Source organism: Mustela putorius, unplaced genomic scaffold, assembly GCF_011764305.1.
Source record: "Mustela putorius furo isolate JIRA1106 unplaced genomic scaffold, ASM1176430v1.1 tig00000129_pilon_pilon_pilon, whole genome shotgun sequence".
Classification (NCBI taxonomy): domain Eukaryota; kingdom Metazoa; phylum Chordata; class Mammalia; order Carnivora; family Mustelidae; genus Mustela; species Mustela putorius.
In genome coordinates this window covers 53379634-53523812 of record NW_025421290.1, presented here as the reverse complement: position 1 = coordinate 53523812, position 144179 = coordinate 53379634, and the positions used below count along the sequence as shown (strand labels likewise).

The 144179-nt window shown below is 41.7% G+C and overlaps 1 protein-coding gene, 2 pseudogenes and 5 gene segments (V, D, J or C); 7 read left to right on the top strand and 1 right to left on the bottom strand.

Annotated features, from left to right (window-relative positions):
- LOC101693131 overlaps positions 1 to 291 on the top strand; it is a 659-nt pseudogene extending 368 nt beyond the window's left edge.
- Positions 292 to 8497: 8206 nt separating this feature from the next.
- LOC123390517 (programmed cell death protein 7-like) lies at positions 8498 to 9886 on the bottom strand. Its single transcript, XM_045074625.1, is given in 2 exon segments — positions 8498 to 9556; positions 9558 to 9886. Coding segments are annotated over 2 exon segments (1263 nt in total). The 3' UTR covers positions 8498 to 8622.
- An 18889-nt stretch (positions 9887 to 28775) lies between these two features.
- LOC123390516 lies at positions 28776 to 29569 on the top strand. The segment is given in 2 exon segments: positions 28776 to 28924; positions 29028 to 29569. Coding segments are annotated over 2 exon segments (588 nt in total).
- A 5311-nt stretch (positions 29570 to 34880) lies between these two features.
- LOC123390515 lies at positions 34881 to 35423 on the top strand (annotated as a pseudogene).
- A 12226-nt stretch (positions 35424 to 47649) lies between these two features.
- On the top strand, positions 47650 to 48204 carry LOC123390497. The segment is given in 2 exon segments: positions 47650 to 47781; positions 47867 to 48204. Coding segments are annotated over 2 exon segments (384 nt in total).
- Positions 48205 to 69181: 20977 nt separating this feature from the next.
- Positions 69182 to 69767, top strand: LOC101685311. The segment is given in 2 exon segments: positions 69182 to 69309; positions 69412 to 69767. Coding segments are annotated over 2 exon segments (402 nt in total).
- A 16297-nt stretch (positions 69768 to 86064) lies between these two features.
- Positions 86065 to 86658, top strand: LOC101685910. The segment is given in 2 exon segments: positions 86065 to 86199; positions 86303 to 86658. Coding segments are annotated over 2 exon segments (402 nt in total).
- Positions 86659 to 95447: 8789 nt separating this feature from the next.
- LOC101685623 lies at positions 95448 to 106396 on the top strand. The segment is given in 3 exon segments: positions 95448 to 95493; positions 101566 to 101892; positions 106083 to 106396. Coding segments are annotated over 3 exon segments (687 nt in total).
- The last annotated feature ends 37783 nt before the right edge of the window (positions 106397 to 144179 follow it).

The window sequence follows — 144179 nt, the reverse complement described above, 5'->3', positions numbered from 1 at the left end:
GGGCTTCTCCGGTCGATTTGTTTTCTCCATGGACACCTCTGTCAGCACAGCCTATCTACAGATGAACAGCCTGAACTCTGAGGACACGGCCATGTATTACTGTGCAAGAGACACGATGTGAGAACCCACATCCTGCTCATGTCAGAAATGCTGTGGAAGGCTCATCTGTGCTGGGCTGAGGAGGTGACAGGGACAAGAAAGCTAAAGACACTCTATAACAGTTTTCCAAAGAGGCTGCACAACCTTGCATTCCCACCAACAGTGTAAGAGGGTTCCCCTTTCTCCACATCTTCTCCAACACATATTGTTTATTGTCTTGTTAATTTTGGCCATTCTACCTGGTGTAAGGTGCTATCTCAATGTGGTTTTGATTTGAATCTCCCTGATGGCCAGTGATGATGAACATTTTTTCATGTGTCTTAGCCATTTGTATATCTTCGTTAAAGAAGTGTCTGTTCATCCTTTCATTTTTTTGTCTGAAAATTAAATAAGATGAGGGGAAAATTAAGCCATATAAATTGAGGATTTGCCATAATGAATGCTCTTAAATCGAATATAGGTCACAAATAAATAAAATATATATAAATGAAAAATGTAAAAATAGAAAAAATAAGTATGTGTATTTTTTCCATGTTGATTGTTTTTTATTAATTTTTATTTATTTTCAGCATAACAGTATTCATTATTTTTTCATCACACCCAGTGCTCCATGCAATCCATGCCCTCTATAATACCCACCACCTGGTACCCCAACCTCCCACCCCCCCCACCACTTCAAACCCCTCAGATTGTTTTGCTGAGTGAAGTGGAGCATAACAAGTATGTGTATTTATAAAACTTAAACCTAAAAAATATAGGGTTCTGAAAAACAATCTGAGGGGTTTGAAGTGGTGGAGGGGTGGGAGGTCAGGGTACCAGGTGGTGGGTATTATAGAGGGCACGGATTCAATGGAGCACTGGGTGTGATAAAAAAATAATGAATACTGTTTTTTCTGAAAATAAACTAATAAGAAATAAATAAATAAAATAGAAATGCTTAAAAAATAAATAAAAAATATAGGGAGGAAGTAATATAAAAATAAAGAAAGATGAATCAGAAAATTATTGAAAATAAAAATAAAAAAACTTAAGAATAAAAAGAAAGAAATCTAAGCCTACTTCCCCATAAACTGAAAGTGTGTCACACTCTATGATCATTAAACTTGCTGAGATGGAATTGTTCTGTGGCCCAGGTGCCTGTTGTGGTTATTCTCAGGGATTTTGCCCTCATGGAAATGCACATCTTGGGATCAGAGGCCAGGGCTTAGTGTAAGCAGTTGTGCCCTCCACTAGGTGCCACTGTTTTGCTTCCTGATGGCACTGATGGGTAGGTTGAATATGGCATCTTCTCTCTAAGCAGAGGTTGAAATTTCACATACACCCCACTCTTCAGTGAGCCCTCACAGAAAAGCAACCAACCCCTTTCTCTCCAAAGTTTCCATCTGAAACCCATGTTCACCCTACCTGTATCTGAGCTGTTGCATCTCAGGCAAATGATTGAGTTTCAAAACTTCAGAATTCAGAACTCCCATGATGTGGACCCATGCTATTCCTCCAGGGGAGAGTATCATACATTATTCCATTTGCCACAGGTCTCAGGAAAGAGATCACATGACCAGATTGTGGTTCACTGTTTATGGCAAATCAGACCAGAAAACCTGCACTTAGACTCACTGTTCAACCAGTTTCCAGGCTCTTTGCCTAGCATCTGTGCATCACAATGTTGCCACACATCCTTCTTGTAACTCAGCAGACCTCAGACCCTGGAATTCCGCCCCACTTTGCCACATCAGCACCTTTATGCCAGCCACATCCCCACAGTAGCACACTTCTAAAAGTTCATATTTTGTGCTCTGCTGCTACAATACATTGTGGAAGCTTCCAGAAGCAGGCTCCATCCCTGATGTCACCCCTACAGCTCAATCTGTCCCAAGATAACTCTATGTACCTCCTACATTCCAAAAGGAGGTCGATTTTCTATTTGAAGACCTGCAGGTTTTGTTCTCTCAGACCTCTGATTGACTTCTCAGCTACTCTGAATGACTTGAAGACTACCTACCTGTGTTCCAGGAATCCAAGCCTAGGGACCCCTTCTCCCCTGCCATCCTAGCTCCTGCATCCCACGTTTTCTTGTAGCAAAGAGGGTGTGATAAATTCCTTCCTCTGTATATGCTGAAGCTCAAACTTGAAATCTGGGGTTTTATTTGAGAATATCCCAAATTATTTCTTTCTCTGCTCTGATCCAGTTGTCTTATGGTTCAGTTGCTCTTTCAATGTGCAATGTCCAACAGAAGAAAAATTCAGAGGCTGGGCCTACTGCATCAGAGCTATTGGATATGGACACAGACAGTATGTCAGAAAGGGAACACAGGATAACAGTTATCCAGGCAATAGCTAGGTTGGAGAAAGCCATGGATGACAAAATGGAATTGATGAGGAAAGAAGTGAAAGCCACCAGGGTTGATGTTAACAACGTTCTCAATGAGTTCCAATCTAATCTAAATTCTCTAAAAACTAGGGTAACTGAGGCAGAAGATAGAAGTAGTGATCTGGAGGACAAACAGATAGAGATAAAAAATCTGGAGGAAGCCTGGAACAAACAGCATAGAAGCCACAAAAACAGAATTAAGAAAATAATTGATGATTGACTCTATCTGCTTGAGTTATTTCACTCAGCATAATCTCTCCCATTCCCTCCATGTTGCTCCAAAGTTGGGTATTCATCCTTTCTGATGAAGGCATAATACTCCATAGTGTATATGGACCACATCTTCCTTAACCAGTCGTCAGTAGAAGGGCATCTTCGTTCTTTCCACAGTTTGGCGACCGTGGCCATTACTGCTATAAACATCGGGGTACAGATGGCCCTTCTTTTCACTACATCTGTATCTTTGGGGTAAATACCCAGTAGTACAATTGGAGGGTCATAGGGAGGCTCTATTTTTAATTTTTGAGGAATCTCCACACTGTTCTCCAAAGAAGCTGCACCAACTTGCTTTCCCACCAACAGTAGGAGAGGGTTCCCCTTTCTCCACATCCCCTCCAACACATATTATTTCTTGTCTTGCTAACTTTGGTCATCCTAACTGGTGTAAGGTGATACCTCAATGTGTTTTTTTTTAATTTATTTTTATTTTCAGAGTAACAGTATTCATTACTTTTGCACCATGCCCAGTGCTCCATGCAATCTGTGCCCTCTATAATACCCACCACCTGGTACCCAAACCTCCCACGCCCACCACTTCAAACTACTCAGATTGTTTTTCAGAGTCCATAGTCTCTCATGGTTCAACTCCCCTTCCATTTTATCCCAACTCCCTTCTCCTTTCTAACACCCCTTGTCCTCCATGTTATTTGTTATGATTCACAAATAAGTGAAACCATATGACAATTGACTCTATCTGCTTGACTTATTTCACTCAGCATAATTTCTTCCATTCTGGTCCATGCTGCTACAGAAGTTGGGTATTCCTCCTTTCTGATGGAGGCATAATACTCCATAGTGTATATGGATCACATCTTCCTTATCCATCCATCCATTGATGGGCATCTTGGTTCTTTCCACAGTTTGGCGACTGTGGCCATTGCTGCTATAAACATTGGGGTACAGATGGCCCTTCTTTTCACTACGTCTGTATCTTCGGCGTAAATACCCAGGAGTGCAATGGCAGGGTCATAGGGAAGTTCTATTTTTAATGCCTTGAGGAATCTTCACACTGTTCTCCAAAAAGGCTGCACCAACTTGCATTCCCACCAACAGTGGAAGAGGGTTCCCCTTTCTCCACATCCTCTCCAACACATGCTGTTTCTTGTCTTGCTAATTTTGGCCATTCTAACTGGTGTAAGGTGATATCTCATTGTGGTTTTAATTTGAATCTCCCTGATGGCTAGTGATGATGAACATTTTTTTTATGTGAATCCTAGAGGAGAATATAGGCAGTAATCTCTTTGATATCAGCCACAGCAACTTTTTTCAAGATATGCCTCCAAAGGCAAAAGAAACAAAAGCAGAAAGAAACTTTTGGGACTTCATCAAAATCAAAAGCTTCTGCACAGCAAAGGAAACAGTCAAAAACACAAAGAGGCAACCCACGTAATGGGAGAAGATATTTGCCAATGACAGTACAGATAAAAGGTTGATGTCCAGGATCTATAATGAACTCCTCAAACTCAACACACACGAAACAGGTAAACATATCAAAAAATGGGCAGAAGATATGAACAGACACTTCTCCAATCAAGACATACAAATGGCCTCTTTGTTTTTTTTGACTGTTTCCTTTGCTGTGCAGAAGCTTTTGATTTTGATGAAGTCCCAAAGTTTATCTTCGTTTTTGTTTCCTTTGCCTTTGGAGACATATCTTGAAAGAAGTTCCTGTGGCTGATATCAAGGATATTACTGCCTATGTTCTCCTCTAGGAGTCTGATGGATTCCTGTCTCACATTTAGGTCTTTTACCCATTTTGAGTTTATGTTTGTGTACAGTGTAAGAGAATGGTCGAGTTTCATTCTTCTACATATAGCTGCCCAGTTTTCCCAGCACCATTGATTGAAGAGACTGTCTTTTTTCCACTGTCTATTTTTTCCTGTTTTGTCGAAGATTAATTGACCATAGAGTTGAGGGTCCATATCTGGGCTCTCTACTCTGTTCCACTGGTCTATGTGTCTGTTTTGATGCCAGTACCATGCTATCTTGGTGATCACAGCTTTGTAGTAAAGCTTGAAATCAGGTAACCTGATGCTCCCAGTTTTATTTTTGGTTTCCAACATTTCCTTAACGATTAGGGGTCTCCTCTGATTCCATACAAATTTTAAGATTATTTGCTCCAGCTCTTTGAAGAATACCAGTGGAATTTTTATTGGAATGGCATTAAAAGTGTAGGCAATTCTTAAAAGAGTATGTGACCACCAAGCTGACACTGCAGAAAATATTAAGGGGTATTCTATAAAAGAGGAAAATTTCAAGGAATATCATTGAACAGAAATATATGGAGACAATGTACAGAAACAAAGACTTCAAAGGTAACATGATATCAATAAAAATGTATTTATCAATTATCACTCTCAATGTGAATGGCTTAAATGTACCCATAAAACAGCACAGGGTTGAAGATTGGATAAAACAACAGGACACATCCATATGTTGTCTACAAGAGACCCATTTTGAACCTAAGGAGAGACTGAAAGTGAAGGGATGGAGAAGCATCTTTCATGCCAATTGGCCTCAAAAGAAAGATGAGGTAGCAATTCTCATATGAGATAAATTAGATTTTATTTATTTTTTTTCTTTTTTTTAATTAATATTTTATTTTTTATAAACATATATTTTTATCCCCAGGGGTACAGGTCTGTGAATCACCAGGTTTGCACACTTCACAGCACTCACCCAAGCACATACCCTCCCCAATGTCCATAATCCCACCCCCTTCTCCAAAACCCCCTCCCCCCAGCAACCCTCAGTTTGTTTTGTGAGATTAAGAGTCATTTATGGTTTGTCACCCTCCCAATCCCATCTTGTTTCATTGATTCTTCTCCTACCCACTTAAGCCCCCATGTTGCATCACCACTTCCTCATATCAGGGAGATCATATGATAGTTGTCTTTCTCTGCTTGACTTATTTCGCTAAGCTTGCACCCGAATGTTTATAGCAGCAATGTCCACAATAGCTAAACTATGGAAAGAACCTAGATGTCCATCAACAGATGAATGGATCGAGATAAATTAGATTTTAAACTAAAGACTGAAGTCAGAGATACAGAAGGACACTACATGATTCTTAAAGGGTCTATTCACCAAGAAGATCTAACAATTTTAAATATTTATGTCCCAATATTGGGAATAGTCGACAACATAAGACAACTATTAATGAAGAGAAAGTCATATTGATATGAATACATTAATAGTAAGGCATCTTAAAACTCTCAGTAATAGATTGTCAAAGCAGAAAAGCAATAAAGAAATAAGAGCATCGAATGACACATTGGACAAGACAGACCTCATAGATATATTCAGATCATTCTTCCCTAAAACAACAGAATACTCCTTCTTCTCGAGTGCACATGGAACCTTCTCCAGAATAGACCACATATTGGGTCACAAATAATGACTCAACTGATAACAAAAGATTGAGAAAAATTCCGTGTATATTCTCAGATCACAATGCTTTGAAACTTGAGCTCAATCACAACAGAAAGTTTGGAAGAAACTCAAACACCTGGAAGCTAAAGACCACCTTGCTTAAGAGTGCTTGGATCAACCAAGAAATCAAAGAACTTAAACAATTCATGGAAACCAATGAGAATGCAGACATATCGGTACAAAACCTATGGGATACAGCAAAGGTGTTCCTAAAGAGGAAAGACATAGCCATGCAAGCCTCCCTTAAAAAAAATGAAAAATCCAGAATACACCAGCTGTCATGGTTCCCTAAAGAACTGGACAATAAACCACAAATTAAACCAACTCCACACACAAGAAGGGAAATAGTCAAGTTTAGGGCAGAGATCAATGAAATAGAAACTAAAGATACAGTAGAATGTATCAATGAGACTAGAAGTTGGTTTTTTGAAAGAATCAATAAGATCGATAAACCATTGGCCAAACTAATCCAAAAGAAAAGAGAGATGGCCCATATTAATAAAATTATGAATAAAAAGGGTTAGACCACAACTAACACCAAGGAAATAGAAACAATCATCAGAAATTTTTATCAACAGGTATAAACCAATAAGTTTAGCAACCTAGTTGAAATAGATGCATTCCTGCACAACTATAAACCAATATTGAACCAGGAAGAAATCAACAACCTGAATAGACTGATATCTAGTAATGATATTGAAGCAGTGATCAAAAACCTCCCTAAAAACAAGAGCCCAGGACCTGATGGATTTCTTTGGGGATTCTACCAAATTTTCAAAGGAGAAATAATGCCTATTCTTATGAAGCTGTTTCAAAATATTGAAGCAGAAGGAAAACTACCAGACACTTTATGAAGCCAGCATTACCCTGATCTGCAAACCAGGCAAATACCCCACCAAAAAGGAGAATTTCAGACCAATATCACTGATGAATATATATGCAGATTCTCAACAATATCCTAGCATATAGGATCTAACGGCACATTAAAAAGATTATCCACAATGACCAGGTGGGATTCATCACTGGGCTACAAGGATGGTTCAACATTCACAAATCAATCAATGTGAGAGAACAAATCAATAAGAGAAGACAGAAGAACCACATGGTCCTCTCAAGTGATGCAGAAAAAGCATTTGACAAAATCCATCATCCATTCCTGATTAAAACACTTCAAAATATAGGGATAGAGGGAACATTCTTCAACTCCATAAAATCTATCCATGAAAAACCCACAGCAAATATCTTCAATGGGAAAAAGCTCGCAGCCTTCCCGTTGAGATCAGGAACACGACAAGGAAGCCCACTCTCAACACTCTTGTTCAACACAGTATTAGAAGTCCTAGCAACAGCAATCAGACAACAAAGTGAAATGAAAGGTACCCAAATTGGCAATAAAAAAGTCAAACTCTCTCTCTTTGCAGATGACATGATTCTTTTTTTTCTAAATAAAAATTGTATTTATTCAGCTTTTTGGAAATATAAATAACACAATAGATGACAAAGAGCAAAATGAAATAAAACCCTTGACATGTTATATGATCGATCATTTCCAGGCACAACAATATTTATTAATGAATATCATAAAATTAATTTAATTTTTATCTGTTTTCCTCCTTGCTTTAACTACATGGGTGCTTCTGGAAGCTTGAGTTTCTAAGTAAACTCCACAGCTATTCCGGCCCCTAATAATGTGACTGAGTGAGGTTATGGTCCCACTCCCATAGGGAATAAATGTCTATCAATGGGGATACTGAACCTCTAGACCTCTGGGAACTTAAAAACCATGTGTTTTTGTTAGGATCCTACTAACACAGGAAAATGCAGTGGTTATCCATTAAAACACAATCTGATATGGGTAGAGGTTTTCCAAGTTCTCTGCAGGACCACCAGACGGTTCCACCAAGCTTTTCTGGCAGCCTCGCCTACAGCCTGCAGCCTCTCAAGAGTCACAAACCAAAGATAAGGCATTTCTGACCTTTCCTCCTGGAAGTCACAGAGTTCTCTGGGTAGGGAGATTATGGAGGTTTTGCATCAAGCCTGCCTTCACACTCAGTACCAGGGGAAAGGCTGCTAAGTCTACCCAGTGCACGCCTGTGTTGAGCATACTTACCCATCACACACAAGGCCATAGAGAGTAAATGAACAAGTCACTCTGGACCAAGCCACTTCAAAACAGAGGCAAATTTGGTGAACCAAGGCCACTGCCTGTTGTAATAACCCCAGTTCACCTAGGTCCTTTCCTGAAGAACCATATTAATCTCCTGATTCAAGAGGCATCTCTGGCCAAGACAGAGCACAGAAGGAAAACGTAACTTCTGGATAGGGCAATGCCATATGGAGTTTGGAGGCTGTGGTTTAATCTACAGCATAAGAAGATGGTGGCATCACTCGTTTTTAAGAGCTGGAAAGAGCCATGGCTGGACCACAATATTGGAGCATCTTTACTAATGCAGCTTAATGGCCGTTGCCCAGATGTCGTTGCTGGGGAGCGGGGGAAGGACCCATCCTTGGGGAACGGAGTTGCCTTTGGGATGATCAGATGGCACCAGGTACTGATCCCAATCATGCCTTATCTGGATGAGGGCTGGCAGGGAGTGCTCGGCTTGGAGGTAATACTGTCGGAAGGGCTGCAAGAGGTGAGCGAGTGGGAACTCATCTGGATCCCCAAATAACTTGGACTCAATTTCACGCTTCTGAAGTAAAATCTTCTCTTTTTCTTTCCTCTGTTTCTTTTCTAGTTCTCTTTTCCTCTCTTCCTCTTGTTCTCCTTCCAACATGACTCTGAGGGCTCTCTCTTCAGCTTCATACAATTCAGAGCGTTTTTTAATTAGTTTTCTTAGTCGCTGAAGATGATGCTCGAAAGTCTCATCTGCTGAGGCTGGGGGACAGACACCCTTTCTTGCTGCTGCCTCTTTCCTGAGCTTCCTCAATTTCTCCAAGGCCGGAAGAATGTCCACCATTCTTTTGGTGTCTGCTTGTTTTTTCCTCACTTCAGATAAGACACCATCAGCAGCAGCTTTAAGTTCCTGCTCCCGCTTCTTCTCCTCCACCTCCTGCACGCACTTGACCCTCCAAAGGTCAATCTCCTGTTCGCGCTCCACTGCCCGCGCGGCTTCAGCCTCCCGCTCCTCCCGCTCGGCTTCGCGTTCTCGGGCCCTCTCGCGAAGCCGCAGGCGGCGGCGCCGGACCCTCTCCAACCTCCGCCGCGCGTCACCCACATAGGCGGCCTGGGTCAGCAGCTGTAGTCTTTCCGCGAGTTGGGCGCGCAGCAGCACCCAGGCCGCGCCATCGGCCTCGGCCTCGCGCAGGGCCTGGCCCAAGTCGCGCAGCCGCCGCACCAGGTGCAGAGCCCTGCGCAACTGTGCGCGCACTTCGCCCGGCGGGCGCGCGCGGAGGCACCGGGCAGCCAGCCGGCCGAGGGGTTCCGAACACCGCCTCTAGCCACTGCCGGTCCCGCAGGCGCTGCAGGGCCGCATCCCCAAGCACGTCGGACAGCGGCGGCGCCTTAGGCCAGTGCGGGCTCCAGGGCGGCCCTGGGCCTGGCGGCGGTGGCCGCGACCGCTCGCCACCGTCGTTCCCCGGGAAGGGCCGGCACTGGGGCGGCGGCCGCGGCGGAGGCAGGGGCGGTGGCAGCACCGGGTAGAAGACGACGACGACGACGACGCCGCCGCCGCCGCCGCCGCGGCCCTGAGAGGCTTCCCTCCACATGATTCTTTATATGGAAAACCCAAAAGACTCCACCCCCAAAGTGATAGAACTCAGACAGCAATTCAGGAATGTGGCAGGATACAAAAGCAATGTACAAACATCAGTGGCTTTCTTATACACTAAATGAAAATACAGAAAGGGAAATTAGAGAATCGATTCCATTTGCTACAGCACCAAGAACCATAAGATACCTGGGAATAAACCTAACCAAAGAGGTAAAGGATCTGTACTTGAGAAACTACATAACACTCATGAAAGAAATTGAAGAAGACACAGAAAGATGGAAGACCATTCCATGCTCTTGGATTGGAAGAATAAACATTGTTAAAATGTCTATACTGCCTAGAGCCATCTGTAATTTTAATGCCATTCTGATCAAAATTCCACTGGTATTCTTCAAAGAGCTTGAGCAAATAATCCTAAAATTTGTATGGAATCAGAAGATACCCCAAATCTCTAAGGAAATGTTGAAAAACAAAAATAAAACTGGGGGCATCACGTTACCTGATTTCAAGCTTTAGTATGAAGCTGTGATCACCAAGATAGCATGGTACTGGCATAAAAAGAGACACATAGACCAGTGGAACAGAGTAGAGAGCCCAGATATGGACCCTTAACCCTATGCTCAAATAATCTTTGACAAAACAGGAAAAAATAGACAGTGGAAAAAAGGCAGTCATTTCAATAAATGGTGCTGGGAAAACTGGACAGCTATATGTAGAAGAATAAAACTCGACCATTCTCTTACACCATACACAAAGATAAACTCAAAATGGATAAAAGACCTCAACGTGTGACAGGAATCCATCAGACTCCTAGAGGAGAACATAGGCAGTAATATCTTCGATATCAGCCACAGCAACTTCTTTCAAGATATGTCTCCAAAGGTAAAGGATACAAAAGCTAAAATAAACTTTTGGGACATCATCAAAATCAAAAGCTTCTTCAGGGCAAAAAAAAAAAAAAAACAGTCAACAAAACAAAGAGGCAACCCACAGAAAGGGAGAAGATATTTGCAAATGACAGTACAGACAGAAGGTTGATATCCAGCATCTATAATGAACTCCTCAAACTCAACACATACAAAACAGAAAATCATATCAAAAAATGGGCAGAAGATATGGACAGACACTTCTCCAATGAAGACATACAAATGGCTATCAGACACATGAAAAAATGTTCATCATCACTAGCCATCAGGGAGATTCAAATTAAAACTGCATTAAGATATCTACTTACACAAGTTAGAATGGCCAAAATTAGCAAGACAGGAAACAACATGTGTTTGAGGGGATGTGGAGAAAGGGGAACCCTCTTCCACTGTTGGTGGGAATGCAAGTTGGTGCAGCCTCTTTGGAAAACAGTGTGGAGATTCCTCAAGAAATTAAAAATAGGGGACGCCTGGGTGGCTCAGTTGGTTAGGCAGCTGCCTTCGGCTCAGGTTGTGATCCCAGCATCCTGGGATCGAGTCCCACATCAGGCTCCTTGCTCCGCGGGGAGCCTGCTTCTCCCTCTGCCTCTCTGTCTGCCTGTGCTTGCTCTCGCTCGCTCTCTCTCTCTCTGACAAATAAATAAATAAAATATTGAAAAAAAAAGAAATTAAAAATAGCACTTCTCCATGACCCTGCCATTGCATTCCTGGGTATTTACCAAAAAGATACAGATGTTGTGAAAAGAAGGGCCATCTGTACCCCAATGTTCATAGCAGCAATGGCCACGGTCGCCAAACTATGGAAAGAACCAAGATGCCCTTCAACGGACGAATGGATAAGGAAGATGTGGTCCATATACACTATGGAGTATTATGTCTCCATGAGAAAGGATGAATACCCAACTTTTGTAGCAACATGGATGGGACTGGAGGAGATTATGCTGAGTGAAATAAGTCAAGCAGAGAGAGTCAATTATCATATGGTTTCATTTATTTGTGGAGCATAACAAATAGCATGGAGGACAAGGGGAGTTAGAGAGGAGAAGGGAGTTGGGGGAAATTGGAAGGGGAGTTGAACCATGAGAGACTATGGACTCTGAAAAACAATCTGAGGGTTTTGAAGGGACGGGGGGGGGGGAGGTCGTGGTATCAGGTGGTGGGTATTATAGAGGGCACGGATTGCATGGAGCCTGGGTGGGGTGAAAAAATAATGAATACTGTTATGCTGAAAATAAAAAAATAAATTTAAAAAATAAATAAAAGTTGGAGAACAACTGTATTAACAAGAAAAATGCCTGTGTCACTTGCACTTGCTTGTTCCTGTCCCCCTAAATATCAATGATTTTCAAACATCTCCATGCACATCATCTGACTATTTTCAGGATTCCCAGGTACAATCACTATGCATCAAGGGAGCACCCAGCTAAACATTCAAGCTTGCTAGTAACAGCCTAAAGTGCATGCAGGACATGAGGCTACAGAGGCATCAACAATCCAAAGAAGGGAAGTAATAGCTCTGTGTCATTGCCTAGAATCGTTCTCACAGCATCAATATTATTGACACACTGGCAAAGCAGAGAGAAACCCACCAGGACATGGTATGGATGTGGAGTCTAAAGACCACAGAGAGACACACACAGACGGCACAGGCACGAGAACATAAAACCTTCACCACCTTCTACTATGTCTTCTGAAAACAAGGAAGGCCTATCAGCAAGCCATAAATTCTTCATGAGTCAGGGAAGGACACTGTTTCACTGCGTGTGATGTGGGTCAGTGGCAGGGATGGGGTCATGTTCATTGGAGGCCCTTCTGTAGAGCCAATCTCCCACCTTCATCAAAGGAGGAAGAACTCAGGGGTTTTTGTTGGATTTCCCATATGTGAGGTGGGAGGAGAAGAGTGAGGAATGAAGGTCAAGGAACTTGCAGGCAATAATCCAAGGATACTTCGTGATGACTGACTCCACTAAACGAGGATGAAAACTAGGAGAATAAACTAGAGAGATTGCTGTTCTAAGTAGACAATGGGCCAAATCCTTGGAAAATGAGAAGAATTTCATAGGGAAGCAGCTCAAGTTATACAATCAAAGTAGAAGTGGACAGAGGTCTTATCCAGTGTCTCAAGTGGAAGCTGTCCACTCCATAAGGTCACCATATGGTTCTCAAGATTATGTGTTCACTATGTGCATGTAAACACCAGCTTCTGCTGGATCCATGAGAATCTTTAAGTAGACCTACAGGATGGAAGGGACCTGCAGGAAATAGCTAATTGATCCTTCAATTGCTGACATCAGCTCATTGTGTGTGACCTTACTATCTCTAGGTAGAAACCTAGATGTCGATATGATGGGGAAACTAGGTGAGACCTTAGATCAGGAGGGTGCAGACTCATTATGAGATTGATGTCCTTATACATCAGTACTGGGAATCTTCCCTGCACTCTGAACCCATGTGAGGTGACCGTGAAAGGACAGCTTAGGATGTGGGTGCTCTCCAGACAACAAATATGTCTGTCCCTGATGAGGGACTTGCCAGAATCCAGAACTGTAGAAAATCAGTGTCTGTTGTTTAAAACCAACCAGTTCATGTACATTGTTATAGCAGCTGGGATAGACAAAGACATAAATGACACGTAAACCTAAGCACGGATGCTCTAGAGTTTCTCTGCTGTGTTTGTTCTGAAAAGTACATGATAAGGTCCTCCAATAGGGACAAGGGTAGATTTCTCACATATTCCCTCCTGAATGTAGAACTAACCAGTTGACTATCTATCCTAGGACTCAGTGAAAAAGACACAGTGCACACACAGAAGAAGAACCTTTACACAGGGGATTCACAGTTTTGAAGAGAGTGTGAAACTTCATTGAAGGATGTGATTTTTTCACACTTTCCAGAAGATGTGGACATGATAAGTCTATGGGGTTTGAGTCTGAGCATCTCCTTACAGAGTGGTGTTGTACTGTGACTCTCCCTCAGACTGAGAGGGTAGATTACACTGGCCATGTTTGTTACTGGAAACCATCAACTACCTGTTGAAATTTACTCGTTTTATTAGTGTGGAATCCTTTTTTTAATGGGTCCCTGCACTAACCATGGAATATGTCCTAGGCTCAAACCAGACATTGTGGCAATGTGCACAAAAATCACAGACTCCCATTAGCCACACATACGTGTTGTTTCGTTCCTGGGGATGAGCACCCCTAGAAAACCATCCACACCAACATAAACGTAAGCATGCCTGTTACATTTCCTTCTCTGTAAGCCATGATGTCAGCTGCTCTCCATGCAGGTTCACACACACCCTGGAGTCAGAGTGGACACTCACCTCTGTCTGTGCTGATTAAGGTCCCAGAGAACACCTAGTGAGTATGAGACTCCCCTGTGGACCTAGAGGTCAAGATGGTCTCCTCCCCTCTGCAGTCCGACAGCAGGTAAGCCCAGTCTTCCAGGACCTAGCACAGGGTCTAGATGTGTCATCATAATTGGAAATTCCAACATTTTACAGTCTCCAATCCACTCATCATGTGGTAGTTTATTTATTATTAAATATACACTAACGGCCTACAGGGAGCCAGGAGACAAGATGCTGTAACCATGGCTCTGTTCATGAAGATACAGTGATAAGGGCTTTAACGAGAGATTTTTAAATCACTCAGAGCAGTGATGAGTACACAGGTTAAAGAGTGTGACCCACCCCAGTTACAGAGGTGTGAAGTGTCATTGCAGAACCAGAGAAGGTGTTAATGTGTAAATGTGGCACTCAGAGACAAGGGTTCACCCAGAAAACTACAGGGAGGTGACACTGATTGCAGCAATGACAAATGTAACAGCCCTGCCATCCTACTAGCTACTCTACACACGAACGCACCTGGTGGCGAAGCTGCTTCAGAGGGGTGAAGTCCATTCATGAAACGTGAGTCAGTGGGGCAGTGGAGCAGCTCTGACTTACCAGATGCAGTGTAATAACCAGCACTGACAAATTTCACAGGATTTGTACACGTAGCTGCTCTCCCCAAACTTGTACATGCAGGACTTGAACCATGAAAGGATGGAGGAAGGAGTAGTACAAAGAGGCTCCCCAGCAGTGTGGAGCTCCCAGTTTGTGCTGGGGTTTCATAAATGCTGAAGTTGCATAGGGCACTTGGTATTAGATTGTTATTATGTCTTATGGTTTTGTTTCCACCTGTAGATGGTCATGTCCTCTCTTTGAAAGGCCTTTGCTGTATGGGTGTGACTCTCTTCCTGGCTCCATTGCCAAGCTGGAGTTGTCTGGGTAGTAGCGGTGAAATGTGTCTCTGCTGTGGCCAAGCGAGAGTCCAGATCCCTCCAGAAATCCCATTTCTGTTCCCTGACTGGCACTGTGATCCCTTTGAGCTCTCCCATATAGAATCTACTTCTGCTCTTTCCAGGTGACAATCATTAATGTGGGGGAAGGTGTGGGACCACAAGGATGCTCTGACTTGATGACCCCATCTTAGCTTCCGGTGTTCACTAGGAATCCAGGTCTGGGAAAGGCATGAACATGCCCTGCTCCTCCGCTAGAGATCCAAGTCCATGTATTCTTGCCTGTCTCTGGGTACACAGTCATTTCTGTTCTTCCCCCTTGGTTCCCTCCCACAACTCCACTTGTCCCTGGGTGTCCTCAGCTTTGTTTTCCAACCCTCCCCTGAAGACTAGGGCTTTCATTCCAGGTAAAAATCATGTTTGGTCCTCAACTGAGCACCAGTGGTGACATCAGTTCCTCTCCAGGACCCTACGAGGTTCCACCTGTGAGCCCAGGATGCTGCTTCTGAGGGTTTTCCTCTACAGATAAAGTCATTATTTCTGTGATGGACACAGGGGTCATGGGTCTCCATGCATTCCTGCTCTGAGTCATCTTCCTCCCATTCTGCCACAACCACTGGGAGGTGTTTCGGGATTTGTCCCCATCTCACACAAAAAAGCATACATGAGGACAGTATTGGTTTAGTGATGTGGTCCTTGAGAACTTCACAATATATCACACTAGAGCACACTCAATGTCAAGAAACCCCTTACATAGTCTAGCTAAATCTTGTGACAGTTTATTTGCCATCAGCAGTCTGTGTCCACAATACGCTAAGATGGTGGTTCACGATCCCCCATAAGCACTTGTCTCTCCCCAGAGTTTAAGTTCATTATTTGTCTCATGGACACAATTATTGGATAGACTTATTTAAATTTGGTGATCTACAGCTTGTCCTATTTTCTTAGCTCTTGCAGCTCCAATATGAGGCATGACTTTATCATAATACAAAAACCTATACACTATGGAGTATTATGCCTCCATCAGAAAAGATGAATACCCAACTTTTATAACAACATGGACAGGACTGGAAGAGATGATGCTGAGTGAAATCAGTCAAGCAGAGAGAGTCAATTATCATATGGTTTCATTTATTTGTGGAGCATAACAAAAAGCATGGAGGACATGGGGAGTTAGAGAGAAGGGGATTGGGGTAAATTGGAAGGGGAGGTGAACCATGAGAGACTATGGACTCTGAAAAACAATCTGAGGGATTTGAAGTGGCAGGGGTGGGAGGTTGGGGTACCGGGTGGTGGGTATTATAGAGGGCACGGATTGCATGGAGCACTGGGTGTGGTGAAAAAGTAATGATACTGTTATGCTGAAAATAAATAAATGAAAAAAAAAAAAACCGGGAACGATCCCAAGCCCAATCACCAGCTTAAAAATGGACATATTGTGCTCTATGTTATCTTTGAAATGTTGCCCATCATTAAAAGAATAGTTTATTGCAGCTTCCTGATGGTGCATAGGAGAAGAATGAGCCACAAGCAAGTCAGCTGCAAGAGAATGGTACCACGGGGCAACAGTAGAAATGACTGTCACCCTGAGCAACTCCTCAGTCTCATATTTATTAGAAAGTAGGTAACAACCAACAAAGAAGATGGAGTAGGTTACACATTGACCATAAGTCTTGTAGATAAGTCAGAAGAAAGGAGAAATATGTCTGGTCACATAATACATGACCTTTAGTGACCAAGCCCAAAGAAAAGGATTGTTTGACTAACTGCAATCACTCTCTGGGGTAGGGGACATCACGGAAAAATGTAGCAGGCAAAGAGAAAAGGAGGGATTAGGTTCATCTGTGCGGCAGAAAGAAAAGAGAGGAATGAAGGTCAAGGACCTAGCAGGCACTAATTCCACTAAACATGTGCGAAACTGAAAGAAGAAAAGAGGAAACTAACCATTCTAAGTAGAAAATAGTATGAATCCTTGGAAAATTAGAACAATCCATAGAAGCACCACCGTAAAAAGATAATGATCGAAGTAGACTGTTCTCTACCCAGTGTCTGCAGAGGGAGGTGTCCACTCCCCAAGGTCACCAGGTGGTTCTGAAGGTCTTGTGTTCCCTGTGTGCACACAGAGACCAGAAGCTTCTACTATATCCATGAGAATCCTCAGGTTGAGATGCTGGATTGGAGGGGCCTTCCACCTGCAGGGAATAACTAACTGATCTTTTAGTTGTTGCTGTCAGCTCAATGTGTGTGACCTCTACCATCACAGGGGATCCTAACGACAATGTAATGGGATGAGGAAGAGGAGGAGGAGGGCTCTCAGGGAAGCACTTAGGTCAGGAGACAGCAATCTCATGATGGTATTAGGGCCTTTACCCACCAGGACTGGGAAAGATCCTTGCCTCCTGGCCCCGTGTGAGGTGACAGGGAAAGGACACTCTTAGATGTGTAGGCTCTCCAGTCTCCAGATCTGTCTACACCTTGACATGCGACTTCCAAGACTACAGAAGAGAATGTGGGAAGTAAGTGTGTGTTGTTTAAAGTCACTCAGTCTTTGTACCTTGTTACAGCAGCTGGAACACATGAAGACATTAGTGACGCATGAACCCAAGCACTGATGCTCTGGAGTTTCTCTGCTGCTTTTGTTGTGCAAAGTACCTGATAAGTTCCTTCAGTGATATTCAGAGTGGGCTTGTCACATGTTCCCTCCCGCAGACAGGACTAACCAGTTGACTATCCCAGGGCTCTGTGAAAGGATGCAGTGGACACGCACAAGGAGGACCTTGGTACAAGGGAGTCAGGGTTTCCTAGAATTTCTGGAACTTTCACTTAAGGGTGATGATTTTTCAAACTTTCCAGAAGATGTGGATGTAATGACTCTGTGGGATTTGATTCTGATCATCACATAACAGAGTAGTGTTATACTGAAAGCCCTAAAGGTTAAGCTCTTTTGTTCCCTAGTTCCTTTCAGGATTCTTTCCTTCTCTGTGTTGTGTTTTGTCAGTTTGACTATGATACGCCTTAGAGATCATCAGCTTTTGTTGAATTTATGAAGAGTTCCCTGTAATTCCTGGATTTTGATGTCTGTGTCCTTCGGCATATTACAGAACTTTTCAGCTACTATCTTATGGAATAAACCTAATCCCCCTCTTTTTCTCTCTTCTTCCTCAGAAACTCTTATGATACAAATATTATTATGTTTTTAAAAGGTCCCTGAGTTCCCTAAGCCTACCTTTGCAGTCCATTATCTTAGTTCCCATCATCTTCTCAGTCATTATGTTCTATAATTTTATCTTGAATACCACCAATTTGCTCCTCTCCATCCATCCATATTTTTTATTGCCTCCACTTGGGTTTGTGTCTTTGTCTTCTTTGTTTATTTTGGGCCTAATTGTATTTTAGTTCATATATCAATGCAGTAAGAAAGTCTTAGTGTCTTCTGTCCTTTTTCAATCCAGCTAGTATACTTAAAATCATTGCTTTAAATTCAGGTCAGACATCATATTTATATTTGTATTTATAAAAAACCTGGGAATAAAATCTACATCTTATTCATTCTTCTAGGGTGAATTTTTCCATCCTTTCATTTCTTTTCAACATTTTCTTTTTTCAAATTTTATTTTATTTTTTCAGCGTTCCAATTATCATTTATGCACCACACCCAGTGCTCCATGAAATACGTGCCCTCCAGAATACCCACCACCAGGCTCACCTAACCCCCTACTCCCCACCCATTCCAAAACCCTCAGTTTGTTTCTTAGAGTCCACAGTTTCTCAGGATTCATCTCCCCCTAAGATTTTCCCCAATTCTCTTCTCCTCTCCTTCTCTCAACGTCCTCCATGTTATTCCTTATGCTCCACCAGTAAGTGAAACCACATGATAATTGACTCTCTCTGCTTGACTTATTTCACTCAGCATCATCTCCTCCAGTCCCATCCATGTTGATGCATAAGTTGGATATTTATCCTTTATGATGGAGGCATAATACTCCATTGTATATTATGGACTATATCTTCTTTATCCATTTGTCCATTGAAAGGCATCTTGGCTCTTTCTACAGTTTGGTGACTGTGGCCATTGTTTCTATGAACACTGGGGTACAGATGATTCTTCTTTTCACTATGTCTGTATCTTTGAGGTAAATACCCAGGAGTGCAATTACAGGGTCATAGGGAAGTTCTATTTTTAATTTCTTGAGGAATCTCCACACTATTCTCCAAAGAGGCTGCACCAACTTGCATTCCCACCAACAGTGGAAGAGGGTTCCCCTTTCTCCTCATCCCCTCCAACACATGTTGTTTCCTGTCTTGCTAGTTTGGGCCATTCTAACTCGTGTAAGGTGTTATCTCAATGTGGTTTTAATTTGAATCTCTTTGATGGCTAGTGATGATGAACATTTTTTTCATGTGTCTGATAGCCATTTTTATGTCTTCATTGGAGAAGTGTCTGTTCATCCTTTCATTTTTTTCTGAAAAATAAAATAAGAAGAGGGGAAAATTAAGACATATAAATTAAGGATTTGTCATAATGAATGCTTCTTAAATAGAATATAGATCACAAATAAATAAAATATATATAAATGAAAAAAGTAAATATAGAAAAAATAATTATGTGTATTTATAAAAATCAAACCTAAAAAAGTGTAAGGAGCAAGCATATAAAAAGCAAAGAAAGATGAATTCAGAAAATAAATCAAAAATAAAAATAAAAAACTTAAAAATCAAAAGAAAAAAAGCTAAGCCTACTTCCATGGGAACGGAAAGTGTGCCACATTTTATGATCATTACACTTGGTGAGATGGAATTGTTCTGTGGATCTTCTGGGGGAGGTGCCTGCTATGATTATTCTCAGGGGTTTTGTCCTCATGGAAAGGCACATTTTGGAAGCAGGTGACGGGGCTTGGTGTAAGCAGTTGTGCCCTCCACTAGGTGCCACTGTTTTGCTTCCTGATGGCACTGATGGGTAGGGTGAATATGCCATCTGCTCTCTAGGCAGGGGTTGAAATTTCACATACACCCCACTCTTCAGTGAGCCCTCACAGAAGGGCAATCAACCCTTTTCTCTCCAATGTTTCCATTTGAAATCCATGTTCACCCTACTTGTGTCTGAGCTGTTGCACCCCAGGCACATGATTGAGTTTCAAATCTTCAAAAGTAGGGACTCCTATGGTGTGGACCCATGCTATCCCTCCAGGGAAGAGTCTAATACCGTTTTCCATTTGCCCACAGGTCTGAGGAAAGAGATCCCATGACCAGATTGTGGTTCACTGTTTATGGCAAATCAGAACAGAAAGCCTGCACTTAGACTCACTGTTCAACCGGGTTCCAGGCTCTTCACCTAGCATCTGTGCATCACAATGTTGCCACACATCCTTCTTCTGCCTCAGCAGACCTCAGACCCTGGAATTCTGCCCCACTTTGCCACTTCAGCACCTTTATTCCAGCAACATACCCACAGTAGCACACTTCTAAAAGTTCAGATTTTGTGCTCTGCTGCTACAATACACCGTGGCAGATTCCAGAAGCAGGCTCCATCCCTGATGTCTCCCCCACAGCTTTATCTGTCCCAAGACAACTCTCTGCACCTGCTACATAACAAAAGGAGGTTGGTTTTCTATTTGAAGACTTGTGGGTTTTGTTCTCTCAGACCTCTGATTGACTTCTTGGCTGCTCAGAATGACTTATGACTACCTAGCTGTGTTCCAGAAATCCAACCTAAGACCCCTTTTCCTCTGCCATCCTAACTACTCTGTCCCACATTTTCTTGTAGCAATGAGGGTGTGATAAATTCCTTCTTCTGAATATGCTAAAGCCCAAACTTGAAACTCAGTATTTTATTTCAGAATATCCTAATTTATTTATCTATTTGCTCTGATCCAGTTGTCTTATGGTTCAATTGCTCTTCCAATGTGCAATCCCATTAAATATTATGCAATTATTATATTATTTTGCAGTAATGGCTGACATATTTTCTCCACGTACATAACCTCAGTCACTAGGCAACTCAGAGAGGAATGCACCTCCTGGCAGTGAGCCCGGGGCTATGAGCAAGTAGTGAGGGGGCTCCCCAAGGACAACAATTGCAGGAACATTGCTAGCACCACTCCATGTGTCCATGCAGTGAACACAGGTGCATTTTGGATGGCATGGCCAGTTTGCAGTCTTCCTGATGCACAAAATCCCACTCAGAGATGGAAACTGCAGGATGTGGAGACAGAGCAGAGGTCCTGTACTCATCCAGCAAGATCAAAGGAATTGAGCTGAGAAAACCAAAACAGATAGATCAGAGCTGCAACCTGAAATTGAATTGGAATTGAATTTCCCTGTTGCGTTTGTTGTCCAAAGTCCCTGGAGGAAAGGAGACACACCATAAGAGACTCTTAATCTCGGGAAACAAAGTGACGGTTGCTGAGGGGTGGGGGGATAGGGAGAGGATGGTTGGGTTATGGACATTGGGGAGAGTATGTGCTGTGGTAAGTCCTGTGAATTGTGTAAGACTGATGATTCAGAGACCTGTATCCCTGAGCAATTAATACTTAACACGTTAATAAAAAAAAAAAAAAAAACAAACAAACAAAAAACTATCATCTTAAAAAAAAAAAAAGTCCCTGTAGGGGAGCCTGGGTGGCTCAGTGGGTTAAAGCCTCAGGTCATGATCTCAGGGTTCCGGGATTGAGCCCTGCATCGGGCTCTCTGCTCAGCAGGGAGCCTGCTTCCCTCACTCTGCCTGTGTCCCTGCCTACTTGTGATCTCTCCCTCAAATAAATTTTTTAAAAATCTTTTAAAAACAATAGCCCCTGTAAATCCTTCAAAGAGGTTGAAGGGTAGCATTTATTTATTTATTTATTTATTTATATTTATTTACTGCTTTCCCATTAGGTTGAATTTACTAATTGAAAGTCAGAGGACTTGGAATACTGAAAACAATAAAACATTTTTTAAATGTTTAAAAAAATTTTTTAAATTTTTATTTTTTAAAATAAAGTCAAAGAATCCATCAAAAACTCACGGTGGACAGGCAGATTTGTTAGTTTAGGAGGGATATGATGCATGAATCCTTTTTAAATGTCCCACAGCCGAATGCAGAGACTAGAATTGGAGGAAATATTCATAAATGTGTGGCCTCACCAGGTCCCATGTCACAGGGAGATTAGGCATGTGCTCTTGAGTCCTTTGACCACTAACCATCAGTGCCAGTGGGAGTGTCTGTGGACAACGGAGTCCATGCATCTCTGAGAGATTGTGTAAATTTAAAGATGCTGTTTTCTCAGGCTTTCCAGGAGACTGTGGATATGATCATCATGTGGTATCGGACTCCGTACCAAACGGTGAAACCATTTTCCCATCTTGACAACTGTCAGATGTGAACCTCAGCCATTGGATATAAAGGTGGTATCACCCAGGATAGAAAAACAAATCAAGAAGACTTTCATCTGCAGGAACGAATGGAGGCTTTGCTTCAGGAATGACTTCACAACGTGGGAAAGTGGACATACAAGTAAAACATATGCACATGCCATGGAGGGTGGACATGGGATTAAGTCCATCTACCTGTGTTCTATGGGCCCCTGAAGACGGGTTTCTTGCAATGTCCCACCTCCCAGGTTCCCCAGGACTTTGTTGCTGATGATGACACATAGGAAGGAAATACTCTGACTTTCTTTCTGAGTTTCCTTCCAAGTACTGAATCAAAGTTGTAACTAACTTGTCTCCACATTGCAGCATGCTACAACAGAACATTTAACTAAAGGCTTTGATATCACCTGGTGACACCAAAGAGGTGAGAGATTGCACAAGATCTGTGGGAAGTGAAAGCCAGACTGCCTCCAGTACCTTGATGTAAAATCAATTTTACCGCATTTCCAGATGTCAGGTAACCCCCATCATGGGTGGACATGGTGACAGCATTCCCAAAGGTGACAGGAAGAACCAAAGGGACTGGGAGAAGGGAGACATTCTTCTGAAAGTAACTTTGGGAGAAGAAGGTATGTCCCAACAGACCTTTTCCTGTCTCCCTGACCAGAATCTCTCATTGCCACAGAGACACAGATCCCACATCAGACATAAGATTGTGTCCACAGACTGATACCATTGCCACATAAAATTACTCACCAACTCCCTTAGTGGACAGGGATTTGAATGATATGCTGTTCTTTAATCCATTGTTACAAAAGATACCCTGGATTTCTGCTCCATGGTTAGCCCCTAGTATAGTTTTGGGCATCAAGCTTTTCCAAAAATGCCTTAAAATTATGACATAAACATATTACACATGTCCTTCTAGCATCTTCACAGTACTTACTAATTTTAATTATGTTTTATCTATATTTTCATGATTGACAATGAGCTTTCAAAAACACCTATGTAAAGTAGACTGAACAGGGCAGAGAAACTCACATATGATGCAAAATTATTCCTCTGCATCTTCTTCAGGTTCATGGTTGTTGTGGAAAGCATATAAATAATACATTTCCTGAGTTCCTCAGCTATATATCTAGGGGGAGAAGCAAATTTATTGTAATATCAGACACTGGAAACAATTAGACCCCCAAATAACTTCTTTTATTTATCTTTTTACTTTATTTTATTTTATTTTAAGTAAATTAATTTATTTATTTTCAGAAAAGCAGTATTCATTATTTCTTTAAAAAAAAATAAAATCCTTCTATGTCCATTCTTAGGACAGGTGCTAATCATTAAAACCAGTGATTCTTTTTTTTTTTTTTTTAATTTTTTATTTTTTATAAACATATATTTTTATCCCCAGGGGTACAGGTCTGTGAATCACCAGGTTTACACACTTCACAGCACTCACCAAATCAAATACCCTCCCCAAAGTCCATAATCCGACCCCCTTCTCCCAAACCCCCTCCCCCCGGCAACCCTCAGTTTGTTTTGTGAGATTAAGAGTCACTTATGGTTTGTCTCCCTCCCAATCCCATCTTGTTTCATTTATTCTTCTTCTACCCACTTAAGCCTCCATGTTGCATCACCGCTTCCTCATATCAGGGAGATCATATGATAGTTGTCTTTCTCTGCTTGACTTATTTTGCTAAGCATGATACGCTCTAGTTCCATCCATGTTGTTGCAAATGGCAAGATTTCATTTCTTTTGATGGCTGCATAGTATTCCATTGTGTATATATACCACATCTTCTTGATCCATTCATCTGTTGAAAGTGCTCCATATCACTCGGCATCAGGGAAATACAAATCAAAACCACAATGAGATATCACCTCACACCAGTGATTCTTTTTTAAGGTTTATATTAATTGTTTCAAACACATTGTATCTTGGTAGTTTTTACTTAAAAAAGAAAGAAACATCTTTTACAACTGAAATCTCACCTCCAACAGGAATCTCTGCACTCCCACAGTACTCTTCCTGTCTCACGTTAATCAGTCACATCTTATCTTGGGTTCCAATGAGGTGTTCAGGTCTCATCTCCATTAAACACTGGAGCAGCTCCCGTGGAGACCTGTTTATCAAGCAAAACACCAGTTTGCAGGGACACACTGTAGAGAACATCTGGATAGAACAAAACAGCAGTCAAGTTTGCAACAACAGAGGGTCCTTCCCAGAAATTGTGGGAATTCTGACAATCTATATATGTGCATGAGACAGGAGCTTTGCAAAATGGATAAGCTAGAGTAACAGATGTATTTCTCAGGAAAAGTCAGTAAATTTCTATCAGAGGATGTGCTCAGTGTTCAGGAAATTTTCAGAATACCTCTGAGTGTGGCAGGACAAGCTCCCTCTAGAATATGGCCTAAAAGAAGAAGACTCTGACATTGTCTGGTAGATAAAAGTGCAGATTTTGAGCTTCAGAACGAAGGGGAGGCTGCACCATAAATGAAGGCAATCAACATGGTCCTGAGGGAGAGAAACCAATTCTAGGAAGACCATGATGAGGACACATAGGTGGTCACTAAGAAGCAGAGGGTCTCTGGGAAGCCGGAGGCAGTGGATACCCGTGTCTCAATTCTAAGCTATTTGCACTGAAGTAATGTAAACCCTCTGCACTGTCTCACATGACCATTTCATCATGGCTGTGTCTGGAGGGGGTAGTTTGGAATGGAGAAAATGGGGTAGAAGTATCCTTCCCATCTGTACTTCTCAAGGACACTATTTCCAGAAACCTCAACATAAGGGCTGCATTTATTCTCCTACCTGAATGAAGCAAGATAAAAAGTGAGCAAATTATGTTGCAAAAATTAAGCCAGATGGAAATACATGAATGATAGTGACGCATCAGAGAACTGTTAATACAAGGTGCAGGGTGGGGACGAGAATGCTAAAGAAGATAGACAGACAGAAAGGACCATAACATGGACAAAAGGAGAAACAGAAAAGCCAGAGAGATAATGAGACACAATGAACAAACCCTCCAGGAGTGCAGAAGAGATATGAGGACTGAGGTGGAACTGCCCTTCTCACAGGATGAAGGATGGAGACCTCAAACTCTGGGGCTGATAGCTGGGTGCTCCCATTAACTGCCTCTTTCTCTCACTCATGGCCAATTAGTCAGCAAGTCTTGCCGGTGACAAGTTCAGGACACACTCAGAATCCAACCATTTCTCACCCCTTCACTGCTGCCACCCTGGACAGAGCTTCTATCAGTTTTCACTTGGATGCCCTGGAGAATCTCCTCACCTTGAAGATACCAATCTCCCATGTCCCTGTCTCACTCCTAACTATTCCCTACACCAGAGTCAGTCAGAGAATCCTTTACCATGTGGAGAGAGGATTGTTGCTGGTTTATGGTCTGTCTTCCCTCCTCAAAGGTAAGCCCCCTGAAGGCAAGTTCTTTTATTTCTTCTCATTGCTGTTTTCACAGAGACCACGAAGGGCTATACTTTGTGCAGTTAGAACCAAATAAATATTAGTTAATGAACTACTCAGTTATAGAACTGTACACTAGATTTCTGAGTAAAGAATAAAGGATCTGCATTTTGTATTCATTTGTGGGTCTTCAGAATGGTTGGGGTCTGGAAATCATGTTTGTTTTTTTGTTTTTTTTTTTGTTTGTTTTTTTGTCCTCATCACTGAGACTACAATGGCCTCTTCATAACGTTCACTGCATGAACTAGTTGAAAGAATGTCCGATAGGTTGACTACCTTACTTGGTGCCTAGAACTTGCCTGGGAAGAATATGGATGCGGTTCTGTCCCCCCATACAAGCACAGGTACATGTAAAGAGTAGAAGTCATAAGCAATGGCCAGTCTGCAGGAAAACCACTATTCAACATGGGCTGAATGAATTCTGCACCAGCGACACACAGTGCAGAGGTGACGAAGATACCTCTTGTCTTCGAGGACTAAGAAAACTGTAGGCATCTCTGCTTCTACCTGCATGTGAACAAGTACCATGGTGGTATACGTGTTCTGAGGGAAATGCACACAGGGAACATTGGGAGCCACGAAGAAGTAAGTGATCATCTTACCTGAGGAGGCCACATGGTCACGGAAGGACTTCTGAGGAAGTGTTTAGCTGAGCTGAACCATGTCTCCGGACGATGTCTAGCAGATGAGAAAAAGCACAATGAGGGAAGAAGGCAGAGACTGTGTGAAGCCCAGCACACATGGTTGCCTTCCTGAGGGGATCCTGGGAGGAAGTTAACAAAACGGGGAAGGACAGGAAACCCTTATGGCACACATTCCTCTAAGAACAGTACCTGTACTTTCCAATGCTCATGGACACTCCTCCTCTCAAACTACTCATTTCCCCCTAAGAAGGTGACCAATAAAGGGGCTTAACAGAGTTGAAAACATTGGGAGACAAAATCAGAGAATGGAATCAACTACCGGGCTTCCACTCCAGTTTATGGGAAGACTGATGCATGTCTGTAGAGCACGGTGTTCCCTGTTATTGTCAGCACCTACAAGGAACAATGTGGCTTCTCACCAGTTCTGTCCCAAAGCATGACATGGCTGCCGGGAGGCTCCATGTGGGGTAACACAGTCTTCTTCCTGGTTGTGCAGCTCCTGCGGCATTCCCATTGGATTTCCACTCCTTTGTTCTAAATGCACTTTGTACAAAGAAACGGACAGAATCTGAAGCAGAGATTATGTTTTCAGGAAAGCAAAATGGTTTTTATTTTCTGATTAAAATAGAAAGCCAGGAGGGTGGCAGAGTAGCAATACATTTGCACTGTTTTGACAGAGACTACATTCTAGTCACAGTTAACACCCACAGTCAAGGTCCACAACGGCTCAATGTAAGTAAGTTCTTGGGACAGTAGGAGACACACATTTGTCGAGCCTCCTAATGAGCCTCAGTAATGCAGGAAAACTATTCTCAACAAAGGAGATTCCACATATGTCCGGTACACTCTGTGGGAGTGTGGGCAGGTGTGGCTGCAGAAATGGGTCCTCTGCATGCACTGGTGACAAGGAAAGAAGGCTCCTGGTTTGAGGCAAAGAGCAGCTGCTGTTCCCAGGTGGTGACTGCAGCTCACAGCTGAGGTTATCAGTGGAGCTGAGTGGAGAATGTGGGAGTTATGGGCATAGTCAGAGGCTGGCCACTTGACATGACATCCACAGGCTGGTGCCTGAGTGTCGGATTTGTTCGGGCACCGGTTTCTTCTGCAGCAGGACAGCTCCCCAATGCTGTGCTTCCTCCTGGTGCCTCACGTCTTCCATGGACAGGTCTTTCTGAGCTTCTAACTCAACCTTCTCTGGTCCACCTCTTCCTGTCTTTAGTTCTCTTCCCCACAGCCAGCAGAATCAGTTCCTGAACAACAAGGGAGTTCTTCTCTTTTTGGAACAAAGATCTCCTGGGTCAAGAGGGTGTGTGGATGAGGCTGAAGCAAGTGGCTTCTGTCTTCTCTTTCAGATCTTCCTCCAGCTGGTGCTTCCAACTGCTGCCTTCAGAGCTGTCAGTCATTAAAGCCAGTGATTCCTGGTGCAGGCAACAACACGACTGTGTCCACAAGGATTGATTCTGGGGCAAAGAAGAGCTACAGAGAAAGTACATAGAGTACAATGGCCCATTTATGAATTCTACAGAATTAAAGCCAGTATAAGGTGACATGAGGAAGAACAATAGTTATGTGGGAACAGTGAGGACAAGGGAAAGGGAAGGAGGAATTCCAGGGGCAAATCTGGACATTTTAGGGAGAATTGAGGCACTCACTGTCCCTAATGTTGATTGTGACACTTGTGTTTACATATCACACACTCCGTATATGGGCCGTTCATCTTGTGTTGCATATACACATTGAATTTATTATAGGTAATAACAAAGTTGATTTTAAAGGGACGTAGAGAGAGTGAACGTTACAGATACGAAAATACACGTACACGATGCTGATTTTCTCTGTATTTATGGTAAAGTATAAAATAAGCAAAATCAATCCATCCCCATTACAGGATGGGTTCCATATGCCTCATAGCCTGACACTCTGTCCTGCAGAAGATTCGGGGTGGGGGGCAGCAATTCCTGTGGGGGGAGCACTGACCTAGATCCTGGGGTCAGTCTCACCCCACATATGTTCATGGACACCCTGCAAACACAAGTATACACCCTGGAATGTACATAATAAAAAACATTTTCTTCAAAATTTATATTAGCACTAAAAGGTATTCACAACTGCTTGGGTCATTGCCTCTCTGTCAGACTAGATCCCAAGCTGAATATATAGCCAGAGGACATGCAAATAGGGTCCACCGTCTGCTGATTAAAACAGCCCAAACCTGACTCTGCAGCTGGGAGAGGAGCCCCGGCACCAGGATTCCCAGGTGTTCCAGTCAGTGCTCAGGACCGGACACAGAGAACTCACCATGGAATTTGTACTTGGCTGGGTTTTCCTTGTTGCTCTTTTAAAAGGTAATTCATGGTGAACAACAGACATTGAGGATGGGAGTGGATATGAGTGAGAGAAGACATGGGGGTGTGACCGATCCTTTACTGGGGTATCTTGTGTCTGCAGGTGTCCAGTGCGAGGTGCAGCTGGTGGAGTCTGGGGGAGACCTGGTGAAGCCTGGGGGGTCTCTGAGACTCTCCTGTGCAGCCTCTGGATTCACCTTCAGTAGCTATGGCATGCACTGGGTCCACCAGGCTCCAGGGAAGGGACTGCAGTGGGTCGCAGGTATTAGCAATGACGGAAGTGGCACATACTACGCGGACTCTGTGAAGGGCCGATTCACCATCTCCAGAGACAATGGCAAGAACACGCTGTATCTGCAGATGAACAGCCTGAGAGCCGAGGACACGGCCGTGTACTACTGTGCCAGAGACACAGTGAGGGGACATCAGTGTGAGCCCAGACACAAACCTCACTGTAGGACGGGATCTGGACCACCAGGGGGTGCACACCACTCACCAATTCTGTCTTTTAAGCGCCAGGAACAGGTGCAGCTGGACGATATGGGCAGGTTTCCTGTCAGGGTCTTTGCCATTCATGCCTTCAAGCTTTTTCCCCAAGGGAGCCTCTCTGGACACATGATTCTGTGCTTCCACTTCAGTCTCTGATTTAGAAATTTGGGACAACAACTTTATGAACAGCACAAAAGACAGTGTCAATTATACTTGCTTGTTCCTGTCTCTAAATACTGATGAATTACAAATATCTCCATGTATGTTATCTGAACCTTACAGGATTCCCAACTACACTCTCTACTCATTAGAGGATCACCCAGCTCAGTGTGCAAGCTTGTCAAAACCAGTGTAAAGTGCGTGCTGGATATGAGCCCACAGAGGCATCAACAATGCAGAGCAAGAGAATTAACAGCCCTGGTACAGTGTCAAACTTGAACTGTACTCACAGTATCAATATTAATGACAACATGGAATAGAAGAGGAAACTTGCACCAGGATGTTGGATGGATAGAGTTTGAAGGTCACAAACAATAACAGAGACACACATACACACCCAAGTGAATATAAAAATTTTAATATTTAATTTTATTTTCTCAGAGTTCCAAGAATCATTGTTTATGCACCATGCCTTGTGCTCCATACACTAGATGCTCTCCTTAATACCGACCACCAGGCTCATCCATCCCCATACCCCCTCGCTTTCAAAACACTCAGTTTGTTTCTCAGAGGCCACAGTCTCTCGTGGTTCATCTCCCCCTCTGATTCACCCCATTTCACTTTTTCTTTCCTTCTCCTAATGTCATCTGTGTTATTCCTAATGCTTCACAAGTAAGTGAAACCACATGGTAATTGACTCTCTCTGCTTGACTTATTTCACTCAGCATCAACTCTTCCAGTCCTGTCCATGTTGCTACAAAGTTGGGTATTTGTCCTTTCTGATGGAGGCATAATACTCCATAGTGTATATGGACCACATCTTCCTTATCCATTCATCCATTAAAGGCATCTTGGTTCTTTCCACAGTTTGGTGACCGTGTCCATTGTTGCTATGAACATTGGGGTACAAGTGGCCCTTCCTTTCACTACATCTGTATCTTTGGTGTAAATATCCAGTACTGCAATTACAGGGTCATAAGGAAGCTCTATTTTTAATTTCTTAAGGAATCTCCACAATGTTTTCCAAAGCGGCTGCTCCAACTTGCATTCCCACCAAGAGTGTAGAGGGTTCCCCTTTCTCCATATCCTCTCCAACACATGTAATTTACTGTCTTGTTAATTTTGGCAAGTCTAAATGGTGTAAAGTGGTATTTCAGTGAGTGGGGATTTTTATGATAAAATTAATTTATTTATTTTCACCATAACAGTATTCATTATTTTTCCACCACACTCAGTGCTCCATGCAATCCGTGACCTCTATAATACCCACCACCTGGTACCCCAACCGCCCACCCCCCTGCCACTTCAAACTCCTCAGATTGTTTTTCAGAGTCCATAGTCTCTCATGGTTCACCTCCCCTTCCAATTTACCCCAACTCCCTTCTCACCTCTAACTCCACATGTCCTCCATGCTTTTTGCTATGCTCCACAAATAAGTGAAACCATATGATGATTGACTCTCTCTGCTTGACTTATTTCACTCAGCATAATTTCTTCCAGTCCCGTCCATGTTGCTACAAAAGTTGGGTATTCATCCTTTCTGATGGAGGCATAATACTCCATAGTGTATATGGACCACATCTTCCTTATCCATTCGCCCATTGAAAGACATCTTGGTTCTTTCCATAGTTTGGCGACTGTGGCCATTGCAGCTATAAACATTGGGGGACAGATGGCCCTTCTTTTCACGACATCTGTATCTTTGGGGTAAATACCCAGGAGTTCAATGGCAGGGTCATAGGGAAGTTCTATTTTTAATTTCTTGAGGAATCTCCACACTGTTCAAAGTTTTATAGCTTGTAGGGTTAGGGAGTTACTTGCCTATTTTTAAATTTTGCTTCTTGAGTATTCATTTGTTTTATTTTAACTTTTGTATAGTTGCCTTCTGTTTATGTCCTTTGTATGTGACAGAAGAATAGAACAACACAACCAGTAAACATTAACATACTCTATGTATCTCAACTCTACTCGGTTAAACCAGTAACACCAGGAAGCTCTTGGAAAGATGCAGATGACATCTTATGAGGGGAAAGACTAAGGTCCAGTCCTGAGTCTCTGATCATTGCAGGGCTGGTCCACATGTCAGGTGTGCTGGAAGAAATGAGACTCTTTTGGAGATGCTTCAGTGTGAAATCATGTGGTGTATAAGCTTGTCACCATTACATTTCAAATATTTAAGATTCTACATATTATGTGGGTTTTTTTTTCTAAAATAAACAATTAAGGCAGGCATTTTTAACAACTAACAGAAAAAATGTATGCTCATATGTTTAGTGAATGGTTTTATAGTTTCATAACAATTTCAATGTTTTCTCTAATTTAGGTAGAAATAGAGAAATTATGTCCCAAACGGATATTCATTGGGATCTAGAGTAAAGAGACTCAACTTTTTGCATTTATCCATTTTCTCCCTGACATAATTAACAAAAACAGTCATGACTCTCTGTGTGGTGCCATATGGGTTGGCATTTCCTAACTCGTCTGTGCCCACACCTCACTGGCAGCTGTCCAAACACCTTGCATCCCACATCCTGCCCAAGTGTGGTCGTCCTGAGCTCCTGGGCCAGGCTGGTTCACAGCAGTGCATCTGAGAACTTGTGAAGCATGGACAACTGACAGCTGGCCTTTCCTTGCACCTCCCATTCCTCCGCAGAAACAAGCCTAAGCTTGAGAATGCATGTTTATGATGTGTTGTTCCCCAGTCCTCACTGTCGGACACCACACATGTATTCCAGTACCTGCTGCATTTTTCTTATTTTATATTTAATTTAAATTTTATTAGTTACCACACAGTGTAATATTGGCTTCTGGAGTATAATTCAGTGATTCATCATTACATACAACACCTAGTGTCATCAAAACTGGTGCCCTCTTTCATGCTCATCATCCATCTCCCCAATCCTCACTCGTCTCCCTCCAACAACCTGCGGTTTGTTCTCTGTTACTACGAGTCACTTATGGTTGTTTCCCTCCTTCATTTTTTCTTTTCCTACTTCACTTATGTTCATTTGTTTTTCGTCATAAATTCCACATATGAATCATAAATGGGAGAAGATATCTGAAAAAAACGTATCTGATAAAGTTTAATATCCATAATCTATATAGACTTTCCCACACTCAACATGCAAATAATACAGTTAAAAATGGTCAGAAGAAAGGAAGTAATAAACACTTATTGAAATAAGACATCCAGATGGTTATCAGGTACATGAAAAGATGCTGAACGTTAGCCATCATCGGGGAAGCACAAATCAAAACCATGGAAAGATGCCACCTCATACCTGACAGAATGACTAAAATCCAATACCTGCTGAAGACAATTCTCAGACCGATGGAAATTTCATTGGTGATTCACATCTTATATTTGGAAGCATATAGAGAAGTGGTTTCTAGGACTATTCCTCCCAGGAAAAGCAGCTGACCCTCACCTTACTGAGCGAGGAGACATTTCCCATACAATAGAACCTATGAATTTATACCCTCAGGAGGGAAAAACTTCAGCTGCTTAAGAGCACCTGATAGATCATAGGGACTTGATCCAACATTCCTGCTCACATCTGAATAAAATAAATATTGGATATTGTAGCCTATGAGCAGAGTGTGGAGCTCAAGTAAAGGAAGTAAGTATGAGGACATATCCTATCAATAGGACAATCCATAGTGGTTATGCTGAGAGGGTAACTCTTTGCATGTTGGATAAATGGGGAAGGGAAAAGAGAAGTCCCTGTATCTCTGCAAGGGTCTGTGACAGCTGCTGGTGCACTGGGACCAACAGGGTGCACTCACAATCCCTCTGACTCAAGAACCATGAAGCTCATGATCCAGGACAAGAGGTTGGTTGATGGCTGGTCTTCTCTCGATGGTTTCCAGCTAAATGCTCTGTTAACTTCTCCCACACAGAAACACAGTAAACAGTTTGTAAATCTGTGGAAATACAAAAGAGTCCTCCATTTTTGGAATAAACCATCAAAATGACAAAACCCAACTTGCCAAGGGTGAAGCACTGGGATAAATATAATTGATATCATCGTGACAATGAATATGAGCATAGAAGTACAATGATCTCCATTTCAGAAATGAAGAACTGTCTTTAACTAACAGCATGCGTTCTGATCTCAAGTGTTCTGATGTTAATTGTTTAAATAATAATTCCATTCTTTTATCTTTATTTAAAGTTTTCCATGGATGTGTACAGAGAGAACAGGTATAAATGTCCTTGTGGTTGTTGATAGCCCACAGCATCTCCACAAGCTCTGTGAGATTCTGTCAAGGCTTCTCAGTGTCTCCAAGTTTTGTGACAGAAAGACCTGGTTGCTCCACAAATAAGTGAAACCATAGGATAACTGACTCTCTCTGCTTGACTTATTTCACTCAGCATCATCTCTTCCAGTCCCGTCCATATTGCTACAAAAGTTGGGTATCCGTCCTTTCTGATGGAGGCATCATACTCCATAGTGTATATGGACCACATCTTGCTTATCCATTCACCCGTGGAGCATAACAAATAGCATGGAGGACAAGGGGAGATGGAGAGGAGAAGGGACTTGAGGGAAATTGGAACTGGAGGTGAACCATGAAAGACTATGGACTCTGAAAAACAATCTGAGGGTTTTGAAGGGGCAGGGGTTGGGAGATTGAGGGAACCAGGTGGTGGGTATTATAGAGGGCACGGATTGCATGGAGCACTGGGTGTGGTGCAAAAACCATGAATACTGATACGCTGAAAAAAAAAAAAAAAAAGACCTGGTCGCCACACATAAGTCTACTGAGAATTCTGGAAAGTCAGGAAGCCTGCAAATCTCATGTCCAGCTCTGTCTGCAGGAGATTCAAGGGAGCAAACAGTTCCCATGGTGAGGAGCACAGACTCCGACACTGGGGCTCAACTTCACCTGCTGTGCTCACCTGGAGATTCACACAGCCATTCTGTGCTGCAGTGTGTACATGCCCACCTGTAAAATACTGGTAAAATGGGTACCTAATCACAATGATGGGGTGCATAGTGAAAAAAGGAATATAATGTGTGATAAGCAGTTTCTCTACCAAAATCACAAAATAAAAGAGTACAGTCTCTTTAAAGATCTCATGGTGACCAAACTCCTCCAGGACCCTCACAACTGCTCTAGTTCACTGCCGTCATGAGGATGCTACCTGGAAAATTTGATATATACTTAGGGAACATGCAAATAGGGCCTTCTCTCTGCTGATTAAAACAGCCCAACCCTGACCATGCAGCTGGGAGAGGAGCCCCAGCACCAGGATTTCCAGGTGTTCCAATCAGTAATGAAGACAAGACACAGACAACTCACTATGGACTTTGTGCTTCGCTGGGTTTTCCTTGTTGCTATTTTAAACAGTAATTCATGGTGAACAAGAGACCTTGAGTATGAGAGTGGATACGAGTGGGAGAAACGGTGGAGCTGCAACAATTTCCTGAGCAGGATGTCTTGTGTCCTCAGGTGTCCAGTGTGAGGTGCAGCTGGTGGAGTCTGGGAAATACACGGTGAAGCCTGGGGGATCTTGAGACTCTCCTATGCAGGTTCTGGATTCACCTTCAGCAGTTACCACATGAGCTGGGTCCACTGGGCTCCAGGGAAGTGGCTGCAGTGGGTCACATGGATTAGCAATGATGGAAGTCGCAAAAGCTACACAGACTCTGTACAATTCAGCATCTCCAGAGACAATGGCAAGAACACGCTGTATCTGCAGATGAACAGCCTGAGAGCCAAGGACACAGCCATGTATTACTGTGAAACGACACAGCGAGGGGACGTCAGTGTGAGCCCAGACACAAACCTCACTGTAGGAGAGGATAGGGACAACCAGAGGGTGCACACTCCTCACCAATTCTGACTTTAAGCCCAGGAGAAGATGCAGATGGAGGTTTTGGACAAGTTTCTGGTCAGCATCTGGTGATTATTCTCCAGAGAACACTTTCCTTCAGGACCCTCTCTGCACACATGATTCTGTGCTTACCTCTTCACTATCTGAATTCGAAAATTTGTTCTAATGGGAAAACAATTATATTAAAATGCACAAAATACAGATTCACTCATGTTGTTTATTCTTGTCCCTAAATATCAATGAATCGCAAATATCCTGATGCCCATCAACCGAACCTTTACAGGAATCCCAGAGGCACTCAGTATGCATCACATGTCCACCCAGATCAACGTGTACACTTGATAGAAAAAGCATAAAGTGCATTCTGGACATGAAGCCATAAAGGCATCAATAAACCAAAGTAAACAAAGTAAAGCAAAAATAATGAATACTGTTATGCTGAAAATAAAAAATAAATTAAAAATAAATAAATTTGGCTCTGATAGAACTCTTATCTCTGAATGGGAATTTATATTATTGATGTCTTGTTCCAACATTTTTAAACAATAAATGCATTTTTTAGGATTTTATTTTATTTTATTTTTAATATTTTTTAATTTATTTATTTTCAGCATAACAGTATCATTATTTTTTCACCACACCCAGTGCTCCATGCAATCCGTGCCCTCTATAATACCCACCACCTGGTACCCCGACCTCCCACCCACCCTGCCACTTCAAAACCCTCAGATTGTTTTTCAGAGTCCATAATAAATGCATTTTTAAACATTTTATTTATTTATTTGACAGGCAGGGACAGCAAGTTGTCAGAGAGGCAGGCAAAGAGAGGGGGGTGATAAAGCAGACTCCCTGGCCCAACAGAAAGCCCGATGGGGGTGCTCGATCCCAGGAATCCAGGATCATGAACTGAGCCAAAGGCAGAGGCTTTAACCCACTGAGATGCCCAGGGGCTTGATAAATGCATTTTTTAAACAAACAAACAAAAAAAGAATACTGCATATTATCAAGGTGCCATCTAAACGAAGTGATCCACAAACATTGCAATCTTTGTTTTTAACTTGTAAAGAATTGAACCTACATCTGGAGCTAACTATATACTCAGAGGACATGCAAATAGGGTCTTCCCTCCACTGAATAAAACAGCCCAGCCCGGACCATGCAGCTGGGAGAGGAGCCCCAGTCCTGGGATTTCCAGGTGTCCACATTCACTGATCTGGTCAGAACACAGAACTCACCATGGAGTTTGTGCTGGGCTGGGTTTCCTTGTTGCTCTTTTAAAGGGTAATTTTTGGAGAACAAGAGATATTGAGGATGTGAGTGGATATGAGTGAGAGAAACCATGGGGGTGTGACTGATCCCTTACTTAGATATCTTGTGTCTGCAGGTGTCCAGTGTGAGGTGCAGCCGGTGGAATCTGGGGGGTCCCTGAGACTCTCCTGTGTAGCCTCCAGATTCACCTTCAGTAGTACTGGATGAGTTGGGTCCGCCAAGCTCCAGGGAAGGGGCTGCAGTGGGTCGCATATATTAGCTATGAAGGAAGTAGCACATACTATGCAGACTCTGTGAAGGACCGATTCACCATCTCCAGAGACAACAGCAAGAGCACGCTGTATCTGCAGATGAACAGCCTGAGAGCTGAGGACACGGCCCTGTATTACTGTGCGAGAGACACAGTGAGGGGACTGCAGTGTGAGCCCAGACACAAACCTCAAACTACAAGGGTATCAGACCAGCAGAGGGTGCACACTCCTCACCAATTCTGTCTTTAATCCCAGGAGCAGGTCCAGATGGAGTCTATGACATATTTCCTGCCAGGGTCTGGGGTTTCCTCTCCAAAGAGCTGTTTCCCCAGGGGAGCCTCCTGGACATCATTCTGTGCTTACCTATTCACTCTCTGACTTAGAAACTTACTTGTAGCAGGAAGAGAAATATACTAGCCCCTGCCCCCCCAAAAAAGAGTCAGTTACGTTAGTTTCCTCTAGTCCTTAAATACCAATAAATTACAAATATCCTGATGCAGGTCAACAAAACCTTTAAAAGAATCTCAGTGGCCCTCACTGTGGATCACAAAAACCTTCAGTGGAGCCAGAAGACCACACACACACACACACACACGCATGTGTATAAAACCTCCACTGAAAAAATAAAATTAAATTTAAGAAAATAGTAGAAAACCATTACCACCATCCTGTAATTTCTCTGCAGTAAAGGTGGACCTAAGACAGAAATACACAGCATACAGGAAGGCCTCAAGAAGGAAGAAAAATCTCAAAAAAACAACCTAACATTACACCTAAAGATGTTAGAGAAATAGCAGTGGCTGAATCCTAAATACAGCAGAAGGAAGGAAAGAGAAAGATTAGAGCAGAAAGAGATTATATAGAAACTAAGAAACACAGAACAGATCAAAGAAACCAGGGTCTGCATATGTTTTCTAATTCAATTAGCTGAGAAATAGTACATCATTGACTTTTGATATGATATTCAATGCTCCATCTGTTCAGTATGAAACTCTATACTCATCACGTCACGTGATACTTTGGGGAAAAAATCCTCAATACACCTGAGAATCCTCTACCTAAGTTTACCAAAATGAAACAGAAAGAGCCCAAGTAAATAACAAAGAAATCTATCTGGGCCAGTGTGTCATTCAAAGCCCTTATTTCCTTGGTGCATGAACAATGAATTCTGGAGCACTGAAAAGAAATTAAAAAAAAAAAAACATGAAAAAAAGTCTATATTCTTTTTTAATGTTCACTTAGCCTGCATATAGTGCATCATCAGTTTTGATGTAGTGTTCAAAGATTCATTAGTTGTGTGTAACACCCAGTGCTCAACGCATCACCTGCCCTCCTTAATCCCCATCACCTGCCTACCCCATCCCCCACCACCCTCACTTCTGCAATCCTTGTTTGTTTCCCAGATCCACAGTCTCTCATGGCTTGTCTCCTTCCCTGATTTTTACTTTTCAGAGTTCCAGCATACACTGTTTATGCACCACACCCAGTGCTGCATGCAGTACGCGTCCTCCTCAATACCCACCACCAGGCTCACCCATCCCGCCACCCCTCCACTCCCAAACCCTCAGTTTGTTTCTCACAGTCCACGGTCTCTCATGCTTCATCTCCCCCTCCGATTTGCCACAATTCAGTTTTCCCTTAATGTCCTAATATCTTCTGTGTCATTCCTTATGCTCCACAAGTAAGTAAACCCGTATGATAATTGACTTCCTCTCTGGTCCTCCTCATTACCCCTTATGTTCCACATAGAGGTGAAACCATAGGATAATTATCTTTCTCTGCTTGACTTATTCTACTTGACATAACACCCTCCAGTTTCATCCAAATCGATGAAATGGTAGGTACTCATCCTGTCGGATGGCTGAGTAATATTCCATTGTACATATGGACCACATCTTCTTTATCCATTCATATGTGGAAGGACATCTCACCTCCTTCCACAGATTCACTATAGTGGACATTATTCCTATGAACATTGGGGTGCATGTGCGCCTTTTTTCACTACATCTGTATTTTGGGTGTAAATACCCAGTAGAACAATTGCTGAGTCATAGGGTAGTTCTATTTTTAACTTTTGAGGAATCTAGACACTGCTGTCCAAGGTGGCTGTATCAACGTGCATTCCCAACTACAGCGTAAGAGAGTTCCCCTTTCTCCACATCCTCTCCAACATTTGTTGTTCTCTGTCTTGTTAATTTTAGTCTTTCTAACTCATGAAAGGTGATATCTCATTATGGTTTTCATTTATATTTCCACGGAGACAAGAGATGTGGCACATTTTTTCATGTGTCTGTTGGACACTTGTATGTCTCTCAGGAGAAGTGTCTATTCATATCTTCTGCCCATTCTTTGACTGGATTATTTGTTTTTTGAGTGTTCATTCTGGTAAGTTCTTTATAGATCCTGGATATCAACCCTTTTTCTGTAGTGTCATTTGCAAATATCTTCTCCCATTCCATAGGTTGCCTTTTAGTTTTGCTGACTGTTTCCTTTGCATCACAGAAGATTTTTATCTTGGTGAAGCCCAAAAATTCCTTTCTGTTTGTGTTTCCCTTTCTTTCAGAGACCCATCTTGCAAGAAGTTGTTGCAGTTGAGGATGTAAAAGGTTACTGCCTGTGTTCTCCTCTCAGATGTTGATGTGATCCTTTTCCTTTTTTTAATATTTTATTTATTTATTTGACCAACAGAGATCACAAGCAGGCAGAGAGGCAGGCAGAGAGAGAGAGATGCAGTCTCCCTGCTGAGCAGAGAGCCCAATGTGGGGCTTGATCCCAGGACCCTGGGATCACAACCTGAGCCGAAGGCAGAGGCTTTAACCCACTGAGCCACCCAGGCGCCCCTATGTAGTCCTTTTCTTAATGGGTCTCTGAACTACTTAGGTAACACACCCTAGTATCCAGCCAAAGTTGTCATTGACAATGTTTACATCACAGACACCTATTACCCCCTACATGCGAGTTGTTTTATTCCTGGGATGAGAAGCCCATAGCAACCCACCCACACCCACATAAATATGAACCTCCCCTCTGACCTGTGATGTCAAATGCTCTCTATCCAGGTCCACACCACCCTGGAGCCAGGGTGGACACTCACCTCTGTCTGTGCAGAGAGAGAACAAATTGTGAGTTTGAGACTCACATTGACCTGGATGCTGTGGGTGTCTCTTCCTGTCTGCAGTCCCCGAGCTGGTCAGCCCACTCTTCCAGGCCCTAAGACAGGGTCCAGATGTGTCCTCATAACTGGATTTGCCACCTTCTCATGGTCTTCAATCCCTCTATCAGGCAGGTAGTGTATTTATTATTTAATTCACATTAACAACCTACAGGGGAGCCAGGAGACAAGATCCTGCATCTACAGCTCTGTTCATGAAGACAATGAGAGAAGAGCCTTCACAGAGCACTGACCTAAATCACTGAGTGCAGTGTTGAGGACACAGGTTAAAGAAGCTGACCTGCCCCTGTCACACAGGTGTGAAGTGTCATTGCAGGACCAGAGAAGGTGTTACTTGTGTAAATGTGTCACTGAGAAGTGAGGGTTCACCCAGGAAGTTCCCAGGGAGGTGAACTGATTGGAGCGATGACAAAATCTGACAGCCTTGCCATCGTATTCTGTCCTTTACACATGAACATTCCTGGTAGTGAAGGTGTTTCAGGGAAGTTAAATCCACTCATGAAGAGTGGAACAGCTCTGAATTGCCAAATACAGTGGAGTGACCCAGCTTTAACAAATGTCCACATGATTTGCACATAGAGCTGCTGTCCCCAAACTTGCATACTCAGGACTTGAACCACAAGGGAATAGAGGGGCAGGTGGAACACAGAGGTTCCCTAACAGTACAGAGCCCCTGGAATTATGGCAGGGTTTCATGAAAGTCTACTATGCACAGGGCACTTCATATTATATTGTTATGTTTTATGGTTTCTGTAGATAATTACACCCTCCCTTTGTGAGGCCTACGTTGTGGACTGTGTGACTCTCTTCCTGGCTCCACTGGTAAATGGGCTGCCTTGGTAGCAGCTTCGAAATGTGTCTCTAATGTAGCCACACAAGAGTTCAGATTCCTCCAGAGATCTCCTGTTTTTGGTCCGAGATCAGCACTGTGATCGCCTTGAGCTCCCCCATGTAGAATCTACTTCCACTCTCCAGTACACTCCTCTGCTCTACTCAGGTGACAGTTGTTAGTGTGGTGGAAGCCTTCAGACTACAAGGACTCTGACTCGATGAAGTAGCCTTAGCCTCAGGTGTTCCCAGGTACCTGAGTTGAGGGAGGCCTTCATGTGTCACTGCCCGTCCTCCACCAGTGGTCCAAGTCCATGTATTCTTTTTTTTTTTTAATTTTTTCAATTCATTTACTTTCAGAAAAACAGTATTCATTATTTTTTCACCACACCCAGTGCTCCATGCAATCCGTGCCCTCTGTAATACCCACCACCTGGTACCCCAACCTCCCACCACCCGACACTTCAAACCCCTCAGATTGTTTTTCAGAGTCCATAGTCTCTCGTGATTTCTTGCCTGTCTCTTCACAGTCATTCTGTTTTTCACAGTTGTCCCCTGCCACAGCTCCAGTGGTCCCTGGATGTCCTCAGCTTCCTGTTTCCCTACTTCTCCCTGAATACTAAGGTTGTTATTCCACGTGAAAATTGTGTGTGGTCCTCAACAGAACTGAGGATGTGATGTCTGTTCCCATCCCAGATCCTATGGGGCTCCACCTGTGACCCCAGGATGGTTCTTCTGAGGGCTTCCTCTGCAGGTAAATTCTTTATTTCTGTGGTGGACTCAGGATGCGTGGATCTCCATGCATTCCTGCTCTGAGTCACCTTCCTCCCATCCTTCCAGGACCACCAGGGTGTGGGGAGGCTTTTCATGATTTGTCCCCATCCTACAGGATAGGAATGCTGAGGACAGGACTGATTTAATGATATGGTCCTGGAGAACCTCACATTATAACACCATGAGCACACGTAATGTCAAGAAATCCATTAAATGTTCTATCTAAACCTGGTGATAGTTTATTTGTCATCAGGGATCTGCATTCACAATATGACAAGATGCTGGTTCTTAGCCCCTGTGAGTACTTGTTACTACTGAGAGTTTAAGATTATTGTTTGTCTCATGACCACAATTACAAGGTATATTGACATGAATTTGTTGATCTGAAGTTTATTCTATTTATTTCTTTATCTCTTGCAACTCCAATCTGAGAAGTGAGTTTATTGAAATACAGAAACACTACATCAAAACTAATGATGTCCATGGTAACTGAAATAAATAGATAGATAAATAAATAAATAAATAAATAAATAAATATACAGAAACATGGGAACAATTTCAAGCCCAATCGTCGGCTTAAAAGTGGACATAGTGTGCTCTATGTCATCTTTGGAAAGTTGGCCATTATTAAAAAAACATAATAAATATGAGGGTATTGTCAGGTATTTGGTTCACCAATAGAAGCCCTAGAAATAAAGGTACATTTCACACAATTACAAAATTATAAAATCTAGAAAATCAAAGCTAGTGTGAGGTAACATGAAGATCAATAGCTGTGTAAGGACAGAGTGAAGAAGGAATGAGGAAGGAAGAATTGCAAATACAGGAAAATTTGTGGAAAATGGGTTTTCTTGCTCTGGGTACTGTTGATTATGACACCTGTGTTTCTCATATCGCACTCTCTGCCTGTGTGCAGTCCATCCTGCGTCAAGAACACTCATCAAAACGATTACAAATAATACCAGAGATGACTTGGGATGAACCCAGTAACAGTGAAACCTTAGAGACTTGAAAGAACACATGCATGCACCCTGATTCTGTACTTCAGATAAATTCTAGAACAAGGTCATCTTGTCTCACGAAAGGCAGCATCCTACATTGTCCATGAACCTGTGCACTCTGTCCTGCAGGGGGATCAGGGTGTGTAGTAGGTCCTGTGGGAGGAGCACAGGTCCAAATCCCAGGGCTCACTCTCACCCCAGTGTTCTTGGACACCTCACAAACCCTCCACAATTCTGGGTGTAGGATCATGTCACTTTAAGGGGAAACAAATACCTACACCCCGATATGTGTGACTATGTGTAATCAAACTGGTCAATGGAAACCCAGCAGGTACTCTGAAAATCATATACTTAAACTTCATCTTTTCCCAAATCCTGTCAGTATCACCAAATCAAAGGCAGTCACAGATGCTCTGGGTACTGTCCTCTCTGTCAGTACGGATACCATGCTGGCTACAGAGTCAAGGGTAATGCAATTAGGGTCCACCTTCTGCTGATAAAACCAGCCCAGCCCCAAGCCTGCAGCTGAGATGCGAACCCCAGTCTCAGGATTCCCAGGTTTTCCATTCAGTGTTCAGGACAGAACAGAGACAGCTCATGATGGAGTTTATTCTTTGCTGGATTTTCATTGTTACTCTTTTAAAAGGTCATTTAGAGAGAACAAGAGACATTGATGAAGAAAGTGGATATCAGTAAGAAAAACAGTGAGTGAAGGACAGTTTCCTGACCAGCATGTCTTGTGTCTGCAGGTGTCCAGTGGGAGGTGCAGCTGGTGGAGGCTGGGAGAGACCTGGGGAAGCCTGGGGGTCCCTGAAAATCTCCTGTGTAGCCTCTGGGTTCATTTTCTGTTACTATGGCATGAGTTGGGTCTGCCAGGCTCTAGGTAAGGGGCTGCAGTGGGTCTCAGACATTACAAGTGGTGGTAGTTGCATATACCATGAAGACACTGTGAAGGGTCAATTCACCATCTCCTGAGACAATGGCAAGAACATGCTGATTCTGCAGGTGAACAGCTGAGAGCTGAGGACACCACTGTGTGTCACTGCAATGTGTGTACCCAGTGTGTACACTCTTAGGGTGAGCCCCGACACAAACTTTCCTGCAGGGACACAGGAGTAGCTGGACTGCAGGGGTTCTCAAGGCCTCAGGAGGCTCTGTGGTCACCAGAGGGAGCTCAGGTCCCCAACAGGTGTTCAAGTCACCAGGAGTCAGTCAGAACACCAGGGGGCTCTCAGGGCACATGGGCTCTCAGGGCACCAGGGAGTGATTAGGACAGAAGGATCACATAGTTCAGTGCTCTCGAGGTGCTCAGAACACCAGGGGGTGCTCACTTCAGCACGGTGCACTCTAGAATCACAGACACAAATCAGACCCAGGAGCAGTGGCAGGTGGAAGGGGGGCTTTCTATTGAGACAGGGGGTTTCCCCTCTAGCCTCTCTAGATTCATTTAGGGATATATAAGGTTATTTCTTTGATCTCTAATTTCTCATATTGTCCATGTAGCCAACCAGAACGAGATAACACATTGTCTACATGCAGATGAGATCTCACCAGTGCCTAGGGAACTTTGCTTCATCAACCACATCCATATCCTGTTTTTCTTTCTCCAAAAAGGATCTGCAGGAATTCTCATCATCCCTGAAAAGCACCTGCACAGCCCAGGCTTTCTGAGAGCTTTGTTCCTGTTCTCTGACCTCATCGGGCACACACTGTCTCCACATGGTTATGAAAATACCCCCAGAACGTCTGCCCAAACTGGGTCCTTGTCCTTCTAGGTACAGTTTATCCTCTGGCTCATTATCCAAGTGGGTGGACACTGGTGATCAGGAACTGTCCTTCTGGAGGCACCGCTGCATCTCTTCGGTGGAAAGGCAGCCCACCTGATGGGATACGCTCTCTGATTTCTCCCAGAGAAACAGGCAGGATGACCTGAAAGTTGACAACCAGAGACAAAAACCCATCGCAATACTGCTGGGTCCTGTTCTGGAGTCTATGAGAGCAGCTTTGGGGATGCATCTGAAACATGTTTCTGGGCTTCCACACAGGAAATCCACATGAATCATCAGATCTGGCTGGTACAGTGTGGATCCTTGCCCATCTGTTGCTATCCTTCAATTATCCCACAGAGAGTCACCATGTCCTCTCTCTGCCCCATTGTAACTTCTCCCTCAACCTGTCCTGGCCCCTGAGCCCCATGGGGCTGGAGTCCTGTCACTCTTTACTGACCCCCAGCAGGTGCCAGTTGTAGAGTGAGGCTCAATAATGAATGTCTACCATGATGACAGAACCCTAAAGTGGGGCTAACCTGGGAACTCTGGCCCAAAATATGATTCAGAAGAACAATAATGAATCAACCACTGATGAGACAACATTGACATTTCCTCTCATGTCCCTGCTTTAGACTCATTTTGAGCTGGATTCCATATAGAATTCAAAAATAACTTCTGATTTTCTAGGTCTCTTTGCTTTTTCTTGTTGTTATTATTATAGAAGATCCCTATCATAGGGGGATAAGGTGTGAGTATAGACAGGTGTTTGTAGTTTATGGTTGGTCTTTCTATTCCTGACCTGAGACCCTTGATGTCATCCTCACAAGAAATCTCAGGTTACACCTTACTGAGTTGACAAAGGAAGGCCTAAGGGGAGGGGAGAGGAGGGCGTACTTCCCTTACCCCACGCAAAATCTAGAATGACCTGGATGTTGGCATATAACTTCCTCCAGTTCTTGAATTATCTGGCAAGTTTCTTAAGAGGATCTTTCCCCACCTCGGAAGCACAGCTAATATTCATCCTTTCATTCCTGGGGGAATGAGGTGGGGCTTCTGGACTTAAAACACAAACTTGTAGGAAACCTTAAGGTTGTCACTAATTCCACGGGAGCTTCAACTCAGACATCTCCACACTGAACCTTCATCAATTCACCATCTGACTTTCAATTTTCCTATTTTCTTGTGGGTCCTGTAGATATTTCTCTACTTTCCTGTGGGTCCTGTGGATATATCTGCAGGTGGCTTTTGCCTTAGTAAGTTGCGATTCCTTGCATATGCCCATTTGTAAACTCAATTTTTGGGTCACAGGAAGAATTAGGGAGAGGCACAACTTGGTAAGAGGCTGAGGGAATTTCTGAGCAAAGGCTTAAGGCATCAGAAGGCTTCTCTGGAATTCTTATGATAAAGTGTGGTATGAACAAATGACATGAAGAAATAATCATTAATCAGTATGAAGCAGAACTGAAAATTTTGGAAAATCCTCAGCCTGTTCCTACTGGAAGGAAGGAGAGATCTTGTTCCAGAGAAATCAGGAAGGATGTGGAAATACTTGATGAGGGGGTGGTTATGGGTTGACCATCTCAGCATAACCCTCGAACTCCTCGTCAAGACCCTGAGAACAATATGAGCCTCTAAAGAGAAGCCTGGACCTACTCTCCACAACATTTTGGAGATCAATGGGACTAACCGCCTCCCAGCACAGGCTGAACAAGGTGGCCCGGATGTGCTGCATGACTTGACATTGAACTTGCATCTTTCATAACTCTGATGGAATTCATTTCCACAGTTTATACACTACCCAGGCAGTGGTATTTGTCACAGCCACCAGATCAGACAAAGATATCCTATCACAACATCTCTGGTGGGTCTGAGAAGAGCTGGTGACTTCCAGTTGTTCAGCTTATGGGCAAACTACAGACGTCCAGGCTTTGACAGGTCTGACCAGAAACCAGATTCCTCTTGTCACACATGAATAATAGGGATTTGGTTTGTTGTTACATATTTAGTACTTGTTACTTTGCTTCTCCAAATAAAAAGGTTTTTTCATTTTAATTTAAATTCACATAATTAACACATAGTGTATCATTAGTTTTGGAGTAAAGTTCAGTTACTCTTCGGTTGCATATAACACCCAGTGCTCATTACATCACATATCCTGCTCAATGTCCATCACCCACTTACCCCAGACACCAGCCCCTCCCCTCTAGAAACCCTTCGTTTGTTTCCTGGACTTAAGAGTTTCTCATGGTTTGTCTCATTCTCTGATTTCGTCTTATTTTATTTTTCCCTCCCTTCCCCCATGATTGTGTTTTGTTCCTTAAGTTCCGCATATGAGTGAAATTGTATGATAATTTTCTCTCCCTGGTCAACTTATTTCACCCTCACATAATACTTTCTAGCTCCATCAATGTCTTTGCAAATTTTTTTATGGAGAAGTACATTCCATTGTATATCCATGTATATCTTCTTTATGAAAATAATGATACAGGGTAGAATGGAACCTTGTTCATGGCTTCCAAAGAAATGGTTTAGTCATTTACCATTAAATGAGACATCTTTCATTAATTAAAAAATTTTTAGTTTGATGATCATGACTTTTTATCTTAAATAGGGAGATGACTTCTTGATGTTAACATTTGAACACATTATGATTAGAAGAGACTCTGTAGGAATATGTAATTTTTACACACGTGGTTAGGTTAAGTTTACCAGCATTTCATTACAATATGTGCATTTGGGTCTATCAGACCCATCATCCCGGTGACCTGTCTCAGGTTCAGGTGTTTGTCTACCCAGACCCCACGACTCCACCTGAGAAGGGAGGGGCACAGGGCATCACAGAAACTGGTCCACAGGGACTGACACATCAGGTTTGCCATCCCTGGTCCCCTGGTTCCAGATCAGCACTCATTTGTGCTCCTAAGGAAACTGCCTTACCCAGTAGCCTCCACAGCTCTGTACTCGGGCTCATTCTCAGTGGAAAGAGCCCTGGTAACACAGAGTTGGGGATGTGGCAAGGGTGTATATCTTCAAAGAGATGTTCAGATGTGGAACCTTAGGATCCCAGGAATATGTTTTCCCTCTGATGTGTCTTCTCTCTGAATGAGCCATTTCCTGATATGAAATATTCTGCTTTGTGAATATGCAAATGAACCAAGGCATACTCTCTTAAATATACACATGTTTGGGTCCTGAGAACATCACCCAACAGCTGCACACGATCCTTTGTAGATACCATGAGAGCACAGCACCTCACCATGGACTGGAGCTGGAGAATCCTCTTCCTGGTGGTGTTGGCTACAGGTAAGGGATTCCCCCAGTCCTTTGGCAGAGGAGGGGAACAGGGCCAGTCAGCATGACTTCATCGCCTCCTATTCCCTCTCCATAGGTGTCCACTCCCAGGTGCAGCTGGTGCAGTCTGAGGCTGAGGTGAGGAAGCCCGGGGAATCCGTGAAGGTCTCCTGCAAGGCATCTGGGTACACCTTCACCAGCTATGCAATGAACTGGGTGCGACAGGCACCAGGAAAGAGCCTGCAGTACATGGGATGGATCAACACAAACACTGGGAAACCAACATATGCCCAGGGCTTCTCCGGTCGATTTGTTTTCTCCATGGACACCTCTGTCAGCACAGCCTATCTACAGATCAACAGCCTGAACTCTGAGGACACGGCCGTGTATTACTGTGCAAGAGACACGATGTGAGAACCCACATCCTGCCTGTGTCAGAAACCTGCAGAAGGCTCATCTGTGCTGGACTGAGGAGGTGACAGGGACAACAAAGCTAAAGACACTCTATGACCGAGGGCCAGGCACTTCTTTTTTATTTTTTATTGTTATGTTATTTTAGTCACCATACAGTACGTCATTAGTTTTTGATGTAGTGTTCCAAGACTCATTGTTTGCATATAACACCCAGGGCTCCATGCAGCATGTGCCCTCCTTAATACCCATCCCAGGCTAACCCAACCCCCACCATCCTCCTCTCTAAAACCCTCACTTTATTTCTCAGTATCCGTAGTGTCTCGTGGTTCATTTCACCCTCTGATTCCCACAACTTCATCTTCCCCTCCTTCTTCTAATGTCCTCCATGATATTCCTTATCTTCCACAAATAAGGGAAACCTATGATAATGGTTTTTCTCTACTTAACTTATTTCACCCAGTATAATTTCCTCCAGTCCCATCCATGCTGATACAAAAGTGGGTATTCATCCTTTGTGATGGAGGAGTAATATTCTGTTGTAGATATGAACTGCATCTTCCTTATCCATTCCTCTGTTGAAGGGCATTTCAACTGTTTCCACAGTTTGGCAATTGTGGACATTGCTGCTATGAACACTGGGGTTTACGTGGCCCTTCTTTTCACTAATTTGTATCTTTGGGGTAAATACCCAGTAGTGCAATTGCTGGGTCATACAATAATTCTGATTTCATCTTTTTTAGGACCTCCAACTTTTTTCCAATGTGCCTATATCATCTTGCATTCCCCAACAGTGTAAGAGGCTTCTCCTCGCTCCACAACTCTCCAACATTTGTTGTTTCTTGGCTTCTCTTTTTTTTTTAATTTTATTTCATTGTTTCCAGTGCTCCAAAATTCATTGTATATGCATTGTTACTTGTGCCATTCTAACTCGTGTAAGGTGGTATCTCAGTGTGGTTTTCTTGTTGTTGTTGTTACTGGTATGTATTTTATTTTTTTATTAATTTCTTTTCAGTATAACAGAATTCATTGTTTATGCACCACACCCAGGGCTCCATGCCATATGTACCATCCATAATGCCCAACACCTGGCTCCCCCAACCTCCCACCCCACACCCCTTCAAAACCCTCAGATTGTTTTTCAGAGTCCATAGTCTCTCATGGTTCATCTCCCCTTCCAATTTTGATTTGAATTTCCCTGAAGGCTAATGATGATGAACACTTTTTCATGTGCCTCTTGGTTATTCATATGTCTCCTTTGGAGAAGTGTCTGTTCATGTCTTCTGCCCATTTTTTGACGTGATTATCTGGTTTGTTGTTTTTTTGTTTTGTTTTGTTTGTTTGTTTGTTTGTTTGTTTTGTGTGTGTGTGTGTGTGTTGAGTTTGAGTTCTTTCTACATCTTGGATATTAGCCCTTTGTCTAATATCTGCAAATATCTTCTCCCATTTGTGCGTTGTCTCTTTGTTTTGTTGACTGTTTCCTTTGCTGTACAGAAGCTTTTGATCTTGATGAAGTCACAAAACATCATTTTTGCTTTTGACCCTTTGTCTTTGGAGACATGTGTTGAAAGAATTAGCTTGGCCAATGTCGGAGTGGTTACTGCCTATGTTCTCCTCTAGGATTTGGATGATTCCTGTCTCATATTGAGGTCTTTCATCCATCTTGAGTTTATATTTGTGTATGGTGTAAGTGAATGGTTGAATATCATTCTTCTGTACATAGGTAATTTCCCTAGCACCAATTATTGAAAAGACTGTCTTTTTTCCATTGGATATTTTTTCCTGCTTTGTCAATTACTTGATCATAGAGTTGAGGGTTCATGTCTGGACTGTCTAATGTGTTCCATTGGTCTAAGTGTCTCTTTTTGTACCAGTACCATGCTTCTTTTTTTTTTTTTTTAGTTTCTTTTCAGTGTACCAGAATTCACTCTTTATGTACCATACCCAGTGTTCCATGCATTATGTGCACTCCATAATACCCACTACCATGCTCACCCAATGTCCCACCCTTGCCCCTTCAAAACCCTCAGGTTGCTGTCTTGGTGATCACTACTCTGTAATATAGTTTGAAATCAGGCAACGTGATGACCCCAGCTTTGTTATCCTTCTTCAAAATTTCCTTATTGATTCAGGATCTTTTAATTTAATTTTGTTAATTTCTTAATTTTCAGGAAATATTAGCAATACTTATACTTACAAACCATGAAGATAAAATGTTTTTTTTCCATCTTTTTGAGTCTTTTTCCATTTATTTCATAAGTGTTCTGTAGTTTCTGGAGTATAGGTCCTTTACCTCTTTGGTTAAGTGTATTCCAAGTTATCTTATTATTTTCGTGCTATTGTAAATGGAGTCAATTCTCTATTTTTTTCTTTCCACAGGTTCACTGTTAGTGTATACAAAAGCAACTGATTTCTGTGCATAGGTTTTGTGTCCTGCCATGTTACTGAATTGCTATATGAGTTTTAGTTGTTTGGGGGTGGAGTCTTTTGGGTTTTCCACATAAAGTGTCATGTCATCTGTGAAGACAGAGAGTTTGACTCCTTCTTTGTCCATTTGAATACCTTTTATTTCTTTTTGTTTTCTGATTGCTGTTGCTAGAACTTCTAGCACTATGCTGAACAATAGTGGCTAAAGGGGGCAACCTTGTCATGTTCCTGATCTTAAGGGAATGATATTTGCTGTGGGTTTTTCATAGATGTAATTTATGAAATTGAGGAATGTTCCCTCTATCCCACACTCTGAAGAGTTTTAATCAGGAAAGGATGCTGTATTTTACTGAATGCTATTTCTGCATCAATTGAGAAGACCATGTTGTTCTTCTCTCTTCTCTTATTAATTTGTTTTATCACACTGACTGGTTTGCAAATGTTGAATGGACCTGTCAGCCCAGGGAAAATTCCACTTGGTCATGATGGATAATCATTTTAATGTCCTACTATGCAATTATTTAGGATCTACATGACAATTTTGACACCCATATTTATCAGGGATATTGGTCTGAAATTTTCCTAATTGATGGGGTCTTTGCCTAGTTTGGGGTCAAGGTAGTCCTGGCCTCATAGAATAAGTACGGAAGTTTTCCATCTGTTTCTACTTTTTGAAAAAGGTTCAGGAGAATAGGTATTATTTCTTCTTTGAATATTTGGTAGAATTCCACACAGCGTCCAGCACATCCTGGACTCCTGGTCTTGGGAGGTTTGTGATCATTGCTCCAATCTCGTTACTGGTTGTTGGTCTATTCAGGTTGTCAATACCTTCCAGTTTCAGTCTTGGAAGTGTATAGGTTTCCAGTAATGCATCCATTTCTTCTAGGTTGCTTGACGTATTGACATATAGCAGTTGATAATAATATCTGATCATTGTTTCTATATTTCCTTAGTGTTAGTCATGATATCTCCACTTTCATTCATAATTTAATAATTTACTAATTTAATTTACATAACAATACTTTAATAATTTAATAATTTCGGTCCTTTCTCTCTACTTTTGGATAATTCTGGCCTGTGGCTTATTTATCTTACTAATTCTTTCAAAGAACCAGCTTCTAGTTTCGTTGATGTGATCTACTGTATTTCTGCTTTTTATTTCACTGATCTCTGCTCTGATCTTAACTGTTACCCTTCTAATGAATAGGTTTGGCTTAATTAGCTTTGTTTCTCTTCTTCCTGGGCTGTTTTCCCAGCCGCAGCAAGAGGGCACACTCCTCCAGCTGCCAGTCAGCCTGGGAAGGAGGTTGCTCCATGAGGAAGGCAAGACCATTTCCTCTGCACTCTCTCCCAGTGTGCCAGCTACCTCGCAGTCCACTTTCAGGATACTTCCTATTCTCTGGCATGTTTGTATAATTACTCGCACACCTGATAAACACCTTTTCTCAGGAGACAGGATGGAGGAGAAATAGGAGATGCTGTTCCAACCAGTCTCCTAAAGTGAGCTGATTATCTACCAAAGAACTCTGATCACCCATGAAATCAGCCTGAGATTAGAATTATACACTTCTGGATCTCTATGGGTGCAGAAGAGGCCAGCGGACAGGTTAAGTGGAGTGGGAACATCAGACTGATATTGGAAGATAAAGAGAGGGAGGGAGCCAGCAGAAGCGACCCATTGGAAAGTAATACCGCAATATGAGAGTGCCCTGTGATTGGGGACCAGCATTAACTTGGAGTCTGGTTGAAAGCACTCAAAAAGAGCAAAAGATCTTAAAGGGAAATTGATTGAATCAGGTGGTTAGGGACAGGGGTTTAAGCCCATGAACCCAGGACCACTACCCCTGGTGCTGAGCCAGAGAGTGCAGCAGAGAACCAGGCCTTGGTCCCTGAACTGCCAACATGCATGAAAGCATCTGGATGGCGGCTCACGTGATAGAGTCTTGTGTGGATGCCAGGTGGAGCTCTCTAGAACCACCGCTTTTTGTACTCTGCATGCACACTCTGTGAATGGGGTCTGAGTCATGCTCCACACCCTCCCCTGAGATAGATCCTAGCCAGTGCTCTCTAGGACCAGGAGAGTCTGAACACTCCCAGCCTGGGAGAGCATGTAAATCTCAGTGTGCTATCTCTACTTGGGACCTCTCTGGAGGTCTGGACCTGCACAGACAGCCATGGCAGAGGCAGCCACAGGAAGCCAACTCTCTGGACTAGTATTTCTCATGGCTTTGGGTAAAAGCAGGTGTTCTTCTGACCACTGAGACCATGGCTGGGACGTGTTTTTCCATTAGCAGAGGGGTAATTTATGTGCTCTGGAACACCCAGAGAGGAACAGACTGAGGTTTCTCTCTGAGGCAGAAGTCTTGGTGCAGTTTGCTTTCCTCTAGACCTCCAAAGAAATGCCAAAATCCACAAAGGGAGAAAAAAAAAAACAAAACTCCAGAGAAAAAAAGCCAGAAAAGCCAGTTTCCTCAGAACCCAACCTTGAGAGGGGACAGAAGGACTCAGTTATAGCAAGACTTCCTGAAAAGACACACAACAGGCCCCTCCCACAGAAAGCCAGCCAAGAAAAAAACACAAGAGAACAACCACCACTACTTCCTAGGTACAATTTTAATTTTTTTTTTATTTCTTTTGAGCGTAACAGTATTCATTGTTTTTGCACCACACCCAGTGCTCCATACAAACCATGCCCTCTCTAAGACCCACCATCTGGTTCCCCCAACTTCCCACTCCCCACCCCTTCAAAACCCTCAGATTGTTTTTCAGAGTCCATAGTCTCTCATGGTTCACCTACACATCCAACTTCCCCTCAATTCCCTTCTCCTCTCTAACTCCCCATGTCCTCCATGCTATTTGTTATGCTCCACAAATAAGTGAAACCATATGATAATTGACTCTCTCTGCTTCACTTATTTCACTTAGCATAATCTCCTCCAGTCCTTTCCATGTTGCTACAAAAGTTGGGTATTCATCCTTTCTTTTTTTTTTATATATATATTTTTTATTTTTTATAAACATATATTTTTATCCCCAGGGGTACAGGTCTGTGAATCACCAGGTTTACACACTTCACAGCACTCACCAAAACACATACCCTCCCCATTGTCCATAATACCACCCCCTTCTCCCAAACCCCCTCCCCCCAACAACCCTCAGTTTGTTTTGTGAGATTAAGAGTCACTTATGGTTTGTCTCCCTCCCAATCCCATCTTCTTTCATTTATTCTTCTCGTACCCACTTAAGCCCCCATGTTGCATCACCACTTCCTCATATCAGGGAGATCATATGATAGCTGTCTTTCTCCGCTCGACTTATTTTGCTAAGCATGATACTCTCTAGTTCCATCCATGTTGTCGCAAATGGCAAGATTTCATTTCTTTTGATGGCTGCATAGTATTCAATTGTGTATATATACCACATCTTCTTGATCCATTCATCTGTTGATGGACATCAAGGTTCTTTCCATAGTTTGGATATTGTGGACATTGCTGCTATAAACATTAGGGTGCACGTGCCCCTTTGGATCACTACGTTTGTATCTTTAGGGTAAATACCCAGTAGTGTAATTGCTGGGTCATAGGGCAGTTCTATTATCAACATATTGAGGAACCCCCATGCTGTTTTCCAGAGAGGTTGCACCAGCTTGCATTCCCACCAACAGTGTAGGAGGGTTCCCCTTTCTCCGCATCCTCGCCAGCATCTGTCATTTCCTGACTTGCTGATTTTAGCCATTCTGACTGGTGTGAGGTGATATCTCATTGTGGTTTGATTTGTATTTCCCTGATGCCGAGTGATATGGAGCACTTTTTCATGTGTCTGTTGGCCATCTGAATGTCTTCTTTGCAGAAATGTCTGCTCATGTCCTCTGCCCATTTCTTGATTGGATTATTTGTTCTTTGTTGTTGAGTTTGCTAAGTTCTTTATAGATTCTGGACACTAGTCCTTTATCTGATATGTCGTTTGCAAATATCTTCTCCCATTCTGTCAGTTGTCTTTTGATTTTGTTAACTGTTTCCTTTGCTGTGCAAAAGCTTTTGATCTTGATGAAATCCCAATAGTTCACTGAACCAGGAAGAAATAGAAAGCCTGAACAGACCCATAACCAGTAAGGAGATTGAAACAGTCATTAAAAATCTCCAAACAAACAAAAGCCCAGGGCCAGACGGCTTCCCGGGGGAATTCTACCAAACATTTAAAGAAGAACTAATTCCTATTCTCCTAAAACTGTTCCAAAAAATAGAAATGGAAGGAAAACTTCCAAACTCATTTTATGAGGCCAGCATCACCTTGATCCCCAAACCAGACAAGGATCCCACCAAAAAAGAGAGCTATAGACCAATATCCTTGATGAACACAGATGCGAAAATACTCAACAAAATACTAGCCAATAGGATTCAACAGTACATTAAAAAAGATTATTCACCACGACCAAGTGGGATTTATTCCAGGGCTGCAAGGTTGGTTCAACATCCGCAAATCAGTCAATGTGATACAACACATCAATAAAAGTAAGAACAAGAACCATATGATACTCTCAATAGATGCTGAAAAAGCTTTTGACAAAGTACAACATCCCTTCCTGATCAAAACTCTTCAAAGTGTAGGGATAGAGGGCACATACCTCAATATCATCAAAGCCATCTATGAAAAACCCCACCGCAAATATCATTCTCAATGGAGAAAAAAAAAACTGAAAGCTTTTCCGCTAAGGTCAGGAACACGGCAGGGATGTCCATTATCACCACTGCTATTCAACTTAGTACTAGAGAGTCCTAGCCTCAGCAATCAGACAACAAAAGGAAATTAAAGGCATCCAAATCGGCAAAGAAGAAGTCAAATTATCACTCTTCGCAGATGATATGATACTATATGTGGAAAACCCAAAAAGACTCCCCTCCAAAACTGCTAGAACTTATACAGGAATTCAGTAAAGTGTCAGGATATAAAATCAATGCACAGAAATCAGTTGCATTTCTCTACACCAACAGCAAGACAGAAGAAAGGGAAATTAAGGAGTCAATCCCATTTACAATTGCACCCAAAACCATAAGATACCTAGGAATAAACCTAACCAAAGAGACACAGAATCTATACTCAGAAAACTATAAAGTACTCATGAAAGAAATTGAGGAAGACACAAAGAAATGGAAAAATGTTCCATGCTCCTGGATTGGAAGAATAAATATTGTGAAAATGTCTATGCTACCTAAAGCAATCTACACATTTAATGCAATTCCTATCAAAGTACCATCCATCTTTTTCAAAGAAATGTAACAAATAATCCTAAAATTTATATGGAACCAGAAAAGACCTCGAATAGCCAAAGGGATATTGAAAAAGAAAGCCAACGTTGGTGGCATCACAATCCCGGACTTCAAGCTCTATTACAAAGCTGTCATCATCAAGACAGCATGGTACTGGCACAAAAACAGACCCAAAGATCAATGGAACAGAATAGAGAGCCCAGAAATAGACTCTCAACTCTATGGTCAACTAATCTTCGACAAAGCAGGAAAGAATGTCCAATGGAAAAAAGACAGCCTCTTCAATAAATGGTGCTGGGAAAATTGGACAGCCACATGCAGAAAAATGAAATTGGACCATTTCCTTACACCACACACAAAAATAGACTCAAAATGGATGAAGGACCTCAATGTGCGAAAGTAATCCATCAAAATCCTTGAGGAGAACACAGGCAGCAACCTCTTTCACCTCAGCCGCAGCAACATCTTCCTAGGAACAACGCCAAAGGCAAGGGAAGCAAGGGTATTCATCCTTTCTGATGGAGGCATAATACTCTATAGTGTTTATGGACCACATCTTCCTTATCCATTGTCTGTTAAGAACACCTCAGCAAGACTTGCTGACTAATTGGCCATGAGTGAGAGAAAGAGACAGTTAAGGGGAGCACCCAGCTATCATGGGTTATGGTTATGTCCATGTTATGGTCCTTTCTGTCTGTCTATCTTCTCTAGCATTCTCGTCCCCACCCTGCACCTTGTATTAACAGTTCTCTGATTTGTCACTATCATTCATGTATTTCCATCTGGCTTAATTTTTGCAACATAATTTGCCCACTTTTTATTTTGCTTCATTCAGGTAGGAGAATAAATGCAGCCCTTATGTTGAGGTTTCTGGAAATAGTGTTCTTGAGAAGTACAGATGGGAAGGATACTTCTACCTCATTTTCTCCATTCCAAACTACCCCCGCCAGACACAACCATGATGAAATGGTCATGTGAGACAGTGCAGAGGGTTTACATTACTTCAGTGCAAATAGCTTAGAATTGAGACATGGGTATCCACTGCCTCCGGCTTCCCAGATACCCTCTGCTTCTTAGTGACCATCTCTGTCTCCTCATCATGGTCTGCATAGAATTGGGTTCTCTCTCTCAGGAGCATGTTGATTGCATTCATTTATGGTGCAGCCTCCCCTTCGTTCTGAAGCTCAAAATCTGCACTTTTATCTACCAGAGAATGTCAGAGTCTTCTTCTTTTAGGCCATATTCTAGAAGGAGCTTGTCCTCGCACACTCAGAGGTATTCTGAAAATTTCCTGAACAATGAGCACATCCTCTGATAGAAATTTACTGACTTTTCCTAAGAAATACATCTGTTACTCTAGCTTATCCATTTTGCAAAGCTCCTAGTTCATGCACATATATCGATTGTCAGAATTCCCACAATTTCTGGGAAGAACCCTCTGTTGTTGCAAACTTGACTGCTGTTTTGTTCTATCCAGAGGTTTTCCACAGTGTGTCCCTGCAAAGTGGTGTCTTGCTTGATAAACAGGTCTCCACGGGAGCTGCTCCAGTGTTTAATGGAGAGGAGACCTGAACACCTCATTGGAGCAAAAGATAAGATGTGACTGATTAATGTGAGACAGGAAAAGTACTGTGGGAGTGCAGAGATTCCTGTTGGAGGTGAGATTTCAGTTGTTGAAGATGTTTCTTTCTTTTCTAAGTAAAAACTACCAAGATACAGTGTGCTTGAAACAATTAATATAATATAAATGTTAAAAAAGAATCACTGGTTTTAATGATTAGCACCTGTCCAAAGAATGGACATAGCAGGATTTTATTTTTCTAAGAAGTTGTTTGGGGGTCGAATTGTTTCCAGTGCCTGATATTACAATAAATTTGCTTCTCTCCCTAGATATGTAGCTGAGGAGCTCAGAAAATGTATTATTTATATGCTTTCCACATAAACCATAAACCTGAAGAAGATGCAGAGGAATAATTTTGCATCATATGCAAGTTTCTCTACCCTGTTCAGTTTCTACTTTACATAGGTGTTTTTGAAAGCTCATTGTCAATTATGGAAATATAGATAAAACATAACTAAAATTAGGAAGTACTGTGAAGATGCTGAAAGGACATGTATAATATGTTTATGTCGTAAGTTTAAGGCATTTTTGGAAAAGCTTGATGCCGAAAACTATACTAGGGGCTAACCATGGAGCAGAAACCCAGGGTATCATTTGTAACAATGGATTAAAGAATCAGCATATAATTCAAATCCCTGTCCACTAAGGGAGTTGGTGAGTAATTTTATGTGGCAATGGTATCAGCCTGTGGACACAATCTTATGTCTGATGTGGGATCTGTGTCTCTGTGGCAATGAAAGATTCTGGTCAAGAAGACAGGAAAAGTTCTGTTGGGACATATCTTCTTCTCCCAAAGTTACTTTCAAAAGAATGTCTCCCTTCTCCCAGTCCCTTTGGTTCTGCCTGTCACCTTTGGGAATGCTGTCACCATGTCCACCCATGATGGGGGTTACCTGGCATCTGGAAATGCAGTAAAATTGATTTTACATCAAGGTACTGGAGGCAGTCTGGCTTTCACTTCCCACAGATCTTCTGAAGTCTCTCACCTCTTTGGTGTCACCAGGTGATATCAAAGCCTTTAGTTAAATGTTCTGTTGTAGCATGCTGCATGGCAGAGACAAATTAGTTACAACCTTGATTCAGTACTTGGTAAGAAATACAGAAAGAAAGTCAGAGTATTTCCTTCCTATGTGTCATCATCAGCAACAAAGTCCTGGGGAACCAGGGAGGTGGGACATTGCGAGAAACCAGTCTTCAGGGGCCCATAGAACACAAGTAGATGGACTTAATCCCATGTCCACCCCCCATGGCATGTGCATATATATTTTTTTTAATTTTTGAAAATGACATATTTTTTTTTGTTTTTAATTATTATATATTCTTTTTTAATTATTATTAAATTGATATATTTATTTTTAAAAAACAGTATTCATTATTTTTTCACCACACCCAGTGCTCTATGCAATCCGTGCCCTCTATAAGACCCACCACCTGGTACCCCCACCTCCCACCCCCCACCACTTCAAACTCCTCAGATTGTTTTTCAGAGTCCATAGTCACTCATGATTCACCTCCCCTTCCAATTTACCCCCATTCCCTTCTCCTCTCTAACACCCCTTGTCCTCCATGCTATTTGTTATGCTTCACAAATAAGTGAAACCATATGATAATTGACTCTCTCTGCTTGATTTATTTCACTCAGCATAATCTCTTCCAGTCCTGTCCAGGTTGCTACAAAAGTTGGGTATTCATCCTTTCTTTTGGAGGAATAATACTCCATAGTGTATATGGACCACATCTTCCTTATCCATTCGTCCGTTGAAGGGCATCTTGGTTCTTTCCACACTTTGGCGACCGTGTCAATTACTGCTATAAACATTGGGGTACAGATGGCCCTTCTTTTTACGACATCTTTGGAGTAAATACCCAGGAGTTCAATGGCAGGGTCATAGGGAAGCTCTATTTTTAATTTCTTGAGGAATCTCCACACTGTTCTCCAAAGAGGCTGCACCAACTTGCATTCCCACCAACAGTGGAAGAGGGTCCCCCTTTCTCCATATCCCCTCCAACACATGTTGTTTCCTGTCTTGCTAATTTTGGCCATTCTAACTGGTGTAAGGCGATATCTCAACGTGGTTTTAATTTGAATCTTCCTGATGCCTAGTGATGATGAACATTTTTTCATGTGTCTGATAGTCATTTGTATGTCTTGATTAGAGAAGTGTCTGTTCATATCTTCTGACCATTTTTTGATATGTTTGCCTGTTTCGTGTCTGTTGAGTTTGAGGAGTTCATTATAGATCCTGGATATCAGCCATGCTCTTGGATCAGAAGAATAAACATTGTTAAAATGTCTATACTGCCTAGAGCAATATATACTTTTAATGCCATTCTGATCAAAATTCCACCGGTATTCTTCAAAGAGCTGGATCAAATAGTCCTAAAATTTGTATGGAATCAGAAAAGACCCAGAATCGCTAAGGAAAGGTTGAAAAAAAATAATAAAGCTGGGGCATCACGTTACCTAATTTCAAGCTTTATTACAACGCTGTGATCACCAAGACAGCATGGTACTTGCATAAAAACAGACACATAGACCAGTGGAACAGAGTAGAGAGCCCAGATATAGACCCTCAACTCTATGGTCAATTAATCTTCGACAAAACAGGAAAAAATATACAGTGGAAAAAAGACAGTCTCTTCAATAAATGGTGCTGGGAAAACTGGGCAGCTATATATAGAAGAATGAAACACGACCATTCTCTTACACCATACACAAAGATAGACTCAAAATGGATAAAAGACCTCAGTGTGAGACAGGAATACATCAGAATCCTAGAGGATAACATAGGCAGTAATCTCTTCGATATCAGCCACAGCAACTTCATTCAAGATATGTCTCCAAAGGCAAAGGAAACAAACGCGAAAATAAACTTTTGGAACTTAATCAAAATCAAAAGCTTCTGCACAGCAAAGGAAACAGTCAAAAAAACAAAGAGGTAACCCACGGAAGGGAAGAAGATATTTGCAAATGACAGTACAGACAAAAGGTTGATATCCAGGATCTATAATGAACTCCTCAATATGACTCTTTATCTTGATTAACTATTTTCTTATGTAATTGGCTGCTCCCATATTGGGGGCATAGATATTTACAATTGTTAGATCATCTTGGTGGATAGTCCCTTTAAGAATGATGTAGTGTCCTTCTGTATCTCTGACTACAGTCTTTAGTTTAAAATCTAATTTATCTAATATGAGAATCGCTACCCCAGCCTTTTTTTGAGGCCCATTGGCATGAAAGATGCTTCTCCATCCCTTCACTTTCAGTATGGGTGTATCTTTAAGATCAAAATGGGTCTCTTGTAGACAACATATGGATGGGTCCTGTCGTTTTATCCAGTCTGCAACCCTGTGCCATATTATGGGTGCATTTAGGCCATTCACATTGAGAGTGAATATTGATAGGTACATTTTTATTGACATCGAGTTACCTTTGAAGTCTTTCTTTCTGTAGATTGTCTCTATATTTCTCTTCAATGCTATTCTTGGGCTTTTTCCTCCTTTAAAGAAGCCCCCTTAATATTTCCTGCAGTGTCGGCTTGGTGGTTGCATAGTCTTTTAAGCCTTGCCGGTCTTGGAAACTCTTTATCTCTCCATCCATTTTGAATGTCAGTCTTGCTGGATAAAGTATTCTTGGCTGCATGTTCTTCTCATTCATTACCCTGAATATATCTTGCCAGCCCTTTCTGGCTTGCCAGGTCTCTGTGGACAGGTCTGACGTTATTCTGATGGGCTTTCCTCTGTATGTAAGGATCTTCTTTGTCCTAGCTGCTTTCAAGAGGTTCTGCCTACAATTATAGTTCTTCATTCTTACTATTAGGTGTCTCAAGGACTTTCAAGAATCTGTAATCTTCGGGGGAGACCTTTGGTCTCTAGTACATGAACGCTGGTTCCATTCACAAGATTTGGAAAATTTTCATGAAGAACTTGTTCTACTCTATTTTCTAGACTTCTTTCTTTCTCCTCCCCTTCAGGGATTCCAATAATTCTCACATTGGAATATTTCATAGCATCATTTATTTCCCTGATTCTGTTTTTGTGGCTTCTAAGCTATTTGTTCCAGGCTTCCTCATGATACTTTTCTCTATCTGTTTGTCCTCCAGATCACTAATTCTATCTTCTGTCTCGGTTATTCTATCATTGAGAGAATTTAGATTAGATTGGAACTCATTGAGAGCATTGAGATGCTCATCCCTGGTAGATTTCAGCTCTTCTCTAATATTGAAAAAATGATCTCTGGTCATTTTCAGTTCGGTCCTAATCAATTCTGTAGGGTCACCCATAGCTTTCTCCAACCTACCTATTGCTTGGGTAATTGTTAGCCTGAATTCTCTTTCCGACATATTGTCTATGTTGATAGCCATTACCTCTGTTGTAGAACGTCCATCTTCTGTATTCTTCTTCTGTTGGGCGTTCCTCCTCCTAGTCATTTTGGTGAGAGATGGCGGAACGGGTGTAGCTGGGTGTATCGACTGTGGTGCATTCAAGGTGCACCCTGGAATGCTTCTGAGCAATCAGGGTTCCCCACCCAAATGAGAGGAAAAAGAAAAGGAAAAGAAAGGAAGAGAGAGGGAGGGAGACAGGAATGAAACGTGAGATAAAAGAGAAGGTTTAGCCCAAATGGGCCCCAAGTTAAGATTTATGAGGTATACAAACAGACACAGACAAACAAAAAGACTGATAAAAGTATATGACAAGAGAAAAAATATATACATATTATATATATATATACATATATATATTTGCATATATATATGCAAATAAAGGAAGAACCTCGTCAAAAAGAACCCTGAGTGTAAGATTTATATACTATCAGGACAAACACAAAACCACAGAAACACTGGTGGAAGAAAAAGATGGGAGAGTGGTTGTAAATTCTCAGTGTGGGCAAAGAAGGTTGTTTTTTTTTTTTTAATATAATTTTTTATTTTTTATAAACATGTATTTTTATCCCCAGTGGTACAGGTCTGTGAATTACCAGGTTTACACACTTCACAGCACTCACCAAAGCACATACCCTCCCCTATGTCCATAAAGAAGGTTGTTTTGATTCTTCCTGGTTGTATCTTGATATCTTTGTTAAAGGACTCAAATTTCCTAAGATAAGGGGGAATTAGGAATTGGTTTACCTATAGGGATGGCATTGATTGGGGAAAGGGGATTACCTTGAAGTTTAACTCTATATGAATATTAGAAAATAAAAATTAAAAAAAGGAGTGCAATTTCAGGGTCATAGGGAAGTTCTATTTTTAATTTCTTGACGAATCTCCACACTGTTCTCCAAAGAGGCTGCACCAACTTGCATTCCCACCAACAGTGGAAGAGGGTTCCCCTTTCTCCACATCCCCTCCAACACATGTTGTTTCCTGTTTTGTTAATTTTGGCCATTCTAACTGGTTTAAGGTGATATCTCAATGTGGTTTTAAGTTGAATCTCCTTGATGGCTAGTGATGATGAACATTTTTTCATGTGTCTGATAGCCATTTGTATGTCTTGATTGGAGAAGTGTCTGTTCATATCTTATGCCCATTTTTTGATATGTTTGCCTGTTTCGTGTGTGTTGAGTTTGAGGAGTTCATTATAGATCCTGGATATCAACCTTTTGTCTGTACTGTCATTTGCAAATATCTTCTCCCATTCAGTGAGTTGCCTCTTTGTTTCTTTGTCTGTTTCCTTTGCTGTGCAGAAGCTTTTGATTTTGATTAAGTTCCAAAAGTTCATCTTCGCTTTTGTTTCCTTTGCCTTTGGAGACATATCTTGAAAGAAGTTGCTGTGGCTGATATCAAAGAGATTACTGCCTATGTTCTCCTCTAGGATTCTGATGGATTCCTGTCTCACATTGAGGTCTTTTATCCATTTTGAGTTTATCTTTGTGTACGGTGTAAGAGAATGGTCGAGTTTCATTCTTCTACATATAGCTGCCCAGTTTTCCCAGCACCATTGATTGAAGAGATTGTCTTTTTTCCACTGTATATTTTTTTCTTGCTTTGTCAAAGATTAATTGACCATAGAGTTGAGGGTCCATATCTGGGCTCTCTACTCTGTTCCACTGGTCTATGTATCTGTTTTTATGCCAGTAACATGCTGTCTTGGTGATCACAGCTTTGTAATAAAGCTTGAAATCAGGTAACGTGATGCCCCCCATTTTATTTTTGTTTTTCAACATTTCCTTAGTGATTCGGTGTCTCATCTGATTCCATACAAATTTTTGGTATTTACCCCAAAGATACAGATGTCGTGAAAAGAAGAGCCATCTGTACCCCAATGTTTATAGCAGCAATGGCCACGGTCGCCAAACTATGGAAAGAACCAAGATGCCCTTCAGTGGATGAATGGATAAAGAAGATGTGGTCCATATACACTATGGGATATTATGCCTCCACCAGAAAGGACAAATACCCAACTTTTGTAGCAACATGGATGGGACTGGAAGAGATTATGCTGAGTGAAATATGTCAAGCAGAGAGAGTCAAGTGTTATATGGTTTCACTTATTCGTGGAGCATAACAAATATCATGGAGGACAAGGGCTGTTAGAGAGGAGAAGGGAGTTGGGGTAAATTGGAAGGGGAGGTGAATCATGAGAGACTATGGACTCTGAAAAACAATCTGAGGGTTTTGAAGTGGTGGGGGGGATAGGAGGTTGGGGGAACCCAGGTGGTGGGTATTATAGAGGTCACGGATTGCATGGAGCACTGGGTGTGGTGAAAAAATAATGAATACTGTTTTTCTGAAAATAAATTAATTTAATAAAAAATTTAAAAAAGAAATAAACTAGACTAAACAAAACTAAAATTAAAAAAAAAGAAATGTAAAAATTAAAAATGCAAAAGGAAAACACAGGTTTAAGTATCAAAAAGTTCAGGTTAGAAGGTTATTATGGAATTTGATGTACTGGATATCTCAATGTGATGGTAAATAGGTTAAAACATTATCTATGTAATAATAAAAATTAACTATATAAAAAAATGAGCCAGAATAGTGGGATCGAATTAATAATAAAAAGTGTCCTATGAAGTAGTGGTGGTTGTTCTCTTGTATTTTTTCCTTTTTCCTCTCCTGATTGGTTTTCTGGGGGAGGGTCCTGTCACATGGGTTTTCAGTCAATAATGTTCTCTCAGTTAAGTTCCCCCATCCCCCTCAAGGGGGCGGGCTCTGAGGAAACTGGTTTTTTCAGGCTTTTGTTCTCTGGAGGTTTTTGTAATTGTTCACTTTTGTATTTCTCTCTCGCCTTGACCGCTTTTTTTTTTTTAATATAATTTTTTTTATTTTTTATAAACATATATTTTTATCCCCAGGGGTACAGGTCTGTGAATCACTAGGTTTACACACTTCACAGCACTCACCAAAACACATACCCTCCCCAATGTCCATAATCCCACCCCCTTCTCCCAAACCCCCTCCCCCCAGCAACCCTCAGTTTGTTTTGTGAGATTAAGAGTCACTTATGGTTTGTCTCCCTCCCAATCCCATCTTCTTTCATTTATTCTTCTCATACCCACTTAAGCCCCCATGTTGCATCACCACTTCCTCATATCAGGGAGATCATATGATAGTTGTCTTTCTCTGCTTGACTTATTTCGCTAAGCATGATATGCTCTAGTTCCATCCATGTTGTCGCAAATGGCAAGATTTCATTTCTTTTGATGGCTGCATAGTATTCCATTGTGTATATATACCACATCTTCTTGATCCATTCATCTGTTGATGGACATCTAGGTTCTTTCCATAGTTTGGCTATTGTGGACATTGCTGCTATAAACATTCGAGTATCGCCTTGACCGCTTTTGATGGATTTTGTAGGTTTAGAGTAAAGCAAATGTCACCCTGACCTCCCTCTCAGAGAGAAGCCTCCGTCTGGCTGCAGAGCCCAAATAAATCCACCCTTGGCTGTTGGCAGAGCAGGTTCCCAGTCGCGGTCCCTGGGGACTCAGGATTTTTTGCTTGTTCCCAAAACCATGGCAGCAGCGGCTGTCTGGGCAGCCCAGACTGCCAGAGAAGTTCCAAGCAGCAATCACACACTGAGATTTTCCCGCTGGCCAGGGCTGGGAGTACCTGGTCTTTCAGGTCTGAGAGCACCTGGCTGGCGTTTTTGTGCACCTCTCTCAAGGGAGGGCGCGGGACAGGACTCAAACTCTGATGGCATGGCAGGGTACTCATGTGGGGACTACAAAAAGGCTTTGCTTATGTTGGCTGGCAAGGCTCCCAGCCCCTCATGGGAGCCAGGCGCCACACACTCTCAGGCAAGCTGGTGGTTCAGGGACCATGACCTGGTTTCTCTGCTCCACTCTCTCTGGCTCTGCACCAAGGGTGGCTGTCCTGGGTCTGCAGACTTAAGCCTGGAACCTAACACCCCTATTCCCGCAATCCCCCCACACCCCCCGTGGTCCTTTGCTCTATTTCAGTGCTTTCTACAAGACTCCCCAGTTAATGCTGGTCCCCAGGCGCAGGGCACTCTCGTATTGGGATATTACTTTCCAATGGGTCGCCCTCTGGTGGCTCCCTCCCCCTTTTGTTGCCAGTGACAAGTTCAAGATGCACTCAGAATTCAACCCATTTCTCACCCCTTCACTGCTGCCACCCTGGACAGAGCTCCTATCAGTTTTCAGTTGGACACAAGAAAGAATCTCCTCACCTTGCAGATACCAATCTCCCATGTCCCTGTCTCACTCCTAACTATTCCCCACACCAGAGTCAGTCAGAGAACCCTTTACCATGTGGAGAAAGAGTGGGTTGTTGCTGATTTGTGGTTTGTCTTCCCTCATCAAAGGTAAGCCCCACGAAGACAAGTTCTTCTATTTCTGTTCATTGCTGTATTCACAGAGTCCAGGGAGGGCTACAGTTTGTGCAGTTAGAACCAAATAAATATTAGTTAATGATCTACACAAACAGTTATAGAACTGTACACTAGACTTCTGAGTAAAGAATAAAGGATCTGCATTTTGTATTCATTTGTGGGTCTTCAGAATGATCAGGGTCTGGAAATCATGTTTTTTTGTTTTTTTGTTTTGTTTTTTTTTTTTTGTCATCATCACTGAGACTACAATGGCCTCTTCATAACGTTCACTGCATGAACTAGTGGAAAGAATGTCCGATAGGTTGACTACATTACATGGTGCCTAGAACTTGCCTGGACAGAATATGGATGCTGTTCTGTCCCCACGTACAAGAGCAGGTACATATAAAGATTAGAGGTCATAAGCAATGGCCAGTCTGCAGGAAAACCACTATTAAACATGCACTGAATGAATTCTGCACCACCACAGTGCAGAGGTGATGAAGATACCTCTTGTCTTTGAGGTCTAAGAAAATTGTAGGCATCTCTGCTTCTACCTGCTTGTGAACAAGTACCATGGTGGTATACATGTTCTGAGGGAGATGCACATGGGGAACATTGGGAGCCACGAAAAGTAAGTAATCTTCTTACCTGAAGAGGCCATGTGGTCAAGGAAGGACTTCTGAGGAAGTTTTTAGCTGAGCTGAACCATGTCTCGGGACTATGTCTAGCAGATGAGAAAAAGCAAAATGAGGGAAGAAGGCACAGACTGTGTGAAGCCCAGCACATATGGTCACCCTCCCGAGTGGATCCTGGGAGGAAGTTAACAAAACTGGGAAGGACAGGAAACCCTTATGGCACACATTCCTCTAAGGACAGAACCTGTGCTTTCCAACGCTCATGGACATTCCTCTCAAACTACTCATTTCCCCCTAAGAAGGTGACCAATAAAGGGGCTTAACAGAGTGGAAAACATTGGGAGACAAAATCAGAGAAGGAAATCAACTATCTGGCTTCCACTCCAGCTTATGGGAAGACTGATGCATGTCTGTAGAGCACGGTGTTCCCTGTTATTGTCAGCACCTACAAGGAACAATGTGGCTTCTCACCAGTTCTGTCCCAAAGCATGACATAGCTGCCAGGAGGCTCCATGTGGGCTAACACAGTCTTCTTCCTGGTTGTGCAGTTCCAGAGGCATTCCCATTGGAGTTCCACTCCTTTGTTCTAAATACACTTTGTACGAAGAAAGGGACAGAGTCTCAAACAGAGACCATGTTTTCAGGAAAGCATAATGGTTCTTATTTTCTGATTAAAATAGAAAACCAGGAGGGTGGCAGAGTAGCAATACATTTGCACTGTTTTGACAGAGACTATATTCTAGTCACAGTTAATACCACAGTCAAGGTCCAAAATGGCTCAATGTAAGTAAGTTCTTGGAGTCAGTAGGAGACACACATATGCTGAGCCTCCTAATGAGCCTCAGTAATGCAGGGAAACTATTCTCAACAAAAGGAGATTCCACACATGTCCACTCTGTCCACACTCTGTGGGAGTGTGGGCAGGTGTAGCGGCATAAATGGGTACTCTCCATGCAGTAGTGAGAAGGAATGAAGTCTCCTGTTTTGAGGCAAAGAGCAACTGCTGTTCCCAGGTGGTGCATGCAGCTCACAGCTGAGGTTAGCAGTGGAGCTGAGTGGAGAATGTGGGAGTTATGTGCATAGTCAGAGGCTGGCCACTTGACATGACATCCACAGGCTGGTGACTGAGTGTCGGATTTGTTCCTGCACAGGTTTCTTCTGCAGCAGGACAGCTCCCCAATGCTGTTCTTCCTCATGGTCCCTTGCATCTTCCATGGACAGGTCTTTCTGAGCTTCTAACTCAACCTTCTCTGGTCCACCTCTGGCTGTCTTTAGTTATTTTCTCCACAGTCAGCAGAAGCCATTCCTGAACAACAAGGGAGTTCATCTCTTTTTGGAGCAAAGAACTCCTGGGTCAAGAGGGTGTGTGAATGGGGCTGAAGCAAGTGGCTTCTTTCTGCTCTTTCAGATCTTCCTCCAGCTGGTGCTTCCAAATGCTGCCTTCAGAGCTGTCAGTCATTAAAACTAGTGATTCCTGATGCAGGCAACAACACGACTTATCCACACGGATTGACTCTGGGGCGAAGAAGCCCTACAGAGAAAGTACACAGAGTACAATATCCCATTTATGAATTCTACAGAATTAAAGCCAATATAAAGTGACATGAAGAAGAACAATAGTTATGTGGGAACAGGGAGGACAAGGGAAAGGGAAGGAGGAATTCCAGGGGGAAATCTGGACATTTTAGGGAGAATTGGTGCGCTCACTGTCAATAATGTAAATTGCAGCACCTGTGTTATCATATCACACACTCCTTTTGTGGGCCGTTGATCTTGTGTCGAGTATACACATCAAACTTAATTATAGGTAATAGCAGAGGTGATTCCGGAAGGACATAGAGAGATCAGAAGATATGAAAACACACCAACACGATGCTGATATTCTCTAAATTTATGGTAAAGTATAAAATAAGCAAAATCAATCCATCCCCATTACAGGATGGGTTCCATATGCCGCATATCCTGACACTCTGTTCTGCAGATGATTCGGGGTGGGGGGCAGCAATTCCTGTAGGGGGAGCACTGACCTAGATCCTGGGGTCAGTCTCACCCCATATATGTTCATGGACACCCTACAAACAAGTATACACACTGGAAAGTTATATAATAAAAAAAATTTTTTTCAAAATTTGTCATTGGCACTAAATTAAAGGTATTCACAACGGCTTGGGTCACTGCCTTTCTGTCAGAATAGATCCCTAAGCTGAATATATAGCCAGAGGACATGCAAATAGGGCCTGTCCTCTGCTTATTTAACCAGCACAGCCAGATCCTGCAGCTGGGAGAGGAGCCCCAGGCCCGGGATACCCAAGTGTTCATTCAGTGATCAGAACAGAACACAGACAACTCACCATGGAATTTGTACTGGGCTGGATTTTCCTTCTTGCTCTTTTAAAAGGTAACGTATGGAGAAAAAAGAAATTGAGTATGTGAGTGGATTAGACTGAGAAAAAAACAGGATATGTGATAATTTCCTGACCAAGATGTCTTCCATCTGCAGGTGTCCAGTGTGAGGTGCAGCTGGTGGAGGCTGGGGGAGACCTGGTGAAGCCTGGGGGGTCCCTGAGACTCTCCTGTGCAGCCTCTGGATTCACCTTCAGCAACTACTACATGTACTGGGTCCGCCAGGCACCAGGGAAGGGGCTGCAGTGGGTCGCAGGTATTAGCGATGGTGGAAGTAGCACATACTACGCAGACTCTGTGAAGGGCCGATTCACCATCTCCAGAGACAACGGCAAGAACACGCTGTATCTGCAGATGAACAGCCTGAGAACTGAGGACACGGCCGTGTATTACTGTGCGAGAGACACAGTGATAGGCCCTCAGTGTGAGCCAGGACAGAAACCTCCCTGTTGACACAGGATGTGCTGAGCTGCAGGGGCATTCAGGGCAGCAGAGAGCACTCAGCATCCACAACAGAGACCAGACCCAGGAGCAGGTGCAGTGGGGTAGGACTTCCATTTGAGATCAGGGATTTCCTCTCCAGACTCTCAGCTGTCCACAGGGACATTTTTTTTAATTATTATTTTTAATTTTTTATTTTTTATAAACATATATTTTTATCCCCAGGGGTACAGGTCTGTGAATCACCAGGTTTACACACTTCACAGCACTCACCAAATCACATACCCTCCCCAATGTCCATAATCCCACAGGGACATTTTTTTTTCTCTTTCATCTCTCATAGCTTATGTTCTCCATGCAGCCAACTACAAGAATATAACTTTGCTTCCACACAGCAGAGATCTCACCAGTCTCTGGGGATCTTCCCTTCATCAACCTCTTCTATGTCCCATTTTTGTTCTCCACAGAAGCACATGCTGCAAATTCCCATCGTCCTTGAGAAACACCTGCACAGCCCAGGCTCTCTGCATGCTGCATGCCTCTTCTCTGCCCTCAGTGGGGCACACACAGTCCCCACATGTTTATGACTGCCCAAGTCAGTTCTTGTCCTCCTGGCTCCAGTGTATCCTCTGGCTCATTATACATGTGGGCAGACACAGGTGATCAGAAACTGCCCTTCTGTAGGCACCGCTGCATTTCCTGGATGAAAAAGGAGTCCACCTGCTATGAGGGACGCTCAGATTTCCCCATGAAACTGGTGGGATGACAATCCAGAGAGGAAAAGCCATCCCTTTCCTGCTGGGTCCTGTTCTGGTGGGGAGAGTCCATGAGAGCGTCCTTGGTGACTGTGTTTGAGACATGTTTCCCAGCTTCCACACAGGGAATCCATGTGAATCCTGAGGTCCAGCTGGCAGATCCCTGCCCACCCTGTGCTATCCATTGAATATCCATCAGAAACCACCCCCCAACCTCATTCTCTCCTTCTTCTGACTTTTCTCCCAACCTGTCCTGTATCCTGAGCCCCATGGAACTGGTGTCCTGTTACACTGTCCAGATCAGAAAGTGTCAGATAAAGAAAGGTTCAATAATGAATGTCTACCATGATGGGAGGGCACTGAAGTGGGGCTGAAATGGGGATATATGGCTTAAACCATGACCCAGAAATAAAATAATATAGCAAGTACTATATGAGACAATACTGTCACTTTGTCTCATATCCCTGCTTTTGTCCCATTGAACTGGCCAGGATTTCCCCTAGAGAATTCATAAATATCTTCTGGGATGTTTGCTCTCTTGATTTCCTATGAAACCAGTACTGATCTCCGCACATCAGAGGAGTCACAGGAAAGGCCCTTCCACTCAGAGTCCTTCTACTCTTGTAACGTCGGGGGGGGGGGGTCTGCATGGAATGCATCTTCTGTGTCTGAGGTGAATCTGTTTGCCTGTAGCTGGAGGAGGGTCAGGCCCACTCCTCACCTCAGCATGAAGCATCTTGGGGTGGTCATTCCCAAGAAGAAGGAAACTAATTAGCGGGTCTTCCGTGTGTTGGCAGCTGTCCTGTGTGTGTATTTAATACATTACAGGAATGTCTAAGAATAGTTACCAATCTAGTGTACCGGCCTCCTGTGAGTCTCCTTGTGTTGTGTTCACTGATCCAGATGAACCTGGACAAGGAGTCCCAGGTGTGCAGAACCTCACAGACTCTCTCACTTACCTGTATCACCACCAAGTTCTCTTGAGCAACTGTGGACTTTTAGTATTCTCCATTGTTCCCCAAATCTCATCTCTCAGTTTTTTCTCTGCATAATCAGCAGGCTGTCCCTAGCTGTGTTTCTTATGAGGTATATATACATTTCTTTCTGTTCTAATATACAAACATTGGCAGAAAATGTCTGATGCATTGCCTAATTGTCATATCCTTCTTTTCATAATAACCTTGGTATGTTTCATTTACTGATAACCTCTGATGAATTATTACACTATAAATCTGTATATTTTTAGATTCTGCTACTCCTGGAAGTACTATTGGAATTACTTGCATAACTGGTAATATATTTTACAGCCAAAAAGAGTTCACATAATTATATTTAACAGATGAATTTACTGTGCAATATAACTTATAAAAACAACCTAAAATAACAATCTGCTTGGGATTTTCATTCAAAATATTATAATGCCCACTTCCCATTATTTTATTATTTGTAGAGTTATTTAGTATAAAATATAAAACATAATAGTTAGGGGGAGACAAGATGGCGGGGAAGTAGGAGGAGGCCCCTTTTCAACCTGTACCCTAAAGTGAGCTGATTACCTGCCAATGAAATCCGATCACCCATGAAATCAGCCTGAGATTAGAATTATACACGTCTGGATCTCTATGGGGGCAGAAGACACCAGTGGGCAGGTACAGTGGAGTGGTAACATTGGACTAATATGGGAAGATAAACAAAAGGGGGAGGGAGCCACCAGAAGAGACCCATTGGAAATAGGAGAGCACCCTGCCACTGGGGACCAGCATTAACTTGGAGTCTGGTTGAAAGCACTCAAAAAGAACAAAGAATTGCAGGGGGAAGTTCTGGGAATCAGGGTGGTTAGGGACAGAGGCTTAAGTACCTGGACCCAGGACAGCCACCCCTGGTGCTGAGCCAGAGAGAGTGCAGTGAGGAAACCATGTATTGTTCCCTGAGCCACAAGCAGGTCTGAGAGCACTTGAGGTCCAGCTCCCATGAGGATCTGGGAGCCATGTCAGCCAGCAGAAGCACAGACTTTTTTGCAGTACCCACAGGCACACCATGTCCTGCTATTTAAGCCTGAGTCGTGCCCCACACTCTCCCATGAGAGAGGTGCATGCAAGTGCCATCCCAGTGCTCTCCCTCCTGGAAGGCCTGAGTACTGTCAGTCCAGGCCAGCAGGAAAATATCAGTGTGCTATCACTGTTTGGAACCTCTCTGGCAGTCTGGAGCTGCCCAGAGAGCCACCACTGTTGTCGTTTTGGATACAAGCAGGAGTTCCTGTGTCCCCAGGGCCGGCAACATGGGACCTGCTCTTCCTGTGGCAAAGGGGGAACTTATGTGTTCTGCAGCTCCCAGAGGGGAATAGACTGAGGTTTCTCTCTGAGAGGGAGGTCTGGGTGCAATCTCTTTCCTCTAAACCTCCAAAGACCATCAAAAGCTGTCAAGGGAAGAGAAAACAAATGAACAAACATAAAAACCTCCAGAGAACAAAGGCCTGAAAAACAGGTTTCCTCAGAGCCCACCCTCTTGAGGGGGCCTGGAGGACTTAACTCAGGGAACACTGCCTGAAAAAACACATGGCAGGCCCTTCCCCCAGGAAGCCAACCAGGGTAAAAAAAAAAAAAAAAAAAAAAAAAAAAAAAAAAAAAAAAAAAAGACTACAAAGGAACAACCACCAAGACTTCATAGATACAACCTTTATTTTTATTTTTAAATCATTCCCAATATTCTGGTTCATTTTTTATAGATAATTTTTTAACCTACTTACGAACTCAATGAGATGTCCAGTACATCAAATTCCATAGAAACATTTTAACCTGAACATTTTGATACATATACCCGTTTTCCTTTTGCTTTTCTATTTTTTAATTTTTTAATTTAATTTTATTTAGTTTAGTTTATTCTTTTATAATTTTATTTTTTAATATTAATATAGAGTTAAACTTCAAGATAATCTCATTCCCCCAATGGATGCTAACGCTATAGGTAAGCCAATTTTTAATCCCCCTTTATTAGGAAAGTTGAGTCCTTTAACAAAGATATCAAGATACATGAAGAAAAATCAAAATAACCTTCCTCGCACACACTGAAAATTTATAACTACTCTCCCATCTTTTTCATCCACCAGTGTTTCTGTGTATTTGAGTTTTACTAATAGTATATAAATCTTATACTTGGAGTTCTTTTTGATGAGCTTCTCGTGTCAAATACTTTTGTCACTCTTTCTGTTTGTTTTTGTTTGTATACTTCATAAATCTTGCATTGGGGCCCATTTTGGCTTAGACTTCTCTCTCTTTTTTTAATTAATTTATTTATTTTCAGAAAACCAGTATTTATTATTTTTCACCACAACCAGTGCTCCATGCAATCCGTGCCCTCTATAACACCCACTACCTGGTACCCCAACCTCCAACCCCGCCACCACTTCAAATACCTCAGATTGTTTTTCAGAGTCCATAGTCTCTCATGATTCACCTCCCCTTCCAATTTACCTCAACTCCCTTATCCTCTCCAACACCCCCTGTCCTCCATGATATTTGTTATGCTCCACAAATAAGTGAAACCATATGATAATTAACTCTCTCTGCTTGACTGATTTCACTCAGCATAGTCTCTTCCAGTCCCGTCCATGTTGCTACAAATGTTGGGTATTCATCCTTTCTGATGGAGGCCTAATACTCCATAGTGTATATGGGCCACATCTTCCTTATCCATTTGTCCATTGGAGGGCATCTTGGTTCTTTCCATAGTTTGGCGACCGTGGCCATTGCTGCTATAAACATTGGGGTACAGATGGCACTTATTTCATGACATCTGTATCTTTGGAATGAATACCCAGGAGTTCAATGGCAGGGTCATGGGGAAGTTCTATTTTTAATTTCTTGACGAATCTCCACACTGTTCTCCAAAGAGGCTGCACCAACTTGCATTCCCACCAACAGTGGAAGAGGGTTCCCCTTTCTCCACATCCCCTCCAACACATGTTGTTTCCTGTCTTGTTAATTTTGGCCATTCTAACTGGTGTAAGGTGATATCTCAATGTGGTTTTAATTTTAATCTTCCTGAGGGCTAGTGATGATGAACGTTTTTTCATGTGTCTGATAGCCATTTGTATGTCTTTTTTTTTTTTTTTTTTTTTTTTTTTTATTTTTTTATTTTTTATAAACATATATTTTTATCCCCAGGGGTACAGGTCTGTGAATCACCAGGTTTACACACTTCACAGCACTCACCAAATCACATACCCTCCCCAATGTCCATAATCCCACCCCCTTCTCCCAAACCCCCTCCCCCCGGCAACCCTCAGTTTGTTTTGTGAGATTAAGAGTCACTTATGGTTTGTCTCCCTCCCAATCCCATCTTGTTTCATTTATTCTTCTACCCACTTAAGCCTCCATGTTGCATCACCACTTCCTCATATCAGGGAGATCATATGATAGTTGTCTTTCTCTGCTTGACTTATTTCGCTAAGCATGATACGCTCTAGTTCCATCCATGTTGTTGCAAATGGCAAGATTTCATTTCTTTTGATGGCTGCATAGTATTCCATTGTGTATATATACCACATCTTCTTGATCCATTCATCTGTTGATGGACATCTAGGTTCTTTCCATAGTTTGGCTATTGTGGACATTGCTGCTATAAACATTCGGGTGCATGTGTCCCTTTGGATCACTACATTTGTATCTTTAGGGTAAATACCCAATAGTGCAATTGCTGGATCATAGGGCAGTTCTATTTTCAACATTTTGAGGAACCTCCATGCTGTTTTCCAGAGTGGCTGCACCAGCTTGCATTCCCACCAACAGTGTAGGAGGGTTCCCCTTTCTCCGCATCCTCGCCAGCATCTGTCATTTCCTGACTTGTTGATTTTAGCCATTCTGATTGGTGTGAGGTGATATCTCATTGTGGTTTTGATTTGTATTTCCCTGATGCCGAGTGATATGGAGCACTTTTTCATGTGTCTGTTCGCCAGAGGTCCTAGCCTCAGCAATCAGACAACAAAAGGAAATTAAAGGCATCCAAATCGGCAAAGAAGAAGTCAAATTATCACTCTTCGCAGATGATATGATACTATATGTGGAAAACCCAAAAGACTCCACTCCAAAACTGCTAGAACTTATACAGGAATTCAGTAAAGTGTCAGGATATAAAATCAATGCACAGAAATCAGTTGCATTTCTCTACACCAACAGCAAGACAGAAGAAAGAGATATTAAGGAGTCAATCCCATTTACAATTGCATCCAAAACCATAAGATACCTAGGAATAAACCTAACCAAAGAGACACAGAATCTATACTCAGAAAACTATAAAGTACTCATGAAAGAAATTGAGGAAGACACAAAGAAATGGAAAAATGTTCCATGCTCCTGCATTGGAAGAATAAATATTGTGAAAATGTCTATGCTACCTAAAGCAATCTACACATTTAATGCAATTCCTATCAAAGTACCATCCATCTTTTTCAAAGAAATGGAACAAATAATGCTAAAATTTATATGGAACCAGAAAAGACCTCGAATAGCCAAAGGGATATTGAAAAAGAAAGCCAACGTTGGTGGCATCACAATTCCGGACTTCAAGCTCTATTACAAAGCTGTCATCATCAAGACAGCATGGTACTGGCACAAAAACAGACACATAGATCAATGGAACAGAATAGAGAGCCCAGAAATAGACCCTCAAATCTATGGTCAACTAATCTTCGACAAAGCAGGAAAGAATGTCCAATGGAAAAAAGACAGCCTTTTCAATAAATGGTGCTGGGAAAATTGGACAGCCACATGCAGGAAAATGAAATTGGACCATTTCCTTACACCACACACAAAAATAGACTCAAAATGGATGAAGGACCTCAATGTACGAAAGGAATCCATCAAAATCCTTGAGGAGAACACGGGCAGCAACCTCTTCGACCTCTGCCGCAGCAACATCTTCCTAGGAACAACGCAAAAGGCAAGGGAAGCAAGGGAAAAAATGAACTACTGGGATTTCATTTGTATGTCTTGATTGGAGAAGTGTCTGTTCATATTGTGTGCCCATTTTTTGATATGACTGTCTGTTTTGTGTGTGTTGAGTTTGAGGAGTTCATTATAGATCCTGGATATCAAACTTTGGTCTGTACTGTCATTTGCAAATATCTTCTCCCATTCCTTGGGTTGCTCTTTGTTTTTTTGACTGTTTCCTTTATTGTGCAGAACCTTTTGATTTAGAAGAAGTCCCAAAAGTTTACTTTCGTTTTTGTTCCTTTGCCTTTGGAGACATATCTTGAAAGAAGTTGCTGTGGCTCATATCGAAGAGAATAATGCCTATGTTCTCCTCTAGGATTCTGATGGATTCCTGTCTCACGTTGAGGTCTTTTATCCATTTTGAGTTTATATCTGTGTACCGTGTAAGAGAATGGTCGAGTTTCATTCTTCGACATATAGCTGCCCAGATTTCCCAGAACCATTTATTGAAGAGCCTGTCTTTTTTCCACTGTATATTTTTTTCCTGTTTTGTCGAAGATTAATTGACCATAGAGTTGAGGGTCCATATCTGAGCACTCTACTCTGTTCCACTGATCTATGTGTCTGTTTTTATGCCAGTATCATGCTGTCTTGGTGATCACAGCTTTGTAATAAAGCTTGAAATCAGGTAACGTGATGCCCCCAACTTTATTTTTGTTTTTCAACACTTTCTTAGCGATTCGGGGTCTCTTTTGATTCCATACAAATTTTAAGATTATTTGCTCCAGCTCTTTGAAGAATACCGGTGGAATTTTGATCAGAATGGCATTAAAAGTATAGATTGCCCTAGGCATTACAGACATTTTAAAAGTGTTTATTCTTCTGATCCAGGAGCATGGAATGGTCTTCCATCTTTTTGTTTCTTCTTCAATTTCTTTCATGAGTGTTCTGTAGTTCCTCGAGTGCAGATCCTTTACCTCTTTGGTTAGGTTTATTCCCAGGTATCTTATGGTTCTGATGCTATAGTAAATGGAATTGATTCTCTAATTTCCCTTTCTGTATTTTCATTGCTAGTGTATAGGAAAGCCACTGATTTCTGTACATTGACTTTATATCCTGCCACGATGCTGAATTGCTGTATGAGTTCTAATAATTTGGGGATGGAGTCCTTTGTGTTTTCCATATAAAGAATCATGTCATCTGCGAAGAGAGAGAGTTTGACTCTTCATGGCCAATTTGGATACCTTTTATTTCTCTTTGTTGTCTGATTGCTGTTGCTAGGACTTCTAATACTATGTTGAACAAGAGTGGTGAAAGTGGGCATTTTTGTTTTGTTCCTGAACTCAACGGGAAGGCTGCAATTTTTTTCCCATTGAAGATGATATTTGCTGTGGGACTTTCATACATAGATTTGATAAGGTTCAGGAATGTTCCCTCTATCCCAATACTTTGCAGCGTTTTAATCAGGAACAGATGCTGGATTTTGTCAAATGATTTTTCTGCATTGATTGAGAGGACCATGTGGTTCTCCTCTCTTCTCTTATTAATTTTTTGTATCACATTGATTGATTTGCGAATGTTGAAACATCCTTGTAGCCCAGGGATGAATCCCACCTGGTCATGGTGATTTATCTTTTTTAATGTGCTGTTACATCCTGTTGGCTAGCATCTTGTTGAGAATCTTACCATCCATATTCGTCAGTGATATTGGTCTGAAGTTCTCCTTTTTGGTAGGGTCATTGCCTGGTTTGGGGATCAGGGTAATGCTGGCTTCATAGAAAGAGTCTGGAAGTTTTCCTTCTGCTTCAATTTTTTGAAACAGCTTCAGGAGAATAGGTGTTATTTCTTCTTTGAAAGTTTGGTAGAATTCCCCAGGGAATCCGTCAGGTTCTGGGCTCTTGTTTTTTAGGAGTGTTTGATCACTGCTTCAATCTAGTTACTAGATATCGGTCTATTCAGGTTGTCGATTTCTTCCTGGTTCAATTTTGGGAGTTTATAATTTTCCAGGAATGAATCCATGTCATCTATGTTGCTTAGCTTATTGGCATATAACTGTTGATAATAACTTCTGATGATTGTTTCTACTTCCTTGGTGTTCGTTGTGATCTCTCCCTTTTCATTCATAATTTTATGAATTTGGGCTTTCTCCCTTTTCTTTTGGATTAGTGTGGCCAATGGTTTATTGATCTTATTGATTCTTTCAAAAAAAGCCAGCTTTGGGGCGCCTGGGTGGCTCAGTGGGTTGGGCAGCTGCCTTCGGCTCAGGTCATGATCCCAGCGTCCTGGGATCGAGTCGCGCATCGGGCTCCTTGCTCCGCAGGGAGCCTGCTTAAAAAAAAAAAAAAAAAAAAAAAAAAAAAAAAAAAAAAAAAAAAAAAAAAAAAAAAAGCCAGCTTCTAGTTTCATTGATAACGTTCTACTCTATCTCTGGTTTCTACCTAATTGATCTCAGCTCTAATCTTGATGATTTCGCTTCTTATGTGTGGGGTTGGTTTGATTTGTTGTTGATTCTCCAGTTCTTTAAGGTGTAGAGACAGCTGGTGTATTCTGGATTTTTCAATTTCTTTGGGGGAGGCCTGGATGGCTATGTATTTCGCCCTTAAAACCTCCTTTGCTGTATCCCATAAGTTTTGGACAGAAGTGTCTTCATTCTCATTGGTTTCCATGAATTGTTTCAGTTCTTCTTTGATCTCCTGGTGGATACAAGCATTCTTAAGCAAGGTGGCCTTTAGCTTCCAGGTGTTTGAGTTCCTTCTGAACTTTTCCTTGTCATTGAGCTCCAGTTTCAAAGCATTGTGATCTGAGAATATGCAGGGAATCATCTCAGTCTTTTGGTATCAGTTGAGTCCTGATTTGTGACCCAGTATGTGGTCTATTCTGGAGAAGGTTCCATGTACAGTTGAGAATGAGTATTCAGCTGTTGTAGGGTGGAATATTCTGTATATATCTATGAGGTCCATCTGGTCCAATGTGTCATTCAATGTTCTTCTTTCTTTATTGATTTTCTGCTTCAATGATCTGTCTATTCTTGAGAGAGTCATGTTAAGATCTCCTATGATTAGTGTATTCATATCAATATGACTCTTTATCTTGATTAACAGTTTTCTTAAGTAATCGGCTGCTCCCATATTGGGAGCATAGATTTTAAAATTGTTAGATCATCTTGGTGGATAGTCCCTTTAAGGATTATGTAGTGTCCTTCTGTATCTCTGACTACAGTCTTTAGTTTAAAGTCTAATTTGTCTGATATGAGAATCACTACCCCAGCCTTCTTTTGAGGCCCATTGGCATGAAAGATACTTCTCCACCCCTTCACTTTCATTCTGGGTGTATCTTTAGGTTCAAATGGGTCTTTTGTAGACAACATATGGATGGGTCCTGGCATTTTATCCAATCTGCAACCCTGTGCCATTTTATGGGCACATTTAGGCCATTCACATTGAGAGTGAGTATTGATAGATACGTTTTTATTGACATCGTGTTACCTTTGAAGTCTTTCTTTCTGTAGACTGTCTCTATATTTCTGTTCAATGCTATTCTTAGGACTTTTCCTCTTTTATAGAACCCCCCTTAATATTTCCTGTAGTGTCGGCTTGGTGGTTGCATAGTCTTTTAAGCCTTGCCTGTCTTGGAAACTCTTTATCTCTCCATCCATATTGAATGTCAGTCTTGCTGGATAAAGTATTCTTGGCTGCATGTTCTCTCATTTAGTGCCCTGAATATATCTTGCCAGCCTTTTCTGGCTTGCCAGGTCTCTGTGGACAGGTCTGATGTTATTCTGATGGGCTTCCCTCTCTAAGTAAGGAGCCTCTTTGCCCTGGCGGCTTTCAAGATATTATACTTACAATTATAATTCCTCAATTTGACTATCAGGTGTCGTATTGTTTTTTTGGAATGTATAATCTTGGGTGGAGATCTTTCAGCCTCTAGTACATGAACGCTGTTTCCATTTGTGAGATTGGGAAAATTTTCATGAAGGACTTGTTCCACTATATCTTCTAGACTTCTTTCTTTCTCCTCCCCTTCTTGGATTCCAATAATTCTGATGTTGGAATGCTTCATGGCATCATTTATTTCCTTGATTCTGTTTTCGTGGTTTCTAAGCTGTTTGTTCCAGGCTTCCTCCTGATCCTTTCTCTCTATCTGTTTGTTCTCCAGATCACTAATTCTATCTTCTGTCTCAGTTACCCTAGCTTTGAGAGAGTTTTGGTTAGATTGGAACTCATTGAGAGCATTGTGAACCTCCTGCCTGGTAGCTTTCAGCTCAGCCCTAACATTGTGAACATCATCTTTGGTCGCTTTCAGTTTAGCCTTAATCAATTCCGTTTGGTCATCCATGGCTTTCTTCAACCTAGCTATTGCCTAGATAATTGCTAGCCTGAATTCACTTTCTGACATATTGTCTATGTTGGTAGCCATTAGCTCTGTTGCAGAAGGTCCATCCTCTGTATTTTTCTTCTGTTGGGCATTCCTCCTACTACTCATTTTGGTGGGAGATGCCTGAACAGATGTAGCTGGATGTCTCAACTGTGGTGCAGTCAAGGTGCACCCTGGAACACTTCTGAGCAATCAGGATTCCCCACCCAAACGAAATACAAAAGAAAAGCAAAAGAAAAAGAAAAGAAAAAAAGAGAGAGAGAGAGACAGGAAAGAAAGGGAAGATGAAAAAGAAGGTTCAGCCCAGATGGGCCCCAAGGTAAGGTTTATGAAGTAGATAAACAAAAAGAGACAAAAAGACTGATACAAGTATATGACATGAGAAAAAATATATATATGCAAACAAAGGAAGAACCTCGTCAAAAAGAACCCCAAGTGTAAGATTTATATGCTATCAGGACAAACACAAAAACACAGAAACACTGGTGGAAGAAGAAGATGGGAGAGTTCTTATAAATTCTCAGTGTGTGTGAGGAAGGTTGTTTTGATTTTTCCTGGATGTATCTTGAGATCTTTGTTAAAGGACTCAACTTTCCTAAGATAAAGTGGATTAAAAATTTGTTTACCTATAGGGGTAGTATTGATTGGGGAAAGGGGATTACTTTGAAGTTTAACTCTCTATGAATATTAGAGGATAAAAATAAAAAGGAATAAACTAGACTAAACTAAAATTTTTAAAAAAGGAATTCAAAAACTAAAAATGCAAAAGAAAAAGATTGGTGTATGTATCAAAAAGTTCAGTTTAGAAGGGGATTATGGAATTTGATGTACTGTACAGCTCGCTGTGATGGTAAATAGGTTAAAAAAAATTACCTATGTGTAAAAAAAAAATGAACCGGAATAGTGGGAACGAGTGAACAATACAAGTTTTCCTATGAAGTAGTGGTTGTTCTCTTGTAGTCCTTTTTTTTTTTTTTTCTTGGTTTGTTTTCTGGGGGAGAGGCCTGCCATGTGGATTGTCAGTCAATGATGTTTCCTGAGTTAAGTCCTCCTGCCCCCCTCAAGGGGGTGGGCTCTGAGTAAACTGGTTTTTTTTTCATGCTTTTGTTTTCTGGTGCTTTTTGATGTTTGTTCACTTTTTTTTTTTCCTCTCACCTTGATTGCCTTTGATGGTTTTTGTAGTTTTAAAGGAAAACAAACCGCACCCTGATCTCCCTCTCAGAGAGAAGCCTCAGTCTGGGTGCAGAGCCTAAAAAAGTTCCCCCTTGGCTGCTGGCAGAGCAGGTTCCAAGTTACAGACCCTGGAGAGTGCAGGATCTTTTGCTTGTACCCAAAGCCAAGACAGTGGTGGCTGTCTGGGAGCTCTGGACTGCCAGAGACGTTCCAAGCAGCAATCGCACACTGAGATTTTCCCGCTGGCCCAGGCTGGGAGTGCCTGGTCTTGCTAGGTCTAAGAGTGCCCGGCTTGCTTGCACCTCTTTCAGGGGTGGCTATGGGTTCTGCGAGTCTCAGGCACTGAGAACGTGGCTCAGGTCCAAGAGCACCGGGCTGGCCTTTTGTGCACTTCTGTCAGAGGAGAGTTTGGGGCATGCAGCTTAGTCTTTGAAACAATGGCGCGGGTCAAAGAGCCCCGGCCGGGCCTTTGAAACTCTCTCAGGGGAGCATGAGGGACATGCGCGTGTATCTCAGGCTTTGTAGTAGGTCTCGTGCCTTCTGCCAACCAGCATGACTCCCATCCCCTCACAGCAGCCAGAACCTCTGCATTCTCAGGCTCGCTGCAGCTTAGGGACCAAGACCTGGTTTTCTCCGCTGCACTCTCTCTGCCTTAGCACAGGGGAGGCTTTCCTGGGACTGGGGACTTAGCTAAGCCAAGCCAGAGTGAAGCCCACATGGGGAGTGCATGGTCTCAGGTCCCATGGGGTCACAGGAGGATCAGGGGTGTCTGAGTGTAGCAGAGCTCGCCGGTATTGGAGTGGGGAAGCCGACTGCAGAGACAGAGCTGAGGAGTGAGCTCTCAGCCTGGGTTACCTTAAACCGTGATCCATGTCATCGACCAAAGCTATGTGAGCAGGGATCCCACAAGATCTGGGAAGACTCCCCTGGAAGAGTCCAGGGATCTGTGGGGTTTGGAGACTCCAGGTGGTACTGTGCACCAGAGACAGAGACACTCAGTCACAGGCCGGGTGAGATCAGAGCGCAGCCAGAGGCCAGGGAGGCAGGAGTGATTGAACGCTTTTCTCCAAGGGCCCACTAAGGAGTGGGGCCCCGAGCTCTCAGTTCCTCTTGCCAGAGACTGGGAGGCTGCCATTTTCATTCCCATCCACTGGAACTCTACAGAAAGCACTCAGGGAAAAATAGCTCCCAAAAGCGAACCTGAGCGGATAACTTAGCCTGGCCCCTGGTAAGGGCGGTGCAATTCCGCCTGGGGCAACAACACATGAAAATCACTATAGCAGGCCCCTCCCCCAGAAGATCAGCAAGAAATCCAGCCAAGAACCAAGTTCACTGACCTAGAAGTACAGCAGAATTCCAGAGGAGGAGAAAGCAAAGCATGGAATTCATGGCTCTCTCCCCATGATTCATTAGTCTTACAAACTTAATTAATTTTTTTAATTTTATTTTTTCTTATTCTAATATTTTTAATTTTACTCTTACCTCTTTTAACATTTTTTAACTAGTTTATCTTAACAATACCTTTCCTTAAAAAATCTTTTTGAACCTTCATTATTATAGTCATATTTTATCCTTCATTGTATATAACCTTATTTTTGTATACCCATAGGGTTTTATCTTATAAGAAATTTTGGGATAAAACTTCTTCCAATAGATCAAAATATACTCTAAATCTAGCACAGGACTTTGTTCCAGTCTTCAGCCTCAGCAAATTTTCTCCACTTTCTTTTACTTTATGTTCCCAACCAACTTATCTTAGCAACTCCTTTTTTAGAATTTTTTTTAAAAAAATTTTCATCTTTATAGTCATATTCCATTCCTTCATCGTGTTTACTCTTTTTTTTTAAGATTTTATTTATTTATCAGAGAGAGAGAAGGGGAGAGAGCGAGCACAGGCAGACAGAATGGCAGGCAGAGGCAGAGGGAGAAGCAGGCTCCCCACTGAGCAAGGAGCCCGATGTGGGACTCAATCCCAGGACGCTGGGATCATGACCTGAGCCGAAGGCAGCTGCTTAACCAACTGAGCCACCCAGGTGTCCCATCGTGTTTACTCTTATATATGTTTTTCCTTCTTTAAAATTTGGGGAGCTATTTTCTTCTAAGAGAGCAAAGTTCACTGACCTAAAAGTCCAAGTCCATCCCCAAATTAAGTGGATGACCCTGTTCTATTCACCAGACTAATATATATATATATATATATATATATATATATATATATATATATACCAAATCAGAAGAGACCCCAAATCATTGGGGGGAAGAAATGGGATAAAGAAGTTCAGAAAAGAAAACTAACAAAGAAAAAAAATAAAGAAAAAATATAAAAAGAATATGTATATATTCTTTTATATATATAGTATTAATATATATGTACACATATATGTGTGTGTGTATTCTTCTAAAGAAAAAAATATAAAAAAGAATATATAATATTCTTGCTCTCTATATAATATATAATATATAATATCCATGCCCTCTATATTACACACCACCTGGTACCCCAACTTCCCACCACCCCAGCCCCTTCAAAACCCTCAGATTGTTTTTCAGAGTCCATAGTCTCTCATGGTTCACCTCCCCTTCCATTTCCCCCAACTCCCTTCTCCTCTCTAACTCCCATATCCTCCATGCTATTTGTTATGCTCCACAAATAAGTGAAACCATATGATAATTGACTCTCTCTGCTTGACTTATTTCAATCAGCATCATCTCTTCCAGTCCTATCCATGTTGCTACAAAAGTTAGGTATTCATCCTTTCTGATGGAGGCATAATACTCCATAGTGTATATGGACCACATCTTCCTTATCCATTCACCCATTGAAGGGCATCTTGGTTCTTTCCACAGTGTGGCAACCATGGCCATTGCTGCTATAAACATTAGGGTACATATGGCCCTTCTTTTCGCTACATCTGTATCTTTGGGGTTAATACCCAGGAGTGCAATGGCAGGGTCATAGGGAAGCTCTATTTTTAATTTCTTAAGGAATCTCCACACTGTTCTCCAAAGTGGCTGCACCATCTTTCTGAGCTTCTAACTCATCTTCTCTGGTCCACCTCTGGCTGCCTTTGATTCTCTTCCCCACAGACAGCAGAAATGGTTCCTGAACAACAAAGGAGTTCTTCTCTTTTTTGGAACTAAGAACTCCTGGGTCAAGAGGGTGAGTGGATGAGGCTTGCAGCAAGTGGCTTCTGTCTGCTCTTTCAGATATTCCTCCAGCTGGTGCTTCCAACTGCTGCCTTACAAGCTGTCAGTCATTAAAACCAGTGATTACTGATACAGACAGCAACACGACTGTATCCACAAGGATTGATTTTGGGGCAAAGAAGCCTTACAGACAAAGTACATAGAGTAAAATGACCCATTTATGAATTCTACAGAATTAAAGCTAGTATAAAGTGGCATGAGAAAGAACAATATTTACGTGGGGACAGGGTAAATAAGGGAAAGAGAAGGAATTCCAGGTGGGAAATGCTGGAAATTTAGGGAGAATTGAAGCACTCACTGTCAATAAAGTTGACTGTGACACCTATGTTTGTCATATCACACACTCCATATGTGGGCTGTTGATCTTGTGTCGAATATGCATGTCAAACTTATTATAGGTAATAACAAAAATGATTCTATAAGAACGCAGAGAAAGTGAAATGTTAAAGACATGAAAATACACCTACACGATGCTGATTTTCTCTGTATTTATGGTAAAGTATAATATAAGCAAAATAAATCCATCCCCATTAGAGGAAGGGATCCACATTCCTCATAGCCTGACATTCGGTCCTGTAGATGATTTGGGATGGGGGTAGCAGATCCTATTGGGGGAGCACTGACCTAGATCCTTGGGTCAATCTCACCCCGTATATGTTCATGGACACCTTACAAACACAAGTATACACACTGGAATGTTACATTATAAAAAACATTTTTTTTTTCCAAAATTGGTCATTAGCACTAAATTAAAGGTATTCACAACTGCGTGGGTCACTGCCTCTCTGTCAGAATAGATCCCCAAGCTGAATATATAGTCAGAGGACATGCAAATAGGGCCTTCCCTCTTCTGATTTAACCAGCACAGACAAGAACCTGCAGCTGGGAGAGAAACCCCAGGCCTGGGATACCCAGCTGTTCACTCAGTGATCAGGAGAGAATACAGACAACTCACCATGGAATTTGTGCTGGGCTGGGTTTTCCTTCTTGCTCTTTTAAAAGGTAATTTATGAAGAAAAAAAGAAATTGAGTATATGAGTGGATATGAGTGAGAGAAACACTAGATATGTGATAGTTTCCTGACCAAGGTGTCTTCCATCTGCAGGTGTCCAGTGTGAGGTGCAGCTGGTGGAGTCTGGGGGAGACCTGGTGAAGCCTGGGGGTTCCCTGAGACTCTCCTGTGCAGCCTCTGGATTCACCTTCAGCAACTACTACATGTACTGGGTCCGCCAGGCTCCAGGGAAGGGGCTGCAGTGGGTCGCAGAAATTAGCAATACTGGTAGTAGCACATACTACACAGACTCTGTGAAGGGCCGATTCACCATCTCCAGAGACAACGGCAGGAATACACTTTATCTTCAGATGAACAGCCGGAGAGGTGAGGACACAGCCATGTATTACTGTGTGAGAGACACAGTGAGGGGCCCTCATTGTGAGCCAGGGCAGAAACCTCCCTGTTGACACAGGATGTGCTGAGCTGCAGGGGCATTCAGGGCAGCAGAGAGTGCTCAGCATCCACAGCAGAGATCAGACCCAGGAGCAGGTGCAGTGGGATAGGACTTCCTTTTGAGATCAGGGATTTCCTCTCCAGAATCTCAGCTGTCCACAAAGATATTTTTTTTTCTTCCATAGCTAATACCTCATGTTCTCCGTACAACCAACCACAAGAATATAACTTTGCCTCCACATAGTTGAGATCTCACCAGTCTCTGGGGAACTTCCCTTCATCAACCTCTTCTATGTCTCATTTTCATTCTCCACAGAAGCACATGCTGCAGATTCCCATCATCCTTGAGAAGCACCTGCACAGCCCAGGCTCTCTGCATGCTGCATGCTTGTTCTGTGACCTCAAGGGCACACACTGTCCCCACATGTTTATGACTGCCAAAGTCAGTTCTTGTTCTTCTGGCTCCAGTGTATCCTCTGGATCATTGTACATGTGGGCAAACACAGGTGATCAGGAACTGCCCTTCTGTAGGCACTGCTGCATTTCCTGGATGGAAAAGGAGTCCACCTGCTATGAGAGATGCTCAGATTTCCCCAGAAAGCGGTGGGCTGACAATCCAGAGAGGGAAACCTATCCCTGTCCTGCTGGGTCCTGGAGGGAGGGCTCCCTGTTGGTCTGGTCGCCATCTCAGAACACCACAGGAGAATAAGAAGAGAACTGTGGTGGAAAAACCCTTCTGTCTATTTGGACCTTAGTGTTACAGACAGTGGCTGACCCAGTGAACCCATAACACACACTGGAAATACAAGATTATCTTCATGAAAATGTAAGAGAGGTTCTTATAGAAAATCAAGGGAGTTAGGGGAAATTGGAAGGGGATGTGAACCATGAGAGACTATGGACTCTGAAAAACAATCTGAGGGTTTTGAAGGAGCGGGGGTTGGGAGGTCAGGGTACCAGGTGGTGGGTATTACAGAGGGCACAGATTGCATGGAGCACTGGGTGTGGTGCAAAAATAATGAATACTGTTATGCTGAAAATAAAAAATAAATTTTAATAAAATGTTTAAAAAAAAAGAACCCTTATGCCAGACACACAGACTTCTGCAGTCTTTACACCAGCACACAGGGTTGTGGGTTTCATGTGTAGTGCTGGTGTCTGCGTGAAAAGCACACTGTGGCAGAATACAGAGTCTAGTGAGGGGAAGGAGAGGAAGAATTTCCCTCAGTCACAGGTTCTGATGGACAAAGAAGTAAGTTGACATGAGATGGATTATCAGGAGAAAGAAAACAACATTTTATTACCTGTACACAGAAGTCATGTAGTGAAACTGAGACCCGGAAAGATGAATAGGCAGGCAGTTATTCTTTTCACATTTTGACAGAGAGATGACACATTTGTGAGGAATTTACAGGAAAATGAAAACACATATTGGAAGCTTTACTTAATGAGGAATTCTAGGCATAATTTTTCCTGAGGTAGGAAATTAGTAAAAGATTAGCAAGGTCTGTTTCTCCAGCTTTCTCAGACAGAAAGTCTCTATCTCTAGTGAGAAGGATGTGTTTTTACTTGTTAGTACTGGACGGGAATTACTCTTCATGTAGCAGAATTACTCCTGCCTTAAGGGGCACAGAGGAGGGTCTGAGGGGCCTTGCAGCAGGGGTCTCCTAATTACATTCCACGAAAAATAATGAGTCTGATCCTGGCGTACATTTGGGGCAGCCAGCCATGGGCCCTACAGAAGATATTTGGAATATGAATTCCAGCATGCCAGTTCAGGAGCTCAGGAAGGATCAAGGTCCTTCCTTCAGGTCAGACTGTGTTTCCCTGTGCCAGCCACAGAGAAGATTCAGAGGTGCAGGGAAAGGCATTTCACAACTTCCCCAGGATAAAAAGGGCACTGGAACAGAGCTAGGTGCTGCTGGTGGCAATGCAAAATGGCACCCTGTACAAAATATGGGCCACTCTTTTGTGAGGTGTTTCACACACTTGACCTTATGACCAGTGACACCAACTGTATCCACAGAACTAAGTGAAGTTAGAGCACATGTGCACTCAAAACATGCACACAGATGCTTATAGGCACTGTCTTTGTAAGTCCTACATCATGGACACCACTAAGCTTTCTTCTTATAGGGGATGGTTGGACACTGTAATACTAGTTGAAGACAATAGAAGCATGAGCCTGAACAAGAATGACTTTCACTTTCATGGCCCTACATGGAAGAAGCCTGAGGCCACATGCTACATGGTCCCACCTGCACAGTATGCAATCTGCAAGGCCAAGTGCATAGAAAACTAACTGGTGTGGAAGGACAGGTTTGGACAGACGTAAGAATGACCATTTCCTTCAGCTGTGGTTACTGAGTTGTCCTATAACTTGATTCTGGTCTTGTCACATGGCTATAGTGCATAGCAGAGAGTAAACTCACCTAAATAAACTCACTTAAATAAGCTTCAGGTTCCCATATTTTTTACTTCTATAAACTTCTAATTTCCATGATTATTAGATTAATTGTATTAAATTTATGTCCAAGAATACTTTTCTCAACACCCTGTGCTGGAGTCCTTTTGAGCAGGGTAGTTGCCCAATGACTATGAAAAGTAGATAGATGAGAGAGGTAGAATATTGCAGGGGGCAGAGTCAGCTCTACTCATGAAGCCCACAGGGTTTAATGCATGACTGGAAGGTCAGGAGCTGAGATGGGTTAGAACATAATGACATCAAGGGAGTGAACACAGGACAATGGTGGAGACAGTCCGTGAGGCTTTATCTATGTAATTTATTTGGTCACTGACAATTATCATGAGGATATTGGACAAAAGCACAGTGAACTGTTGGTAAATCCTCATGAAATGAATGGAAGAGACCAGAAGGAGGAGTACAGAAGGTGGATGCAGGGATGAAGACTGGCGGGCAGAGGTTATTTGAGGAAAGGTTGAAAGAGCTGTGAGTGTTATGATAGAGGGACAATGGTCACATTCCAGCACAGATCTCTTGTCCAGCACATCCCAGAGCTCAGAACACCGTCTGAGTGAGACACTTGGAGCACCATGTAGTGAAATCAGCAAGCCCTGAAGAGGAAGAAGAACCTTGTTACGTGGGACCCTCAGGAACCTCTGACCACAGGTCCCCGCACCAGCGGCAGAAGCAAAGGTAGGCTGGGAAGAGAGGGGTTTCCTGTAGGGCTCTGCAGTTTCTATTGTTGTGAACAAATCCATGCTAAAGCCCCTATGTATGCATTAATGCCTTTGAGTCTCAATATTTCTAACAACTTCACACTCTGCAGAAATGGTTCAGTTATTCCTGTGCCTTCATCAATTAAATAATTAGAAGATGCCTAATACACCAATAATGTTATTCTACGTACTCTCAATTTTTTTTACCACTACAATAATAATAATTACTATTATTATTACTATGACTAATATTACTATTTTTGCTTAGCCAACACAGGTTTATTTTCTCCCACTTCTAGAAGCTAGAAAGTCCAAGGTTATGATACTTTCATAGCTGGTTTCTGATGAGACCTCTCTTGACTTGCAGACAGCCACCTTCCTGCTGTCCTCATGTGGCTTTTCTTCAGTGTGCTCCTATAGAGAGCGAGATCCCTAGTGTCTATTCCTCTTTGTTTAAAGATATCAGTCCTATCTGATTAGGATCTCACTCTTATGATCTGCTTTAACCTTAGTTATCACTTTTCTTTTTTTAATTATTTCTTTTCAGTGTTCCATAATTCATTGTTTATGTCCCACACCCAGTGCTCCATGCAATATGTGCCCTCCATAATACCCAACACCAAGCTCACCCAACGACCCACCCCCCTCTCCTGCAAAACCCTCAGATTGTTTCTCAGAAGCACATAGTCTCTCATGGTTCATCTCCCTCTCTGATTTAACCCAACACCCTTCTCCTCTCCATCTCCCCATGTCCTCCATGTTATTCCTTATGCTCCACAAGTAAGTGAAACCATATGATCATTGACTCTCTCTGATTGACTTATTTCACTCAGCATAATCTCTTCCAGTCACATCCATGCTGATACAAAAATTGACTATTCAAATGGCTTCATTGGAGAAGTGTTTGTTCATGTCTTCTGCCCATTTTTTGACATTATTATCTGTTTTGTGTGTGTTGAATTTGAATAGTTCTTTATAGACCCTGCATATCAGCCTTTTGTCTATACGGTCATTTGCAAATACCTTCTCCCATTCCGTGGGTTGCCTCTTTGTTTGTTTCCTCTACTGTGCAGAAACTTTTGATCATGATGAAGTCTGAAAAATTCATTTTTGCTTTTGTTTCCTTTGTGTTTGGAGACATATCTTGAAAGAAGTTGCTGTGGCTGATATTGAATAGATTACTGCCTATGTTCTCTTCTATGATTCTGATGGATTCCTGCCTCGTGTTGAGGTCTTTTATCCATTTCAAGTTAATCTTTGTGTATGGATTAAAAGAATGGTCGAGTTTCATTCTTCTGTTCTTAGCTGTTCAATTTTCCCAGCATGGCTTTCTTTTTGCCATTGGATATTTTTTGCTACTTTGTCGAAGATTGTTTGACCATAGAGTTGAGGGTCCATATCTGGGCTCTCTACTCTGTTCTACTGGTCTATGTGTCTGTTTTTGTGCCAGTACCAGGCTCTCTTGGTGATTACAGCTTTTTAATATAGATTGAAATCAGGCAACATGATATCCTTAACTTTGTTTTTCTTTTTCAACATTTCCTTGGCAATTTGGGGTCTCTTCTGGTTCCATACCACTTTTAAGATTCTTTGTTTCAGCACTTTGAAAAATGTTGATCTTATTTTGGTTGGGATGGCATTGAAAGTATTGATTCCTGTGGGCAGCAGAGACGCATTAACAATGTTTATTCTTCAGATCCCTGAGCATGAAATGTTTTTCCATCTTTTTGTGTGGTCTTCAATTTCTTTCATGAGTGTTCTGTAGTTTATCAAGTATAGATCATTTACCTCTTTGGTTAAGTTTATTTCATGGTACCTTGTGTTTTTTGGTGCTATTGTAAATGGAATTGATTTCCAAATTATCTTTCTACAGTTACATTCTTAGTGTGTAACAAACTAACTGAATTTTGTGCATTGATTTTATCTGTGTAATCACTTAGGTTTGAAAGGCATGATCTATTAGCTGTTAGAAGGACAGATCTGCCCAGACCCTTAGGAAAATTAAATCAACCAATATCTACAAGGAGGTATCGCTAACCTATGCAGAGTCTATACTTAATCAGAAAATAACTGAAGATATAATTGATTACTTGGAATATGCCATAGGTGGCATTAAAATATATTTTATGTAGGAACATATGGTGTTTAAAATATTACCAATTATAGACATTTGCATCCTGTTTGTTCATAATGATCAATTCCTCTCTAATGACTTTTAAAATGAAATAAACTTATCTAATCTCCATCTATCATCTATCTGTTCTCTAGTCATCTGACCACTATTTTATGTCTATTCATGTAAATTAATACTTATCTTATTGTTGTAAGACTTTTGGGAATATGTACATAGTACCTGAAACCTCTTATTAGACCTGTAATGTTTAGATCCTAATAATCTCCAGGTCATTCACTCCATTTCCTTCAAAGTATTTGAGAATCATTAACTCTATGCATGAATTAGTGGCCATCTCTGTATTGCAATTTACTTGAAAGAAATCCCTTCCTCTCAGAGTTAACAGGCTCCTGTGTGATGTGGATTTCTCAGGAGAAGGAAGGTCCCTCCAAGCACTGGAGTTGTACCTGCAGACAACAGAGCAGGTGCCTTGTGTTGGTGTCTGTGCACTTGAGGACCTGCACTGCACTTACAAGCTTTGCAGACGTCTTGGCAGACAAAGCCCTTCACCAGAGACCATCAGGATCAAAGGTCTGCAGGAGTGCCTCTGTCGTGCCAGTAGTTGCTCATGTGAAGTCAAGTAACTCAGTGCAGAAACTAAAAGAAATGTAATCTTGGGACCCAGGACCCTTTAATTATCATTGTGTTTACAGCAGAGTTGGCATCAATATAAAATTTTTCTAGCAAAGATGTCTGGGATGACTGTTGATATTGAGTGTATTTAACACTAGATTTGGAAAGCTGTAGCCATAGAATGTGGATCCTGCCCATATAGCCATGGCAAAGGCAACCTTGGAAGCCAGCTCTCTGGACTAATACTACTTGCAGTTTTAGCAGTACTGGGGTAAAAGCAGAAGCTCCTGTGACCCCTAAAACTGTGACCCCTGGGACTAACTCAGTGATTCATCACTTACATACAACACCTAGTGTTCATCAAAACTATAGCTTTCTTTCATGCTCATCATCCATCTCCCCAGTCCTCACTCATCTCCCTCCATCAACCTGCGGTCTGTTCTCTATTACTAAGAGTCACTTGTGGTTGTTTCCCTCCCTCCTCTTTTTTCTTTTGCCACGTCCCTTATATACACCTCTTTTCCTTCACAAATTCCACATATGAGTCATAAATGGGAGAAGATAATTGCGAAGACATATCTGATAATGTCCATAATCTATAAAGACTTTACCACACTCAACATGCAAATAATTCAGTTAAGAAATGGGAAGAAGAAAGGAATAAACATTTATTGAAGGAAGACTCCAGAAGGATATCAGATACATGAAAAGGCACTCAACCTCAGTCATCATAGGGTGTCACAGCCTGTGTGACAAACCGACCAGGAACGTGAGGGTAAGAGGATGTGAAAATAAATTAAGAGACAAAGAAATGGAGACAGGAGGACCACCAAGGAGGATGTCCAATAGTGCCAAAGTTTATTTTGCAGAGTTCTGATTTATACCACACAGTAAGGGAATCACCTCTTGTACATCTGGTGTTAGTTTCTATTTTGGCCTGAGAGTTGCTGGCCATGCAGAGATATCAGATAGCCTTGACCTTCATGGTTTGGACACTTAGGCCATAACTCAATATTCACAAAACACAGGAGCCTTATTAGCTTAGTCTTGAGAGAGCAGCTGCAATGGCAACAAGCCAAACCTCACAATGTTCTCATAACAATCACCAGAGAGACACTGTGGCACTCTAGCTTGCCACCTGTGAAGGTCCTCGGTTGAAGAGGTTCCCAAGAACTGTTGCTCTATTGGGTTAACCCCTTCTAGGCATGAGGCCCCAAACATCGGGAAAGCACAAATCAAAACCATGTCAGAATGACTAAAATCCAATAACTGCTGAACACAATTCATACCTGTCAGAATGACTAAAATCCAATAACTGCTGAACACAATTCTCAGATCTATGGCAATTTCATTAGTGATTGACATCAAATATAGTTGGAAACATATAGAGACATGGTTTCTAGGTCTACCACTCCAAGACAAGTAGTTGACCCTCACCTTACTCAGAGACATTTCCCATATAATAGAACCTATGAAAATATACCCTCGGGAGGGAAAGACTTCAGCAGTTTGAGGGCACCTGATACATCGTAGGGACTTAATTCAAGATTCCTGCTCATCTCTGAATATAATAAATAGAGCAGGATATTGTAGTCAAGGAGCAGAGTGAGTATCTCAAGTAAAGGAAGTAAGTATGAGGACATATGCTTTCAAAAAGACAATCTGTAATGGTTATGCTGAGTGGTAACTCCTCATATGCTGGATAAGTTGGGAAGAGCGAAGAGGAGTCCTTGTATCTCTGCAAGGGTATGTGACACCTACTGGTGCACTGGGATCATCAGGGTGCTCTCACAATCCTTCTGAATCAAAAACCATGAAGCGCATGATCCAGGACAAGAGTTGTATTGGGCATGGTCTCCTCTCAAGGGCTTCTAGCTAAATTCTCTGTTCAGTTCTCCCATAAAGGACACAGTAAACATTTTGTAAATCTGTCGAAATACAGAAGAGTCTTCCATTTTTTCAGAATAAATCATCAAAATGGTCATAACCACATTTGCCAAGGGCAAAGCATTGGGATGAACATAATTGATATCATCATCGAAATAAATATGAATGTAGAAGTACAGTGACCCCCATTTCAAAGATGAAGAATTGTCTTTAACAGCATGCTTTCTGATTTCAGGTGTTCTGAGGTTAACTGCTTAACTAATAATTCCATTCATTTATCTTTATTGAAGTTTACCATTGATGTCTTCCAAGAGATCAGGTGTATACGCCCCTTGTGTTTGTTGATAACCCACAGTGTCTTCAGCAGCTCTGTGATTCTCTGTCAATGGTTCTCAGTGTCTCCAAGTTTCTGTGACAGAAAGACCTGGTCTCCACACATCAGTCTACTGGGACTTCTGCAAATTTAGGAAGCCTGCAAATCTCATGTCCAACTCTGTTATGCAGAAGGTTAAAGGGAGCAAATAGATCCCATGGTGAGGAGCACAGACTCACACTCTGGGGCTTAATTTCACCTGATGTGTACCCCTGGACGTTCAAACTACAATTCTGTGCTGCAGTGTGTACATATCCACCTGCAAAACAGTGGTAAAATTAGTACCTACATCACAATAATGGGGTGCCTTGTGAAAAAATGAAGATAATGGGTGCTAAGTAGTTTCTCTAGGAAAGTGACAAAATAAAAGAGCATGGTTTCCTCAAAGATATCTTGGTGAACAAACTCCACCAGGAACCTCACGAATGCTCTAGGTCACTGCCATCTTGAGGATGCTACCTGGCAAATGTGTTATATACGCAGAGAATATGTAAATATGACCTTCCCTCTGCAGATTAAAACAGCTTAGCCCTGACTCTGCAGCTGGGAGAGGAACCCCAGCACAGTATTTCCAGGTGGTCCATTCAGTAATCAAGACAGAACATTGACAATTCACCATGGAGTTTGAGCTTGGATGGTTGTTCCTTGTTGCTCTTTTAAAAGGTAATTCATGGTGAGCAAGAGACGTTAAGGATGTGAGTGGATATGACTTAGAGAAACCATGGATGTGTGACAGTTTCCTCACAAGGACGTCTATGTCTGCAGATGTCCAATGTGAGGTGCAGCTGGTGGAGTCTGGGGGAGACCTAGTAAAGCCTGGGGGTCCCTGAGACTCTCCTGCGCAGCCTCTGGATTTACCTTCAGTAGCTACGGCATGAGCTGGGTCAGCCAGGCTCCAAGGAAGGGGCTGCAGTGGGTCGCATATATTAGCTATGATGGAAGTAGCACAAACTATGCAGACTCTGTGAAGGGCGAGTTCACCATCTCCAGAGACAATGACAAAAACATGCTGTATCTGCAGATGAACAGGCTCAGAGCCCTGGACACAGCCCTGTATTACTGTGCAAGAGACAGCGTGGGAGGACATCAGCTTGAGTCCAGACAAAAACCTCACTCTAAGAGGGATCTGGACCACCACGGGTGTACAATAACCACCAGTTCTGTCTTTAAGCACAGGAGTAGATGCAGATGGAGGTTATGGGCAGGTTTCCTGTAAGGCTCTGGGGATTACTCTCCATAGAACAGTATTCATCAGGGACCCTCTCTGCACACATGATTCAGTGCTTACCTCTTCACTCTCTGACTTCAAAAGTTTATTCTAAGTGAAATAATTATACTAAAATGCACAAAATATCTTCGCCCATTCCGTGGGTTGCCTATTTGTTTTCTTGACTGTTTCCTTTGCTGTGCAGAAGCTTTTGATTTTGATGAAGTCCCAAAAGTTCATTTTCGCTTTTGTTTCCTTTGCCTTTGGAGACATATCTTTTTTTTTAATTTATTTTTTTTATTTTTCAGCATAACAGTATTCATTATTTTTGCATCACACCCAGTGCTCCATGCAATCCGTGCCCTCTATAATACCCACCAACTGGTACCCCGACCTCCCAACCCCCCTTTCAAAACCCTCAGAATGTTTTTCAGAGTCCATTGTCTCTCATGATTCACCTCCCCTTCCAATTTACCCCAACTTCGTTTTCCTCTCCATCTCCCCATGTCCTCCATGCTATTTGTTATGCTCCACAAATAAGTGAAACCATATGATAATTGACTCTCTCTGCTTGGCTTATTTCACTCAGCATACTCTCTTCCAGTCCCGTCCATGTTGTTACAAATGTTGGGTATTCATCCTTTCTGATGGAGGCATAATACTCCATAGTGTATATGGACCATATCTTCCTTATCCATTCGTCCGTTGAAGGGCATCTTGGTTCTTTCCATAGTTTGGCGATCGTGGCCATTGCAGCTATAAACATTGGGGTATAGATGGCCCTTCTTTTCACGACATCTGTATCTTTGGGGTAAATACCCAGGAGTGCAATGGCAGGGTCATAGGGAAGTTCTATTTTTAATTTCTTGAGGAATCTCCACACTGTTCTCCAAAGAGGCTGCACCAACTTGCATTCCCAGCAACAGTGGAAGAGGATTCCCCTTTCTCCACATCCCCTACAACACATGTTGTTTCCTGTGTTGCTAATTTTGGCCATTCTAACTGGTGTAAGGTGATATCTCAATGTTGTTTTAATTTGAATCTCCCTGATGGCAAGTGATGATGAACATTTTTTCATGTGTCTGATAGCCATTTGTATGTCTTTATTGAAGAAGTCTCTGTCCATATCTTCTGCCCATTTTTTTGATATGATTGTCTGTTTTGTGTGTGTTGAGTTTGAGGAGTTCATTATAGATCCTGGATATCAACCTTTTGTCTGTACTGTCATTTACAAATAGCTTCTCCCATTCCGTGGGTTGCCTCTTTGTTTTCTTTACTGTTTCCTTTTTTTTTAATTTGTATAATTTTTTTATTTTTTATAAACATATATTTTTATCCCCAGGGGTACAGGTCTGTGAATCACCAGGTTTACACACTTCACAGCACTCACCAAAGCACATACCCTCCCCAATGTCCATAATCCCACCCCCTTCTCCCAAACCCCCTCCCCCCAGCAAACCTCAGTTTCTTTTGTGAGATTAAGAGTCACTTATGGTTTGTCTCCCTCCCAATCCCATTTTCTTTCATTTTTTGAAAGAAGTTGCTGTGGCTGATATTGAAGAGATTAGTTCCTATGTTCTCCTCTAGGATTCTGATGGATTCCTTTCACACACTGAGGTGGAGCATAACAAATAGCATGGAGGACATGGGGAGATAGAGAGGAGAAGGAAGTTGGGGGAATTTGGAAGGGGAGGTGAACCATGAGAGACTATGGACTCTGAAAAACAATCTGAGGGTTTTGAAGGGGCAGGGGTGGGAGGTCGGGGTACCAGGTGGTGGGTATTATAGAGGGCATGGATTGCATGGAGCACTGGGTGTGGTGCAAAAATAATGAATACTGTTATGCTGAAAATAAATAAAAAATAAATTTTAAAAAATCACAAAAAAATGCACAAAATACAGAGCCACTAACATTGTTTATTCCTGTCCTAAAATACCAATCAATCACAAATATCCTGATGGTTATCAACTTTACAGGAATCCCAGAGGCACACAGTATGCAGCACAGTCACCCAGATTAACCTGTACACTTGATAGAAGGAGCATAAAGTGTATGCTGGACATGAGGCCACAGAGGCATCAACAGTCTAAAGCAAAAGAAGAAAGGTGCTTGGTGGGGGTGGGTGGTGTCACTATCTTAAACAAAGTTCACAGCATCAATATTAGTGACAACAAGGTAAAGCAGTGAAACCTACAACACGTGTGTTTCGGATGTGGAGTATGAACATTACACACACGCACTCACTCTCTCTTTCTTTCTCTCTCTCTCTCACACACACACACACACACTTATTCACTCACACAAGAGAGTAAAACCTTCATCACTTTCCCCTAATTTTTCTGCAGCAAAGGTGGTCCTAAGAGAGAAATATACAGCATATAGGAAGACATCAAGAAGCAAGAAAAATTTGAAAGGCACACTAACGTGTTGCAACTGGGTGGCTCAGTGGGTTAAGCTTCTTCCTTTGTCTCAGGTCATGATCTCAGCGTCCTGGAATTGGGCCCCACATCAGGCTCTCTGCCCAGTGGAGAGTCCGCTTTCCCCTCTCTTTCTCTCTGCCAGCATCTGCCTACTTGTGATTTCTCTCTCTGTCAAATAAATGCAAAAAAAAAAAAAAAAAAAAAAAAAAAAAAAAACTCTAAAAAATGAAAAAGAGTCCAGCTAATGTTACATCTGAAGGATCTGGAGAAAGTACAATGACTAAAGCCTAAATACAGCAAAAGGAAGGAAATACTAGAGACTAGAGCAGAAATAAATGATATAAAATTCTAAAAAGAGAGAGAACAAGTTTTTTTTTTTTTTAAAAAGTTTGTTTCTCTGAAAAAAAAATAAAATTGAGAAACCTCTGCCTAGATTTATCAAAAATAAAAGAGAAATCCCCAAATAAATAACATCAGAAATCAATATATTGGGGTGCCTGGGTGGCTCAGTGGGTTAAGGCCTCTGCCTTCGGCTCAGGTCATGATCCCAGGGTCCTGGGTTCAAGCCCCGCATCTGGCTCTCTGCTCAGCAGGGAGCCTGCTTCCCTTCTTCTCTCTCTGCCTGCTTCTCTGCCTACTTGGGATCTCTGTCTGTCAAATAAATAAATAAAATTAAAAAAAAAAGAAATCAATATATTTCTCTGGGGAACAAACAGTGTTTTGGAGAGGTGGAGGTCAGGGGATGGGTTAATTTGGTAATAGGCAATAAGGACACGTGTTGGATGAGCACTGGCTGTTATACACAAATAAAGAATTGTTGAATACAGCAGCCAAAAGTAATGGTGGCTAACTGAAAATAATTTTAAAAGGAATTTAAGCAGATAATATTGTGAGAATATATAAATAAATAAATAAATATAGAATTCTAGGAAGAATATTCCCCAGTCCAAATCCTGAAATTATACTCAAAATTTTGTGTTCAAACCAGGGGTGGTTGGGGGGGGTGGGATAACTGGCTGATGGGCATTAAGGAGGGCACGTGATGGAATGAGCAGAGGTGTTATACGCAACTGATAAATCACTAAATCTACCCCTGAAACCGGTAATGCAGTGTGTTTTAACTGAACTGAATTTAAATTAAAAAATTTAAAACATAAAATAAGAAATCAGGGGTGGTTGGGTTACATTGAGAGAGTATGTGCTATAGTGAGTGCTGAGAAGTGTTTAAGTCTGAGGATTCACAGACCTGTATCACTGGGACTAATAATACATTATATGTTAATAAAAATTAAATAAAAAAGAAATCAGTCTAATCTAGTGTGTCATTCAAAGTTCTTGTTTTGAAAAATGCCACTGGAATTTTGATAGAGATGGCTGGAAGTATAGATTGCTCTGGACAGTATAGATATTTTAACAATGTTTATTCTTCCAATCCATGAGCATGGAATGCTTTTTCATCATTTTGTGCTGGAACAAGCACTCCTAAAATTTGTATGGAACCAGAAAAGACATTGAACTGCTAAGGAAATGTTGAAAAAGAAAAAGAAAAAAAAAAAACTGGGACATCACATTACATGATTTCAAGCTTTACTACAAAGCTGTGATCACCAAGACATCATGGTACTGGCACATAAACAGACATATACACCAGTGGAACAGAGGAGAGAGCCCAGTTTGGACCCTCAACTTTATGGTCAAATAATCTCTGACAAAGCAGGAAAAATTACACAGTGGGGGAAAAAAACTAATGATGTACTGCATGCTCACTAGCATAACACAATAATTTTTAAAATTCTAGAAATAGAAAAAAAAAGAAAAACATTCTCTTCACACATTAGAATACTGCTGAGTGAAATCAGTCAAGCAGAGAGAGTCAAATATCATATGGTTTTGCTTATTTGTGAACCATAAAGAAGAACACAGAAGACAGGGGGAGATGGAGAGGAGAAGGGAGTTGGGAGAAATTGGAGGAGGAGATGAACCATGAGAGTCTGTGGACTAGAAGGAACTAACTGAGGGTTTTGGAAGGGAGGGGGATAGGAGTTTGGGTGAGCCTGGTGGTGGGCATTATGGAGGGCAAGTATTGCATGAAGCACTGGGTGTGGTACATAAACAATGAATTCAGTAACACTGAAAAGAAATTTAAAAATAAATAATTTTTTTTAAAGAAAGAAAGGAAGCAAACAGGTGACTAATCCACACGAAGTCAGCACACTCCAATTTCAAACTAGATTACAAAACCATTGTCATGAAAACAGTATGGTACTGGCATTAAAAACAGACACACAGGACAATGGAACACAAAAGAAAGCTTGGAAACTTATAATCCTAGTATGTTTGGCAAAATTTATTCATTCATATATTAAAGATATATTTCAACTTGACTTTGATAGAATTATTAACTCTGAATGGGAATTTATAATCTTGATGTCCCGTATCAACGTTCCCTACCAATAAATGCATTGAAAAATATATATTTATTTATTTGACAAAAAGAGATCACAAGTAGGCAGAGAGGCAGGCGGAGTGGGTGAAGCAGGCTCCTGGCTAGGCAGAGAGCCTGATGGAGGGCTGGATCCCAGGACCACAGGATCATGACTTGAGCCACAGGCAGAAGTTTTAACCCACTGAGGTGCCCAGAAGCTCGATAAATGCATTACTTAAACAAACAAACAAACAACAACAACAACAACAAAAAGAATACCACATACTGTCTAAGTGCTCTCAGTGATCTTTGTAGATCAGTGATCTACAAACAAAGCAATCGTTGTTTTTAACTTGTAAAGAACTGAACCTAAGTCTGGAGCTAAATATATACTCAGAGGACATGCAAATAGGGTCTTCCCTCCACTGAATAAAACAGCCCAGCCTGGACCATGCAGCTGGGAGAGAAGCCCCAGCCCTGGGATTTCCAGGTGTCCACATTCACTGATCAGGGCAGAACACCAAGAACTCACCATGAAGTTTGTGCTTGGCTGGATTTCCCTTGTTACTCTTTTAAAAGGTAATTCATGGTGAACAACAGACATTGAGGATGTGAGTGAATATGAGTGAGAGAAACCATGGGTGTGTGACAGTTTCCTGACCAGGATGTCTTGTGTCTGCAGGTGTCCAGTGTGAGGTGCAGCTGGTGGAGTCTGGGGGAGACCTGGCGAAGCCTGGGGGGTCCCTGAGACTCTCCTGTGCAGCCTCTGGATTCACCTTCAGTAACTATGGCATGAGCTGGGTCCGGCAGACTCCAGGGAAGGGGCTGCAGCGGGTCGCATATATTAGCAGTAGTAGTAGTTACACATACTATGCAGACTCTGTGAAAGGCCAATTCACCATCTCCAGAGACAATGGGAAGAACACGCTGTATCTGCAGATGAGCAGCCTGAGAGCTGAGGACACGGCCGTGTATTACTGTGCGAGAGACACAGTGAGGGGAAATCAGTGTGAGCCCAGACACAAACCTCAAACTACAAGGGTATCAGACCAGCAGAGGGTGCACACTCCTCACCAGTTCTGTCTTTAATCCCAGGAGCAGGTGCAGATGGAGTCTATGACATATTTCCTGCCAGGGTCTGAGGTTTCCTCTCCATAGAGCAGTTTCCCCAAGGAGCCTTCTTGACATCATTCTGTGCTTACCTATTCACTCTCTGACTTAGAAACTTAGTTGTAGCAGGAAGAGAAATATACAAAAAGATGTCAGTTACATTAGTTTCCTCTTGTCCTTAAATACCAATAAATTACAAATATCCTGATGCAGGTCAACAGAACCTTCATAAGAATCTCAGTGGCAATCACTGTGGATCACAAGAACCTCCATCGGAGCCAGAAGATCACACGCACACATACACACACACACACACACACACACACACACACACACACACACACACACACACATACACACAGGAGTATAAAACCTCCACTAAAAAAATAAAATTAAATTTCAGAAAATAGTAGAAAAACTCTATCACCATCCTGTAACTTCTCTGCAGCAAAGGCGTTCCTAAGACAGAAATACACAGCATACAGGAAGACCTCAAGAAGCAAGAAAAATCTCAAATAAACAACCTAACATTAAAGGTGCTAGAGAAAGAGCAGCTGAATCTTAAATATAGCAGAAGGAAGGATATAGCAAGATTAGAGCAGGAAGAAATTATATAAAAACTAAGAAACACAGAACAGATCAAAGAAACCAGGGTCTGCATATTTTTTTTCTAACTCAATTAGATATGATATAATATTCAACACTCCATCTGTTCAGTATAAAACCATGTGCTCATCACGTCACATGATCCTTTGTGGGAAAAAAAAAAAACAACACAATACATCTCAGAATCCTCCACTTAAATTTACCAAAATAAAAGAGAAAGGGCCCAAATAAATAATAAAGGACTCTAAGTGGTCCAGTGTGTCATTCAAAGCACGTATTTCCTTGGTGCATAAACAATGAATTCTGGAACTGAAAAAAAAATTTAAAAACTTGAAAAAAGTCTATATTATTTTTTAATATTTACTTAGCCAGCATATAGTACATTATTAGTTTTTGGTGAAGTGTTCAAAGATTCATTAGTTGTGTATAACATTCATCACGTCACCTGCCCTCCTTAATCCCCATCACCTGGCTGCCCCATTCCCCACCACCCTCACTTCTATAACTCTTGTTTGTTTCCCAGAATCCAGAGTCTCTCATGGTTTGTCTCACTCTCTGATTTCTTTTTATTTTTTTATTTTATTTATTTTATTTTATTTTATTTTTCAGTGTTCCAAGATTCACTGCTTATGCACCGCACCCACTGCTCCATGCAATACGTGCCCTCCTTAACACCCACCATCAGGCTCACCCTTGCCTCCACCCCCCTCCACTCTAAAACCCTGTTTGTTTCTCAGAGTCCACGGTCTCTCATGTTTCATATCCCTCTCCAATTTACTGCAATTCAGTTTCCCTTTCCCTCTCCTAATGTCCTTCATGTTATTCCTTATGCTCCACAAGTAAGAGAAACCATATGATAATTGAATTCTCTGTGGTCCTCCTCACTATTCCTTATGCTCCACGTAGAAGTGAAACCACAGCATAATTATCATTCTTTGCTTGACTTATTCTACTTCACATAACACCCTCCGGTTCCATCCAAGTCAATGAAATGGTATGTATTCATCCTTTCTGATGGCTGAGTAATATTCAATTGTATATATGGACCACATCGTCATTTTCATACCATTTATATATGGAAGAACACCTCAGTTCCTTCTACAGTTTGCTATAGTGAACATTACTCCTATAAATATTGGGGCTCATGTACCCCTTTTTTCACTGCATATGTTTCTTTGGGGTAAATAGTAGTGCAGTGGCTGAGTCAAAGGGTAGTTCTATTTTTAACTTTTTGAAGAACCTAGACACTGTTTTCCAAAGTGACTGTAACAACTTTCATATCCATCAACAGCATAAGAGGGTTCCCCTTTCTCCACAACCTCTTCAACATTTGTTGTTCCCTATCTTGTTAATTTTAGTCTTTCTAAATCGTATAAGGTAATATATCATTGTATTTTTTAATCACAACATTCCAAACTTTATTGCATTCTTACTGTAGAACCTGTCAAGTGATTTTAGCTTTTTAAATTTTTTAAATTTCTTTCCAGTGTACCAGAATTCATTGTTTATGTACCATGCCCAGTGTTCCATGAAATATGTGCCCTCCATAATACCCACCACCGGGCTCACCCAACCTCCAAACCCCCGCCCCTTCAAAAGCCTCATATTGTTTTTTCAGAGTCCACAGTCTCTCCTGCTTCATCTTCACCACCAATTTCCCTCAATTCCCTTCTCCTCTCCATCTCCCTATGTCCTCCATGTTATTTGTTTTGCTCCACAAATAAGTGAAACCATATGATAATTGACTCTCTGCTTGACTTATTTCTTTTTTTTTTAATTTTTTCAATTTATTTATTTTCAGAAAAACAGTATTCATTATTTTTCACCACACCCAGTGCTCCATGCAATCCGTGCCCTCTATAATACCCACGACCTGGTACCCCAACCCCCCTCACCCCCACCACTTCAAACCCCTCAGATTGTTTTTCAGAGTCCATAGTCTCTCATGGTTCACCTTCCCTTCCAATTTCCCCCAACTCCCTTCTCCTCTCTAACTCCCCTTGTCCTCCATGCTATTTGTTACGCTCCACAAATAAGTGAAACCATATGATAATTGACTCTCTCTGATTGACTTATTTCACTCAGCATCATCTCTTCCAGTCCCATCCATGTTGCTACAAAAGTTGGGTATTCATCCTTTCTGATGGAGGCATAATACCCCATAGTGTATATGGACCACATCTTCCTTATCCATTCATCCGTTGAAGGGCATCTTGGTTCTTTCCACAGCACTGGGTGTAATGCATAAAGAATGAATTCTGGAATACTGAAAAGAAATTTTTTTAAACTGAACATATTGTGCTCTTTGTCATCTTTGGAATGTTGCCTATCAAAAAAAAAAGTAAATAAAAACGTTTAAAAAAGTAATAAATATCATGGTCTTGTCAAGTATTTGAGCAATAGAAGTAGAAATAAAGTTAAACTTAATACAATTACAAAATTATATATGCTAGAAAATTAAAGCTTGTGTAAGGTAACATGAGATCATTAGTAATGTGGGGACAGAGTGAAGAAGGAATGAGGAAGGAAGAATTTCAAAGAAAATAGATGAAATTTTGTGGGAAATTGATTTGCTTGCTCTGGATAATGCTGATTCTGACAAAAGGGTTTACCATATCACACAATCTACACTTGTGCATTTCATCCTGTGTGAAGTACACTCATCACAGCTATTGCAGATAATGCCAGAGATGACTTGGGAGGAACGTAGAGATACTGAAATGTTAGAGACTTGAAAATAGAACTGCACAAACACTAATTCTCTCTACTTTTTAGAGAAAATCTAAAAGAAGCAAAATCATCTTGTCCCCATCAACAGCAGAGATTCCACCTTCCTCATGAACCTGCCCACTCTGTCCTAAAGGCGATTCAGAGGACATGAGGTCTGTGGGGGGAGGACCCCAGGCCAATTCCTGGGGCTCACACCCCACACATGCTCTTGGACACCTTACACAACCTCTATAATTATGGGTGTATGTTCAAAACTCTTTATGGTGTAACATGAAACAAACACCCCAAGATGTGGGTAAATGTGTAGAAAGAGCACAGGAGGCCAAGTGTGTACTCTGGAAAATCATATAATAAAAAAATAATTTTTCCCAAATCCTGTCAATGCCACAAAGTCACAGCAGTCACACCTGCTCTGGTCACTGCCCTCTCCATCAGCTTAGATCCCAAGCTGGATATATAGTTAGAGGGCATGCAAATATGGACCTCCCTCTGCAGATTAAAACAGCCCAGTCTGGAGCCTGCAGCTTGGAGAGGCAACCCAGCCACGGGATTTCCAGCTGTTCCCACTCAGTAATTAGGAGAGGACAGAGAAAACTCACCATGGAGTTTGTGCTGGGCTGGGTTTTCCTTGTTGCTCTATAATTTATAAGGTAATTTACACAGAATAAGAGACCGTGAGTGTGAGAGTGGATATGAGTGAGACAAAGAGTGGGTGTGTGACAGTTTCCTGACAAGGATGTCTTGTGTCTGCAGGTGTCCAGTGTGAGATGCAGTTGGTGGAATCTGGGGGAGACCTAGTGAAGCCTAGTGGGTCCCTGAGACTCTCCTGTGCAGCCTCTGGTTTCACCTTCAGCAGCTACTACATGAACTGGTTTCGCAAGCCTCCAGGGAAGGGGCTGCAGTGGGTCGCATATATTAGCTATGATGGAAGCAGCACAAGCTATGCAGACTCTGTGAAGGGCCAATTCACCATCTCCAGAGACAACGGCAAGAACACGCTGTATCTGCAGATGAACAGCCTGAGAGCCAAGGACACGGCCATGTATTACTTGCAACAGACACAGTGAGGGGACATCAGTGTGAGCCCAGACACAATCCTCACTGTAGGACGGGATCTGGACCACCAGGGGGTGCACACCACTCACCAGTTCTGTCTTTAAGCCCCAGGAGCAGGCACAGCTGATGATATGGGCAGGTTTCCTGTCAGGGCCTTTGCCATTCGTGCCTTCAAGCTTTTTCCCCAAGGGAGCCTCTCTGGACACATGATTCTGGGATTCCTCTTCAGTCTCTGATTTAGAAATTTGGGACAACAACTTTATGAACAGCACAAAAGACAGTGTCAATTATACTTGCTTGTTCCTGTCTCAAAATACTGATGAATTACAAATATCTCCATGTATGTCATCTGAACCTTACAGGATTCCCAGCTACACTCTCTGTTCATTAGAAGATCACCAAGCTCAGTGTGCAAGCTTGTCAAAACCAGTGTAAAGTGCGTGCTGGATATGAGCCTACAGAGGCATCAAAAATGAAAAGGAAGAGAATTAACAGCCCTGGTACAGTGTCAAACTTGAACTGTACTCACAGTATCAATATTAATGACAACATGGAATAGAAGAGGAAACCTGCACCAGGATGTTGTGTGGATAGAGTTTGAAGGTCACAAACAATCACAGAGACACACATACACACCCAAGTGAATATAAAATTTTTAAATATAATTTTATTTTCTCAGAGTTCCAAGAATCATCGTTTATGCACCACACCTTATGCTCCATACACTAGATGCCCTCCTTAATACCGAACACCAGGCTCATCCATCCCCACACCCCCTTGCTTGCAAAACACTCAGTTTGTTTCTCAGAGGCCACAGTCTCTCGTGGTTCATCTCCCCCTCTGATTCACCCCATTTCACTTTTTCTTTCCTTCTCCTAATGTCATCTGTGTTATTCCTCATGCTTCACAAGTAAGTGAAACCACATGATAATTGACTTTCTCTGCTTGACTTATTTCACTCAGCATAATCTCTTCGAGTCCCCTCCATATTGCTACAAAAGTTGGTGGGAATGCAAGTTGATGCAGCTTCTTTGGAGAACAGTGTGAAGATTCCTCAAGAAATTAAAAATAGAACTTCCCGGGGCGCCTGGGTGGCTCAGTGGGTTAAAGCCTCTGCCTTCGGCTCAGGTCATGATCCCAGAGTCCTGGGATCGAGCCCCACATCGGGCTCTCTGCTCAGCAGGGAGCCTGCTTCCTCCTCTCTCTCTGCCTGCCTCTCTGCCTACTTGTGATCTCTGTCTGTCAGATAAATAAATGAATAATCTTTAAAAAAAAAATAGAACTTCCCTATGACCCTGTGATTGCACTCCTGGGTATTTAACCCAAGGATACAGATGTCGTGAAAAGAAGGGCCATCTGTATCCCAATGTTTATAGCAGCAATGGCCACGGTCGCCAAACTATGGAGAGAACCAAGATGCCCTTCAATGGACGAATGGATGGAAAATGTGGTCCATATACACTATGGGGTATTATGCCTCCATCAGAAAGGATGAATATCCAAATTTTGTAGCAACATGGACGGGGCTCATTTTTTTAATATAGATAATTTTTTAACCTATTTACCATCACAGTGAGATGTCCAGTATATCAAATTCCATAATAACCTTCTAACCTGAACATTTTTTTAAAGATTTTATTTATTTATTTGACAGAGAGAAATTACAAGTACACTGAGAGGCAGGCAGAGAGAGAGAAGGAAGCAGGCTCCCTGCTGAGCAAAGAGCCCGATGCGGGACTTGATCCCAGGACCCTGAGATCATGACCTGAGCCGAAGGCAGCGGCTTAACCCACTGAGCCACCCAGGCGCCCTAACCTGAACATTTTGATACATACACCTGTGTTTTCCATTTTTTAATTAATTTATTTATTTTGAGAAAAAAGTATTCATTATTTTTTCACCACACCCAGTGCTCCATGCAATCCATGCCCTCTATAATACCCACCAAACTGGTACCCCAACCCCCCACACTCCCACCACTTCAAACCCCTCAGATTGTGTTTTAAAGTCCATAGTCTCTCATGACTCACCTCCCCTTCCAATTTCCCCCAACTCCCTTCTCCTCTCTAACTCCCCATGTCCTCCATGCTATTTGTTATGCTCCACAAATAAGTGAAACCATATGATAATTGACTCTCTCTGATTGACTTATTTCACTCAGCATAATCTCTTCCAGTCCCGTCCATGTTGCTACAAAAGTTGGGTATTCATCCTTTCTGATGGAGGCATCATACTCCATAGTGTATATGGACCACATCTTCCTTATCCATTCATCTGTTTTAGGGCATCTTGTTTCTTTCCACAGTTTGGCGACTGTGACCATTGCTGCTATAAACATTGGGGTACAGATGACCCTTATTTTCACTACATCTGTATCTTTGGGGTAAATACCCAGGAATGCAATGGCAGGGTCATAGGGAAGTTCTATTTTTAATTTCTTGAGGAATCTCCACACTGTTCAAAGTTTTATAGCTTGTAGGGTTAGGGAGTTACTTGCCTTTTTTTAAATTTTGCTTCTTGACTATTCATTTGCTTTATTTTAACTTTTGTATAGTTGCCTTCTGTTTATGTCCTTTGTATGTGACAGAAGAATAGAACAACACAACCAGTAAACATTAACATACTCTATGTATCTCAACTCTACTCGGTTAAACCAGTAACACCAGGAAGCTCTTGGAAAGATGCAGATGACATCTTATGAGGGGCAAAACTAAGGTCCAGTCCTGAGGCCCTGATCATTGCAGGGCTGGTCCACACGTCAGGTGTGGTGGAAGAAATGAGACTCTGTTGGAGATGCTTCAGTGTGAAATCATGTGGTGTATAGGCTTGTCACCATTGCATTTCAAATATTTAAGATTCTACATATTATGTGGGTTTTTTTTTCTAAAATAAAAAATTAAAGGCAGGCATATTTAACAACTAACAGAAAATTTATGCTCATATGTTTAGTGAATGGTTTTATAGTTTCATAAGAATTTCAACGTTTTCTCTAATTTAGGTAGAAATAGAGAAATTATGTCCCAAAGGGATATTCATTGGGATCTAGAGTAAAGAGACTCAACTTTTTGAATTTATCCATTTTCTCCCTGACTGGTTGTGGACATAATTAACAAAAACAGTCATGACTCTCTGTGTGGTGCCATATGGGTTGGCATTTCCTAACTCGTCTGTGCCCACACCTCACTGGCAGCTGTCAAAACACCTTGCATCCCACATCCTGCCCAAGTGTGTTCGTCCTGAGCTCCTGGGCCAGGCTGGTTCACAGCAGTGCATCTGAGAACTCATGAAGCATGGACAAGTGACAACTGGCCTTTCCTTGCACCTCCCATTCCTCCGCAGGAACAAGCCCAAGATTGAGAATGCATGTTTACAATGTGTTGTTCCCAGGTCCTCACTGTCTGACACCACACATGTATTCCAGTACTTGCTGCATTTTTCTTATTTTATATTTAATTTAAATTTTAATAGTTACCACACAGTGTAATATTGGCTTCTGGAGTATAATTCAGTGATTCATCATTACATACAACACCTAGTGTCATCAAAACTGGTGCCCTCTTTCATGCTCATCATCCATCTCCCCAATCCTCACTCATCTCCCTCCAGCAACCTGCGGTTTGTTCTCTATTACTAAGAGTCACTTATGGTTGTTTCCCTCCTTCATTTTTTTTCTTTTCCTACTTCACTTATGTTCATTTGTTTTTCTTCATAAATTCCACATATGAATCTTAAATGGGAGAAGATATCTGAAAAAAACTTATCTGATAAAGTTTAATATCCATAATCTATAAAGACTTTCCCACACTCAACATGCAAATAATACAGTTAAAAAATGGTCAGAAGAAAGGAAGTAATAAACACTTATTGAAATAAGACATCCAGATGGTTATCAGGTACATGAAAAGATGCTGAACATTAGCCATCATCGGGGAAGCACAAATCAAAACCATGGAAAGATGTCACCTCATACCTGACAGAATGACTAAAATCCAATACCTGCTGAAGACAATTCTCAGACCAATGGAAATCTCATTAGTGATTCACATCAAATATAATTGGAAGCATATAGAGAAGTGGTTTCTAGGACTATTCCTCCCAAGAAAAGCAGCTGACCCTCACCTTACTGATAGAGGAGACATTTCCCATACAATAGAACCTATGAATTTATACCCTCTGGAGGGAAAAACTTCAGCGGCTTAAGAGCACCTGATAGATCATAGGGACTTGATCCAACATTCCTGCTCATGTCTGAATAAAATAAATATTGGATAGTGTTGCCTATGAGCAGAGTGTGGAGCTCAAGTAAAGGAAGTAAGTATGAGGACATATCCTATCAATAGGACAATCCATAGTGGTTATGCTGAGAGGGTAACTCTTTGCATGTTGGATAAATGGGGAAGGCAAAAGAGGAGTCCCTATATCTCTGCAAGGGTCTGTGACACCTGCTGGTGCACTGGGACCAGCAGGGTGCACTCACAATCCCTCTGACTCAAGAACCATGAAGTTCATGATCCAGGACAAGAGGTTGGTTGATGGCTGGTCTCCTCTCGATGGTTTCCAGCTAAATGCTCTGTTAACTTCTCCCACACAGAAACACAGTAAACAGTTTGTAAATCTGTGGAAATACAAAAGAGTCCTCCATTTTTTGAATAAACCATCAAAATGACAAAAACCAAAATTGCCAAGAGTGAAGCACTGGGATAAATATAATTGATATCATCATGACAATAAATATGAACATAGAAGTACAATGATCCCCATTTCAGAAATGAAGAACTGTCTTTAACTAACAGCATGCGTTCTGATCTCAAGTGTTCTGATGTTAATTGTTTAAATAATAATTCCATTCTTTTATCTTTATTTAAAGTTTTCCATGGATGTGTACAGAGAGAACAGGTATAAATGTCCCTTGTGGTTGTTGATAGCCCACAGCATCTCCACAAGCTCTGTGAGTTTCTGTCAAGGCTTCTCAGTGTCTCCAAGTTTTGTGACAGAAAGACCTGGTTGCTCCACAAATAAGTGAAACCATAGGATAATTGACTCTCTCTGCTTGACTTATTTCACTCAGCATAAACTCTTCCAGTCCCGTCCATATTGCTACAAATTTTGGGTAGTCATACTTTCTGATGGAGGCATAATACTCCGTAGTGTATATGGACCACATCTTCCTTATCCATTCACCCGTGGAGCATAACAAATAGAATGGAGGACAAGGAGAGATGGAGAGGAGAAGGGACTTGAGGGAAATTGGAAGTGGAGGTGAACCATGAAAGACTATGGACTCTGAAAAACTATCTGAGGGTTTTGAAGGGGCAGGGTTGGGGAGATTGGGAGAACCAGGTGGTGGGTATTATGGAGGGCACATATTGCATGGAGCACTGGGTGTGGTGCATAAACGATGAACTCTGGAACACTTAAAAGAAATTTTAAAAAATAAATAATTTTATTAAAAATGCTTTAATAATCCCAAGAAAATACAGTAAATCGGGGATTTTATTGTGGGTCAGTTGAAAATTTGTGATGGCTCTGCCAAGTCAAAGGCAAAGAATTAGTCTTTCTAATAAGGCTTCCCATTTGTATAGTAGAAGATGAAGGAATGAGCCTTATGGTTGTAAGTAATGAATCATTGGACTATAAAGACTGATGACCAATTCTTTCAAGACCCATAAAAATTAGTGAAAGAAAAAATAAGTGACAAATAGGTATAAGGGATAAATTGTGTCCCTGGACAATGAGAATGGAAATACCTAAGAACATGATGTTAATAAAACTATTAGAAGTAGGAAGAGAGCTTACCCAAGATCTCAGGTGAAATTTCTCCAGTCCCCAAGATCACCAGCTGTTTCTGAAGGTCTTGTGTTTGCTGTGTGCACACAGAGACCAGAAGCTTCCAGTACGTCCATGAGAATGCTTAGATTGAGGTGCTGGATGGGAGAAGCCTTCCATCATAACTAACTGTTCCTTCAGTTGCTGATATAATATCCACGTGATATAATTTCCCAATATGAAACCTAACATGTGATGGGACAAGGACGTGGAGACTTTGGGAAGGGTTCATAGGAGGCTAAGGCCTCATATTGGGAATAGTGCTCCTCCTACAGAAGAAAACTCACACCACAGACACAGGAAGGGATTAAAACTGAGGTGCTACAAAATGCAGATCTTTCTGAGGACAAGAAAGAGACACTCAGGGACAATGGTGATACCACGTTGAGGACAAAGACTCTACAATACTTTCCAGACCAAATCCTGGATCCTCCATCCTGGGCCTCACACTGTGGCCTCCCTGTGGCCTTGTGGTCTTGACCAGTACCTCTCTCTATTCTTCATTAGATTTTCCAGGAACATCTGTAAGGCTTCTGGGAGCATCACAGGAGAAAGTGTTGCTTGAGGTGAAAGGGGAAGGTGTCAGAAGAGGGGATGACCAGCAGAATGCAGCCCCATGAATGGACAGAAAGAAAGCTGTCTGGTGAGGAGTGATTGTCTGGAATCTGGCGAAGCTCTTCAAGCACAGACCGCACTTACCTGTCGCTCTACTTCCCTGCCCACCAGGAGATGTGGAGCAGCATCAGATGAGTCAATAACTTGGCGCTGCTTCTCTTCCACCCCAGTTCTCAGGATTATCTCTCCCATAGCCATGGGGTCACCATGACTCACAGTTTCAGGTACAAAATAGTCAGGGAATGACTTCTCATGTCTGTCCTCAATCCCAGAACCAGCCTCACATCTGCTGGTGTCGGTGTCCACACTGTCCAGCAGGACCATGCATATTCCAGAGTACATTCACTAATACAACCTCATGTTTTGTGGGCATGAAGCCAGTATCCAGCCAGGTCTGAGGCACACCCACCACTGATCCTGCTGTGTGGTGTGTGCAGCCCAACTGTACAAGACCAGAGTACAGGCTGGAGGATGGGACACTCTTGCAGTCACCACAATCCTCCCCATACCCAGAAGCACAGCTGTCTCTGAAGAAGAACCACAAGGACTTTCTACATACAACATCAAGCTCTTATGATGAGACAGTTTATCCGAACCAGAAGCAGATGCGTCTCCCCCACTGTGCCTTTTTATGTGAATTACCAGCTGTTCTGGAAATGTTAGAAAGACAGGCCAGTTCTTCATGTAGCCCATCTGCATAGGTGAGAAGGAGACTGAATTCTGGGAGGACACCCCTATCTCAGAGACCTTTCATTGTCACTCAAGCAGGGGACCCTGACCCAACAAGACAGCATTCCAGATCACCTGTCCCTGCATCAGCACCAGCTTAGTTTTGGAAAGACTGCCCTGTCTAGTGACCTCCAGAGTCCTGTCCTTAGTGTCCTGGCTGTGCCCACTGGGAAAGGGGACCACCTGGGGCTTCAGGTCTACTGGGGCTTTCCCCACATGCCAAGGACTCAGTGATGGCAGCAATGACAGGGTGGGTCAACCCAGGAATGACCCTCTGAGGAGCAAGCATGGGCTCTTCTGTCCACAGCATCTGCAGGGTCCCAGGTGCTGGAAGAACACAAAACCCCAACGTGCATGCACTTCCCAGGCTCTGCTTGAATTCTTTGCTTTTGTTGTGTCATGACGAATGGAGGCACACACCTGGTCCCAGCAACAGCATCAGTGCATGTTATTGGATAGTGGGTGTGGAGCAGACTGTGAGCTACATGCATGTACATGAGCACATACAATCAGATGTAACCTTCAATCCCAGGAACTTAAAGGAGATTAGAGGCCCCACCCCAATATCCCCCAGCATTTATGGACTCTTAATGACTACAGACTGTGTCAGTGCAGCTGGGGGCTCCAGGGAAGGGGCTCCTGGGTGGATTCAGAGATTCTTTGCTTGGGTTCTCCCTGTAGAGTGTGCAGGTCTTGTGAGGCTATCTCAGTCTTACAGGAGATGTTATCAGAGCACATGGTGTCATTGGAAGAGCTCCCTGAAGGCACATCACACAAGTTTAGGGACAGAAAGTTTTACCACTTGCCTTTCTAGGACCTTCTGCTGTTTTAACCATTAAATTGACATAAGAAAAACAGTGAAAATGAACTTAATTTTGCATTTATTTTATTTTCATTCTTATTTTTATTTTTTATTATTTTTTCTTTCAAAAGCAGACTTGGTTTATTAAATTTTTATTTATTTTTTATTTTTTAAATTTCTTTTCAGTTTTTTATTATGTTATGTTAGTCACTATGCAGTACGTCATTAGTTTTGATTCAGTGTTCCAACACTCATTGTTTATATAGAACACCCAGGGTTCCATGCAATACATGACCTCCTTCATGCCCATCATCAGGCTGAGCCATCCCCTTAACCCGCTCCTGTCTAAAACCCTCAGAATGTTTCCCGAAGTCCACAACCTCTCATGGTTCATCACCCTTTCCAATCTGCACCCCTTCACTTGTACATTCTTTCTCCTAATGTACACCATGACATTCATGATGCTCCACAATAATTGACTTTCTCTGCTTGACTTATTTCGCACAGTATAATCTCCTCCAGTCCCATCCACATTGATACAAAAGTTGGGTATTCATACTTTCCGATGGTTAAGTAATATCCCATTGTATACATGGACCACATCTTCTTTATCCAAACATCTCGACTCTTTCCACTGTGGACATTGCTGTTATGAACATTGGGGTGCATATGCCCTCTTTTCACTACATCTGTATCTTTGGTGTAAATACCTAGCAGTACAATAAGAGTCATAGAAATGTAAGACACAAAGATGTGAGCAAAGCAGAAAACTCTGAAACCTTTGGAAAGATCAACAGTAAATTTGTGAAGAATGATAATAAAAAGAAGCATGGGTTTGTGGAAATAAATTAGTAAAGATATAAGGTTTGTTTGTAAAGCATCCGGGCTCTTAAAGTCCTAATCTGGTGCTAAGGACATCTCTCTCTTTCTGGTACAGAGAGGGAGCCTTTCCCATTTGACACTTATCTTCAGGTTCAGGGTGATGGGAACCTGAAAGGGTGCATGGGCTATCTCAAATAATTTAATTCCAGAGGCACATGTGGGGTGACATGTCCTGCTTCCCTTTGCCATGTAATATTGGAGTAGAAACACTGCAGTAAATACTCCATGAGCCAGGACAGCGTCCTCCCTGCAGGACAGGATCTGGACTGCATGGGGTGCTCAGGACCAACCAGCACAGAGCTGCTGACCCAAAAACAGGTACCTATGGCTCTGGGGACATCTTTCCTCTCAGAATTCAGGGTTTTCTTCTGCAGAAAACAATGTAACATATAAGTAAGACAGGGAAAGCTACAGGGTGTGTAGATACCCTGTTCTATTGTATTTACCAAACTCAAGGCAATGAGAAGCATATTTGAAGAGGATAATATCCCAGGACTTTAGATGTCTTAATTTTAAAGAGATGGAGGAATGAATGCACTTATAAGCTCATGGGTGCAGTATTTTGGAGACACACCAATCCACAAGTAAGTTATTCAGACAGCAGAGCCAAGAACAGATTCAGGGTGTCTCTCTGTCATTCCAAGGTGGGGTTGCATGAGGAGCATTTCCTGGGCTTTTTTTCATTCAGTGGAGAAGCTCTGTCTAAACACAGTTCAGGGAGCTGCAGGGTACCCATGCTCTCAACAAGGATTAGGACATATGTCCTCACCATATGACTGAAATCAGTCCCTGTGATGTCTATCTGCTTCTTCTTTTGATGGGTCTGGTCTTGAGTATGAAATACTATTCCTTATGAATATGCAAATAGTCCAAGCTGCATCTTGGGTTAAGTAGGGGAATATCTGTGCACTGAGAGAATCACCCAACAACTGCACCCTCCACTACAGAATCCTCTGAGAGCACAGCCAGTCACCATGACCTGGAGCTGGAGAATCCTCTTCTTGGTTGCCCTGGCTACAGGTAAGTGACTCCCAGTATCTGGGCCAAGGAGGAGAAAAAGGCCAATCAAAGATGAATTCATCCCCACCTGCTCTCTCTCCACAGGTGTGTACACCCAGGTCCATCTGTTACAGTCTGGGGCTGAGGTGAGGAATCCTGGAGCATCCGTGAAGGTCTCCTGCAAGGCATCTGGATACACATTCACTGACTACTATATGCACTGGGTGCGACAGGCCCCAGAACGAGGACTTGAGTGGATGGGACGAATTGACCCTGAAGATGGTGCCACAAATATTGCACAGAAATTCCAGGCTAGAGTCACGCTTACAGCAGACACATCCACAAGCACGGCCTACATGGAACTGAGAAGTCTGAAGTCTGAGGACACGGCTGTGTATTACTGTGCAAGACACAGTGTGAGAACCCACATCCTGCATGTGTCAGAAACCATGAGAAGGGACGGCTTTGTTGGTGGGTTGAGGAGGAAGGGGACAGAGTATGCCTGACTTCCTCATACAAATGAGTCAGAAGTTTGGGATAAAAATACTGCTTTCATGTGCACACCAATCTCTGTATAAAGATTGGAAGAGGCGAGAAATGCTGTAGAAAGATAAGGCTTAATATTTTGCATCTAAATTTTTTCTTTATTAGTTTTTTCGGAGGGATATTTGCAACCTCTATGTGGATGGAGGGAATGTCTGTCAAAGCATCATTTGGGAAGTTTGGAAGGAGGCAAGCTGCAGAGTACAGGAATGTAGCTCAGTCCTTAACAAGTTCTGAACTTCTTCCTCTATTTTGAAATATGGTCATGTGCTTGGTGAAAAAAAAATGATATGAAATGGAGGGTTTCTATGGATGAATGTCTATGCCCCAACTCCACTGAGCATCACACACAGTACATTCTGGTAGGAGACTCATGAACTCGTGGCCACAAGTCACGGTCTGACCGATGTGCCAATTTCAAGCTCACTCTACAGCAGCTCCTCATCCTTGCAGTCTACCTTTCAGTGCTGAGTGCAGAGGCTCCTCCCCAAGGACTGCTGCCTGAAAGAGTCCCTGTCCCTGGGGTAGTTATGCAGAACAGGAGCTGCAGGGGGAGATGTTTGTAAGACTCGCTACCTGCCCTGCAGTATTTACTGTGATCACTGGATCCTGGTACCACACACATGGCTCAGGACTACACACGTTTGATGGCCTACTACCTGGAGATCTATAAGAAATCAAATCCACTAGGCTACACTCAGTGCTGGGAGGGATACACCCCTGCAGGAGCTCTGGGGTTGAGTCTATTCCTCTGGGTTTGCAAAGTTTCACCCCTTGTATTTTCAGACTCGTGACTCCTTACTCCAACCTACCAGCAAGAAGACCATTGATTATCTATGGTCACATGACTCAACTCTTCTAATGGGACCTAGCCTTCCTCTGTTGCCTTTCAAAAGAGCACTTGACATGACATTAGGAACCACCCAGATTCTCCTGAAAAGAGGTTCTGCTATTTTACTTAAGTATAGTTGACAGACAGTGTTACATGTTTCTGGAGGACGACACAGTGATTGGACAAGATTTTATAGTGTGCTCTGCTCATCACAGGGGTATCTATTATCAGGGAAATATTTGAATCTAAAGGTGTCTATGTTAATGAAATAAGGCAAAGTCTCATTCATCTTATAAGAGAACCCTCACAATTTCTAGTCATTATCAAGCCACCACAGTCGACCCTCAGGACTCCAAGCTCCACATCCATCCCATATACCCATACATTTAACACATCCCTACAGCCCCCAAAGCCTCACTCTAGAAATGCATAAACTCCAGTCCAACATCTTCTAAGTTTCATCACCCCAAATCCCCACATCTCATCATCTAAAACACATACAGGCAGCACTCTGAGTGGAAATCCATCCTGGGAAATTCTCCTCTTAACCTGGGGACCCAAGATACTCAAAAATACATTATATCTTTCCAAAATGTCTGGTTCAGCCTACAAGGAACATCACTTGGAGACACTCCCATTGCATGGATCACATAGAGGGACTAAAGGAATTAACTGTTGTTTCTATGAACAACTGGGAAACAATTAGTTTCTGAGGCCTGAGATTCTCTGTAGTAGAGAACTCTACACTGGGTCTATGGCTCTGCATCGTGGGTCAATTTTCCTTTTTCAGTATCTGTGCCAATGAGAGTATATGCCTGCTTTCACTGGAATGCTCCCTGCTAAGAGAATCTGGGGAGCCATTGGCCACTTTTCACCTTGCCCTCTCTTCCCATTCAGCCCTAGGTGGGAATGACCATACCTCTCCAACTTTGTCAAAACTGTGTGGGACTCTGTTACATGAGGGAATCACTGCAGGTGGATAAGATCATGCCACAGCAACACTACAAAACTGATAGTAATCACGTTTATTGAAATTCAGATTTCCTAATTTTCACAAATTTGTGGAGCTTAGATTGTCCAGTGTGGATGTTCATATGTATCACTGATACTATTCCAGAAATGTCCAGTGTCTGCATGTCATTTTGCCTAGTGATAATAACAATATGATTGGAGTAATTCTCGAGGACTTGACAAGAAAGGGGACCATCTCCAGTGTAGGTGTGGGGTGAGGTTGGGGGTGAACATGAAGCCAGCCAGCGACTCCTCAGGGCACCCTCCACAACACCTAAAGAGCACCCCTATTCAGTCATGGGCTGATGAGGAGGGAGGGTTAGACTTGTGGTCTGCTGTGTCTCACAGGGCCAGCTGTCCATATCAAGGTGCCATATCCATAGACTATTGCTCAGGGAATGTAGACTCATTGCACATAGCTCAAGAACATGTCTGTTTACACAGTCTATGAAAATGAGTTGTGCATTGACTCTGTGCACTGATCATTGTCCTCCCTCTCTGTCTGGGTGGCTTGGTGGGTTGGGCCTCTGCCTTTGCCTCTGGTCATGGTCATGGGGTTCCTGAGATCAGGCCCTGCATTGGACTCTCTGCTCAGCTGGGGGCCTGCTTCCCCCTCTCTCTCTGCCTTCCTCTCTGCCTACTTGTGATATCTCTCTCTCTCTCTCCTCTCTCTCTCACTCTCTCTGTTAAATAAAAAAAAATGAAATATTTATAAAAAAAATTTTAATTCATTTTTTATTTATTTTCAGCATAACAATTAATTATTTTTGCACCACACCCAGTGCTCAAAGCAATCCGTGCCCTCCATAATACCCATAACCTGGTACCCCGACCTCCCAACTCCTACCCCTTCAAAACCCTCAGATTCTTTTAAAGAGTCCTTAGTCTCTCATGGTTCACCTCCCCTTCCAATTTCCCCCAACTCCCTTCTCCTCTCTAACTCCCCATGTCCTCCATGCTATTTTGTTATGCTCCACAAATAAGTAAAACCATATGATAATTGACTCTCTCTGCTTGACTTATTTCACTCAGCATCATCTCTTCAAGTCCCGTCCATGTTGCTACAAAGTTGGGTATTCATCCTTTCTGGTGGAGGCATAATATTCCATAGTGTATATGGACCACATCTTCCTTATCCATTTGTCCATTGAAGGGCACCTTGGTTCTTTCCACAGTTTGGTGACTGTGGCCATTGCTGCTATAAAAATTGGGGTACAGATGGCCCTTATTTTCACTACATCTGTATCTTTGGGGTAAATACCCAGGAGTGCAATAGCAGGGTCATAAGGAAGTTCTATTTTTAATTTCTTGAGGAATCTCCACACTGTTCTCCAAAGAGGCTGCACCAACTTGCATTCCCACCAACAGTGGAAGAGGGTTCCCCTTTCTCCACATCCCCTCAAACACATGTTGTTTCCTGTCTTGCTAATTTTTGCCATTCTAACTGGTGTAAGGTGGTATCTCAATGTGTTTTTAATTTGAATCTCCCTGATGGCTAGTGATGATGAACATTTTTTCATATGTCTGATAGCCATTTGTATGTCTTCATTGGAGACGTGTCTGTTCATATCTTCTGCCCAATTTTTGATAGTATTGTCTGTTTTGTGTGTGTTGAGTTTGAGGAGTTCTGTATAGATCCTGGATATCAACCTTTTGTCTGTACTGTCATTTGAAAATATCTTCTCCCATTCCGTGGGTTGCTCTTTGTTGTCTTGACTGTTTCCTTGGCTGTGCAGAAACTTTTGATTTTGATGCAGTCCCAAAAGTTTATTTTTGCTTTTGTTTCCTTTGTCTTTGGAGACATCTCTTGAAAGAAGTTGCTATGACTGATATTGAAGAGATTACTGCCTATGTTCTCCTGTAGGATTCTGATGGATTTCTGTCTCACACTGAGGTCTTTTATCCATTTTCAGTTGATCTTTTTGTACAGTGTAAGAGAATGGTCGAGTTTCCTTCTTCTATGTATAGCGGCCCAGTTTTCCCAGCATCATTTATTGAAGAGACTGTCGTTTTTCCACTGTATATTTTTTCCTGTTTTGTCAAAGATTAATTGACCATAGAGTTGAGGGTCCATATCTTGGGTCTCTACTCTGTTCCACTGGTCTATGTGTCTGTTTTTATGCCAGTACCATGCTGTCTTGGCGATCACAGCTTTGTAGTAAAGCTTGAAATCAGGTAACGTGATGCCCCCAGCTTTATTTTTATTTTTCAACATTTCCTTAGCAATTCGGGGTCTCTTCTAATTCCATACAAATTTTTGGATTATTTGCTCCAGCTCTCTGAAGAATAACAGTGGAATTTTTATCGGAATGGCATTAAAAGTATAGATTGCTCTAGGCAATATAGTCATTTTAACAATGTTTATTCTTCTGATCCAAGAGCATGGAATGGTCTTCCACCTTTTTGTGTCTTCTTCAATTTCTTTCATGAGTGTTCTGTAGTTCCTTGAGTACAGACCCTTTACCTCTTTGGTTAGGTTTATTCCCCGGTATCTTATGGTTCTTGGTGCTATAGTAAATGTAATCGATTCTCTAATTTCTTTTTCTGTATTTTCCTTATTAGTGTATAAGAAAGAAACTGATTTCTGTACATTGACTTTATATCCTGCCACGTTGTTGAATTGTTGTATGAGTTCCAGTAGTTTGGGTGTGGAGTCTTTTAAGTTTTCCATATAAAGGATCATGTCATCTGTGAAGAGAGAGAGTTTGACTTCTTCATTACCAATTTGGATACCTTTTATTTCTCTTTGTTGTCTGATTGCTGTTGCTAGGAGTCCTTTTTTTTTTTTTTTTTTTTTTTTTTTTTTTTTTTTTTTTTTTTTTTTTTTTATTCATTGGGTGTTGAGTATGTGCCAGACACTGTTCTAACTTCTTTTTTTTTATTAAATTAATTTATTTATTTTCAGAAAAACAGTATTCATTATTTTTGCACCACACCCAGTGCTCCATGCCATCCGTGCCTTCTATAATAACCACCACCTGGTACCCCAACCTCCCACCCCCCCGCCACTTCAAACCCCTTAGATTGTTGTTTAGAGTCCATAGTCTCTCATGGTTCACCTCCCCTTCCAATTTCCCTCAACTCCCTTCTCCTCTCTAACTCCCCTTGTCCTCCATGCTATTTGTTATGCTCCACAAATAAGTGAAATCATATGATAATTGACTTTCTCTGCTTGACTTATTTCACTCAGCATAATCTCTTCCAGCCCCTTCCATGTTGCTACAAAAGTTGCATATTTATCCTTTCTGATGGGGGCATAATACTCCATAGTGTATATGGACCACATTTTCCTTATCCATTGTTGCTAGGACTTCTAATACTATGTTGAACAAGAGTGGTGAGAGTGGGCATCCTTGTTGTGTTTCTGATCTCAACGGGAAGGCTGCAAGCTTTTTCACTGAGGATGATATTTGCTGTGGGCCTTTCATAGATAGATTTAATGAAGTTCAGGAATGTTCCCTCTATCCTTATACTTTGAAGCCTTTTAATCAGGAACGGATGCTTGATTTTGTCAAATGCTTTTTCTGCATTAATTGAGAGGACCATGTGGTTCTTCTCTCTTCTTATATTAATTTGTTGTATCACTTTGATTGATTGATTTGCAAATGTTGAACCATCCTTGTAGCCCAGGGATGAATCCCACCTGATCATGGTGGATAATCTTTTTAATGTGCTGTTGGATCCCGTTTGCTAGGATCTTGTTGAGAATCTTAGCATCCATATTCATCAGGGATATTCGTCTGAAGTTCTCCTTTTTGGTGTGGTCTTTGCCTGGTTTGGGGATCAGTGTAATGCTGGCTTTATAAAAAGAGTCAGGAAGTTTTCCTTCTGCTTCAATTTTTTGAAAGAGCTTCAGGAGAATAGGTGTTATTTCTTCTTTGAAAGTTTGGTAGAATTCCCCAGGGAATCCATCAGGTTCTGGGTTCTTGTTTTTGGGGAGGTGTTTTTTTTTTTTTTTTGTTTTTTTTTTGTTTGTTTGTTTGTTTGTTTTGTTTTTTGTGCAAAATGGTGGTTTATTAAAGCAAGGGGACAGGCCCTGTGGGCAGGAAGAGCTACTGCTCTGGGTTGTGAGGGATCGCAGGTTATGTACCCTGAGATTGGGGGAAGGTGAGGGAAAGGAAGCTTTCAAGTTTCAAGGGAGTTTCATATGCTAAAGTGGGCCTAGGAGGTTCTGGGAGACCTAAGTTGTCTTTTAGCAAGCCATTAACATCAAGATAGTTGGGAGATTCCTGTCTTGCAGAATTGTGATCTCTGCAAGTTAACTATTTGTTTCTCATATATGGCAGTCAGGGGTGCCTGAGGAATTTTACACATATTACCTAGGGAAGCTGATGGAGTAGGGGTGCAAGGTGCCAGCTTTTGTTTTGTCCTCAGCCAGCCTCCTGCTCCCTCATCATTCCCCCCTGAAAAATTTTGACCCTTAAATATTTAAGGTGGTTGAAAGTGGAAGGTCTCATCTTCAGTAACTTCTTCCTGCTGAATTGGGGCATAGAGCTGTCTCTACCTACTTGAGTCAACATTGATCAGTAGAGGAACATATAGGGGAGTTACTAAAGGTGGAGGCAGCTGAATCCAGCGCTGACAGTGAAGAAGTGTCTCTGTGCGTGGTCAGGATCATTTGTCACTGTGAAGTCATTGCAGCAATGGAGTCTCGGCACCAAGTAAAGAAACATTGAACAAAGCAACATATTAAGATTAATAAGGCAATAAAAATGAGAAGCCCAAAAAGGATATTTCCAATTGTTGGCCATAGTCCTCCTTCAAACCAGGAACTTAACCATTAACTGAGAGAGAGAGAAGGATATTGTAGAACATTAGTTCTGTGACATTCTTGTGATAGCCTGGGATGTACACACAACATTCTGCTTTGATAATTGCGCATGTGCCACCCTGTGCTGCTGTCAGGACATCTAAGGCCATCCTATTTTGTAGGACTGCCTTGTGTATCTGTGAGACTTCGGTATTAAGTAGGGAGACGCTATTTAGTGAATCATTGAGTGCCTTTGTAGTATATTTATTAAGGGCTTCTACATGCCACATGACATCCTCTAGTCCCGCAGATGGAACAAAAATGGATGTTAAGTGATCATACCATTTAAAAACAGATCGTGTCCATCTTTGCTTTAAATTGGAGAGATTAGTTGGGGTGGTGATGGTTTTAGTAATGTGCCCATGAATCCAGGCAAATCCTGAAGTACAGTGACCTATCCACCCTGGTGGAAGACAGGGCCACAGCTTAGTTCCACATATCCAGTGGGTTCCATTTGGAGCTAACCATTTAATGCCAGGTCGCCTTGCCCAGTCAGTAGCAAACCAGTCAGTAGCCTGGAGTACTATTACTTGGGAACACATTTCTAATGATAGCCATCCTAGATTTCCTGTGTTATTTTCCTAAGTATCATACGTATGATTCTTTTGTTCCCAGCATAAAACTGCCTTTTGACTGAGTTGTCCAATAGTGGGTGTGAGCCACAGATATGTATCCCAGATTTGATATATACCATCCTTTAAAGAGGGTTTTGTAACTTAGGCCCATATTTGATTGGGGAGTTATGGCTTGACAGCAATCCCCTTTCCTTCCAAATAGCTCCATGGGCATGTAGTACCAGGAAGGCATATTTGGAGTCAGTGTTAATGTTTATGTTTAGGCTTTGGCAATTGCAAAGTGCTAGTGAGCACTATGTCATACCTAGCTTTTCTTTTCTTTCTATGAAAACCATGGTTATCAGTAAACCAACTGTCATTTGTATTTTTAACAGGGGCATCCTTTTTTTTTAAGATTTTATTTATTTGACAGAGAGAGAGAAATCATAAGTAGGCAGAGAGGCAGCAGAGAAGGTGGGGGGAGGAAGCAGGATCCCTGCAGAGCAGAGAGCCCGATCCGTGGCTGGATCCCAGGACCCTGGGACCATGACCTGAGCCAAAGGCAGAGGCTTTAACTCACTGAGCCACCCAGGCTCCCCTTAACAGGGGCATCTTAAATCTGGCCAAATGAGTAGGCAAGATCAATAACCTCTGAACACTTTTGCTCTACAGAGAAAGTACAGTGATCAGGTTCAGGCATACAGGTAACTAGGTTTAAAGTTTGACAAGTTTCAAGTATTATTTCTGGCATATCTGTAAGTATGGCCCAGTATTTAATAAGTCAGCCTCCATCATCCATTGGTGGCCTTTGGCTTCTAAGACAAATCTGGACCTGATATGAAGTCATTACAGTCAGGGACTGTCCCATAGTGAGCTTTGAGGCTCTTTTATGAGGACTGTTTTATGCTTAGCTAAAGCATCTGTTTGCAATTGGACCTCAACAGAGTTGGATTCTAGGATAAGTATGACTAAGGGATGAAACCATTAAGAAGCCTTTTGAGTGGTCCAGCCTTAACAATATCCTGATTACGGAGGATCACTGGCAAGTGAGAGAAAACTTGTCAAGAGATAAGGGGAGTTCCCCATGCATCATCCAATCCAACCATAAAGAAAGTGGGGTCATCCATTATCTCCACAAGTCCATAGTTAATCCTATGGAGTGCAGTATGCTGGCTTTTAGGCAGTTTCATTATTCCAGCCACACACAAGGTGATAGTTAAGTTATACAATTGTAGGGGAATCAATCCCATTTTCTACTTGTTTAATCATGTGCCATAGAGTTCTACTAATATTCCTAACAAAATAATAAGATTGACTAGAGAAGCTATTGTGCAACTTCTCTGAATTTTACCTCAAATTGTTTAGCTTAGGTAAACAAACATTTAAAGGCCATCAAATCTAGAATTTAACATCCATAAAGGTGTGTTATTAAAACATAATTTTTCTCTCTAAAATAACCCTCATTTCCAGAGGTAGCCAAACCAGGACTAATTCACTTGAGAAACAAGTCCAGTTTTAAGAAACTTGGCCTATTATTTACATAAGCTCATTCTGTCAGTTGTCTTTTGATTTTGTTAACTGTTTCCTTTGCTGTGCAAAAGCTTTTGATCTTAAGCTCAGCAAGAACAGTGAGTGTGATCATATAGATCTTTTAGAATCTGCTTTGCTGGAACTTCTTATAAGGAATCTCTAGGTTGAACTTTCAGTAGCCTCTCTGAGACAGAAGCCAAGCCACGTATTTGCCATCAGGCATGCCTGAAATACCTGTCAATTTGGGCGAGTTCTTCTCTCTGAGGTTCCCAAAGTATCCTGCCAGGAAGTGACATTCTTTACTCACCTGGTGAGGCTGCTGGGAACTCTGTAAGCAAGGTATCAGGCCAATAGTCCCAAGGGGCTTTATGGCTCCAGGTTTCATAAAGTCAACCTTAGTTCCTTAAAGCTGTCTGGTCATATCTGAGTCTATGTATGTCTTTCTCAAATATGACATTCCAGTCGAAGCCTTGGTAAAATAACCAGTTTCCAATGCTGTCCTGTTACAAGGAGAACAGATTCTTATTGAACTTATGCAAATGACTGATTGCCAAGGAAGAAAGAATGCTTACTGAGACCTTTTGGTTTCAGAAGGTTCAGATAGAAAGAAAAGTTGAATGTCTTGATTTGTTTACAAATCAATACTTTTACCTCTCTGTAAGTTACATATAACTTAAGAAAAATTATCCCTAGTCTGGAAGAGCAAACATTAAAGAAACAGCAATGTCTAAAATAAGACAAAACATTAAGAGACACAACACTATAATCTTTTAGTTCATTTAGTCCCATGTTACTAAATCTGGTGAATACAGCTTTAGTTAGTTTTGGAAATTCTTACCCATTTCAGTTTTAGGATTTTCAAGTATATCAAATATATGTATTTGTCCTGAAAGTCCTTATATAAATCTCCTTTAAGATAAAACTCATTTTACAAGACAATTAAAACAATTATAAATGACAAAAACTCAGAATGGATAATGGTTTATAATTTAGCTGGCAAGGATATCAGGTTATTTCTGTGATACATAACATTTCCATAATAAAATATCAAGCAATGATCTCTCAAAACATTAAATCCTTAAGAAATGCATAATACCTAGAATAGTTATAGCATTTTCCCAAATGTAACCCAAGGTTTATCATTGGTTCAGTTGTATTTCATGAGCAACTTCGCAAACCAAGGAAAAGCCTGAGTTAAAGAGATTTACAACTTAAATCTTGTCAACATTTACTAAAATCTTAAAGTTTTGAAGCACATGCCTAAATATACTTAGGCTTGATCCTTTCTGACAGAGACAATTTCAGTCTTATACCAAATTAGTCCATCTTGACCATAGCTAAAATTCCTTTTCTGAAGATTTCCCTTCACAAACCTTCTACAACTTTCCTTTGCATTCAGGTTTTGTCCCAAGTCATTTCCTTCCAAACAACCATCTCATTTAGGACAAAATTACCTTCTCTTACCCTCAACAAAATGTATTGCCATTCCTTAAATCTTTCTTACATATCATCTACTTTTCCACAGAGTTGCTTCCTTTATTTCCATCAGTCTTAGTTACACTAAGCAGAATTTTGTACTCTTAGGAACACCTTAATCTCTAGTGAAGACTAAGTATTAACCAATTGTGAACTGTTACAACAGAATTCTTTAGATGACAAATTTATGAAACAGTTAAGTGCAAAACATGTTTACCAACAGATTTAAATACTCTTAGTTTCTTTGCAGTTAAGAAGTCAAAAGCACAAACCTACATCCAGTAATTAACAACTTAGCATTTTATCCTGTTTGGGTAAGACCTAGATGTCCATCATTTAATTCCATTTGTCATATAACCAAAACTTTAAATTTTCAGGTTACCAAAGACTTTGAAAGTTACTTCAGCAATTAACCATTAAAACTTTGAGACAGACAATTAACCATCAGTTTAGTCATTTCTTTGCTAACAAATTTTAACAAATAACAAGAGCTTATTTGACCTTTAGTAAACTTCGAAGTTTCACATTTACTGCTGACAACTTAAAAGACATGTCTATCTTAATTAAACTGACAAATTTAACTTAGTTCCAATACTGATTTACGTTCCACCTGGGCCCACTCCACTTTGAATGTTTACCTGAGACATGGGTGGGAAGATCTGGAGTGGGGGGTGTTAGGTCCAGGGGCTGATCTTCTTGCTCCTTGACAGTGAAGAGAGAAGGAGCCATAGTGCATGATCTAGAGGCTAGTCGTGCAGTCTGCATGCACCTTGGTGCAGAAACAGAAGGGGAAACAGAAGAAACAAAGTGCTGCCAGGAGGCAGAGAAAGGATTCCTGGTTTTGGAGCTGATAAGCCCCAACAGAGGAGCAGACACCATGCTTTCCCTCCAGCAAGGGGGGAGGGGTTAAGCAGTCCAAGCCAGGCCAGAGAACACAGGGAAACTTCCCCGAAACAAAGAGAGTTTCGGCAGCTGCTCGGGAATATTCCTTACGGTCTCTGTCTCGAGTTAGACTAACCCCAGTTGGCTCCAGTTATAGCCATTAACACGGGAAGTGAGTGAGGGAGAAGCCCCCACATCTATTAGGAGAAACAGAGAGAAATAAAGTCAGAGTCCCCTTTGCTAGAGATGGCCCAGCAACCTGGGTTTACTAACTGACTCATTTGGGCAAACACATTCCGCAAAAACCCCTTCGTCTGTGGTCCTGGTATAGAGCAATGAAGGCCTAAGTATGATCAGTGAAGGTCCTAGGTCCATTTGCCCTGTTTCCTGCAGAGGAGATCTAACTGATAGATCCCACTGAGGCCATTCAGTGTTGCAGGAGCTCAGTCATTTCCTAAATTTTGAAATCCAAATTATTTCCAGTGGGTTAAAAGGCATCCCAAGGTAGAGTCCTTAGGAACTGAAAAAGCCTACCCAGGCCATGGTCCCAGAAACGTAAAGAAGGTCCATCACCAAATCCCCTCTGACTCCTGGGTGGCAACCCACACAGGATATGTCAGAGGTTCCAGTGTGTTAAAAGCGACCGGAGGCATCCCTCAAGATATCGCTATTGATCACCAACCTGCCTTCCTAGGGAAGGTATTTCTGCCATAAAAGGCCCTGGAGGGGTTGCCGGTGTCCCTCCCCTTCCCTATCGCATCTAGGCTGCCAATGGGTGCCTGGTGAATGGACCAAAATACTTGTGCCATGCCATGCCAGTCTGTCCTGAAGACTGCATACTATTTTGCCATTTTAACCCATGGAAATACTAGAACAGTTTGGCAAGGGGAAATTACCCAATTTTATAGCCTTAAGTAGTCTGTAGAAGACACTGACGAGAAACAGTAAAGACTGAAATCCATCATGATCTATGCGACATTCCAACACATGTGCTCCTTACAGGCAACTTCCCTAGGAAAAGGACCCCGGTTGAGTTTCAATTCAATCGGGTACTGGTTTTGGCCAGCTCCCGCAGCCAAAAGTGGCTAGACCAGGGATGTGGAGGGTATCACATTAGATCAATCAGGAGGAAACCTCACATGGGAGTCTTAAGACTGGCAGCCGTCCTGGTGACTTAGGTGACTGTCCCGTGCCCAAGAGACAACTTTATGTAAGAACAGGAATAAAGAGAGGGTATCAAGTTTCTGGGTCTTATTGCCATTCCAGCCAGGGTACTAACTTACAGCCAAAAGGCAGACGCTCTCCTCCCCATAGAGTAGCCACAGGCTAGAGGATTACAGCCTGAGCAACTGACATACAAGTGGTCCAATAAGACCAAACTCCTTGAAAAGCCCTGAAATGAGAGTAAAGGAAAAGGAGAGAAAGTACTCACCAATTTTGCACCGAAGCTCAGAGTCCAAATGTAAAGACTCACAGCCCCACGTTTGGGAACCATATGATGTTCTAGAACCTAAGTGAGGTTCGGTGGGCTGAGGTCCGGAGCTGATGACCAAGAAAGAACTCTTGAGACATCTTTCATGCAAAATGGTGATTTATTAAAGCACGGGGACAGGACCCATGGGCAGGAAGAGCTGCTGCCTTTTGGGAGGTTTTTTATCACTGCTTCAATCTCGTTACTAGATATCAGTCTATATTTTCTTGCTTCAAAAAATGGTGTGATAAGTACCCAGTGCTTTATATATTCAGGCTCAAAATGGCATTCTGCTGCTTTATTTCAGAATATCTTACCTTATTTCCGTTCCTTCTCTGATCCAGTGATCCTATGAACCCAACTACTGTTTTAATGTGGAAAGCCCAGTGAATATTATTCAATAAGTATATCATTCTGCAGTAAGTGACTGTTGCCACCTGAGGTCCAGACACATACTCTCACCCAACAAGTCACAAGGAGAAGAAAGCATTTGTCAGCAATGAGACAGTCACATTGAGCAGGAAGTCAGAGGTGCTCCAAAAGGACGAGAAAAGCAGGGATATGGTCAGCAGCACTCAGTATCCCAGTGCAGTGGACATTGCTGCATTGTGAATGTTTTGGCTGGATGGCAGTGTTCTTGATGCACAGGATCCTTTCAGGAATGGAAACTACTGGATCTGGAGACAGAACACAAGTCTTCTGCTCACCCTGTGGGGTCAAAGGGACTGATCTAAAAAAATCTAAATTGAGGTTGATCAGAATTGCACCTGAAACTGAATTCCTCCATCTTGTCATATTCTCTAAGATTCTACCTTCTTTTTTTTTTTTTCCTTTTTATTATTGTTTTCAGCATAACAGTATTCATTATTTTTGCACCACACCCAGTGCTCCATGCAATCCGTGCCCATTCTAATACCCACCACCTGGTTCCCCCAACCTTCCACCTCCCCGCCACTTCAAACCCCTCAGATTGTTTTTCATAGTCCATAGTCTCTCATGGTTCACCTCCCCTTCCAATTTCCCCCAATTCCCTTCTCCTCTCTAACTCCCCTTGTCCTCCATGCTATTTGTTATGCTCCACAAATAAATGAAACCATATGATAATTGACTCCCTCTGCTTGCATTATTTCACTCAGCATAATCTCTTCCAGTCCCTTCCTTCTTTGGTGTACTACAAAACGCAGTTATGTTGAGGGGTGGCGATTCAGAGAGATCTCTGGTGTGTACTGGTGTGTACTGTGTAGTGTTTGTTCTCTGCTGTTCTGTTTTAGCAGGAATTGCCTTCAGGCCAGTTGTCTACAGAGCCCCTTCTAACCCGCAGTGGTCTGTGTTCAGTCCTTGGACAGAAACTGGGGACTTTTAAGTAGGTGTGCTCTGCTGGGCTTGTTAAATGAGAACTGATGCCACCTCCTTAGAACTGAGGCCCTGAAGAATTCCCTGGTTAGGAGATTTGGAGGGTGCAGGGTGCAGCCACTATGAAAAACAGTGTGTAGATTCCCCAAATACGTAAAAGTAGAACTACACTATGATCCAGCAATCACACGACTGGATATTTACCCAAAGAGTACAAAAAGACTAGTTCACAGAGAACCTCACACCCTTATAGTCACAGCAGCATTATTTATAATAGCCAAAGTATGGAAACAGCCCACGTGTGCACTCATTGATGAATGATAAAGAAGAGGTGGTATATGTAGAGACAGTGGAACGTTAATCACTCATACAAAAGAATGAAATCTTGACATTTCTAATGACTGGGATGGAGCTGGAGAGTTTTATGCTATGTGTATTAGTCAGTGAGACAAATATTATATAATTTCACTCATATGTTGAATTTTAGAAACAAAATGAAAGAGAAGGGGGGAAGAAAGAGAGAAAACAAGAAACACACTTTTTTAAATTTTTTTAAGTTTTTATTTCTATTCAGCGTAACAGTATTCATTGTTTTAGCACCAAACCCAGTGCTCCATGCAATCCATGCCCTCTGCAGTTCCCACCACCTGGTTTCCCCAACCTCCCACCTCCGACCCTTCAAAACCCTCAGAATGTTTTTCAGAGTCCACAGTCTCTCATGGTTCACCTCCCCTTTCAATTTCCCTCAACTCCCATCTCCTCTCCATCTCCCCTTGTCCTCCATTCTATTTGTTATGCTCCACAAATAAGTAAAACCATATCATAATTGACTCTCTCTGCATGATTTATTTCACTCAGCATCATCTCTTCCAGTCCCGTCCATGTTGCTACAAAAGTTGGGTATTCGTCCTTTCTGATGGAGGCACAATACTCCATAGTGTATATGGACCACATCTTCCTTATCCATTCGTCCACTGAAGGGCATCTTGGTTCTTTCCACAGTTTGCGACCGTGGCCATTGCTGCTATAAACATTGGGGTACAGATGGCCCTTCCTTCACTACATCTGTATCTTTGGGGTAAATATCCAGTAGTGCAATGGCAGGGTCATAGGGAAGCTCTATTTTTAATTTCTTGAGGAATCTCCACACTGTTCTACAAAGAGGTTGCACCAACCTGCATTCCCACCAACAGTGGAAGAGGGTTCCCCTTTCTCCTCATCCTCTCCAACACAAATTAACTGTCTTGTTAATTTTGGCCATTCTAACTGGTGTAAGGTGATATATCAATGTGGTTTTAATTTGAATCTCCCTGATGGCTAGTGATGATGAACATTTTTTCATATGTCTGATGGCCATTTGCATGTCTTCATTGAAGAAGTGTCTGTTCATATCTTCTGCCCATTTTTTAAAATTTATTTTTTATTTATTTTTGGCATAAAGTATTCATTATTTTTTCACCACACCCAGTGCTCCATGCAATCCGTGCCCTCCATAATACCCACCACATGGTACCTCGACCTCCCCCCCCCCCCCCCTTCAAAACCTTCAGATTGTTTTTCAGAGTCCATAGTCTCTCATGGTTCACCTCCCCTTCCAATTGATTGTCTGTTTTGTGTATGTTGATTTTGAGGAGTTCTTTAAAGATCCTGGATATCAACCTTTTGTCTGTACTGTCATTTGCAAATATCTTCTCCCGTTCCGTGGGTTGCCTCTCTGTTTTCTTGACTGTTTCCTTGGCTGTGCAGAAGCTTTTGATTTTGATGAAGTCCCAAAAGTTCATTTTCTCTTTTGTTCATTTTCTCTTTTGTTTCCTTTGCCTTTGGAGATATATCTTAAAAGAAGTTGCTGTGGCTGATATCTAAGAGATAACTACCTATGTTCTCCTCTAGGATTCTGATGGATTCCTGTCTCATGTTGAGGTCTTTTATCCATTTTGAGTTTATCTTTGTGTATTTTTTAAATTTCCTTTCAGTTTTTTATTATGTTATGCTAGTCACTATGCAGTACATTATTAGTTTTGATGCAGTGTTCCAGCACTCATTGTTTACATATAACACCCAGGGTTCCATGCAATACATGGCCTCCTTCCTGTCCATCATCGGGCTGAGCCATTCCCCTAACCCCTACCCTCTAAAACCCTCAGATTGTTTCCTGGAGTCCACAATTCTCATGATTCCTCTCCCTTTCTGATCTGCGATCCCTTCACTCGTACATTCCTTCTCCTAATGTCCACTATAACATTCATGATATTCCAAAAGTGAGTTACACCATACAATAATTGACTTTCTCTGCTTGACTTATTTCACAGTATAATCTCCTCCAGTCCCGACCCCATTGATACAAAAGTTGGGTATTCATACTTTCTGATGGTTAAGTAATATCCCATTGTATACATGGACCACATCTTCTTTATCCATACATCTTATCTCGTTCCACTCTGGACATTGCTGTTATGAACATTGGGGTACAGATACCCCTTCTTTTCGCTACATCTGTATCTTTGGTGTAAATACCTAGCAGAGCAATAAGAGTCACACAAATGGGATTGACTCCTTAATGTCCGTTTCTTCTGTCTTGCTGTTGGTGTAGAGAAATGCAACTGATTTCTGTGCATTGATTTTATATCCGGACACATTACTGAATTCCTGTATAAGTCCTAGCAGTTTTGGAGTGGAGTCTTTTGGGTTTTCCACATATAGTATCATATCATCTGCGAAGAGTGATAATTTGACTTCTTCTTTGGCGATTTTGATGCCTTTAATTTCCTTTTGTTGTCTGATTGCTGAGGCTAGGACCTCTAGTACTATGTTGAATAGCAGTGGTGATAATGGACATCCCTGCCGTGTTCCTGACCTTAGCGGAAAAGCTTTCAGTTTTTCTCCATTGAGAATATTTGCGGTGGGTTTTTCATAGATGGCTTTGATGATATTGAGGTATGTGCCCTCTATCCCTACACTTTGAAGAGTTTTGATCAGGAAGGGATGCTGTACTTTGTCAAATGCTTTTTCAGCATCTATTGAGAGTATCATATGGTTCTTGTTCTTACTTTTATTGATGTGTTGTATCACATTGACTGATTTGCGGATGTTGAACCAACCTTGCAGCCCTGGAATAAATCCCACTTGGTCGTGGTGAATAATCTTTTTAATGTACTGTTGAATCCTATTGGCTAGTATTTTGGTGAGTATTTTCGCATCTGTTTTCATCAAGTATATTGGTCTATAGCTCTCTTTTTTGGTGGGATCCTTGTCTGGTTTGGGGATCAAAGTGATGCTCGCCTCATAAAATGAGTTTGGAAGTTTTCCTTCCATTTGTATTTTTTGGAACAGTTTTAGGAGAATAGGAATTAGTTCTTCTTTAAATGTTTGGTAGAATTCCCCCGGGAAATCTTTTGGCCCTGGGCTTTTGTTTGTTTGGAGATTTTTAATGACTGTTTCAATCTCCTTACTGGTTGTGGGTCTGTTCAGGCTTTCTATTTCTTCCTGGTTCAGTTGTGGTAGTTTATATGTCTCTAGGAATGCATCCATTTCATCCAGATTGTCAAATTTATTGCCGTAGAGTTGCTCATAGTATGTTCTTATAATAGTTTGTATTTCTTTGGTGTTAGTCGTGATCTCTCCTCTTTCATTCATGATTTTATTTATTTGGGTCCTTTCTCTTTTCTTTTTGATAAGTCGGGCCAGGGGTTTATCAATTTTATTAATTCTTTCAAAGAACCAGCTCCTACTTTCGTTGATTTGTTCTATTGTTTTTTTGGTTTCTATTTCATTGATTTCTGCTCTGATCTTTATGATTTCTCTTATACTGCTAGGCTTAGTGTTTCTTTTTTGTTCTTTCTCCAGCTCCTTTAGGTGTAGGGTTAGATTGTGTACCTGAGACCATTCTTGTTTCTTGAGAAAGGCTTGTACCGCTATATATTTTCCTCTCAGTACTGCCTTTGTTGTGTCCCACAGATTTGAACTGTTGTATTTTCATTATCATTTGTTTCCATGATTTTTTTCAATTCTTCTTTAATTTCCTAGTTGACCCATTCATTCTTTAGAAGGATGCTGTTTAGTCTCCATGTATTTGGGTTCCTTCCAAACTTCCTTTTGTGGTTGAGTTCTAGCTTTAGAGCATTGTGGTCTGAAAATATGCAGGGAATGATCCCAATCTTTTGATACCAGTTGAGTCCTGATTTAGGACCGAGGATGTGATCTATTCTGGAGAATGTTCCATGTGCACTAGAGAAGAATGTGTATTCTGTTGCTTTGGGGTGAAATGTTCTGAATATATCTGTGATGTCCATCTGGTCCAGTGTGTCGTTTAAGGCCTTTATTTCCTTGCTGATCTTTTGCTTGGATGACCTGTCCATTTCAGTGAGGGGAGTGTTAAAGTCCCCTACTATCATTGTATTATTGTTGATGTGTTTCTTTGATTTTGTTATTAATTGGTTTATATAGTTGGCTGCTCCAACGTTGGGGGCATATATATTTAAAATTGTTAGATCTTCTTGTTGGACAGACCCTTTGAGTATGATATAGTGTCCTTCCTCATCTCTTATTATAGTCTTTGGCTTAAAATATAATTGATCTGATATAAGGATTGCCACTCCTGCTTTCTTCTGAATTCCATTAGCATGGTAAATTCTTTTTACAATTGCACCCAAAACCATAAGATACCTAGGAATAAACCTAACCAAATAGACACAGAATCTATACTCAGAAAACTATAAAGTACTCATGAAAGAAATTGAGGAAGACACAAAGAAATGGAAAAATGTTCCATGCTCCTGGATTGGAAGAATAAATATTGTGAAAATGTCTATGCTACCTAAAGCAATCTACACATTTAATGCAATTCCTATCAAAGTACCATCCATCTTTTTCAAAGAAATGGAACAAATAATTCTAAAATTTATATGGAACCAGAAAAGACCTCGAATAGCTAAAGGGATATTGAAAAAGAAAGCCAACGTTGGTGGCATCACAATCCCGGACTTCAAGCTCTATTACAAAGCTGTCATCATCAATACAGCATGGTACTGGCACAAAAACAGACACATAGATCAATGGAACAGAATAGAGAGCCCAGAAATAGACTCTCAACTCTATGGTCAACTAATCTTTGACAAAGCAGGAAAGAATGTCCAATGGAAAATAGACAGCCTCTTTAATAAATTGTGTTGTGAAAATTGGACAGCCACATGCAGAAAAATGAAATTGGACCATTTCCTTACACCACACATGAAAATAGACTCAAAATGGATGAAGGACCTCAATGTACGAAAGGAATCCATCAAAATCCTGGAGGAGAACACAGGCATCAACCTCTTCGACCTCTGCCGCAGCAACATCTTCCTAAAAACATCGCCAAAGGCAAGGGAAGCAAGGGCAAAACTGAACTATTGGGATTTCATCAAGATCAAAAGCTTTTGCACAGCAAAGGAAACAGTTAACAAAATCAAAAGACAACTGACAGAATGGGAGAAGATATTTGCAAACGACATGTCAGATAAAGGACTAGTGTCCAGAATCTATAAAGAACTTAGCAAACTCAACACCCAAAGAACAAATAATCCAATCAAGAAATGGGCAGAGGACATGAACAGACATTTCTGCAAAGAAGCCATCCAGATGGCCAACAGACACATGAAAAAGTGCTCCATATCACTCGGCATCAGGGAAATACAAATCAAAACCACAATGCGATATCACCTCACACCAGTCAGAATGGCTAAAATCAACAAGTCCAGAAATGACAGATGCTGGTGAGGATGCGGAGAAAGGGGAACCCTCCTACACTGTTGGTGGGAGTGCAAACTGGTGCAACCTCTCTGGAAAACAGCATGGAGGTTCCTCAAAATGTTGAAAATAGAACTGCCCTATGACCCAGCAATTGCACTATTGGGTATTTACCCTAAAGATACAAACGTAGTGATCCAAAGGGGCACGTGTACTCGAATGTTTCTAGCAGCAATGTCCGCAATAGCCAAACTATGGAAAGAACCTAGATGTCCATCAACAGATGAATGGATCAAGAAGAAGTGGTATATATACACAATGGAATACTATGCAGCCATCAAAAGAAATGAAATCTTGCCATTTGCGACAACATGGATGCAACTAGAGCGTATCATGCTTAGCGAAATAATTCAAGCGGAGAAAGACAACTATCATATGATCTCCCTGATATGAGGAAGTGGTGATGCAACATGGGGGCTTAAGTGGGTACGAGAAGAATAAATGAAAGAAGATGGGATTGGGAGGGAGACAAGCCATAAGTGACTCTTAATCTCACAAAACAAACTGAAGGTTGCTGGGGGGAGGCGGTTTGGGAGAAGGGGGTGGTATTATGGACATTGGGGAGGGTATGTGTTTTGGTGAGTGCTGTGAAGTGTGTAAACCTGGTGATTCACAGACCTGTACCCCTGGGGATAAAAATATATGTTTATAATATTAAAAAAAATAAAGAGTCACACAAATGTAAGACGCAAAGATGTGAGCAAAGCAGAAAACTCTGAAACCTTTGGAAAGATCAACAGTAAATTTGTGAAGAATGATAATAAAAAGAAGCATGGGTTTGTGGAAATAAATTAGTAAAGATATAAGGTTTGTTTGTAAAGTATGCGGGCTCTTAAAGTCCTAATCTGGTGCTAAGGACATCTCTCTCTTTCTGGTACAGAGAGGGAGCCTTTCCCATTTGACACTTATCTTCAGGTTCAGGGTGATGGGAACCTGAAAGGGTGCATGGGCCATCTCAAGTAATTTAATTCCAGAGGCACATGTGGGGTGACATGTCCTGCTTCCCTTTGCCATGTAATATTGGCGTAGAAACACTGCAGTAAATACTCAATGAGCCAGGACAGCATCCTCCCTGCAGGACAGGGTGCACCTTGACTGCACACGATTAATACATCCAGCTACATCTGTTCAGTCATCTCCCACCAAAATGACTGAGACGAGGAATGCCCAACAGAAGAAAACTACAGAGGATGGATCTTCTGCAACAGAGCTAATGGCTATCAACATAGACAATATTTCAGAAAGAGAATTAAGGCTAACAATTATCGAGGCAATAACTAGGTTGGAGAAAGCCATGGATGACCAAACGGAATTGATTAGGGCCAAGCTGAAATGAAGAGAGATGATATTCACAATGTTAGGGCGGGGCTTAAAGCTACCAGGGAAGAGGTTCACAATCTCTCAATGAGTTCCAATCTAATCTAAACTGTCTCAAAGCTTGGGTAACTGAGACAGAAGATAGAATTAGTGATCCGGAAGACAAACAGATAGAGAGAAAGAATCAGGAGGAAGCCTGGGCAAGCAGCTTATAAAATATGGAAACAGAATGAGGGAAATAAATGATGCCATGAAACGTTCCAACGTCAGAATTATTGGAATCCCTGAAGGGGAGGAGAAAGAAAGAAGTCGAGAAGATATAGTGGAGCATGTCCTTCATGAAAATTTCCCAATCTCGTGAATGGAACCAGCGTTCATGTACTAGAGGCTGAACGGACTCCACCCAAGATTATACATTCCAAAAAAACATCACGACACCTGATAGTCAAATTGAGGAATTATAATTGTAGGTATAATCTCTTGAAAGCCGCCAGGGCAAAGAGGCTCCTTACTTAGAGAGGGAAGCCCATCAGAATAAAGTCAGACCTGTCCACAGAGACCTGGCAAGCCAGAAGAGGCTGGCAAGATATATTCAAGGCACTCAATGAGAAGAACATGCAGCCAATAATACTTTATCCAGAAAGACTGACATTCAATATGGATGGAGAGATAAAGAGTTTCCAAGACAGGCAAGGCTTAAAAGACTATGCAACCACCAAGCCGACACTGCAGGAAATATTAAGGGGGGTTCTATAAAAGAGGAAAAATCCCAAGAATAGCATTGAACAGAAATATAGAGACAGTCTACAGAAAGAAAGACTTCAAAGGTAACTCGATGTCAATAAAAACGTATCTATCAATAATCACTCTCAAAGTGAATGGCCTAAATGCACCCATAAAACAGCACAGATTTGCAGATTGGATAAAACGACAAGACCCATCCATATGTTGTCTAAAAGAGACCCATTTTGAACCTAAAGATACACTCAGACTGAAAGTGAAGGGATGGAGAAGCATTTTTCACGCCAATGGGCCTCAAAAGAAGGCTGGGGTAATGATTATCATATCAGATAAATTAGATTTTAAACTAAAGACTATAGTCAGAGATACAGAAGGACACTACATAATCATTAAAGGGATTATCCACCAAGATGATCTAACAATTTTAAATATCTATGTCCCCAATATGGGAGCAGCAAATTACTTAAGAAAACTCTTAATCAAGATAAAGAGTCATTTTGATATGAATACACTAGTCGTAGGAGATCTTAACACGTCTCTCTCAGAAATAGACAGATAATTGAAGCAGAAAATCAAGAAAGAAACAAGAGCATTGAATGACACATTGGACCAGATGGACCTCATAGATATATGCAGAACATTCCACCCTAAAACAACAGAATACTCATTCTTCTCAAGTGCACATGGAACCTTCTCCAGAATAGACCACATACTGGGTCACAAATCAGGACTCAACTGATACCAAAAGACTGAGATGATTCCCTGCATATTCTCAGATCACAATGCTTTGAAACTGGAACTCAATCATAATGAAAAGTTCAGAAGGGACTCAAACACCTGGAAGCTAAAGGCCACCTTGCTTAAGAATGCTTGGATCAACCAGGAGATCAAAGAAGAACTGAAACAATTCATGGAAACCAATGAGAATGAAGACACTTCGGTCCAAAACCTATGGGACACAGGAAAGGCAGTCCTAAGGGGAAAATACACAGCCATCCAAGCCTGCCTCAAAAAAATGGAAAAATCCAGAACACGGCAGCTGTCTCTACACCTTAAAGAACTGGCGAAAATAAACTTTTGGGACTTCATCAAAATAAAAAGCTTCTGCACAGCAAAGGAAACAGTCAAGAAAACAAAGAGGCAACCCACGGAATGGGAGAAGATATTTGCAAATGACAGTACAGACAAAAGGTTGATATCCAGGATCTATAATGAACTCCTCAAACTCAACACACACGAAACAGGTAAACATATCAAAAAATGGGCAAAACATATGAAGAGACACTTCTCCAATGAAGACATACAAATGGCTATCAGACACATGGAAAAATGTTCATCATCACTAGCCCTCAGGGAGATTCAAATTAAAACCACATTGAGATATCACCTTACACCAGTTAGAATGGCCAAAATTAGCAATACAGGAAACAACATGTGTTGGAGGGGATGTGGAGAAAGGGGAACCCTCTTCCACTGTTGTTGGGAATGCAAGTCGGTGCAGCCTCTTTGGAGAACAGTGTGGAGATTCCTCAAGAAATTAAAAATAGAACTTCTCTATGACCCTGCCATTGCACATACAGATGTAGTGAAAAGAAGTGCCATCTGTACCCCAATGTTTATAGCAGCAATGGCCATGGTCCCCAAACTATGGAAAGAACCAAGATGGCCTTCAATGGACAAATGGATAAGGAAGATGAGGTCCATATACACTATGAAAAATTTTTTTAAATGTGTATTCCAGGGTTGGCTGTTTTCCACTTTTCCACATCATCAACAATACTTGGTCCATTCTCATGTCCTTTGTTTTTGTTTTTTTGGCTTTTTTCATAGACTTGTTAAGAGTTGTGGGGTGCTATCTCACTGGTGGAGGGTTGGGTTTCACTGATGATTAGTGACGTTTATCACTGATAGACATTTGGTTGTATTCTTTCTCTAAGATTTTTTTTTTTTATATGAGGGACAGACAGCATTTCATCAAGTGTTCAGAGGTGCAGAAAGAGAGGGAGAAACAGATTCATAGGGGATGGCAGAGCCAATGTGCGACTCAATTCCAGGTCATAATTTGAGCTGAAGTCAGATAATTAATAAACTGAGTCACCTAGAAGCCACCATTTTTTAAATCTTCTATAGAGAAATGAATATGGAAGACCTTGGCCCAAGTTTTTTGAAATATATTATTTATATATGTGAAAGAAAGAAAGCATGAAAAGAGGAGCAGATGGAGAAGAGAGAAAATGTCCAATAGATTCCCAATGAACACAGAGCCTGTGACAGGGCGCAATCCCAGGACCTTTGTCATTACCTGATCAGAAATCAAAAGTTGGACTCATAATCTACTGAGTCATTCAGATGCCCCATCCTTGCCCGAATTTTTTAATCTTGTGATTTGTTAATTTTTATTTATGTGTTTTTGATAGTTTCTGTTGAGGTTAAGGAGTCACTTCTGTATTTTGAATGTTAACTCATTCTCAATATTTGGTTGAGCACCGTCTCCCATTTCATAGGCTGCCTTCTTGCGCTGTCAACATTTTTCTGCACACTTTGTAGTTTGATGTAGTCTCAGCTGTCTGTCTTTGCTCGTTTCCTGTGATTTCCCTTTTATAACAAATAAACCATAGCTGAGCAAATGTCATGATGTTTGTTCCCCTTTGTTTTCTTTTCTTTCTTTCTTTCTTTCTTTCTTTCTTTATTTAAATTCAAGCTAGTTAACATACAGTGAATTATTAATTTGAGGGGTGGTATTTAGTGATTCATTAGTTGTGTATAACACCCAGTGCTCATTACATGATATGTCCTCCCTAATGCCCATCACCCGGTTATCCATTATCCCCACCCACATCCCCTCTAGCAACCCTCAGTTCTCTATAGTTGAGTCTCTTATGTTTTTGTTTTTTCTTTTTTATTTCTTTTCAGCATAACAGTATTCATTGTTTTTTTACCACACCCAGTGCTCCATGCAATATGTGCCCTCCCCATTGTGGGGGTTTTGGGGTCAGGTTTTTTGCTTAAGTCTTTAATTCACTGTGAGATTTCCTGGATCTATATATCTGTATGTTATAAGATAAGGATCCAATATCATGATTTTGCATGTGGATGTCCAACACCATTTGTTATAGACACTATCCTATCCCCATTGTGTTTTCTTAAATAATTTTTGGGGAATATGCTGGCTGTATATGAACACTTTCACTTCTTATCTCCATAATCCACTGCACTGCCTATGAGTATGATTGTATGCTAGTCATAGACCATTGTAGTTAATATACCTCTGCACTATATTTATAAAGAAGGAATATTATGTCCCCAGGAGTCTCATGATTGTGTTGTCATAGCCATGTACTTTGTATTTCTATATGTTTAAGGAATATTTTCTATTTCTGTAAAGATCATTGGTATTTTTAATGATTTAATTAACATTGAAATTATTAGAAGAGAAAAAAACAAATTGAAACTATGCAAATACTAAATCAGGGAGATTGAAATTGGTATTTTGAAGAGACAAATTCAATTTAAAATCATAGGTAGACTAGAAAAATAGGTAAACCTCAAATAAATACAAGAGTTCAAAGAGAAGTAGCTGACACCAAATAATGAAAAGGAACAAGAAGAAAATACTAAGATATTTACAGAGCAACATTGGAATAACAAAGGGCAAATTAGAAAATTTCTAGGTTTATCAATATGCCAAGACTGTTTCATGAAGAAATAGAAAACGAACAGAAAACAAACAAACAAACAAACAAAACTAATAAGAAGACCAAATTCATTGCTGCTATAAACTTTGGGGTACAGATGGCCCTTCTTTTTACTACATCTGTATCTTTGGGGACTCTGAAAAACAATCTGAGGGGTTTGAAGCAGCAGGGGTTGGGAGGTTGGGGGAACCAGGTGGTGGGCATAAGGGCACGGATTGCATAGAGCACTGGGTGTGGTGCAAAAACAATGAATACTGTTATGCTGAAAATAAAATAAATATTAAATAAGACCAAATTCATAATCTAAAGCCTTCTGCCTCAAAAACAAAAACAAAAACAAATCAAAAGTGAAAAACAGACAAAGATCCGTCCAGGATCAGATTGTTTTACCTATGAAGTACACCAAATATTTAACCAAGAATAAATGCCAATATTTCTCAGTCTCTTCCAAATAAAACTGACAGGAAAGTAATATGTCCAAATTCATTCTATAAAGCCAGCATTACACCAACAACAAAGCCAGGCAAGGACTCCTCAAGACCTGAAAACTCAGGCCAATATCTCACATGAACACGCCTGTAAAAGTCCAGCCATACTGAATGCAAAGTACATTGAAAGATCATACATGATGACCTTGTTTCCGAATCATCCTTCAGAAACAAAGATCACTCAACATACATAGATCAATAAATGGGACACTCTGCATTAAGACAGGGAAGGATTGGATCTACATAATGCTCTCCGCTGATGCCTAAAACTACCTGAGAAATTTCAATGCATGTTCATTAGAATATCTCAACAATTGAGGAACAGATGGAAATTACTCCACTTGATCATGGTTATAGATGAAAAACCCACACTTTACATCATATTAAACAGTGAAAACCTGAAGACTTTCCTGTCACATCAGGAGACAGGCAAGGATGCTCACTCCTACCATAAGTATTCAACATGGTATCATGAAGGAGAATAAGATGTACAATTCCAAATATCTCATCTGATCCCTGAGTTACTGTGAACTGAAGTCATTTGAGAACCTGCCAGTGGAAGGACATTCTGAGCCTTCTTTGTCCTCCTGACAGCAGGAAATCAGTCTCCTGTGGGAAAGCTCCCTTCCCTGTACAAGGAGGGGAGAACCATGCCCAGGACCAGAATATGGAACTTAGGGCCCAGAAGACTATGCAAACAAACGTTGTTGGTTCTTCACTAATTGACTGACCCAAATACTTGCCTTCAATCTTTGCAAATCCAATCTTTTGTTATCTAAGTGGCACAAGTGCTGTCTACTTTGGTCGTTTTCTGAGTTCATATTTTAGGGATCTGATGCATGTGCAAAATGAAATTCATTTTCCCCTTACATCTGTCCTGCATCTACTGAATATTTAGACCCAACAAAGAACCCAGAAGATAAGAAGGGAAACTCTTCTACATTGACAACTGGAAGACCTACCAAGAGAAATTAGCCAATAAAAAAATAAATATATTGAAATCAGTAACAGGAAGAATGATTCTTTGTTTGCATATGATATGTGTGTTTTTTTCCATATTCATTATTTTTAATGTCCAGCATTGATATGTGTGTTTTTTAAAGATTTTATTTATTTATTTGTCAGAGACAGATAGAACAAGAGAGCTAGCACAAGCAGGGAGAAAAGCAAGCAGAAGAAGAAGGGTCCCTGCTGAGCAAGGAACCTGATGTGGGACTCTATACCAGCACCCTGGGATCATGAGCTGAGCTGGAGGCAGAGGCTTAAGGATGGAGCCACCCAGGGGTCCCCGCATATGACATGTTCTTACACAAACACTACAAATGCCACACACAGAGAGACAAAAATCTTTGAACTAAACAAAGATATCTGGGAAACTCCAGGATAGAAAATCAACGTACAAAATAAAGCTATGTCTCCACACAATAACAACAAATATCTAAAAAAAAATTAAT